This window comes from Somniosus microcephalus, chromosome 8, assembly GCF_052327205.1.
Source record: "Somniosus microcephalus isolate GS21.2 chromosome 8, FLI_Smic_1.0, whole genome shotgun sequence".
NCBI classification, from domain to species: domain Eukaryota; kingdom Metazoa; phylum Chordata; class Chondrichthyes; order Squaliformes; family Somniosidae; genus Somniosus; species Somniosus microcephalus.
This window is the reverse complement of record NC_140994.1, coordinates 72,114,983-72,234,618: the sequence shown is the minus strand read 5'-3', so window position 1 is coordinate 72,234,618 and position 119,636 is coordinate 72,114,983. Positions and strand designations below refer to the sequence as shown.

The 119,636-nt window shown below is 43.0% G+C and overlaps 1 protein-coding gene across 1 annotated transcript; it reads right to left on the bottom strand.

Annotated features, from left to right (window-relative positions):
- Positions 1 to 21,471: 21,471 nt before the first annotated feature.
- Positions 21,472 to 116,460, bottom strand: sgms1b (sphingomyelin synthase 1b). The gene is made up of 7 exons (XM_085994877.1): positions 116,349 to 116,460; positions 96,069 to 96,136; positions 63,628 to 64,549; positions 61,513 to 61,630; positions 29,498 to 29,651; positions 25,757 to 25,923; positions 21,472 to 23,308 (listed from the first exon to the last, which is right to left on the bottom strand). The coding sequence occupies exons 3-7, from the start codon at positions 64,251 to 64,253 to the stop codon at positions 23,123 to 23,125; spliced, it is 1,251 nt and encodes a 416-aa protein (XP_085851003.1). The 5' UTR covers positions 64,254 to 64,549; positions 96,069 to 96,136; positions 116,349 to 116,460; the 3' UTR covers positions 21,472 to 23,122.
- Between the last annotated feature and the right edge of the window lie 3,176 nt (positions 116,461 to 119,636).

Sequence of the window (119,636 nt, the reverse complement as noted above, 5' to 3'; positions counted from 1 at the left end):
AAGATTCTCTACTCCCGGCAACATCCTTGTAAATGTCCTCTGTACCCTCTCTAGTGCAATCACATCTTTCCTGTAATGTGGTGACCAGAACTGCACGCAGTACTCTAGCTGAGGCCTAACTAGTGTTTTATACAGTTGAAGCATAACCCCCTGCTCTTGTATTCTATGCCACAGCTAATATAGATAAGCATTCTGTATGCCTTCTTAACCACCTTATCCACTTGGCCTGCTACCTTCAGGGATCTGTGGACATGTACTCCAAGGTCCCCTTGTTCCTCTACGCTGCTCTGTGTCATACCATTTAATGTGTATTCCCTTTCCTTGTTAGCCCTCCCCAAATGCATTACCTCACACTTCTCCGATTGAATTCCATTTGCCACTGTTCTGCCCACCTGACCAATTTATTGATATCTTCCTGCAGTCTACAGCTTCCTTCTTCAGTATCAACCACACAACCGATTTTAGTATCATCTACAAACTTCTTAATCAGACCCCTTATACTCAAGTCTAGACCATTGATATATACCACAAAAAGCAAGGGACCCAGTACTGAGCCCTGCGGAACCCCACTGGAAACAGCCTTCCAGTCACAAAAACACCCATCAACCATTACCCTCCGCTTCCTGTCTCCGAGCCAGTTTTGAATCCAACTTGACACTTTGCCCTGGATCCCATGGGCTTTTAACTTCGTGACCAGTCTGTCATGTGGAACCTTATCAAAAACCTTGCTAAAGTCCATATAAACTACATCAAATGCACTACCCTCATCTACCCTCCTTGTTACCTCCTCAAAAAATTCAATCAATTTTGTCAGACACGACCTTCCCTTAACAAATCTGTGCTGACTATCCTTGATTAATCTGTGTCTTTCTAAATGAAGATTTATCCTGTCCTTCAGAATTCTTTCCAATAATTTTCCCACCACCGAGGTTAGGCTGACTGGCCTGTAATTTTTCGATCTATCCTTTTCTCCCTTTTTCCAATTCCAATTTTAGTATATGTGCTAATGCCAGCTTCAAAGGCCAATTGGCCCATCAAAAATGCAAAGACAATGTTTGGCGTGTCATAGTCATAGTCATAGAGTCATAGAGTTATGCAGCACAGAAAGAGGCCCTTCGGCCCATCGTGTCCACGCCGGACATCAAACCCTGTCTATTCGAATCCCATTTTCCAGCACTTGGTCAGTAGCCTTGTATGCTATGGCATTTCAAGTGCTCATCTAATTGCTTCTTGAATGTTGTGAGGGTTTCTGCCTCTACCACCCTTTCAGGCAGTGAGTTCCAGATTCCAACCACCCTCTGGGTGAAAAAGTTTTTCCTCAAATTCCCCTCTAAACCTCCTGCCCCTTACCTTGAAACTATGCCCCCTGGTTATTGACCCCTCTACTAAGGGGGAAAGTTCCTTTCTATCTACCCTATCTATGCCCCTCATAATTTTATACACCTCAATCAGGTCCCCCCTCAGCCTTCTCTGCTCTAAGGAAAACAACCCCAGCCTGTCCAGTCTCTCTTCATAGCTGAAGCACTCCAGCCCAGGTAACATCCTGGTGAATCTCCTCTACACCCTCTCCAATGCAATCACATCCCTCCTATAGTGTGGCGACCAGAACTGCACACAGTATTCCAGCTGTGGCCTAACTAGCGTTTTGTACAGCTCCATCATAACCTCTAGTACGATAGCAAAATACTGCAGATGCTGGAAATCCGAAATAACAACAGAAAATGCTGGAAAAACTCAGCAGGCCAGGCAACATCTGTGGAGAGAAATTAGAGTCAATGTTTCGGGTCAAAACCCTTTATCAAAACTAAAGAGGCACAGGGAATGAAATAGATTAAGAGGCCGGGCTGGTAGAGATCAAAAGAGAAGAAGAGACATTAAGAGGTATTCAAAATGAGACGAGATGGTGATAGGACTAGTGGAGACAAAAGACGGCTCTAGATTAGGTGTGAAATGTGCTGGCAGAATGGGAGACAGCGGTCATGTGGGAGAGAGAGAAAAAAAGGAAAGGTGGGGGGAAACCAAAACAAAGGTGTGGATAAAAAATATAAGTAAAAATGTTCAGTCCATAAGGGTGACCCCGAGCTTCCGGTCACCTGTCATTTTAATTCACCACCCCATTCCCACTCGGACCTCACCGTCCTTGGCCTCTTGCATTGTTCCACGGAAGCTCAACGTAAACTCGAGGAACAGCACCTCATCTTCCGATTAGGCACTTTACAGCCTTCCGGACTCAATATCGAGTTCAACAATTTCAGATCATAACCTCAGCCCCGATTACATTTTTACTTATATTTTTTATCCACACCTTTGTTTTGGTTCCCCCCCCCCCCTTTCCTTTTTTTTTCTCTCTCCCACATGGCAGCTGTCTCCCATTCTGCCAGCGCATTTCACACCTAATCTAGAGCCGTCTTTTGTCTCCACTAGTCCTATCACCATCTCGTCTCGTTTTGAATACCTCTTAATGTCTCTTCTCTTTTGTTCTCTCCCAGCCCGGCCTCTTAATCTATTTCATTCCCTGTGCCTCTTTAGTCTTGATAAAGGGTTTTGACCCGAAACGTTGACTCTAATTTCTCTCCACGGATGTTGCCTGGCCTGCTGAGTTTTTCCAGCATTTTCTGTTGTTATTTCCATCATAACCTCCCTCCTCTTATATTCTATGCCTTGGCTAATGAAGGCAAGTATCCCATATGCCTTTTTAACCACCTTATCCTGCTGCCTTCAGGGATCTATGTACATGCACACCAAGGTCCCTCTGATCCTCTGTCCTTCCTAGGGTCCTACCATTCATTTTTGTATTCCCTTGCTTTGTTAGTCCTCCCAAAATGCATCACCTCACACTTTTCAGGGTTAAATTCCATTTGCCACTGTTCTACCCATCTAACCATCCTGTCTATATCATCCTGTAGCCTGAGGCACCCCTCCTCGCTATTTACCACGCCACCAATTTTCGTGTCATCTGCGAACTTACTGATCATACCTCCTACATTCATATCTAAATCATTAATGTACACTACAAACAGCAAAGGACCCAGCACCAATCCCTGCGGTACACCACTGGACACAGGCTTCCAGTCACAAAAGCAACCTTCGACCATCACCTTCTGCCTCCTGCCACTAAGTCAATTTTGAATCCACTGTGGCAAATTGCCCTGGATCCCATGGGCTCTTACCTTCTTGACCAGTCTCCCATGTGGGACTTTGTCAAAAGCCTTACTGAAGTCCATGTAGACTACATCAAATGCACTACCCTCATCCACGCACCTAGTCACCCCCTCGAAAAATTCAATCAAATTGGTCAGACATGATCTCCCCCTGACAAAGCCATGCTGACTATCCCTGCCTCTCCAAGTGGAGACTAATTCTATCCCTCTGAATTTTTTTCAATAATTTCCCTACCACTGATGTTAGGCTCACTGGCCTGTAATTCCCTGGTTTATCCCTACTACCCTTCTTGAACAATGGTACTACGTTAGCTGTTCTCCAGTCCTCTGGCACCTCACTTGTGGTTATGCCATGAATGAGTAAACTTCTCAGCAGTCCCAAAGCCTGATCGCAGCTAAGTGAGTATATCCCTCCACAGGATATTAAAGAGCTAAATTAGTAATCACTTTATTTGTTGATGCAAGCATGACAGTTGCAAAAAATAATTTACAGGACATAAAAAACGTGGATGAATTGCCTACTCTTATCTGGACTTTATCAGGTTTTTGTAAGCAAATGTATTATGAAGCCATAAAAATAATTCTTCAGATGATGTGAAGTCCAAAGTTACACACTCATAAATCACACTTTCATATCTGCACAAGAGACTTGGCCAAATCCTGAATAGCAGCAGATTCCTCAGAAATTGCCTTCATTTGTGTACTGATCCATATTGAAAGGCTGGTTTTAGATAGATTGCAAATGATAACTTATCAAGAACACCATTAAAATAAGCTCAAAGAATTTTGCTGAGGAATATTACTTTTCAAATAGGTCCACAGGTACAAGCTTGTTGGTGTACTGTTGTCCTGGACTACCAAATGGTAGGACTCCAGGTTCTCCACTGGAGTTCAAGAGGTCAGCTGGGCTGTCTCAAGCCAATGCTAATTACAGGCTACTTTCCCAGAGGGACATTGGTGGGCAGAAGGGAGGAATCAAAGCACATCAATCTGGACACTTTTATGCACATTTTAGTGTGGCATTAAACCAGGCATTGTCGGCTTGAAGGGATAATTACTAGTCCTAGTCCCTTTAGGGCTAGCCCGGATCAGGCGTATTTCTCAAGACGTTCACCTTCAACTAAAGTTTCAGGTAGCCGAATCCTAAAGATGCTTAATTGGGTCTAAAGGCTTGGACTATCTCTCCCTAAAGGAAAGGAACAACCTGAGAATGGTACCGTCCTCCAGATAGCACTTTTAATAAGTTTAGCTAGACTGTAACATTCTGAATATTATGAGGGTCCAGAAAACTCCCTCAGAATTCCGCAACTCCTCACCAAAGAGTGTACAGAGATTGAGTTCGCCAGTTTTTGATACAGAATTCTTATGTGAGACAATTCTAAAAACATATAGATTTATTAAAGAACCGACATATAATTTACAGTTGGTGAGTCAATTGCAACATTACCAGTTCCAAAAAGAGAAAACTTACAATCTTATCATCAGGGAATCTTATTTTTAAATCTTAACTTCACTACAGTATTACAGTTCTTAGTGTTCTACAGGATAGCCACCAAAATCAAATACCTTTGATCCTTGAGGTACAAAGAGTTGGAGACTTACAGAGCCACCTCTGAAGCCGGGAATCACTTTGCCCGATTAAAGCAAGTCTACTATCCCTTTTGAGAGTTCAATATTTATACCCTTTTCCAGTGGTGTTTCCTTTAAGGTTTTCTGCTGATGCAAGCTAATTATCTCTAGTCATTTTTCTGCTGACCTCTGCAACTCTTACTGCCACCTCAGCTGGTAGCATTACAGAATCATGTCTCCTCTCTAGGTGTTCTAAGTTTACCATATAAAAACGGTGTGATGGCAGGTATTCCTTACTTGATGTCATCTTTACGAGGGCAGATGTTCCTTATCTTATGTGCCTCTTTACGAAGTGTAAATTAGAACATCTTATCCATGGTGAACCATTGTTTTTGTTCCCAAAGTTTAGCCTGTCGGAGCCCTTCACCTTCTGTTTCAATAAGGTTATTTATTCAGGGTCAACAACTGTCTTATCTCAATAGCCCGAATGCTTTCACAGCTTTTTCATCGTTAAGTTTCTAAATTTCCAAACCCAGTTTGTCATGTTTTAATAAGGCCAGAATTCTTTCATAAGATGGTGTATTTTTCTGACTAGGTTATTTGGCTTATTCCTTCACAGGCTGTTGCAACAACTAGTACAGGAAACTCTTTGGTATCCGGCATCGACGGGACCGGGATGGTGCCGGTTGATTAAAAATTCCGGATGATGGAGAGGGTTATCTACCGAGGCTATTTTTAACAAACAAAAATTTAAAAATCAAGAAATGTGCAGTATACAGTAATTGGGTACTCACCTACAGAATGTTGTGTTAAATGGATGGTGGAAGATGCTTGATTATGTACAGTACTGCCAGTTGATGGTAATCCATAACTCTTTAGTTACTTAACGGTAAAACAAAACTTATATAGTAAACAGAAAAATGGCGGATCGGAAGAGACTACCGGCAGCGCAGGAGAGTCAGACTCCTGTTATTGAGGTGTTCGGACTTCCGACAGCACCAAGAAGCTGAGTAGTGACAGTTTGGAGAACTACCCCCACTGACTAACTCGGCCGCCGCGGGAAGCTTGGACTCGGACTCGTCAACATTTCTGGTTATTGAGGTGTTGTTTTCAGAGTATGAATTTTGCCGGTTAATAGAGAATTCCTGATACTTGGGTGCCGTTTAAACGAGAGTTTCCTGTATATAGTACTTTCACCTTTGAGGCCTAGGTTCAAACATGGGATAAAAGTATCTTTTCTGTGTTAACTAAATATTCTAAATTAAATTAGCCTAATTAGTCTCAACCTCATTGGACACATTCATTGTACAAAATTACAATCCTACAGTATCCATCCTAGGTCAGTTACCTTCCAAAGTCTCTAGCTCAGGACACAGCATTCAATTATCTCTATCCTTATAACACTCAATCCCGTTCCAAAGATATTCACCCGGGTCTTTTTAAAAAGAAGTGCTAATCAACACAAAATTTATTGCTTTATTTGGCAAACTGTCTCAAATATCCACAACTTTATTTGGGTGGGTGAGGGTGGGGTGGAGAGGGGGGGGGGGCAGGAACTTCTCAAGCCTTGCTTAAGTTTAATTTTGTATCATATGTAGTACTGCACTCAGCCCAACTTAATCACTTTCCATCTTCATTAACAATTCCCATCATTTAAAAGCCTTGATCATATCTCTTCAATCTTTTTTCTACTGAAAACAGTAACAGTTCCGAGACTTCCTTCATAACAAAGACCCCTTAGATCCCAAAATCACCCTTGATCTTCTCAAAATGCTCTCAAATTTCTGTTGTCCTTTCAAAAGTAGGGTGCCCAAAAATGCACACAACATTCCAAACATGGCCTTACAAATGATCCATATAAGGTATTTATTTGATGATTATTTGTCTCTGAGATGCATAGCTGTACATGATCAATTCATATATTCTATCTCTACTTTGCATTGGCCAACCTATACTTGACCTAACAATGCTTGGTGCAGAGACTGAGTGATAAAATGGAAACATATTCCATTCTGCAATACTGACACAACCCCCATAAAATTCATAAATTTAAATTGGGGAGGGAAATAAATATTTTAGACTTGCTTTAACATGGCTTATATTTCATCTGATGACCTCGCTCATTACTTAAAGGTTTTCTTCTCTCATTTGCTCCATGAACTATTTCCCAACCAAGCGGAAAGGCAGCCACTCTATTCTTGGCTTCTATTAACTTGATTCGACTATAGAGATGAAAGAGTGGCCCATGGTGAATCAGCTACCATTTTTTTCTGCTCTCGTGCCCCCAGATTGTACTTTTCTTGCAACCTGACCAAGGCTTTGAGCTCTCTGTATGGGAATTATGGGTACAATTCTACATTCTAATTGCACCTTAAGATATTTGCTCAATAGAAGTCGAGCACCCCTTAACGTCCTTTGAGTGTTCTTGATTATTCATGCCTTTACAATTAGAAAAACCTTTGCTCATTTTAACTCCTGGTGTGTGATGAATAAATCTAAAATAGGAATGCAGTAGATTGCAACGTACTAAAGTACTTAAATTTAAAATAATTTCTCATTGTATTGCAAATTAAAAGGCAGTTAAAAAATTATATCACTTATAAACTTAATTTTCATGCCTCAGTGTATGTGCAGTAAGAGCTTGGGTTTTTTACTTGCATACTTCAAAATACCTGTATCTGAAAAATGAGGGAACACATTACAGGGTATGGTCTTTGCCAATGTTGTCTCTTTCACATCAACAGAATAAGCAGTAGGTGTAAATCTTCAGCTGTAACAAGGGTTTAACATCTCAGTTCTATTGTGCTTCTTGTGTACTGTACAGTCTGTTGTGTATGTACCTTTAAGAGAATAACTGGTCTCAGACTGCAGTACCGGCAGTGACCACCCCTGTATAAAAGGCGCTAGAGAGCCTCTGTTTGTTAGTTTTCACGATTGACTTCCACCAGTAAAGACTTGTTTGTTTTCACTCCTGCTAGTCCGTGTCTCAATCATTCACGGACTTAACACTGGCGACGAGTAAGAAACGAACTTACCTGCAACTCAGCAGCACCTCAGACGACATTGTTGAAGGTCGGAGCCAGAAGAAAAAAAAAAAAATTGAGTCCAAAGAAACTCGAGAAACGGGCGTCGACCATCAATCATCGGTTTGAAAACTTGCAGGAGAGACTGTCAAGAGCCAGGTTCGGTTCACCAGTCTGTGGTTTCCCAGCTAGTCGGGCTGGTGGCAGGTAGTGCTCTGATCCTTCCTGGGCTGCGGTGGGCTGAAGCTCGATCGGGTGGCTTTTCAACGGGGCCGGGCAGCGAGTCGGGAGGCAAAGAGAGAGAGAGAGAGGGTGGAGCACACAGGGCGCGGCTGGTGCTTCGAAGCCGGGCAGCGTTCGGACCTAAGAAGAGGGAGGGAAGTGTCCCAGAGGGTCCGCTCCATGACGGGAAAATAATAAAAGAAAAAGAATCAATATTTAACGTGCAAGAAACCGTGGAAAGCAGCGCTAACTACAGCGGGGAAGAAGGCAAAGCGCGGGAGGCGCCATTTTGTTAAATCGGGGAAGAAGGCAAAGCGCGGGAGGCGCCATTTTAGATTTGCAAGATTCCGAAGACTGGCTGTATCACTGCTTTTGATAATACATTAGAGGACTGGACCACGTATGTGGAAAGAGTCGAGGTATATTTCGAGGCAAACGAAATAACGGAGGGGAAAAAGGCATCGATATTGCTAAACTTAATGGGCGCTAGAACGTACGGCCTATTGTGGGACCTGATTACTCCAGCCAAACCGAAGGCGAAGAGTTTTAATGAAATTGTTGCTGTCCTACAGGAACACTTAAACCCTGCACCGCTGTTGATAGCAGAAAGATTTAAATTCCACAGGAGAACTCAGCACAAAGATGAGAGCAATGCTGAGTATCTTACGGAACTACACAAGCTATCAAAGCACTGCCAGTTCGGAGCAGGACTGGCAGATACCCTACGGGACAAATTTGTCTGTGGACTCCTGAGTGAAGGAACACAGAAGAAGTTACTCTCAGAAAAAGAGCTGACGCTAGATAAGGCTTTCAGCGTGGCAGTATCGTATGAAGCAGCAGCCAGGGGAGCTGCAGAAATTCAACAAAAACCACAGGAATACGGCACCCACGAAATGACACGGGGATTTGCAAAATGTTATCGCTGCAGCAGAACTAACCATGACCAGAAGGACTGCTGGTCCAAAGACAAAATATGCAGACAATGCGGGAAGATTGGACACATTGCACAAGTTTGCAGGTCTGGGAAGAAGACCAGCGACAACAAAAAGGCTACTAAGGAACCGTACAAGAAAGTACAAAAGATGACGGACAGTAGTTCCGAAGACCAGATGAGCGATAGTGAATCCGAGAACAGGAGAGCTGTCTCAAACTTCACAATGTAATCGCAAAAGAGGATCACCGAACCATTTGGGTCACCCTCACGATAGCAGGGTCCCAAGTTAAAATGGAATTGGATACAGGATCAGCGCTAACCGTCATGAATCGACGAGACTACGAGCGGCTATTTTCACACATACCCTTGAGAGAGACATCCATCGTCTTGACGACGTATACGGGGCAAAAAGTATACCCCAGAGGAAAAATAAGGGTGCCTGTCGAATACAATGGCAAGAAAATACGGAAATTGTATCTCTACATACTGCCAAATGGTGGACCACCGTTATTGGGACGGGAATGGATCAGGAAGATAAACTTGGATTGGCATTCCATTCATGCAATGACGGTGGACGGTAAAAAAGATGAAGACGTCACTCCTGGACGATTGTCAACAATCTTAGCTAACACCAAAGAGGTATTTCAGCAAGAACTGGGCACACTTAAAGGCGTAACCGCCTCGATAAAAATAGAAGAGAATGCAGTTCCCAAGTTTTTCAAAGCAAGACCGGTACTATATGCAATTCGCCCAGCCGTCGAGGCAGAGCTGGAGAATCTGGAGAAGGCGGGTGTGTTGTCTAAGGTCGACTGGAGCGAGTGGGCGACACCCATCGTTCCTGTCATGAAGAAAACGTTAAGCAATAAGTCCGGAGAGCCAAGGAAGATTCGCATCTGTGGGGATTTCAAGGTGACGGTGAACCCTGTCCTTCACACAGTACAATATCCTCTTCCAAGGATAGAAGACATCTTCGCCTCACTGTCTGGAGGGAAGCGTTTTACAAAAATTGACCTAGCACAAGCATATTTGCAGATGGAGGTTGAAGAGTCCTCTAGGAAGTATCTCACGATAAACACTCACAAAGGTCTTTACCAGTATCATCGATTGGTATTCGGAGTAGCATCGGCTCCGGCGATATGGCAAAGAGCGATGGAACAAGTCCTGCAAGGGATTCCGGGGACTCAGTGTTACTTGGACGACATCCTTGTGACAGGTGAAGATGACAGTGAACACCTTAACAACCTAGAACAGATGCTCACTAGACTACGGGAACATGGGCTGCGAGCCAACCGCCCCAAGTGCGAATTTTTTAAGAAACAGATATCGTATTGTGGCCACGTGATTGATGAAGAGGGGTTACATAAGTCCCCTGACAAAATTGAAGCGGTTGTTAAGGCCCCAGCGCCTGAAAATGTGTCGCAACTGAGGTCATTCCTTGGATTGGTGAATTACTATCATAAGTTTTTGCCGAATTTGTCGACAATTCTGCACCCACTGAACGCCCTGCTACGAACGGGGTTAGCATGGAAATGGAGCGATGATTGTAAGCGTGCTTTTCAGAAGAGTAAGGACTTAATCACTTCAAGGGAAGTATTGGCTCACTACAACCCAGCACTGCCGATCAGACTGGCGTGTGATGCGTCTCCCTACGGCATTGGGGCGGTACTGTCACATAAGTTCCTTGATGTGTTAGAGAGGCCGATAGCTTTTGCGTCACGCTCGTTAACTTCTGCCGAGCGTAACTACGCTCAGATTGACAGAGAGGCCCTCAGCCTAGTGTGGGGGGTGAAGAAGTTCAATCACTACCTGCACGGTCAAAAATTTACTCTACTAACCGATCATCAACCTCTTGTCTCCATTTTCAACCCTCAGAAGGGCGTACCGATAATGACGGCACAACGGCTGCAGAGATGGTCCCTTTTCCTAGGGGCACACCAATATGACATCGAGTACAAAGGAACTAAACAGCATGGAAATGCTGATGGATTGTCACGCCTACCGTTGCCGACGGTGGAAGAAGAAGACCTTGCAGTGGATCCAATGGAGTTATTCCACTCGACCATAGTTGAATGTCTCCCTGTGACGAATGCAAACATAGAAAATGAAACACAGAATGACCCGACACTATCACGGGTCTATGATTTAATGGTGAAGGGATGGCCAGCACATGGCGAACCACTGCTGCCAGCATTCTCGCCGAGAAGAGAACAGCTGTCAGTGTGCAGAGGGACCTTGATGTGTGGATCCAGAGTAGTAATTCCACCTAAGTTGATGGATAGAGTACTCAATGAGCTTCATGAGGGTCATCTGGGTGGGGTAAAAATGAAGAACTTAGCCAGAGCGTTTGTGTGGTGGCCGGGAATCGATAGAGAAATCGAAGAGATGACCAAGAGCTGTGCAGGATGCCAGAAGGTCCAAAACGCCCCACCACAAGCTCCTCTGCACCCATGGGAGTGGCCCTCATCTCCATGGCAACGGGTGCACATTGATTTTGCTGGTCCCTTCATGGACTCGATGTTTTTAATTGCGGTGGATGCACAAAGTGGCCAGAGGTAATAAAAATGTCCTCAACCACCACGGAAAAAACTATCACAGTTTTGCGAACCATATTCGCCAGGAATGGGCTGCCTGAACAGATTTGCTCTGACAATGGACCACAGTTTGTGTCTGAAGAGTTCCGAAGGTTCTTAAAGAACAATGGCGTTAAGCATTACACATCTGCCCCATATCATCCAGCCACTAATGGATTGGCCGAGGTTTGTCCAAACTTTCAAGAAGGCTATCAAGGCAATGTGTAATGAAGATATACCCCTACAACACAAGGTGGACAACTTCTTGTTTGCCTACCGGAATGCGACACATGCGGTTACCAACCAAACTCCAGCCATGATGTTCTTCAATGGAAGACTACGATGCCGCTTGGATTTGGTTAAGCCAAACGTCCGAAGAGATGTGGAGAACAGGCAGTTTCAGAATATGAATGAAAGGCCGACCAGGAGTTTTAAGATAGGTCAACCAGTTTTGGCCCGGGACTACCGCACTGAGAAATGGCAGCCAGGAACGATTTGTACACGGCAAGGACCTCTCATGTATACCGTGGACGTTGGGGAGAGCATTGTAAGACGCCATGCTGACCAGATTCTAGAGTCACTGGAAAACGTCAACTCCACACCACGATCTGATACACCTGGTAATGAAATTGACGTTCCAATTGCAGCTACCGCAGAACTGGTAATATTGGAAGCAGATGAACCAAACAAAGACATTGATCCTGACGCAACATTGCCAGAAGAACCTGATACCCCAAAGAGGCGTTATCCAGACAGAATCAGGAAGCCTCCTCAAAGACTGAACTTATAATTGCTTAAACTTAACCAATGTATCTAGCAACAGTAATTGTGATTGTAATTCGTTATCATTTAGTTGTTAAATGAATGTTATGTACTGTTTATCTAAAAGGGGAGGAATTGTTGTGTATGTACCTTTAAGAGAATAACTGGTCTCAGACTGCAGTACCGGCAGTGACCACCCCTGTATAAAAGGCGCTAGAGAGCCTCTGTTTGTTAGTTTTTCACTATTGACTTCCACCAGTAAAGACTTGTTTGTTTTCACTCCTGCTAGTCCGTGTCTCAATCATTCACGGACTTAACACAGTCCATCAACTAAATGGATATAACCTATGTTCTATTCCTTTAATGTTCTCCCCCATCAAAAGCAGCTAAAAAGTAGGAAACAAACAAGCTGACAATGTGGTCCATTTGACTCATAGGGCAACTCTATTCCTTAGTTTTGCAAAGATAATTATAATGAGTGCATTCAAAGACTACCTCCAAAACGATGAAGACATTTTATTTTTCATTAACACATTTCTAATGAGCATTTTTTTCTAACTCTAGGTCGAGTCATTTCATCACATACATTATTAAATTACCTCCCATTACAACTGCAGGTCACTTATACAGTTCCAGTTGGTAATAAATATAATCCACTTATATATACAATTTCCCTGCAATCTAATGCAAATCATTTTTGAACAAACTTGTAGTAATTCCCTTCAGTAACTGCCATTTGATGCCACATGTAGATTGGGATACTGACAAAAATATTAACATGCAATCAATGATGGACAGATAAAGGCCCTCTGGTCCATTCACCCTGCCCCACACAACTGCGATACCTTGTGTATCACAACATGTACTCTCCACCCCACTCGAAACTGTGTGATCTCCTGGGAGATAAAAAACCCAAGACAAATTGAGGGGGGGGGGGGGATCTTGGAAATTCCTTTCTGACCCATCTAGGCAATCGAAACTAGTCCAGGAGATCACTCTGTCCCTACATTTTGTAAGAGATGAAATCCGTCCCAACCAGAAACAGGTACAGCTCTCGCTTGAAGAAATTCAGCGAATCGGCGACCGCATGAGACGGCAGCCTGTTCCAGAGATCCACTATTGTCTGGGAAAAGAACCACCTCCTGCCATCTAACCTAGATCTGTCCTTACACAACTTAAAATTGTGACCCCCTGGTCCTCCATAATCTACTAAATTGGAACAAACTGTCAATTGAAACACAGTTTATTCCCTTCATCATCTTATAAACCTCAATCAGGTCATCTCTAAGTCTATGCTTCTCTAAAGTGTAGAGTCCCAACTCTTTTAGCTTATCGTGATAACCAAGATGCTTTATACTGGGAATTAGTCTAGTGGCTGTCCTCTGCACCCTTTGCAAAACCTCAATCTCACACACCATGCAAGGAGACCAAAACTGGACACAGTATTCCAAGTGAGGCCTGACTAAGGTCCTAGACAAGGACAGAATAGTATGCCTCGTCTTATACTTAATTGTCCTATGAATGCACCCCAACACCCTATTCGCTTTAGCTATTGCTTCACTGCATTGCTCATGTACCTTTAGAAATCTATGCACTAGAACACCCAGATCTCGCTCTTTCTCCACCTCTTTTAATGTTTTTCCTTAAGGGTGTATGAATGTTGAGCATTCGCCCGGCCCACATACAGAACACTGCTCTTATCCAAATTAATCATCATTGGCCAGTCATGAGCACAATCTCCCAACACATTAAGATCCACCTGAAGCAGTCGAGCATTGTCTTCAGTCCGAACACTCACACAGATCTTATCATCTGCAAAATTGCAGATCGTGCCCCCAACACCAACATCCAGATCATTAACAAATGTAGTACACCACAGGTGACCGGTCTCCAAACAGATCCAAATCCATTTATAGCTACTTTTTGCCTACGTCCTGCCAGCCAGTTCTCAATCAAGCTCAATAGATTACCACTAATACCAGAGACATTAATCTTGTATTTTAAATTTATATCAAAGTATATATTTTACAATAATAAAATACCAAGGAGTGTGTGATATATCCTAATCTAGGTGCTCAGATGATGTCAAATTATGTCAACAAAACTGACTGATTAGTTTTCAGCCTTCTAATTCATCTTTAGGTATCTATTACTTGATACACCTGAATCAGAAGATTGTGGGTTCAAGCCCCACTCCAGAGGCTTCAGCACATAACCTTGGCTGACATTTGAGTCCAGTACTGATGGGGTGCTGCACTGTCAGAGGTGCTGCACTTTGGATGAGACATTAAACTGAGGCCCTGTCTGCTCTCTCAGGTGGATGTAAAAATATCCCATACCACTATTTTGAAGATGAGCAGGGAGCTCTCCCAATGTCCTGGCCAATATTTATCCCTCAATCTCCTGCAACAGTGACTACCCGTCAAAAATATTTCATTGGCTGTAAAGTGCTTTGAGATATCTTGAGGTCATGAAAGGTGCTATATAAATGCAAGTACTTTTGTTTCAATCAACATTACTAAAAAAAAAATTATCTGGTCATTATCACATTATAATGGCCCAGAAATTCGGGTCGGGGGCTTCCCGCGGGTGGAACCCTCCGACCTGCACTTACCTTGCGCGCCGGCTGTTGAGCTGTGGGCCCCCGTGGGATTCCGATCCGGGGCCTGCTCCAACTGCCGGCGTGCAGTGCTTGCGTATCCCAGGGGCGCAGTTAGTTCGAAGCGTCCCCTGGGATCACGTGGGCCATGGAGAGTCAATGGTAGCAGGGAATCTGTATTCATAGATTTGACAGGAAGACCTGTCAAATCTAGGAATACAATTCAGCCCCAAAACATAACTAAAACTTCAAATACATTTTTTTTTTAAACCACATTTTTAAAATAACTATAAATTACATAAAATAACTATTTTAAACAATAATTTAAATTTTTGAAAAAATTACAGCTTCTAACGGGGCTAAAAATAAACTTACCTTTCTTTAAAGTATTTAAAAATAATAAACCTGTGGAAAAAGTGTTTTAATTTTACTTAACTCACCACTTACCTTGTTAAAAGCAGGCCTTGCAACTGCTTTTTAAAAGCGTAGCTCCTGGAGGCTTACCCTCCCGGAGAAACCTGCAAAAAAAAACGAAAGTTCCAGGCATACGCACTGCCTCTCCGACGCACGTGTTCGACCTGTGAACCCCTTCCTTTAAGGGAACAGAAGTTCTGGTTTCCCATGCATGCACGAAACCGGCACTTTCGTTGGGCCTACGCGTGAGTGTACCCAGCACGTACTCACCTGTGGGGACCTGAAGTTCTGGCCGATTGCTGTTTGTGGGACTTTGCTGTGCACAAATTGGCTGCTGCGTTACCTGCATGACAATAGTGACTATACCTCAAAAGTACCTTATTGGCTGTAAAGTGCTTAGGGATGCCCGGAGGTTGTGAAAGGCGCTCTATAAATGCAAGCTATTTCTTTCTTACGTATCTTTCAAATGTTAACTTGACTAGACAATCCAACTCCATTCTTGGCTCGCTTTTGCATTTCTACGTTTTACCATTTTTAAAATTTGTTCCTGGGATGTGGGCATCACTGGCAAGGCCAGCATATATTGCCCATCCCTAATTACCCATGAGAAGTTGGTTGTGAGCCACCTTCTTGAACCACAGCAGTCTGTGTGGTGAAGGTACACCCACAGTGCTATTAGAGAGGGAGTTCTAGGATTTTGACCCAGCTACAATGAAGGAACGGTGATATATTTCCAAGTCAGGATGGTGTGGAAAATGGAGGGGAACTTGAAGGAGGTGGTGTTCCCATATGCCCTTGCCCTTACCCTTCCAGGTGATAGAGGTCGCGGGTTTGGGAGGTGCTGTCGAAGAAGCCTTGGCGAGTTGCTGCAGTGCATCTTGTAGATGGTACACACTGCAGCCACGGTACGCCAGTGGTGGAGGGAGTGAATGTTTAAGGTGATGGATGGGATGCCAATCAAGCGGGTTGCTTTGTCCTGGATGGTGTCGAACTTCTTAAGTGTTGTTGGAGCTGCACTCATCCAGGCACGTGGAGAGCATTCCATCACACTCCTGACTTGCAGATGGTGGAAAGTGATTTGGGGAGTCAGGAGGTGAGACACTTATCACAGAATACCCAGCCTCTAACCTGCTCTTGTAGCCACATTATGTAACTGGTCCAATTAAGTTTCTGGTCAATGGTGACCCCCAGGATGTTGGTGAGGATTTGGTGATAGTAATTCCATTTAATGTCAAGGGTTGGTGGTTAGACTCTCTCCTGTTGGAGATAGTCATTGCCTGGCACTTGTGTGGCACGAATGTTACTTGCCATTTATCAGCCCAAGCCTGAATGTATGGACTGCTTAATTGTCTGAGGAGTGGTGAATGGAAATGAACACTGTGTAATCATCAGGGAACATCCCCACTTCTGACCTTATGAAGGAGGGAAGGTCATTGATGAAGCAGCTGAAGATGGTTGGGTATAGGACACTACCCTGAGAAACTCCTGCAGTGATGTCCAGAGGCTATGATGTTTGGCCTCTAACAACCACAACCATTTACTAAAATATAAGCTGCAAATCACGTCATCTATCAAGATAATGTACTAAATGTGTGTTCTCTGGTAGTCTTGATATGGAATTACAGAAATTTCAGCACATAAGGCTGCAAGTCAGGCCATCCTGCCATGCCAGCTCCAGGTGCACATAAGAGCTAATTACTCTGATCCCATTGCTTGCTCTTGCCCCATAACCTTTAAAACAAAGTGTTTCAAGGGGAGTATACGAGCAACTGGCCAAAATGAGATTTTTTTCCTTGTCTAGTTTGTAAATCCATTCCCTTTACACTTCAAAATATACTTTATTGGCTGCTTATGTAGTCACTGTTGTAGGAAACACGACAGCCAATTTGCACACAGCAAGTTCCCACAAACAGCAATGTGATAATAACCAGATAATGTTAGTGATGCTGATTGAGGGATAAATATTGGCCAGGACACAGGGGATAACCCCCCTGCTCCTCTTCAACATAGTACCATAGGATCTTCTGCATCCACCTGAGAGAGCAGGTTTAATGTCTCATTCAAAAGACAGCACCTCCGACAGTGCAGCACTCCCTCAGTACTGCACTGGAGTGTCGGCCTAGATTTTTGTACTCAAGTCTCTGGAGTGGGACTTGAACCCACAACCTTCTGACTCAGAGGTGAGGGTGCTACCCACCGAGCCACAGCTGACGCTGAGGTCTTGCCAAGTGAGGATCAGGAGTTAGAAACTAAATTAAAAAGCAGGATCCCATGGGTGGTAATCTCATGATTACTACCCGAGCCACATGCTAATTGGCATAAGGCTAGGCAGATCAGAAAGGTGAACGTGTGGCATGGGAAGGAGGGGTTTCATTTCATGGGACATTGGCACCAGTACTGGGATAGGAAAGAGCTGTACCACTGGGATGGGCTGTACCTGAACCGGAATGGGACCGTACCTGAACCGGAATGGGACCAAGGTCCCAGCGGAAAGGATGAATAGAGGTACAAATAAGACTTTAAACTAGTAAGACAGGGAGAGGGATCTTAAAGGATTAACAGTTGCCTGAAGGTAAAGGAAATAGGAGATTAGAGCAAAGGTCAGACCAAGGTAACGAATAACAGTAACAAATGGTCAGGGAACAGATAATTATAAAACACAAGTACAAAATAAATGTTAAAAATAAAACGAGAATTAATAAAAACAAATTAAATTGCCTACACAGCATGCGAAACAAAACTGGGAAATGTAGGTAATAATTTATAGACAGGAACCAGATGTAGTAGGGATAACAAACATGACTTCATAATGAACAGGAATGTTAGCTACACATTTGGAAAGGATAGGGAGGGGGAGTGGGGTAGCTGTTCTAATTGGAGATAATATGGCAGTGGAAAAAAGGTCATAACTGACATTAAGATAGAAACAGAATTATTAGAGGTTGAGATAAAGAATGAGAAGGGATCCATCACACTAATAAGGATATGCAGCCCACCTAATAATGGAAGGGAATTGGAGGGAGGAATATGTAGGTAAATCTATTAAATGTGTAAACGACATAGAATAATAATCATGGGAGGTTTCAACTACCCCAAATAAATTAGGTAGTGAAATGGAATGGAGATTTTACAGTGTGTACAGGGTTCTTTTGTTCTCCTGCCTTCCATCCTATCAGACCTTCCCTTTTGTTCTTTCATCCCCTCCCCCATTTCCCAGCCCCTAAACTTGCTTTAAAATCTGTTCCTTTTCCTGCTTATTTCCAGTTCTGACGAAATGTCTTCAACCTGAAACGTTAACTCTGTTTCTCTCCACGGATGCTGCCTGGCCTGCTGAGTTTTTCCAGGGTTTAAAGATAGTTACTCAGGCTGACGGAAATTGGAAGTGGTGTTCCACAGGCATCTGTGCTGGGACCACTGATCACAATTTACATAAATTTGGACTCCGGAATAGTTAGTACAATTTCAAAATTTGCAAATGACACCAAATTGGGGTGTAGTTATTACTGAGGAAGACTGTGACAAAATACAAGACATTAGCTAAGTTGCAGAATAGGCATGTAAGTGGCAAATTCATTTTAATATAAATAAGTGTGAGGTGATGCATTTTGGTAAGAGGAATAAGAAGGCTACCTACTCTTTGGAAAATAAGAGTCTAAATGGGGTAGAGGTGCAATGGGATCTAGGTGCACAAATCATTAAAAGTAGCAACATAAGTTAACAAAGCCAGCAAAAATACCAACAAAACAATAGGGTTTATTTCTAGAGCAATAGAATTCAAAAGCAAAGTCATGTTAAACTTATACAGAACCTTGGTTGGACCACACTTAACACTGTCCACAGTTCTGGTCTCCACTTTACAGAAAGGATATAGAAACACGAGAGAAAGTGCAAAAAAGATTTACCAGGATAATATCAGAACTGAGAGTATAACTACCAGGGAAGACTGAACAGGCTGGGGCTCTTTTCTCTAGAAAAAAGACTGAGAGGTGGCCTGATAGAGATCTTTAAAATTATGAAAGGGATCGACAGAGTAGACGTAGAGATGTTTCCACTTGTGGGGCAGTCCACAACTAGGGACCATAAATATAAGATAGTCACGATAAATCCAATAAGGAATTAAAGAGAAACTTCTTTACTCAAGAATGGTGAAAATGTGGAACTCACTATCATATGGAGTGGTTGAGGTGAATAAAATAGATGCATTTAAGGGGAAGCTCAGTAAATACCAAGGGAGAAGGGAATAGAAGGTTATGTTGATAGGGTTAGATGAAGCAGGGTGGGAGACAGCTCGTATGGAGCATAAACACTCTTCGGTCGCAGGTCCTGTTTCTGTGTTGTAAATTTTGCAATTTTAAATCTATGCTCAAGCATGAATGATAAAAACACAAGTAAATCACGTACACAAAGGTAACTCATAATAGGAAGGGGCAGGGGAGGTGGGAGATGAAAGGAGGCCCAATGTGGGAAAAGCAAAATAGGCAAAATTCACTGAATGTTGTCTTGACTTGACAACACTTTGCACATAATCAAAACGAGCAATGACAGGGAACTTTGAAGGGAATATTCCAATAGGATTTCTTCCCTAAATCCAACACCAGGATAGTAGAAGTTTGAGCAACACACAAAAATTTCTTTTCAAAATATGCAGTGCTGCTGTGGAAATCATTCATGAAAATAGTGTTAGAAGTACAGACATACAAATCTCACCGCAAAATGAAAGCTCTTGCTTAAATGAGACATACAAATATGTAGTGATTTTGAGATACTATAAAAGTCAACTATTTTTTGTGTTTTCACATTACAGGAAACTCTCTTTTAACCGGCACCTAAATAACCGGAAAACTCTGTTAACCGGCAAAATTCAGGAGTAGGTTCAGGTAAGTTTTACTTCATATTAGTGGCAGTTCCTGGATCTGTGGCTGTGTAACTGGGGCTCCTACACTTGTTGCTAAGCAACAGGGACGCTTGGTCTGTGGCCAGAGTTCCTGCACATGTTGCTAAGCAACAGGGAAGCCTGGATTTGTTGCTGTGTACGGAGCTCTCGTACCTTTTAACTATACCTCTCTGTAATCCGGACTTTTTGATAAACCGGCACCACGCCGGTCCCGGATAATAAAGAGTTTCCTGTATTTGTTTTAATAGCATTTGGGTATTTTGGAAAATTTGTTATTTTCACGAGTTAATTTATTAATTATGCTCAAAGCCTTTAACAAAAAGTCAACCAGCCGTATTGTTAAAATCAAAATGAAGTCTTTAAATGAATGAGATAACTATTTATTTGCACAGAGATACCATCTCCCTTGAGACAAAAAGAGAGATGAGCACAGGATGTGTGCGCACGCAAGAGAGAGCGCGCATGTGTAAATAGAATGATACAGCACAGGAGGCCATTCGGCCCACCGCGCCTGTGCTGGCTCTTTGGTACAGCTATCCAATTAAAAGAACATTTCCCAATCCTCTGGTCTCCCACCAATCTTGGCAACATTGTATGAGTGCATGATAGAAAGACTTGCATTTTTATAGCACCTTTCACAACTTCAAGCCATCCCAAAGTGCTTTAAAGCCAAATTAAGTACTTTTGAAGTGTTGTAATGTAGGAAACATGTAGTCACTGTTGTAATGTAGGAAACGTGGCAGCCAATTTGCACACAGCAAGCTTTCACAAACAACGTGATCATGACCAGATAATCTGTTTTAGTGATGTTGATTGAGGGATAAATATTGGCCAGGACACCAGGAATAACTCCCCTGCTCTTCTTTGAAATAGTGCCATAAGATCTTTTACGTCCACCTGAGGGGGCAGGTTTAACATCTCATCTGAAAGACGGCACCTCTGACAGTGCAGCCCTCCCTCAGTACTGCACTGGAGTGTCAGCCTCGATTTTTGTGCTCAAGTCTCTGGAGTGGGACTTGAATCCACAACCTTCTGACTCCGAGATAAGAGTGCTACCCACTGAGCCACAGCTGACGCATTGGGGGAAGAGAGGGAGAGTACAAACATAAATGTTTGGTGGAAATCCAGTAAGCCATTTTTTCTTAAGAAAAGCTTTTGAGTTGGCACATTTGATGCTTGTGTAGGGAATCCCAAACCTCCATTATAATTCCCCTTTTCCTGCAGATGTGGGAGGGGAAACCAACACCAATACAGTGTGTTGTTAGATAAAGTTTATAATTGCCATTATGAGTTGAGAATGAAAAAGCAGTCAATAATCAGGTACATGTTCAGTCGGGTCCATTTTATTCCCATCTCCTTTCCTCATCAAAGGTCACATGAAAGCAAGGTCCAGTCAGAAAAATTAAATTGACAAATAAGGCAGAAAGAATTTGTGGAGAGAATCTCAATTTAAAAAGAATCCAGAAAAACATTTTTAAATTATATTTAAAGGTGTATTAACAACATGTAAAACAACAGGAAAAGAAAATGTTTACATTTAAAGCTTTTATTTGTCCATCCTTCACCATAATTGTTTTACAATACAAATATCACCTCGTGTATTCACAAAACTACAGAAAAGAACTTTCTTCACATAAAATACAGAATGGAGATCATATATTTTGCAATAAAAAACTATTTCTCACATTGGCAAGTAGAGACTTCATTTTCACTTGATTTCTGATTTGGGTGAGATTTAAAGACTACATGCATTATTTGCACAAATATAATAAAATTTATAGAAATAGAGTATCTCTGTAGCTGATTTACCAACTAATGGGTCAGAGGAGCATGGATACTTTGCTAGCACATTAACCTCTGCACATAAATTCAATTTTTTTGCCTTCATGTTATGACTTGATATTTAAGAAAAATGCAAAATCTGTAAAAAGGAAGTTGAAAACCAACAGTTAGATTTGCTGTGTTGTACTTCCCATTTATATAATAAAATAATTTACCTGTACAGTAATATAGCTAACAGGACATGCCCACAGTTAGTGAATTGAATATTACCATTTACTTTTATTTTGCACCCATATCTCAAAGTATTCAAGACATAAAGAGTGCACAAACTTTAACTACAAAACCGAATGCTCATGGTTGAGCTTACATTTTGCAATTCTGCAACAGTTAATTATTAACTCAATACTCAAGGTAACATACATATAGGCTTTTGAGTTTTCATATACTATATCTGAGACCACCTACTGACCATACAATCAGGACAAGAAAAGGCACTAGAAAACAAACAATATCGGTCAAAATTTCACCCAGTGCTGATTTCATTCTTGCTATAATGTGAGTGTTTTGGTGTCCACCATTATATGCAAACCGTATTTTAAATACTTGAAAAACTGCTGTGTAGATTTGTTTTTTGCACTGCCACATTCATTTAACATAAATAACAAGAATGATTGTTATAAAACATTTTTGCACTTAAAAATTTCTTTTGCCACATTCAAAGAGTTTGTTCGCAAACAGAACCCAATTCTTATATTCACCAACCATCTTTAATATCTAAACATTTCTAGGAAAATGGCTTTAAGCCCAGTCTTTGGGGCAAGGATTATTAAAGATGAATTTCTGATTGAAAAAATACAATTTATCTCAGGCATCTTTGCAGACATATGCTAAAGAAAACACTAGCAGACAGGACACAATTGCCACTGATGCAGTTAATATCAAATACAATTGAACGTGATTTTGTGTTTATGGCATATACCAAAGACAGACAATTAACAAAAGAAGATTATACAGTGCATGTCGATCGTTTTTGTTCTACATAGTCCTTTGGAAAGATCACAGTGCTGACCAGTTAATTGGAACACTTAAGTAAAAGTGAATGTTGCAAGACATGAATTAGCAGAAAGTTCACTATGGCATCAGCTCAAGGGGAATTTTCAGCACTTTGTACAGTCCCTCAGATTATCTGGTGTTATGTATCAGTCACTAATCTGCTGTATTTAACTTTTCTCCCGAAGAACTGTGATATGGATGACCAGGAAAATGGCAAATGATATGTACGAGGTACAATGCCTTGAACGTTGCTTTCCAAAAACCGAAAGAATTTATACCACCACACTTGGGATAGAAAATTAGTCTTGGAGGGATCTTTTAATACCTTAAAAGACAGGAATATAAATATGTTAATTAGATCATACTTGTGGAACAATTTACCAAAACTAAATACATTATAATTCAGGAGTGAAGTGTATGGAGAGAATGCAGCAAGACAACAAAACATTGGGTTAGCAGTTTACAATTTTCTTACTGCAAGTACATTCTCTTGACAATACACTGGAACTTCCAATATTTTACCCCACTTAACCATCTTTCCGATCATACACCAGAACTTTTGTGGGACAAAGTCTAAGCACGAGACGTCGGAATTACATAATTTTTTTTGTTACTTGCATTTTATCTCCTTGGTTACCAACATCAGATCATATTTATTGACGCGATTTTTCATTCCCATGCCTAAAGTACCGTTAGACATGTATGCAACGACAACATTTTGGGGGCTCTATTCTGCCAATTTCTATTGTCTACTGGGGGAGTGGCAGGAAAGTAAGAGGGGACTCTCCATAATGGCAGATATTAGAAGTTCCACAGTATGATTTTTAATTATCCGCAGAAGTCCCAGTGTTTTTATAGAAATTATAGAACGGCTAGTGTTAGAATCTGCTATTCAAGGCATTTACTACTGAAATTTTAAGTACAGCTGAGATTCTATTACACTCCTAGTCTGTTGTTTCATCACATCAACCAATCATAAGTAAATGCCTGTGAATATTTTGCATTAAATGCCACATCAGAATGCAATAAAAGTCAGCATAGTGAAACTGCAGAGCAGCTGGTGCACACTGTGTGCAGTAGTTGGTTAAGTAGCTAGGAGCTACAGCATGCCACATCTTTATTTCAATGCGCACAACAGCATTTTGGGTTTTATAAAACAGTGTACAAAAATCTTACAGACGCTGTAGTAGTGGCACCAATAGAATTTATACAATGTTGTCAGCTTTAACTCGTGCATTACTTTAACAGACTGTGTTACTTAAATAAACTATGCTTTTAGTTATTTTTAAAAGGGCTATAGAATGGCCCAGTGGCTGAATAAACCTCCTAGGGTAGTAACTAAGCCACACATAGCAGGGAGAAGTCCAGGTTTAAAGCTTAGTGTCTGTTGAATTAGCTGACCTCCGTTGGGGCACAACAATTTATGTCAGGGAGGTACCGGGTTCCTGTTTCCTAGACTCCAGCTAGAAATGCGAGCATGCACGCCAACACTCTCTCCGTAATGAAACCTGAAGGATGGCCAACTTGATGAGGTATTGGAGTGCAACAAACACCTCCAGAACCACATCCCAATATGTGTCACTGCATTGAAAGCAACGAGAGTGTTTAGGGTGGAGCCCAGTGAATCTCCTGACCCCACCATGGTGTACTCTCAATCACAACCAAGCCATCTTAGAGATGATGAAATGAAGTGACATACTTTTGCACAGATAGAGGGAGTGGCACTTCAACCCAGCTAAAGAGGTTGTCTGTCCTCAGAAGGGTGAGGGGAAAGGAAAGAGAAAACAGGAATTTATGATGTTTCCTTGTGTGTACAAGAAAACAGACAGCCTTAATATAACTTAACACAAAATATTCACTTTTTGTATTTTGTAAGTTCATCACAAACAGTTGGTAAGGAAAAGGGCTAAATGAAAGATAATCCCACAACAGGCACTCATTAGAAAAAGGTAATCAGGGTCATCCACTGAAAGAACAATCCGGCACATTCTCACTGCTCCAAACACGATCTTCAAATTCTGGCCAACCTTGAGTGGCTGCATATTTTAATTTTCCACCAGAGATACTACTGTACATAATCATGTCATAGACTAGAAGTTTAGGTTACTGATAAGGGAGGGATTGAAAAGCGAATGCCATCTTAATTGTGAATCACTGTGCTAGATGATATGGTAGACTACAGGGAGAGCAGGCTCACCTGCTCCTGGACTGGATGCCGCTCTATTCTGGACTCTCCACTGCTATTCACATCCCTCCAGGTCTCACACTCTTCTCTCTGGCTCTCACTCTCCCACTTCCCCTCCGTGTGTGCAGTGGTAGCAGCATGTGGAAGAGTCAGGACACATTAAAATCAAAATTCCCCACTGCGGGAGCTAAGGTGACTGATCATGCATGTTATACGTGGGTCATAGATTAAAAAAAAAGAAAAAACATTTATTCAAGATTTTTGGCTGGAAAGTAGGCCATCTTATACCAGATGTATGGCATTTATACTGCAAGTTCCAAACCAGGACCGTTTCAATTTCAGGTCTGTTCCAGCTTACAACTGCAAGTATAAACAAAGGTGACCATCCCACAGATTCTCCTAGACTGGAGATCTGCATAGTACAATTTAGCCAGATCTGGGATGGAACCAGAAGCAGCCTTGATTGACCCACACAGACAGGCATTTCAAAGGGGACAATTTTAAAATACATACAAGGCTAAGCTTTTATTTAAATATTCCAAGAACAAACTATGCTATCAATATATTGATTCCACAGCAGGGACTTACTTGCTGGTTGGCCATGGTATGGTACCACCAAAAAAGACGTGTAGTGATATAATATGCCACCACTACATCCACAGTGTAGTGGTCATGTGCCAAAAGAATGCAGAAAACCCCAACAATACTGAGAATCCAGCAAGACCAGTGATACCACCACCATCGTTTTGGAGAATCTGAGAGAAACAAAAATGGAAACTTATCATTGACTATAATGTTGGTGGTCTGCAACCTAAGCTGTGGAAGCTTTGCATTTAAGCACAGAATAGGAAGAAGTTTAATTAGCAATTAAAGTGATCCATATATACACATGTAGTTTTATAAACCTTGAAAAATCTCATTACATGAAAAATGTCAGCTTACAATGTAAATACTTATAGTATATAATGAACCAGCGTGTCTGGTATCATCAATATCTGTTTGATTTACCTTTCACTCTCAACAGTGCTCGTCATCACCACCTAATTGCAGAAAGCTAACTTTTGTAAATACAATTATTATTTTATAGTAGAAGATCTGCAGTGATAATGCTCACTGGTAGTTTGAAATCTAGATTGATTTGTAATGATTATCAGGGTTCCACACCAGCATAAATGCAGCACCATTTTGCCCATTGCTGTAATACAGCACCATTTTGCCCATTGCTGTAATACAGCACCATTTTGCCCATTGCTGTAATACAGCAAATTTACTGAACCAATACATTACATGACTGACAATTTGATTTATCCTTCAAGATACAGGATTTATCCTATTCTTCTATCACTTCAAAAAGTTTAAGGCGCAAGCAACTTTGTTCATTCCTTTCCAAAACTATAGTCTCATTTTTTTCTTGCCTCCAATGGTAGATTTCCAGTATTTACTCCAAATGTATTTATTCTTCCCTCTCTCCCCAAAATGCTTTTTTTCGTTATTTACATAATTACAGAAGATTTTTCTCACATATACTCCTCAGTGGATTTGGAATAAATCTGTTCAATCTGGTTTCTAAAGCACCCATAACAGACAAATCTGGTTAAAGTTGCCAATGACATCCTCTGTAACTACGTTTACAGCTCACTGTACCCCTTGTCTGTCTTGAGCCATCTGCCACCTTCAACACTATTCCCACTCAAGTATTCCTCCAATGCGTCTCTGTGGGTCCACTTCCATAACATGGCATCATACGGTCCCATTCGTACCTATACCAGCACAGTCACTACAACTCCTTTAACAGTTCTCCTATGCAGTCATTTCCCGTGTATCCCAGGGCTTCATCATCCTTCCCCTCCTGTTCATCATTTGCATCAGTTTGGCTCAGTTGGTAGTACTACTCTCGCCTCTGGTCAAAAGCTTCATACTAAGATTTGAGCTCATAATCTGGGCCAGCAGTCCAGGTGATTACTACGATGTTGGAGGTGCTGTCCTTCTGTTAAACTGGCAGTTCAGGTGGGCATTAAAAATCCCATGGCACCATTCATAGAACAGCAGGGAATTATCCCTGGCCAACATTTCTTAATACTACCAACAGACTAACTGATCTTTAATCACATTGTTTGTGGAAAGTTGCTGGTGCAGAATGGTTGCTGCATTTTCTTACACAACAGTCAGTGTACTTCAAAAAGTAATTAATTGTGTGAAGTGCTTTGAGACATTCAACATAAGGAACCTACAAATGAAAATATTATTTATTGCTCTGATTTTCCCATTTTAAAAATTACCAGTAAAATGTTCTAAGACGTTGAAAGCCTACAATAAATAATTCTTAATAGAGAATCTCTCATCTACAATCTTGGGAACCTCTCTTTCTTCACTCTTGTGGCAACAAGTGTGTGGATAGCTATGCATTACACAGAAAAAAGATGACGGATTGACTTTGCTGGCTGGTTAGAGAAGAGGAATGAAACATGAACAGAGAAACAGAAGAAAGGCAAGTCAGTGGGAGATAAAGTTTGGGCAACAGTGAGAAAAGGGAAAAACAAGAGCGTCAGCAAGAAAGTCGCAACAATTGGAGAGGAAGAGGAGCAGAGTGAGCAGGAGGGAAAGAAAGTAGCGTGGAGTGGGGTATAGTTGCCATTCTGATCTCTTGGTGAGAGGCCACTGTCCTTATGGGTGCCTAGGCAGCAATGGAATACTCCTGATCATGATTAGTTTTTCTCCACTCTAGCCTGGGGCTCTGAGACTAACTAACACCGCCACCACTGCTCATTCTGAATCAACCGTTTCTGCACAGAGCAGGATCAAATCTGGGACCGGTTATGTTGGTGTGTTTCAGTATCATAACAGTTTGTACCCGTAAACACTGAGCTATTGGGAGTGCTGAATTTTTAAAATAATCTCTGCACTTAGATATATTCTCATTCATGTATTTCCACAAAACAATACATGAAAATTATTAAAATACAAGGAAAATTTGTATAACTTCAGAACAGTCTGAGCAGAATCTCAAAATAGAACCTCACTGTCAAAAATTAAGTTAATGAAGATTTGTTTGGAGAAAAGTAATAGTTTAAAAATACAGGGAGCAGCAATAAAGGATAACATTAAGGAAATTCACTTTTCAACAACTTTATAAACCATGACTTTAATCAAGCTACATATTATTGCGTTGCTACATTACATGCATTCTAGGGCAGTAGAACTGTCTGGAGATCTGCTTCCAAAATAGTAAACTTGACATTAGGTTTATCGTCCTGACCTTTTTTTAAAAAAAAGAAACGCAAGTTTTGAAAAAAATTAAAGTGTCAGTGATTTTATTAAAATAATGAGTAAGGTCCTAAATGAGCACTTCAATGAAAAAAGGTTGCAAGTGCTACTTAGAATCTACGGTTACATTAAATTGCTCTTAGTACCAGAGAATAACCAGTGATGGAAATGTTAATGCGCCACAACTATTTGAAAAAGGAGCCACAAAGTCAGCCAATAAATGAGAATGTGGCATATTTATTATACAATAAATGTACAATGCACAAGAATGGTAAGGGGAGAAAAAAAATTAGGAATGGCAAAATCAATGTAACAGAAGATTAGAGCCTCATCATTTTGTCTTTGACCTAAATTAATTTGCACGCAAATTACAAACCTCTTAGGCATCCTACATGAATTTAATTGGTGTGGCCTGAATCTAGAACCGACCGACACTGAATCTATGCTATTAGACCACCTTCAAATTCAGCATATCTGACACTAAGCTGCAAGGTTCAGAGACCACAAGGGTAAACTGCAGTAAGTGGGAATGTTAGGGCTGGTGCAATAGGAAGCGCTTTTCCCAAATTGGAGTTTGAGGCACATTACAGATTTTATAGCATTAGCATGGCAGTGATTTCCACTGAAATGTGTGAATAGCCTGTTCTATATTGGGATACATCGCACTTGGTTAATGTGCAAAAAAAGTGAGTAGCAAAATCGCTGATGTCAGCATATAACTATTTGTATTCTTCAGAGACCTTTGACCTTCTACTGTTACACATACTTGGGGAAGTCTGCACTGAATCAGACTTGCAACATCAGGAAATATTTCACCCCGTCACTGAATGCAGGGTATAAAACTTCCCTTATTCCAGCACACCTGGGATCTAAACCTGTTGTAAGCAAACACATGTCAGAACCACTTGAATCTATGGTCCTGTGTAACCTTCAACGTCTTAAAGCCATCACTTTGCTGCCCCTTAGCTTGGCATGAAGGGTCAATGAACTGTACCTTGATAAAGTACACTCAAAATTTAAAAAGAAAAATAGTCAACATAAATTTTTAGAAAGGAGGAAACTTACACTCTTTGATAAATAAGTAGGTGAGCGTTAGCATAACAGTGTGGCCACTGTACAGGTAGTCTCCACACATGGTGTGCGCTCCTGTGATTGACAGCCCACCTCCAGCTATCATCTTCATAATTCTCCTAAACTGTGCTTCCACATCTCCAAACAGCTGCAAAATGAGAAAGAAAAACAATGTCTTAAATCAAACTGAAATAAAATTACTCGGAATAATCAAATCTTAAACATGGAAAATTTAAAGCAACATGGTTCTTGCAATAGGCTGCTTTGGACCACAATATTTTCACTGCTGTGTACAATAATTTATCTCCAATGAAAAACACATTTTGAGAGTTTAAAGGGGCACTCTCCAGGACAATAATCAGCAACTGGACCATAAAGCCGACATGATTGTGTAGAAGTTAACAACTGCTAATGACAACCAGGACGTTTAGTTCAGCTCAATCCTTTCCCAGTACAGTAGTAGGTTCTCTACTTTCACAAAAGCAAAATACTGCAGATGCTGGAAATCAAATAAAAACAGAAAATGCTGGAAATACTCAGCAGGTCAGGCAGCATCTGTGGAGAGAGAAACAAAGTTAATGGCCCAGAAATTCGGCTCTCCATGGGTGAGTACGCACGGGGTACTCAGCCGTAGGCCGAATGGAAGTGCGGGTTTCCTGCATGCACTGCGCATGCGCGGGAAACCGGCACTTCCGATCCTCTGAACGAAGGGGTTCAGAGGTCGAACACGCGCACAGGGGAGGCTGTGAGTGCGCTTTGAACTTAGGTTTTTTTTGTTGCAGGTTTTCACGCGAGGTTAAGCCTGTAGGATTTACACATTTAAAAAGCAGGCGTAAGGCCTGCTTTTTACAAGGTAAGTGGTCAATTAATTAAAATTAAAACATTTTTTCCACAGGTTTATTCTTTTTAAATGCTTTAAAGCAAGGTAAGTTTATTTTTAGCCCTGTTTTTTTATAAAATTATTTTTTTCAAAAATTTAAATTATTGTTTAAAATAGTTATTTAATGTAATTTGTAGTTTATTGAAAAAGTGTGATGTTTTTAAAAAATTTATTTGAAGGTTTAATGCTATTTTGAGGCCTGTAGTATTCATAAGTTTAGACAGGTCTTCCCGTCAATCTTATGAATGGGCTTTTCCCTCCTCCGATTGGCTGCCCATGGCTCACGTGATCCCAGGGGACGCATCGCACTTTAACTACGCCCCTGGGACACGCAAGCACAGCGCACCGGCAGCTAGGCCAGGCCCCGGAGCGGAATTCCACGGGGCCCGACAGCTCAACTGCTGTCGCGCTAGGTAAATGCAGGTCGGGGGCTTTCACCCACGGGAAGCCCCCGACCCGAATTTCTGGGAATGTTTCAGGTTGATGTCCTTTCACTAGTTCTGACGAAAAGGTCATCAACCTGAAACATTAACTCTGTTTCACTCGCCACATATGCTGCTTGACCTGCTGAGTATTTCCACCACTGTTTTTATTTTAGGTTCTCTGCTTTGTTTATTCTTATAAAATCAATTGGCTCAACACGTGATCAGATGGACTATAGTAAACCTTGCAAACCATCTCAAAAGACAGTTTCCTTGCACAGTGTGCTTGATCACTCCTCCTTTCAGCTACTGGTCTCAACAGAATGTGTGACATCGGTTCTGCTGGAATAAATCAACCAATTTTTGTTTGATTTGCACATTACAACACAGGACAGGCTATCTACACAGGTTAAAAAAGCAATGTGGTAATATATTTTATAACAGCTTTCACATGCTCCTCAGATGTACTGGGATCTGAAACATCCACCAAAGTAGTTAAATCAATCCAAATTTTTATACTTGTTACTCTGGCACCAATTTATTTTGACCACTGATGATGCTGTTTCGTACTGGGACCAAGGAATTAAATTACAAAAATCAGTGGGCCTTGGTGAAAATGAAGGCATGTCAATCAAATTTCTGGGTAGATCAGTGCAATTTTTTTTAAAATTTATTCACGGAATTCATTCATGGGATGTGGGCATCACTGGCAACGCCAACATTTATTGCCCATCCCTAGTTCCCCTTGAGAAGGTGATAGTGAGCCGCCTTCTTCAACCGCTACAGTCCTTGTGAAGGTTCTCCCACAGTGCTGTTAGGGAGTTCAAAGATTTTGACCTAGCTACGATGAAGGAATGGCAGTATATTTCCATGTCAGGATGGTGTGCGACTTGGAGGGGGCCTTTGAGGTGGTGGTGTTCCCATGCGCCTGCTGCCCTTGTCCTTCTAGGTGGTAGAGGTCGCGGGTTTGGGAGGTGCTACCGAAGAAGCCTTGGCGAGTTACTGCAGTATATCTTGTAGATGGTACACACTGCAGCCACGGTATGCTAGTGGTGGAGAAAATGAATGTTTAAGGTGGTGGATGGGGTGCCAAACAAGCAGGCTGATTTGTCCTGGATGGTGTCGAGCTTCTTGAGTGTTGTTGGAATACTGTCCGCTTACCTGGATGAGTGCAGCTCCATCACACTCCTGGACTTGTGCCTTGTAGTTGGTGGAAAGGCTTTGGGGAGTCAGGAGGTGAGACACTCGCTGCAGAATACCCAGTCTCTGACCTGCTCTTGCAGTCACAGTATTTATGGGGCTGGTCCAGTTAACTTTCTGGTCAATGGTGTCCCCCCAGGATGTTGATGGTGGGGGATTTGACGATGGTAATGCCATTGAATGTCAAGGGGAGGTGGGTAGATTCTCTCTTGTTGGAGGTGGTCATTGTCTGGCACAAATGTTACTTGCCACGTATCAGCCCAAGCCTGAATGTTGTCCAGGTCTTGCTGCATGCGGGCACAGACTGCTTCATTATCTGAGGAGTAGCCAATGGAACTGAACACTGTGCAACCATCAGCGAACATTCCCACTTCTGACCTTATGGTCGGAGGGAATTTCATTGATGAAGCAGCTGAAGATGCTTGGGTCTAGGACACTGCCCTGAGGAACTCCTGCAGCGATGTCCTAGGGCTGAGATGATTGGTCTCCAACAACCACCTTCCTTTGTGCTAGGTATGACTCCAGCCAGTGGAGTGTTTACCCCGCCGCTTCCCCTCCCCTCCCCCCCCGCAACTCGATTCCCATTGACTTCAATTATATTAGGGCTCCTCAATGCCACACTCAGTCAAATGCTGCCTTGATGTCAAGGGCAGTCACTCTCACCACACCTCTGGAATTCAACTCTTTTGTCCATGTTTGGACGAAGGTTGTAATGAGGTCTAGAGCGGAGTGGTCCTGGCAGAACCCAAACTGAGCATCGGCGAGCAGGTGCTTGGTGAGTAAATGTCACTTGATAGCACTGTCGACGACACATTCCATCACTTTGCTGATGATTGACAGTAGACTGTTGGAACGGTAATTGGCCGGATTGGATTTGTCCTGCTTTTTGTGGACAGGACATACCTTGGCAATGTTCCACTTTGTCAAGTAGATGCCAGTGTTGTAGCTATACTGAAACAGCTTGGCTACATTACCAAAAATAGTTTTGATTTTTTTTTAAATGCACACCTCAAAAATGGAAATAAATCCAACGTATGTTTAGCATACACTTAATATACAGAAATAATTCAATCAGGGTACAGATATTCATATGACATGCCCAAGATATGCCCTTGGTATAATGGCAATTTACTCCAAACCAACATAATATTCTTGGTTCGTCCTAAAAGAACCTTGGGGTGGAAAAGTTCTGCAGACATTCACTAAGAAATAAATTTGTAGTTTTTGAGAGGAGACGACAGCAGGTCATCCCAATGGGAATTTAAACTGACTGACTAGACTGGTCATATCTTTTGAAACTGTATTGGTTAGATTAAAGCCCTTTATCCAGATCCTAACGTGTTCCATTTCTCACCATATGACAGAATGTACAAGAAGTGGACCCCACAATGTTCCTGTTTGTACTTGCATGGTTCTGGAATAAGGGAAATATGTAGTGTACTGGTTACAGTATTGGACAAACAACTCAAAAGGTTATAAGTTCAAATCCCACTATGAAAACTGACTTCCATAAATCAGGCAATTTGTAGAAAAAAGAAAAATGACCATGAAAGCTGCCAAACTAGCGGATGTCCTTCAGGGAAGGGAACCTAATCTGGTCTATCACAGAATCACAGAAACCCCACAGTGCAGATAGAGGCCATTTCGGCCCATCGAGCCTGCACCGACACATATCCCACCCGATCCCCGTAACCCCTACACCAACACGTAACCCCACGTATTTAATCCCCCTAACACTAAGGGTCAATTTATCATAGCCAATCAACCTAACCCGCACATCTTTGGACTGTGGGAGGAAACCGGAGCACCCGGAGGAAACCCACGCAAACACGGGGAGAATGTGCAAACTCCACACAGACAGTCACCTGAGGCCGGATTCGAACCCGGGTCCCTGGCGCTGTGCGCTATGTGGTTGAATCTTTATGCCCTCTAAAATGGCCTAACAAGCCACTCAGTTGCATAAACAAATAGTTACTCAAGGAGGCCCACAACCACCTTCTCGGAGCAACAAGGGGCTGGCAATAAGTGCAGCCTTGTTAGGCATCCAAAGAACAAATTTAAAGGAATTCAAGGGACTCAATCTCTATTATTGTGCATATTAAAATGGGTGCATGTCCCTTTTGTGCAATCTCATCATCATAATCATGCAACCTTTCCAAATCTTAGCATCACTTTCTAGGAATCTAATTGACAACAGTGATCATGTAACCTTTCAAATATAGGTGATGCTTTAACATATTTTCACTGGCCAATAATTATGTGGCTATTCTGTTGGTCCTGCTTTTGAGCAAGCTCACTAGCTGCTAAGTATGTGCCATTAAGGGTGCTAAGTTTCCAACACTGACAGGTAGATATAATTTCCTCCAAGATGGAAATATGTGGAACCAGTAGATTAGCCACTTTGTGGTACTCATATACTAGCTTCTTTTCCAACACATGGTATTTATTCATTCACACCAATGACAAGCTACATTTCCTTCAATGATTTCTCCTCCCTTTGCTAGTACAACCACCACTGGTATATCCCAGGGTTCCATCCTTAAACCCATCCCTCGATTGTCTTTGCAACAGCCTCTTGGATCAGGTTCTAGATGTATGCTGATGTCGCACAATTTTACTTCCTACCTCCCCTTTTGATCCCAAGGCTGTTGCTGAACTCTTCAACTGCCTATCCAACATTAAGTCATGAATGAATAAAAGTCTCCAGCTTTATGTAGGCAAAAATAAAGCTAGTATTTCGGTTCCCTGTTGGCTCCTACGTTTCTCTGCTTTTAATATCAACCTTCCCAACGGCCACTGTTGTATGAACACATTAAAGCATAGATTCAGGCAGACAGGCTTATAACTACAATGTTCGCTTCATTGTGTAAAATGGCTGACTGCCGTTTTCCCGGGTAATTCCCATAATGCAATGCACATTACATTACCGTATTGATTGGTGTCAAACTCGCAATCAATACACGACATCCCCCTTTTCCTTGGAAACAAACTTGCAGTTTACAAACAGTTGCTTACAATAACACTGCACAACTTATTTGGTTTATAAACTTTTTACAAACTTGTGTCTTACCACAGAACTAAATAATTCCCAGGTTTAAACATTTAACATCACCCATGCAGTTCTTGCAGAGTTTATGTTGTGACATAATCAGACAGTCTTTGGGGTTTCCTTTAACCCTTTGAGGTCTGGCTGTATTGGGTATGTCTGACATGTTGGTGTCAGTGGGTATTGCCTGTGTCACAGTGGTATGTGTGTCAGGGTCTACTATGCTGTCCTCAGTCCCTTGTGTTTCCTCCTGCTCATGGAGTGTCTCCTTTGGTCCATTGGTTCTGTATTTCTTCACAAACGTAGTGTTTCTCGAGTAGCGTGCTCCGTCTGGAGATTCTACTACTACTTGACTCCCTGTTTTACTCAAAACTTTGTGGGGTGTGGCATTAAAAAGGAGTGGTGAACTTGTCCACTTTGTCCTGCCGTACCAGCACCGTGTCGCCAACTTCCACCTCCGAGTATTGTGTTCTCCGCTGTTCATCTGCGTACAGTTTGGACTTGCCTTTTTGTTCTGCGTCCCGGTCACGTACTTCCATGTCTGCGCGCGACTCTGATGTCTGGCAGCTTTCCTCTCATTTTCCGTTTAAAGAGCAGCTCTGCCGGGCTCTTTCCTGTCGTGGCATGGTCAATGCTCCTGTACACAGTCACATATTTCCTATGTTCACATTTCCAATCTAGTCCTTCTGACTGAGCAATTCTGATTCTCTTCATCAGCGATGCATTCCGGCGCTCGACCTCTCCGTTAGCCTGAGCCGATTTTGCTGTCGTTTTCAGGTGTTTGACCCTGTTGTTTTCACAGTATTCTTTGAATAATTCAGATCTGAATTGGGGACCATTATCAGATTTGCAGGTGATTGGCAAACCATGACGGCTGAAGATTGACTCTAAACTATCAATAACCTTCTCTGTTGTTGTGGAGGTCATGATGTCGTATTCATAGTAGCGACTATAATAATCGACCACAAGAATGGAGTAGTTGGATGGCAAGGGTCCCAGTAAGTCTATAGCTACATCCTGCCAGGGGCCCTCCGGTAATGGTGTTGGTCTCAACGGTTCAGGTGGGTCGGGTCTGGCTACTATCTGACAGCTATGGCACGCTCTACAGTGTTTTTCAGCTGCCTTGTCCATGCCAGGCCACCAAACCTTGGTTCTGAAATATTGCTTTGTTCCAACTATTCCCAAGTGTCCTTCATGTGCTAACACCAGGGCTCGTGCGTGTAACACTGTGGGTAGCACGATGCGTGTTCCCCAAAGAACTAGGTACCCCACTACGCACAGCTCATTTGCAATTGCTGCATAAGCTTTACAGTTCTCAAAATATCCGTTTGTGATTGCCTTCCGTACCTCAATCAGCGCTGGGTCGGTAGCAGAGGCTTCCTCTACCTCTCTGGTAGTGAGTGCTTTTGGTGTCGCACTCACAGCTACAAATCTCACATATTCATCTGAGCCATGAGAATGTCTCTCCTGTTTTGCTGTCTCCCCCAGCAATCGTGACAGTGGGTCTGCAATGTTTTGCTTGCCTGGAATGTGTATCACCTTAAAATCGTACAGCTGCAATCTAAGTACCCATCTCTCTATACGGGCACAGGGTTTAGAGTGTGGGCCGTATATCACTTGTAATGGCTTATGGTCAGTTACCAAGTTAAATTTTCGGCCATACACATATGGATGCAGCCTCTCGCAAGCCCATACAAGAGCCAAGTAAGAGAGTATTCTGTTTGAGAGTATTTCCTCTCACAGTCTGTTAAACTACGACTTACATAGCATATTGGCACCTCTTGTCCCTGTTGGTCCTGAACTAGTACTGCGCCTAAACCTACAGGACTGGCATCTGCTATCACCTTGGTTGGTGCGTCCTTATCAAAATATGCTAAAGTGCCAGCTCTGGCCAACTCTTCCTTGAGTGCACTGAATGACTGTCTCTGTTGTGATCCAAATTTAAATGGCGTGTCTTTTCTCGTCAGGCGTCGCAGTGGCTCCGATAGCGTTGCAAACTGCGGGATGAATCTGCTACTGTACCCAACGAGTCCCAAGAAACTCCTCACCTCTGTAGCATTCTCTGGTTCCTGAGCTTCTGCCACCGCTCGCACTCTCTCCGCAGTTGGTCCGATGCCCTTTTCAGACAACAGGAGTCCCATGAAAATCAATCGGTCCATGTTGAATTGGCACTTCTGAGTTTAGTGTCAGTCCACTTTCCATTAGTCTGGTCATGACAGCGTGCAGGCGTCTGTCGTGCGTTTCCTGGTCGTGTGCATGCACGATAATGTCGTCTGAGATGTTTTCAACACCCTCTATTCCAGCTAAGGCATTAGCTATCTCGTGCTGATATTGCTCACTAGCTGAAGATACACCGAATATCAGCCTCTTGTACCTGTATACTCCGTTATGTACTGCAAACGTTGTGATTTCTCGTGACTCAGGGGTCAGTTCTAGCTGGTGATAACCCCATTTCAGGTCTAGCTTACTAAACACCGTCGAGCCGTTCATACCTTGGAGTATCTCATCAACGGTGGGGATTGGATATCGTTCCCTCACTATTGCCTGGTTTGCTCGTCTCATGTCTAGGCATAACCTTACATCCTTATCCACTTTTGGTACAATAACCACAGGATTTACCCATGGGGTGGGACCAGTTACAGGTTCGATAATGTCCATGTCCCACAATTGTTTTAATTTGGCCTCTACTGCCCCCCTTAAGTTGAATGGTATACGCCCAAGTGGCTGGGCCACAGGCTTCACTTGTGGGTCGATATACAAACTGATCTGTTTTGTGTTCAGCCTTCCTACTCCCTGGAACACCTTTGGATACCGCTGTTCTAGTAGCTGTCTTACATCTACCACAGCTGAGACATCTGCGCCTATTTTTAAAACTCCCAGTTTCATGGCCATCTCCCTTCCTAGCAACGGCTCCCCATGGCCTTTAACCACAATGAACTCTGCCTGCTTAGTTCTCTTACCTATTGTAATCCCACATGTGAATACGCCTTTAACTGACAGTGGTCAGCTAGAAGCATAAGAGAATAACTTTCTCTCTGTCTTAGGGACATGAGACTGACACTTCATGTGTTCGAGCTTTTCGCATAATACCCTCTTTTCTGTGTAACACGACGAACAGTATCTGTCTCCGCCTTCTCTGTACATGACATGGCTGACATCTGCTCCTCGACGTTTTCACATTGTGAGGCCAATTGTAACGTGCGGGCGAGCGTTAGACCTTGCCCTTCCTCTAGCAATTTCCTCCGCACATAGGCTGACGTGCACCTACTCAGGATAGCGTCTCTTATTTGATTATCCGCATCCCCCCCAAAAGCACAGTCTTTAGCAGCCTGCCGCAAGCGAGTAGCAAATTGTTGCACAGTCTCACCTGTCTTCTGGGACAACTTATGAAAAGTCTGTCTAGCAAATGCTGCGTTGACCTGGGGCACAAAGTAGTGATTCAAAGCACTAACCGCCGCCGTGTAGTCTGCTGGTTCTCCTGTGTCCGGCAGAGTCGAAAAGATATCCTGGACATCTGGTCCTGCTAGGTGTAGAAGTAGAGCTGCTCTTCTCTGCTTTGTGGCAGCTGTAGAGGTATCATCGATAAGGAGTCCTTTGCCGTCAGCATAAAGCTCAAAAGACGTTAACCACCTCGTCCATCTTGGACCCAACGTGGCTGGCTCGGCGAAGCATGCAAAATTTTGAATGCCGGTCTTCTCCATCTTAGCTAACTAAAACTTGGGCAACTACCTATCTAAAATGATTCCGTTCGTTATCCTCGTCGCCAATGTTGTATGAACGCATTAAAGCATAGAATCAGGCAGAAAGGCTTATAACTACGATGTTCTCTTTATTGTGTAAAATGGCTGACTGCCGTTTTCCCGGGTAAGTCCCATAATGCAATGCACATTACATTACCATATTAACTGGTGTTAAACTCGCACATTACATTACCGTATTGACTGGTGTCAAACTCGCAATCAATACATGACAGCCACCTCTGGCCAAGTCCAGTGGTGTGAAACCTAGCCATATTACTAAATTCTGAGCCGACTTTCCTAGCCCTTATCTGCTTCTTCACCAAGACCACCTCTTCCACCTTTAAAACATTGCCCATCTCAGCCCCAATCCTCCCCCATAGGCACCAAGATGCTAATCCACACTTATTACACTGAGGCCCAATTTCTTTAATGCATTCCAGCTGACCTCCCCGCTTCCACCCTCCACAAATTACAACTCAAAAGAATGAACAAACTTGCATCCATGTTGTGCCTTTCATGTAATCAAGGTGTCCCAAAGCACCTCATGGTCACTGAAGCACTTTTGAAGTGAAGTCACTGTTGGACTTTAGACAAAATTGGCAGACAATTTGCACACAAGATAAATGACCAGACAGACAATCTGTTTTGATGGTGTTGATTGAGGGATAAATGTTTGAAAGGTGACTCTTCTTCTGCAATTAATGCTATTCGATCTTTTATGTCTACCTTTTAACACCTCATCCATAAAACAGCATCTCCAACAGCACTCCCTCAGCACTTAAAGTGTCAGCCCAGATTATATGCTCAAATCTCTGGATTGGGATGAGAATAACCTGACTTAGAAGCAAGAGTGCCATCACAAACTCAACGCCCAGCACTCCACTATACCAGCTCTCACTAGCTTCCTGTGTAGCCTACAAATCAATTTCAAAATATTTAACTTAACTTTAAATTTTAATGACCATCATTAAAGACCCTACCCACCCCAGCCACAGTTTGTTCGCCCCCCCTGCCATCTGGGAGGCGCTACAGATGCATTTGCACCCGCACGACCAGATTTAGGAACAGCTTCTTTCCCAGGGCTGTCATCCTACTGAACTCTGCCAATAAACTCTAAAGCCTGCACATCTGTCAATGCACTTTATTATGTTTATAATTGTACAATACTGCGGATGCTGGAAATCTGAAATAACAACAGAAAATGCTGGAAATACTCAGCAGGCCAGGCAGCATCCGTGGAGAGAGAGAAACAGAGTTAACGTTTCAGGTCTGGGACCCTTCATCAGAACTGGAAAAAGCTGGAGATGTAACAGATATTAAGCAGGTGCAGAGACAGGGGGGGGGGGGGGGGGGAGGGGGGAGGGGAGGAAGGAGTAGAAAGAACATCCTGTACTTTTGAGAGGCAGGAAAGATAAAATGTTGCAGTATGATTTTTGCCATTCCTATTTGCATGAAAAATGGGGGCAGGGATAATTATCTGAAATTGTTGAAGTGCCCAATCGAAAGATGAGGTGCTGTTCCTCGAGCTTACGTTGAGCTTCATTGGAACAACAAGGGCAGCACGGTGGCATAGTGGTTAGCACTGTTGCCTCACAGCGCCAGAGACCCGGGTTCGAATCCGGCCTCGGGCGACTGTCTGTGTGGAGTTTGCACATTCTCCCCGTGTTTGCGTGGGTTTTCTCCGGGTGCTCCGGTTTCCTCCCACAGTCCAAAGATGTGCGGGTTAGGTTGATTGGCTATGATAAATTGACCCTTAGTGTTAGGGGGATTAAATACGTGGGGTTACGTGTTGGTGTAGGGGTTACAGGGATCGGGTGGGATATGTGTCGGTGCAGGCTCGATGGGCCGAAATGGCCTCTATCTGCACTGTGGGGTTTCTGTGTGTGTGTGAATGCAATAGCCCGAGGACAGAGAGATCAGAGTGGGAGTGAAGCGGTGAATTAAAGTGACAGGCAACCGGAAGCTCAGGGTCACCCGTACGGACTGAACGGAGGTGTTCCGCAAAGCGGTCGCCCAATCTGCGTTTGGTCTCCCCAATGTAGAGGAGACCGCATCGTGAGCAGCGAATACAGTATATTAAATTGCAAGAAGTACAAGTAAAATGCTGTTTCACCTGGAAGGGGTGTTTGGAGCCCTGGACAGTGGGAAGGGAGGAGGTAAAAGGGCATGTGTTGCATCTCCTGCGCTTGCACGGGAAGGTGCCAGGTGAAGGAGCAGGGCTGTTGGGGGTGATTGAGGAGTGGACCAGGGTGTCGCGGAGGGAGCGGTCCCTTCGGAATGCTGAAAGGGGAGGTGAGGGGAAGATGTGTTTGGTGGTGGGATCACGTTGGAGGTGGCGGAAATGGCGGAGGATGATCCGTTCAATGTGGAGGCTGGTGGGGTGAAAGGTGAGGACAAGGGGAACCCTATCGTGGTTCTGGGAGGGAGGGGCAGGGGTGAAAGTGTAGAAGTGCGGGAAATAGAACGGACACGGTCAAGGGCCGTGTCAACCACGGTAGAGGGGAATCCTCGGTTGAGGAAAAAGGAAGACATGTCAGAAGCACTAGTATGGAAGGTGGCATCGTCAGAACAGACGCGGCGGAGACGGAGAAACTGGGAGAATGGAAGACAGTCCTTACAGGAAGCGGGGTGGGAGGAAGTGTAGTCCAGGTAGCTGTGGGAGTCGGTGGGCTTGTAGTGGATGTTTGTTGAAAGCCGATCGCCAGAAATGGAGATGGAGAAGTCAAGGAAGGGAAGTGAAGAGTCAGAGATGGAACATGTGAAGGTGAGGGCAGGGTGGAAATTGGAAGTAAAGTGAATGAACTTATCTAGTTCAGGGTGAGAGCAGGAAATGGCACCAATACAGTCATCGATGTACCGGAAAAAAAGGTGAGGGAGGGGACCTGAGTAGGACTGGAACAAAGAATGTTCCACATATCCCATGAACAGGCAGGCATAGCTAGGGCCCATGCGGGTTCCCATAGCAACACCTTTAATTTGGAGGAAGTGAGTGGAGTCAAAGGAGAAGTTGTTCAATGTGAGAACAAGTTCAGCCAGGCGGAGGAGGGTGGTAGTGGATGGGGCCTGGTTGGGCCTCTGTTCAAGGAAGAAACAGAGCGCCCGAAGGCCATCCTGGTGGGGGATGGAGGTGTAGAGGGATTGTACGTCCATGGTGAAAAGGAGGCGGTTGGGGCCAGGAAACTGGAAACTGTTAAAGTGACGGAGGGCGTCGGAAGAGTCGCGAATGTAGGTGGGAAGAGACTGGACAAGGGGAGAAAAAAAGAGTCGAGATAGGAAGAGATAAGTTCCGTGGGGCAAGAACAGGCTGAAACGATGGGTCTAGCAGGGCAGTCCTGTTTGTGGACCTTGGGAAGGAGGTAGAAGCGGGCTGTGCGAGGTTGGGGGACTAGGAGGTTGGCGGCCATGGAGGGAAGATCTCCGGAGGAGATGAGGTCAGTGACACACTTGGAAACAATGGCCTGATGTTTGCTAGTGGGCTCATGGTCCAGGCGGAGGTAGGAGGTGGTGTTGGAAAGTTGGCGTTCAGCTTCTGCACGGTAGAGGTCGGTTCGCCAAACAACAACAGCACCACCCTTATCAGCAGGTTTAATGATAATGTTAGGGTTGGATCGGAGAGAATGGAGTGCTGCAAGTTCAGAGGGAGTTAGGTTGGAGTGAGTAAGGGGAGCAGAGAAATGGAGACAGCCGATGTCACGTCGGCAGTTAGCAATGAAAAGATCTAGAGAGGGTAGAAGGCCAGAGGGAGGGGTCCAAGTAGAACGAGAATTTAGAAAGCGGGAGAAAGGATCAGCCGTGCGGGGGGAAGACTCCTGGCCAAAGAAGTGGGCACGGAGACGAAGGCGACGGAAGAAGAGCTCAGCATTGTGCCGAGCTCGAAATTCATTCAGATGGGGGCGTAAGGGGATGAAGCTCAGGCCTTTGTTGAGGACTGAACGTTCGGGGTCAGAGAGGGGAAGGTCAGAGGGGATAGTGAAAACACGGCAGGGGCTGAGATTGTGTTTATGTTTATGTTACAAGCCAAATGTATGTTAAATGTCTTAATCAAAATGTACACTCTCGGGAGCCGCAAGCTTACATTTCGTTGTACTGCACTTGTGCACTAACAATGACAATAAAGTTGATTATTATTATTAAAGTGCCCCCATGGCCTTGCCCCAACCCATCTTGGCGACCTCCTTCAGCCTTAGCCCTACTCGCACATTTACCTCCTCGGACATTGGTCTACTCAGTGTCCCCTATCCTCTTCACTCCACTACTGGTGGCCGCTCTTTCAGCCACCACACCCTTACCCCCTGGAACTACCTCTTGCAATCCTTCAGTGTTATCTCTCTCCCTGCATTCAAAAGCCTGCTACAGACTTTTTCAACTGCTCTTAACTCCATTCTACTTATTATTTTCCTTGCCAGTGTCCATTTCAATCTTTGCTCAGTAAAACGCTCAGGGATGTCTTTCCAATGATAAGAGTGAGATACTTCAGTTCAGTACTGCATTGTCAAAAGTGCTGTCTTTAGGATAAGATGTTAAACTAATGCCCTGACTGCCTGCCTGATCAGATGAATGTAAACAATCAGTGCATTGTTTAAAACGAGCAGGGGAATTCTCCCAGTATCCTGCCCAACACCACTAAAGAGAGATTAACTGGTCATTTATCTCGTTGCTGTTTGTGGGGCTTTGCTGTGAACCAACATTGGCTGCTACGTTTGCCAACATAACAGGGACTGCACTCCAAAATAATTAATTGGCTGTGAACATAAAAGGCACTCCATAAACACAAGTTCTTTCTTTCTTTAAAATTTAAATGTCCTCTCCACCGTCCATAGCAATGCTGGAAGCTAGAGATTAACAGGTGGCACTTGCAATGGTGCAAATGACTGGAAAACACAGATGGCACATTGCCATCATTTGCATACCATTGCAATACAGCCACCCATATATGGGTATATGTATTTTTGTCCATGACTTCAAGGAAATCCCAAAAATGGCAAGTGAAGAGCAAGGAGCCAATAGAGAATTCTTGCCCGAGTCCACTTGAATTGTGCCTGGGATAGCCAAGAAATACAATTTTATTGTTATTGGTTGGAGATATGGTTCAGGATCTTTCTAATTCCAACTGAAACACTCCCACAGTAAGCTAGCACTGTAAAAACTAACCAGAATGGTAAATATAATATACCATTTATTACAGGGACAAATGAGGAACACATTTAAATAGCTAAGGGGGGTAAACATAGAAACATAGAAGATAGGAGCAGGAGTAGGCCATTCGTGCCCTCGAGCCTCCTCCGCCATTCAATGCGATCATGGCTGATCATCCAAATTCAGTACCCTGTCCCTGCTTTCCCCCCATATCCCTTGATCCCCTTAGCCTTAAGAAATATATCTAACTCCTTCTTGAATATAATTAATGAATTGGCCTCAACTGTCTTCTGTGGTAGAGAATTTCACAGGTTCACCGCTCTCTGGGTGAAGAAATTCCTCATCTCAGTCCTAAATGGCTTACCCCTTATCCTTAGACTGTGACCCCTGGTTCGGGACTTCCCCGCCATCGGGAACAGCCTTCCTGCATCTAGTCTGTCTAGTCCTGTTGGAATTTTATAAGTTTCATGAGATCCCCTCTCATTCTTCTAAACTCTAGCGAATATAAGCCCATTCGAACCAATCGCTCTTCATACGTCATTTCTGCCATCCCAGGCATCAGTCTGGTGAATCTTCGCTGCACTCCCTCCATGGCAAGAACATCCCTTCCTCAGATAAGGCAACCAAAACTTCACACAATACTCAAGGCGTGGTCTCACCAAGGCCCTGTACAACTGCAGCAAGACATCCTTGCTCCTGTACTCGAATCCTCTCGCTATGAAGGCCAGCATACCATTTGCCTTCTTAACCGCCTGCTGTACCTGCATGCTTACCTTCAGCGACTGGTGCACAAGGACACCCAGGTCTCGTTGCACTTCCCCTTTTCCCAATCTATTGCCGTTCAGATAATAATCTGCCTTCCTGTTTTTGCCACCAAAGTGGATAACCTCGCATTTATCCACATTATACTGCATCTGCCATGTATCTGCCCAATCGCCCAAATCGTACTGGAGTTTCTCTGCATCCTCCTCACAGCACACACGCCCACCCAGCTTTGTGTCGTCTGCAAACTTGGAGATATTATATCTAGTTCCCTCGTCTAGATCATTAATATATATTGTGAATAACTGGGGTCCTAGCACTGATCCCTGCAGTACCACATTAGTCACTGCCTGCCACTCGGAAAAAGACCCGTTTATTCCAACTCTTTGCTTCCTGTCTGTCAACCAGTTTTCTATCCAAGTCAGTACCTTACCCCCCAATCCCATGTGCTTTAACTTTGCACGCTAGTCTCTTATGCGGGTCCTTATCGAAAGCCTTCTGAAAGTCCAAATACACCACATCCACTGGTTCTCCCTTATCTATTCTACCAGTTACATCCTCAAAAAATTCCAGATTAGTCAAGCATGATTTACCTTTTGTAAATCCATGTTGACTTTGTCCAATCCTGTCACTGTTTTCCAAGTGCTCTACTTTTACATCTTTTATAATGGACTCTAGCATTTCCCCCACTACCGATGTCAGGCTTACCGGTCTATAATTGCCCGTTTTTTTCTCTACCACCTTTTTTAAATAGTGGGGTTACATTAGCTACCCTCCAATCCATGGGAACTGTTCCAGAGTCTATAGAATTTTGGAAGATGACCAGCAATGCATCTACTATTTCTAGGGGCACTTCCTTAAATACCCTAGGATGTAGATTATCAGGCCCTGGGGATTTATCGGCCTTCAATTTCCCGAATACCATTTCCCTACAAATACTGATTTCATTCAGTTGCTCCCTCTCATTAGACCCTATGTTCCCCGACATCTCTGGGAGTTTATTTGTGTCCTCCTTTGTGAAGACAGAACCAATGTATGTATTTAATTGGTCTGCCATGTCTTTGTTCCCCATTATAAATTCCCCAGAGTCTGACTGCAAGGGACCTACGCTTGACTTTACCAATCTTTTTCTCTTCACATATCTATAGATAGGTAGTAGAGGGACTCAGGTTTATTCATTTATACACTCTCAATTATTCCTTTTTAGATTTTTTAATCCATGAGCAAATCCACTCGCAGTTCATAAAAATCTTTCTGCATGAGAATCTTCTGTTGTTCCAGGTGAACCCTCAGGAATCCCTCCCTCATTAACATTCTGCAATAGAGCTTGGTCACCTCTGGGAGCACAAAACTCAATTGACAATCCAAAACCACATTTAGTCCAAAATCTCTCTCCCTCCGTAATGCAGCTCTCCTCAGTCCAATATGCCCACAAATGGAATGAGGGATTGCAACCAACTGCATAATAAAAAAAAAATTCCACTACAACTGCAAATACTCTTCTGGCTAAGGTGGGTGTGCCTCTCCCAAGATAGTGAGCTGATAAATGGACCAGATACAAGGAAGTATTTTCTGGCTAATGAGGTTAAATCCTGATTGAGCTAATTAATTCACTTTATTGCAAATCCAAATAAAAAAAAAGTGAGCAAGTTTAACCTGTTGCAGCAATAATAAAACTGGAAAGAAAATAATTCGGATTGGAGCCATTGATTATAAACTACAGTTGTAAGTCGAACTCAAGCCAAGTGCCTGTAAGTATGATGCACACGAGGTAGCTAAGCTCGAAGCACCCCTGCACAGGCACGCACATGACATGGGACACAGTACAACTGCATGTGTCTGGCCAATGGCTTATAGTTGGTATTATTCAATGCACCTCATTACTGCCAGCAAATCTGGTTTAATGCTATTTTACTCCAAGAAATATTCTGTATTAACCATTTTACTGGGACAGAGAGATGGAATAATGTCCTGAAAAGCGTCATTATAGAAATAACTGACGAGAACCTACAAATAAAATTAAAATGCAAAATCGCTCAGATTATAATTTTTATCTTATGGATAATTCATATACTGTTATACTCCAATTTCTTTTGTCTATAGTATTTTAATTCCTTTTGAAACACTGAAAAATTAATATTTCATAAAGTTACAATTCTTTAAAACATTTTATTTGCGACAACTTTGGGGCAAAATCCTGTTTCACTTTGTGTAATTTGCTTCTTCCCCTCCACCTAAAAATTATAGCTCAGCATATTAGGTGGACTCTATTTAAACCTTACATGACTAATAGGTTCCGGCTGCAAGACTTACCTTTACCCCCGTCCGAAGCTCAGCTCGGACACCAAGACACCGAAACAAACGCACAGCAACATGGTAATTCAAAAGTCAAGTGTATTTTATCACCAACATTAACCCTATACTGCAAAGCAATTTTAAATAACCCCCCCCCCACCTATAGCAGGCACATGTGATTTGCCCGCCTGATTATATGCGATGGCCTGTATAATGTGGTACAGTATTCCTAGTTAAGAATGAGATTAGGAGAGCAGGACTGTCATTTAAGGATTCTGTAAAGCTGGATCCTGCCAAAGAAAATGGTGAGATATGGAATAACAACAGAAAATGCTGGAAACTCTCAGGTCAGGCAGCATCATGGAGAGAGAAAGAGAGTTAACGTTTCAGGTCGATGGCCCTTCGTCAGAACTGGAAAAGTAACTGATTTTTAAGCAAGTGTGAGGCAGGGAAAGGGAGGAGGAGAGGAAAGAACAAAGGGAAGGGCTGGGATAGGCTGGAAGGCAGGAGAGATTAAAAGACAAAAGGGATGATGGTGCAAGGCAAAAGCAGATGTTAATGGGACAAGTTAAAAAACAAAAGATGACTCAAGATGAGGTGTAAGTGGCATTGGCAAAATCATCGACAGCTGCCATGTGAGAGGGGAAAAAAAAGAAAAAAATATGGGGGCAGATGTTATATTCCGAAATTGTTGAATTCAATGTTGAGTCCAGAAGGCTGTAAAGTGCCTAATCAAAAAATGAGGTGCTGCTCCTCGAGCTTATGTTGAGCTTCGTTGGAACTGTGTAAGAAGCCGAGGACAGAGAGATCAGAGTGGGAGTGGAGCAGAGAATTAAATTGATAGGTGACCGGAAGTTCGGGGTCAGGCTGGTGAGATATGGAATGGAGCTGGGGTACAATATGATTAATAAGGGGTGAATGGGCTTGTAATGAATACTCAGAACTGTCGAAAATGTTACAATTTAACCAGGAATTTAATTGGTACGATGCACATTTTGAAAGAATCTTGGTTCCGTTTCACTCACTCCCCTCTTACAATTAATTCGATTTTTTCTCAAAAAGAGCCTTGCCAATCATGTTTTTATTTATAGTTGGTTTTCCTGCTCTATATTTTCAGTCTGAGGAGCATTCCCATCTGTCCCTGCTCCTTGGGCCCTTCAGTGATTAACATCCCCGACTGCACATACATACACAACCAATCCCCAGTAAAAGCAGTTTTAGTTTAATTGAATTTGGAACTTAGGATAATTTAATGATAAAGATTTCACACAGGTTACAGGTCAGTGGAGCAAGAGAGTTAACTTCATCCAAGAAACATCGCAGCAGGAAACAGGCAGCAATAAGCCAGGCTGCAGCTGATCTTAAGGAGCACACCATCCTGAAAGTGATCAGATAACGTCCTGCAAGCTGCTGAACTGGTTGGCTAGCCAAGGCAACAATTCAAGGCATTCTGTTGCTCATGACCATGAAAACTTATGTAATTCACAATATAAGAAGAATATTGTAGATCAAGACTGCAAGGTGTGAACGAGTGAGTGAGCACAGCTGTTTCTGCCCAAAATAAATGGAGCACTTAAGACGTTATAACCAAAACCTTTGTAATTGACAATAATGCAAATAGCTAATGGTTATTGCTTTGTGGCCAATATAAGCGACTGCTCATTTTAAACGTGGATGCTTTAACTGTTGGGGGTGGTACAAATTATACATATACTTTATTATTGCTCTTCTCTCTATGTCTTTGTCCCCATTCTCTTTTTTCTATTTACTTTATTTCTACACAATATACCCTAGTTTTATTTTATAACTTTTTCAACTTAATGACTTCTTTTCTGAGGCTCCCATGGATCACCATCCATTTGAGAGATGGAAGCAAAATTAAAAATAAGTAACCTCTGATTGGCTGAAACTTGCCCCATTAGTTGGTTTCCAGGCAATCAAGGCATAGAACTATGACCAACACGTAACCAGGTCAATCTTCGAATGAATTTTCTTGCCTCCAATAGAAGCTAGCTACTACTCAATGAGTTGCCTAGTTTGGAGCACAATCACACAACCAACAAAGGACATGCACTATACCTAATCAACTTCAACTAACAAAGCATTACTGTATATAATTAACTTCAAAAGCGATTCGGCACGTTACTGCAACTACAACTTAAAATAACTTTAAATTTAATGGACTACACTGTACTTATTCTTCACCCACAATGCAAAAATATCTCAGTGGAATACAAAGGGGAGGAAGTGAAATCCAGAAGCATTTTTCTACAAAAATGGTAGTGGAAGTCTGGAACTCTTTCTCCCAAAAGGCTGTGGATGCTGGGTCAATTGACATTTTCAAGGCCGAGAACGACAGATTTTTGGTAGGTAAGGATATCAAGGGATAGGGAGAAAAAGGGGGTAAATGGAGTTGAGGTACAGATCAGCCATGATCTGATAGAAAGCAGAACAGGCCTGAGGGCCTGAATGACCTGCTCCTGTTCTTGTGTTCCTATGTTGAACCGTTTTCACAAACTTGATTAAAATATGTAGTTACGGATAGATTTTTGGAGACGGTTAGCATTTAAAAATATGGAATTGCTTTTAAAGTTTTCATAAAGATTACATTTTCTGACCAGTACATAGGATTTAAAAATAATTGATATCTATTCAACTAATTAAGCAAAATGCTGGAACAAGCCTTTAAATCCCCAGGCAGCTGCAAGCTCACAGGATTTTACAGTACAAGAAGGCAACAGGTGATTACTAAACAAGTCTAAACACAGCAAACCAGGCCAACAACCACACCTGTGAACTATAATCAGTGATGGATTTAATCAGTCAAGAGGCATTTGGCTCTATTACACTAGAGTAGGTTTCCTTCTAAACTGAAGTACTAAACAACATACAGCTTCAAACTCCATTGACAATTACTCAAAATAATTGGGGATACCAAGCTCTACATGTAAGTCAAGGCAAAATCTCCTGTTTATAGCTGAAAAATGAGTATGGTACCCATCAGCTAGGCTACTTCTATTGTATTTTTTTTTTTTAAGATGATATCTAAAAATACACACAATTTAGGACATCATCTCTGCTAATTTTTTCAAAAAAGTGGAATAATGCTGGTTGGAAAAGGTAATGGGCTATTTGTGTACATTGCCGATGCAAAAATTCCTACCCTTTCGGGAAAAAAGGTTTAATATTAGTGAACAGTAAGAGAAAAGCTGTTTTTTTGCTGGTTAAAGTTGTTACAAGTTAACAAACTCTCTCAGCACTCCACATCAGCAGTGAAATGAAAAAGTGAGCATTTTACTCCAATCCAGGCCTCGAGCTAATGAGTCGAATGCTGGGGAAGATTCAGCAAGTGAAAAGCAACGAGTCCTCTGCACACAAGCACTGGTGCAGCAGTCAGTGGCACGTTACTGTTACAGAGCAGGAGCAGAGGGCAGCACGAGACTGCAGAGGACGTAGGTAGCGCGCAACATAATTGGTACTACCCCAGGCAGTAGATCCACTGAAACAATCAAGCTACCTGGGGTAGGCAGAGGAGCAGTGTTAGAGGTGCTGCAGGCTCACCAGGGAAGCTGTGACTGGAGTGTGCCACCTGGGCCACAAGACCTGCAGGAACAAGTAACAATCTGTCATCTCTACCATTGGCAGTGAATTTCACAGAGCTCTTCAACTTTTACGACCTTGTCACAGGGACCTTCCAGACACCCATATGGTGCATAACAGCAAGCAATAAAAAAGAAAATTGTGTCCTTGAGCAACACCACAGAAGAGCATCAAGTTTGAGAATTTTTCTTGTCTAATTTTGCCTCCTAGAAATGTGCAATCATTTCTATTCATCCAATGCTTTAGATAATACAGTAAAGGCAGGAGGCAGTGAGCGAAATGCCACCCCTCACCAACAATTTATCTGTTAATAAATACATAGATATATATGTACAGAAAGCATGAGGGGCTTTAATGAATCGCAGCAATAATGTGTGCATGGAGCACTGTAGAGAATGGAGAGTGGAAGCAATGTGTACTATATTTTGCAAGAATTTATTTTATTAGTATATGTCCCATGAAGCATGTAATCCAGGACATGGGCTGGGCAAAGCAACAGTCAATTAAGAATGGAGCAATTGGGTGGAGAATGAAACATAGGACCAGGGTGCAAAGCAGTTAGGCAAGGTTGAAACGGGGTGGGTTTCCAGTTATCTGCTAACTGAGAGCCTGAGGCAGCAACATGATTGGCTCGATACAATATGTAGCATGTTTGCTCTATTAATTATATATACACACTAGTGGATCTCCTACGGCATTGCATGGGTTAAGTCAGAGAATATGGTCTCTCTCTCTCCCCCACCCATCTCACCAGGCCACTGACCACCTCTCACCCAAAAGGTGAGTGAGAGAGAGAGAGAGGGAGAGAGAGAGAGAGAGAGGGAGAGAGAGAGAGAGAGAGAGAGGGAGAGAGGGAGAGAGGGAGAGAGAGCAAAACATACGGAGCAACACAAAGCAACAGAGACTGACAAGGGGTTGGGGGGGGGGGAGGAAAGAGAGAGAGAGAGAGAGAGAGAGAGAGAGAGAGAGAGAGAGAGAGAGAGAGAGAGAGACTTACCGTGTGCAGTCATGGGAGATCCACTAGCAATAAAGTGAAAATGGTACATGTGCAGCATTTCCTGTCCATCGCATCACGTTTCCTGTGTCACACTTCTCCGTCACCCTAATAGGCAGATTTATTTCTAAGCAGATTTCTGACAAAAATCTACCTGTATTATAAAAACATGCATGCAATTCTTGTCCATACTTCAGATGTCATGCACTTCTTCAAACGTCTATGCCTCACTTGAAAGAATATAAACAAACTAAGGCAAACAAAATCAAAAACATTTGGAATATATAAACTCTCCAGCAACAGAAAATGACGGAACCACAATGTCTGCAGCTTCTTGATTGACCATGTATGAACCAGTGTTTACTTATCAAATGGACTTGTAACCTCAGAAATATCCAATTACACCAAAAGCAGAATACTGTTATAATACTGATATAATGTCCCTGTCCTTAAATGGATTATCCTCTTACTTACTATGAATATGGGAGATTGGCTAGTCCTTTTCAGAAAAGCAGAAATCAAGTCATCTGGAGTGTAAAGAAGCCCACCTGCCACCCCCCACCTCCTAATAGAGAAACTCCCCCAATAGAAAACAGCTCAACACTAGGATGAGAATATATATCTATAGCCATTGATTTGAAAAGTTACCTGAGCAATCACACAAACACATTTCATCCTGGGTTCCAACTTGCAACCGGAACAGCAATTAAACTCTGAATGCACAGTTCCCTTTGCCAAATATTACATATGCATATAATAATTGGTGATGGAACAATGTATTTAATATGCCGGCAAATGGCCCGTGACATTGCCAATGGTCAGTAGTTAAGTTTTTTTCTAATATACAAGATGGGGACCAAGTTGGTAGAGAGACTTCAGAAACTCATCCCACAGAGCCACCTTGTGGCTCAAGTCTACACCTACATTGTGATGGTTCTAGTAATTTACAAAAAGGCAAATGTTGACAGAAAAGCATGGCCAAAAATCGTTGCAATAGGTCGCAAGGCTTGAAGGCAAGAAGTGCATATCTCACATAACTTTAATATATAGATTACAGAATATTGAAAGTCTTACATAAAGAATATACTTCAGCTGTCACATTTATTCCCGTCATTGTTTCCATTACGCTTAAACTTGTCTATTTATACACTTACTACCCATAGGGTCCTTCCAACTGTCTCCAAGGCTGGTAGCATCATTCACCAACAGTACTATCTGCTTGAGGCCTGTAAAAGCTGGGCCTGTCATCTGGCCTTCCCCATGCTACCTCTCCTGTTGCCCCAGCTCACACCCTGCCCTGACCACTCAGACCTTCTCTTGCCCACAGGATCAAAGAAATCCCAAAAGCCATCTTCCCACTGTGACCAAGAAGCAGCTTTAAGTTGTTTAAGCCATTACTGTGCTTCTAACTATGGAATTTTCCAAGTGTGGTTGGGGGAGGCAAAGTGGAAATTACTAAAAAGGCAATTACAGTATAACTGCAATGTGCACTTTAAATAGCCTTTTGTAAAAACTTGAGGTAGAGAGGAATTCATGAAGGCTTACCTTCAGTGCTCCATAACACCCTGCTGTTCACTTCTATAGGTAACCCCCCAGTACCCATTCTTTCCCTCAATGCCCACCCAGCTCTAAAGAAAACAGCCATCATCGCATCCCGAACCGTGATCCATTTGTACAGTTGAATCTCAGTAAGCAATTTAAGATAGCTTCTATAGCCAGTTCCCAGTTCGTAAAGCGTCCTCAACACCCTTCAACTCCGTCCCACAGTTCTCAACTTCCAAGATGCCCCTCCCAGTACTTCCACACCCAGCAACACCCTCCACGATGCTCCCACGCTCCATCATCCCAGTGCTCCCATACCCGACATCCAACCTCCTACTACTGATACACTTCCAGACCCTGGCTATCCCCTCACATTAATACAAGATCCAATGAACACTGCCCATCTCTGCCTACCATATCCCATCATCCCCCTCCCTTTTCCCTTCCCATGGAGCACATATTAAATCATTATTCCCACCCTCAGTACTTCTTCCTGCCTCCTACTTATCAGCATCGTGCCGACCATCGTCCTTTGCATCATGGACTTTTTTTTAAAAAGGCAAGACAAAAATTATATAATATCGGCAAACACATAATACATGGCCAAGCTGATTTACAATTTTGAAAAGCATAATTTGAACCTGAAAATATTAATAATGCCATCACTAGTGGGTATGGTAGCATTGTGGTTATGTTACTGGAATAGTAATCCAGAGGCCTGGACCAATGAGTCGGAGAAGTGAGTTCAAACCCCACCACGGCAGCTGGGGAATTTAAATTCAGTTAATTAAATAAATCTGGAATAAAGCGCTAGCATCAGTAACGGTGACCATGAAACTATCGGATTGTCGTAAAAACCCATCTGGTTCACTAATGTCGTTTCGGGAAGGAAATCTGCTGTCCTATATGTGACTCCAGACCCACAGCAATGTGGTTGACTCTTAGCTGACTTTTGAAATGGCCTGAGTTGTAAAAAACCGCTACGAAAAACAATAAAAATAAAACCGGATGGACCACCCGGCATCAACCTTTGCATCGGCTACGGAGACGACAATGCCACACCAAGCCCAACCCAGTCAACCCTGAAAAGTCCTCCTCACCAACATCTGGGGACTTGTGCCAAAATTGAGACCTGTCCCACAGACTAGTCAGGTAACAGCCCGACAAAGTCATACTCACAGAATCATACTTTTCAGCCGATGTCCCAAACTCCTCCATCGCCATCCCTCCGTACGTCCTGACCCACCGGCAGCACAGACCCACCAGGGGTGGCGGCACAGTGGTATACAGTCGGGAAGGAGTGGCCCTGGGAGTCCTCAACATTGACTCCGGACCCCATGAAGTCTCATGGCTTCAGGTCAAGCATGGGCAAGGAAACCTCCTGCTGATTACCACCTACCGCCCTCCCCCAGCTGATTAATCAGTTCTCCTCCATGTTGAACACCACTTGGAAGAAGCACTGAGAGTAGCAAGGGCACAGAATGTACTCTGGGCGGGGAACTTCAATGTCCATCACTATGAGCGGCTTGGTAGCACCACTACTGACCGAGCTGGGCAAGTCCTGAAGGACATAGCTGCCAGTCTGGGCCTGAGACAGGTGGTGAGAGAACCAACGAGGGAAAAACCTACTTGACCTCGTCTTCACCAATCTACCTGTCGCAGATGCATCTGTCCATGACAGCATTGGTAGCACTGACCACCGCACAGTCATTGTGGAGACAAAGTCCCATCTTCACACTGAGGACACCCTCCATCGTGCTAAATGGGACAGATACAGAACAGATCTTGCAGCTCAAAACTGGGCATCCATAAGGCGCTGTGGACCATCAGCAGCAGAATTGTATTCCAGCACAATCTGCAACCTCATGGCCCAGCATATCCCTCACTTTACCATTACCATCAAGCCAGGGGACCAATCCTGGTTCAAAAATGCCAGGAGCAGCACCAGGTGTAACTAAAAATGTGGTGCCAACCCAGGGAAGCTGCAACACAGGACTACATGCATACTAAAAAGCAGAAGCATAAGAACATAAGAAATAGGAGGAGTAGGCCAATCGGCCCCTCGAGCCTGCTCCGCCATTCAATAAGATCATGGCTGATCTGATCCTAACCGCCAATCCACTATCACAGAACCATCTCCTGAATCTAACAGAATTAGACACACGAAATAGGAGCAGGATCAGGCTACACGGCCCCTGGGCCCGCTCCGCTACCCACAGGGCCATGACCGATCCAAACCTAGACTCGTCCAAATTCCTGCCCGCTCCCCGTAACCCTTTACTTCTAGGAAACTGTCTATTTCTGTTTTAAATTTATGTAATGATGTAGCTTCTACAGCTTTTTGGGGCAGCATATTCCATGGACCTACCACCCTCTGAGTGAAGTAGTTCCTCCTCATCTCAGTTTTGAAAGAGCAGCCCCTTATCCTAAGACTATGCCCCCCAGTTCTAGTTTCACCCATCATCAGGAACATCTTCCCCGCATCCACCCAATCAAGCCCCTTCACAATCTTATATGTTTCAATAAGATCGCCTCTCATTCTTCTGAACTCCAATGAGTAGAGTCCCAATCTACTCAACCTCTCCTCATATGTCCATCCCCTCATCCCCGGGATTAACCGAGTGAACCTTCTTTGTACTGACTCGAGAGCAAGTATGTCCTTTCTTAAGTATGGACACCAAAACTGTATGCAGTATTCCAGGTGCGGTCTCACCAATACCTTGTACAACTGAAGCACTACCTCCCTATTTTTATATTCTATCCCCCTAGCAATGAAAGCCAACATTCCATTGGCCTTCTTAATCACTTGCTGCACCTGCATACTAACCTTTTGAGTTTCGTGCACCAGGACCCCCAGATCCCTTTGTACTTCAGTACTTTCCAGTTTCTTGCCATTAAGATAATAACTTGCTCTACGATTTTTCCTGCCAAAGTGCATAACCTCACACTTTCCAGTATTGTATTCCATCTGCCAAATCTCTGCCCACTTACTTAGCCTGTCTATGTCCCCTTGCAGGTTTTTTATGTCCTCCTCACTCACTACTTTCCCTCCCATCTTAGTATCATCTGCAAACTTTGATATGTTACACTCGGTCCCCTCCTCCAAATCGTTAATATAGATTGTAAAGAGTTGGGGACCCAGCACTGACCCCTGCGGAACACCACTAGTTAGTGATTGCCAGTCTGAGAATGAACCATTTATCCCAACTCTCTGCCTTCTGTTAGATAGCCAATCCTCTATCCATGCCAGAATATTACCCCCAATCCTGTGATTTTTTATCTTAAGCAATAATCTTTAGTGTGGCACCTTGTCAAATGCCTTTTGGAAGTCTAAATACACTACGTCCACTGGTTCCCCTTTATCCACCCTATATGTTACTTCCTCAAAGAACTCCAGCAAATTTGTCAAACATGACTTCCCCCTTCATAAAACCATGCTGACTTTGTCCTATTAAATTATGATTATCCAAATGTCCTGTTACTGTCTCCTTAATAATGGACTCCAAAATTTTACCTACCACAGATGTTAGGCTAACCGGTCTATAGTTTCCAGCCTTCCGTCTACTGCCCTTTTTAAATAAGGGTGTTACATTAGCAGTTTTCCAGTCTGCCGGGACCTTTGCCGAGTCCAGGGAGTTTTGGAAAATTATTACCAATGCATCCACAATCCCTACCGCCACTTCCCTCAAGACCCTAGGATGTAAGCCATCAGGTCCAGGTGATTTATCCGCCTCGAGTCCCATTATTTTACCGAGTACCACTTCCTTAGTGATTTTGATCGTGTTTAGCTCCTCCCCCCCTTTAGCCCCCTGTTTGTCCAGTGTTGGGATATTCTTAGTGTCTTCTACTGTAAAGACTGATGTAAAATATTCATTGTGTTTTTGCCATCTCCATATTTCCCACCATTAATTTCCTGGTCTCATCCTCTAAGGGACCAACATTTACTTTAGCCACCCTTTTTCTTTTTATATAACTATAAAAACTCTTACTATCTGTTTTTATATTTTTTGCTAATTTACTTTCATAATCTATCTTCCCTTTCTTAATCAATCTTTTTGTTATTTTTTGCTGTCTTTTAAAGTTTTCCCAATCCTCTATCCTCCCACTAGATTTGGCTACCTTATATGCCTTTGTTTTTAGTCGAATACTATCCTTAATTTCTTTACTTAGCCACGGATGGCTGTCTTTTCTTTTACACCCTTTTCTTCTCAGTGGAATATATATTTTTTGGAAGTTGTAAAATAACTCCTTAAATGTACATCACTGATCATGTATCGTCTTACCCTTTAATCTATTTTCCCAATCCACTCAATTCCGCTCTCATACCTTCATAGTCTCCTTTATTCAAGCTTAGCACGCTTGTTTGAGATCCAACCTTCTCACCCTCTAATTGAATATGGAATTCAACCATGTTATGGTCACTCATTCCAAGGGGATCCTTTACTAGGACATTTTTAATTAATCCCATCTTGTTACACAGGACCAGATCTAAGGTTGCTTGCCCCCTGGTCGGTTCAGTTACATACTGCTCAAGAAACCCATCCCTAATACAATGAACTCATCCTCAAGGCAGCCCTGCCCAATTTGATTTGTCCAATTAATATGATAGTTAAAATCCCCCATAATTATAGATGTTCCCTTATTACAAGCCTCAACTATTTCCTGATTGATACTCCGTCCAACAGAGTTGCCACTGTTCGGAGGCCTATAGACTACGCCCACTAGTGTTTTTTTCCCCTTATTATTCCTTACCTCCACCCAAACTGTTTCATTATCCTGATCTTTTGACCCAATATCATTTCTCTGTATTACAGTGATTCCTTCCTTTATTAACATAGCCACCCCACCTCCCCTTCCTTCCTTCCTGATCGTTAAATAACCTGGTATGTTTAATTCCCAGGCATTGTCACCCTGCAGCATGCTATCGACAGAGCTAATCAATCCCACAATTAACGGATCAGATCAAAGCTCTGCAGTCCTGCCACATCCAGTTGTGAATGGTGGTGGACCATTAAACAACTAATGGGAGGAGGAGGCTCCATGAATATCCCCATCCTCAATGATGGTGGCGCCCAGTACACGAGTGCAAAAGACAAGGCTGAAGCGTTTGCAACCATCTTCAGCCAGAAGTGTCGGGTGGATGATCCATATCGGCCTACTCCCGAGGTCCCCACCATCACAGAAGCCAGTCTTCAGCCAATTCGATTCATTCCACGTGATATCAAGAAATGACTGAACGCACTGGATACAGCAAAGGCTGTGGGCCCTGACAACATCCCGGCTGTCGTGCTGATGGCTTGTGCTCCAGAACTAGCCGCGCCTCTAGCCAAGCTGTTCCAGTACAACCGCAACACTGGCATCTATCCGACAACGTGGAAAACTGCCCAGGAATGTCCTGTCCACAAAATGTAGGACAAATCCAATCTGGCCAATTACCGCCCCATCAGTCTACTCTCAATCATCAGCAAAGTGATGGAAGGTGTCGTCGAAAGTGCTATCAAGCAGCACTTACTCACCAATAACCTGCTCACTGATGCCCAGTTTGGATTCCGCCAGGACCACTCGGCTCCAGACCTCATTACAGCCTTGGTCCAAATGTGGACAAAAGAGCTGAATTCCGGAGGTGAGAGTGACTGCCCTTGACATCAAGACAGCATTTGACCGAGTGTGGCATCAAGGAGGCCTAGTCAAACTGAAGTCAGTGGGAATCGGGGGGGGGGGGGGGGAACTCTCCACTGGCTGGAGTCATACCTAGCACAAAGGAAGATGGTTGTGGTGATTGAAGGTCAATCATCACAGCCCCAGGACATCGTTGCAGGAGTTCATCAGGACTGTGTCTAGGCCCAACCATCTTCAGCTGCTTCATCAATGACCTTCCCTCCATCATAAGATCAGAAGTGGGGATGTTTGCTGATGACTGCAGTGTTCAGTGCCATTAGCAAATCCTCAGATAATGAAGCAGTCCATTGCACACATGCAGCAAGACCTGGACGACGTTCAGGCTTAGGCTGATAAGTGACAGAGAACAGTCACGCCACACAAGTGGCAGACAATGACTATCTCCAACAAGCGAACGTCTAACTACCGCCCTTTGACAATCAACGGCATTACCATCACCGAATCCCCCACCATCGATATTCTGGGGGGGGGGGGGGGGGGGGGGGGGTTCACCTTTGACCAGAAATTTAACTGGACCAGCCACATAAATACTGTGGCAACAAGAGGTCAGAGGCTGGATATTCTGTGGCGATTATCTCACCTCCTGACTCCCCAAAGCCCTTCCACCATCTACAAGGCACGAGTCAGGAGTGTGATGGAATACTCTCCACTTGCCTGCTTGAATGCAGCTCCAAAAAAACTCAAGGAGCTCGACACCATCCAAGGCAAAGCAGCCCGCTTGATTGGCATCCCAACCACCACCTCAAACATTCACTCCCTCCACCACTGGCGTACCACGGCTGCAGTGTGTACCAACTACAAGATGCACTGCAGCAACTCACCAAGGCTTCTTCAGCAGTACCTTCCAAACCCACGACCTCTACCACCTGGAAGGACAAGGGTAGCAGGCGCATGGGAACACCACCACCTCCAATTTCCCCTCCAAGTCACACAACATCCGGACTTGGAAGTATAATGCTGTTCCTTCATCGTCGCTGGGTCAAATTCCTGGAACTCGCTCCCTAAAAGCACTGTGGGAGTACCTACACCACATGGACTGCAGCGGTTCAAGGCGGTGGCTCACCACCACCTTCGCAAGGGCAACTAGGGTTGGGCAATAAATGCTGGCCTTGCCAGCAACACCCACATCCCATGAACGAATAAAAAAAACTTTTAAATAACTTATTCTCAACCGGCTATTAAAACACAAGTTGTTTTTGTAAACTGTACTGTACATCAATCACGCTGCTGAATTCTAATCACATGGATTGGTTCACAGCAATTTACAATGGCCTAGATTTCAATGAATAAACACAGCTAATGTCAGCTACAATATGGAATTAGCTGAAGCTTTCCAAAAGCAATATTCAAAGGATGGATTTCTATGACACCTCACAGGGCTTCAAATGGTCACAAGGCTTTCTTGTGATTAAATAATTCGGAGCAAAACAGATCAGATCTATTTATACATCTTCCACATGACCAAGATAATCTTGAAATTTAACCATCCTGGGAATACATTCTGCAATAAGATTAGCAGGCTCAATTGTGGAAAACAAAAACAAAGCTACTGTACAAATTATATTGTATTGAACTGGCATTGGGCAGTTGAATCTGGTACAACAAACTGTATAGTAATCTACTTATAACTGAGAATTTATAACTAATCTAGTCCTGCCCTTTGTATAATAAGTTTACAAGTTGGTAACTCTCTGCCCTCTTGGAATTTAAAAAATATTTAAATAACTCTCACTGGTTCTTAGTATGTTGTCTGGCAGTGATGGAACATTTAATATACTAAAAAGTTAGTATAAATAGGATTGTTACTGCTGCTGTTTAAGCCCAGCATTTTTACATTTACATGATTTTTTTATTTAGAAAGACCGGCTGGGAGCATAGAGAGGCGCCTCAGGCACTAAATTATTCCCATGGACGAGCCTTTAAAGAAGGTGGCACTCGTCAAATCCTCCTTCAATCCGAAGGACCAAACAAACATCAACACTTCCAAGATAGGAAAGTTGAATTCTGCCACTCACGAACCTCTTTCCCTATTCCATGCAACAACCTACTACCACCATGAAGTGCTCTAAACACTCCGGCTGAGAACATATAACTCATGCGCGTTTCAAACAGCCCTTGAACTCAAAACTCGTAGAAAATTGGGATTAGGTCAAGCGCTTAAACTGCTTAAACAACAGGTCTATTTTGGAATAACCTGTTCTTTAAATCCATTATATTCCCAATGTGCTGGAGTCATATACTGCATTTGGTTGGTTGCATTTCCTACACACAAGAAATTTATGGCATGCATTTCTTGTATGGCAATTAAAAGTTTATACAACCTTTCCACTGTATACATTTGTTCCAGTTTAATGAGGTATTGGTATTGCTAAATTCAACCACCCATGAATTATGTTCTCCTTAATGCACTTCCACATAATTTACATGCGTTTATTTGTAGCAACTAGTCAAAATTTAGTAAAACTTCTCTGAAATAGTCTAATCTCTGTTTAGAATGCGGAACAGATTTCAATATGCATACTGCTGCTACAAATTTAATTAGATCATGGCAAAACTTAATTTCCTTGTGAAATTAGAAAAAGATTGTGGTATCTTTCGTTTCCATTTAATGTTACCAGTTACAATTTCAGTAAAACACTCTGTTCTACACCTTCAGGGGGTTTACAACTTCTGCTTAGTTATCCTCTACTGTGGAAACGTAATCAGAACTTACCTTTGGAGAACAGCTGAAGTGCATGCCAGGCACTGGAAGTGTTGTTACATACATTGTAATACATCTGTACAGGTAAAGTGTGCCAACTATGAAGAAGAATCTCCTGCCCACAATAGATCTGATTTGGGGGGGGGGGGGGGGGGGGAAGGAAGGGGAAAAAGAAACATTAAAATTTTGAACTAATATACTGTAGTTGCAATCAAACAAGGCAGTATTGTTTTAAATTGTTTCCAAGCCACGTCAAACATAAAAAAGGTTTTCTTATGCTCTCGTCCAAGTCAGATTTTTTACCCTTTATACCTTCTCTCCTGAGGAGAGGGACTTAGGATGGGGTAGAGCTCCACCAGCATGTACTGGCTACTCACGGAGAGACATTACAGCCAAGTTAAACCTGTCCTCGGCAGGAGTATATATGCCCATTTTCCAGGAAGCAGGGATGGAGCATCATTGGGCAGGGATCACGAGTAGGGTCTCCAGGTGAATTTCCCCTTCCCCAACACAGACGGCGATGCAATTGTGGCACAGCTCTGGCTCAGAACAATTACCTCTGCACAGATTAAGGATTGAAGCTGGGATTTTCCTCGTCTGTACAGCTCACCATCATGCTACAGAATGCATTTATTCATTGAGCTGTCAGCAAAACCCTTATTTTGACCATCTTTAAATCACACTCAAAACTGAAAGTATAGTGAAAATTAAACTGAAAACACGGATGGGATATTAGGCTGGGTTTAATGTTCTCTTTCGGAAATCATTGTACATTTTTTACTTCTTCGTCCAGATTTATGTCCCAAGAAAATTCAACACTTCCCTCGGGTTTGTTTTTTAAAAAGTGATAGTTCAGGAATCCATTATTCTGGCTATAACAAGCATATCGTGTCATATAAGCAAATACTACTGTACTGCAGCTTTTTGTATGGAATCTACAATTGGAACTAGAAAGAAATTTTACGGAGTAAAATTCACTTATCCCAAGTATTCAATGAGAAAAGGCTATGAATTTACCCTTTTGTAAATGCTTAAGAGTGAATGCCAGGTAAAACTTCCAAAGAAAAAATGGAATTTCCTCTCTGACCCGACTCCAAAGGTCAGCTCAAACTCCAGACAACATTACAATCTACTTATTCAGCCGTAAGTGGTTTAATTCCAGTCCCATTAGTACTGGAACTAGAATTCTTCAGACAGATGATTTAAGTCTATAGTTATTCCTATGCCTTTAGCCCCTTCCATAATCAAATAATAATCCAGCTCCTCTATAATCAAAACAGCACCACCTCATTTTCATGGGATCTTATTGCATATTATCTGTGGGGTCTGCAAATTTTGTACTCTCATCCCTCTCTCCTGCAATTAAAATATAACGCTGAAGTAAATATACTAGTCTTGGACTGACAGTTCATTGCAACATTAAACTGTAATTGCAGGGGATGAGATTGAGTGTACAAAATTCACAGCTGGCATTACCCAGGTTGAGAGATCTAAATCTCACCAACAACTAGGTGAAATCTTTGTGCATGCCTATATGCATAGGCTGACTTCATTATGACTGGTAACTTTTGAAAATGGCTGCTTTCTCCAAACAATATTCTGCCTAAGTTTGCAGAGCAACCAGGAAGTCCAACAGACTGCCTGACTACTATACTGCAGTTATGCTACGTCAAGTCAAAGTGATACCAGACCAGTTCCTCAAAGTCGTCTCACACCCAGCGTTCCACAGTCAAATCACAATGTGACAGAGTAATAGTCACTTGAAAAGTATAGCCACATAAAAAATTTAATCTATTTTATTCATGGTTTCTATATTTTAATTTTCAATATTATTCTCTCCAATGACAGCAAATTCAATTCGGTTAAACCATTACAACACAAGAGTTCTGATATCTTCACAGAATTTTCTAGTGTTACAGAACAATGATCCTTTGCCTTAAAGGGTAAAACCAGGAAGTCATTTTTAATTTGCTGTCTTGTTTTAGGCAACTGAAAAAAGAAAATTTTTTATAAAGCAAAAATCCAGAAAAGTTGAACTAAATCCAGTAGTTCACATACATTTGCAATCAAAATTTGATCATATGAGACTTCAAAAAGGAAATCTATTCCATTGCTTATTTTACTTACTTGTATTTCATTAGCACCCACTGAACCAGCCATAATCCTACAAGTATCATGCCATTAATCTCACAGATGGAAAAGGCCCATTCCACCCTGTTAAAATAGTCAAAAAATTTGTCTGGTAGAGGAGGCTGTTCCTCCTTGGGAGGCACGCGTTCGTGGACAACGGAGATCATCACTGTGGTAAGTAGAAAACAGGAAAGTGCATAAAGGAAAGCAACACCAGTCTTCCACCATTCCAGAGAGGATGGAAGTTGCTCCAGTTCTGGCATGGGGATTTGAACCATTTCCTTTCGGTAACCATTTGCCAAGCCAGTCCTTTTGGTTTTATTATGGATGTCATTCTCGCTGTCGGCACTCAGAGAACCCGTGTTAAGATGACCATTGGCATGACCATTCTTGTGCACTTCTATGTGATGCTCCATCTTTAGTGTTTCTATTTTTTCTAGTAGTAGCTGGCCATTGTCTGATGCAACAAGAGACAGAGGCGGTCTCTGGAAATCTTCCTGAGACAGTTTTAACAAGCCCTGGCCATCGAGCTTATTCTGAAATGCATCGGTATACTCCTGCATGCCATGCTCGGTCAGCCAGGCTAGCACATCTTTGGATGACCATTCCACCACCTCCTTCATTTCAGTAATAAACAATTGAAGTTCAGATGAACTAAAAGTGAGCACTAGTTGGCAGCAGCAGCTTCAAAACCATTATTTTACTCTTCCCAGGTAAAAAAAAAATGTTCTTTCCATGGCTTGTTCATTCTGTCTTGAGTACATTAACAAAAAATGTTTTCTCAAGAATCCAGTTTGGCACATAAAGCGTATCTGGTGATTTGGTTTGAAGTTTTCTCAGCTAGCACATCATGGAATCCACAGCATGCTCGTATCTTTCAGGTGCAATAAATTTCTATTACGCAAGGTGGGAAGTGAACCTGGTTTTGGGGTGGGGGGTGGGAGAGGGGGGGCAGGGGAGAAGAACAAGGAAAAATTAGAAGTGCAGAACCTTTCCGTAAAAAGATAAAAACAAGCATAACATTAGCATCAAAGTGAAGTCAGCAGGCTAATTTCATACCTTTATAACTCCAGTCTGAATTTAAACTGAAGCCACTACTGGTGTGCCTGCTGCATGTGTGGCAAATCAGTGTTAAGACTCTCCAGTGGAGGAAAGTAAACAGGGAAACAGTGCTAGATCTCTGAAGGGGGATTTAACTATACATTAAGACCTGGAAAGAAACTTCACTTTGAAGTTGCTCACATACATGAGCAGACATATATATATTCCAATCCAGATTAAATTATGTGCTGAATTTAATTAAATTTACACAAGCAGTGGACAGAACAAAACAAAGATGAGCAGAAATAATTTCGGGTAATAAGAGCAAAGCTGGAAAATATCCTCAGAACCCCCATGATTGTGTTATAGCACGTAACACATGGCCCACTCATCTTTTAGAGCCTTTTTCATTCAACTTTTGCCCTCCTACTCTGTATCTTGCATTTTTACAAAGTCAAGAAATTTGGTTATCCAGTTTCATATTGCATCATACCAAAAGCTTTACTGAAAAATGTGGTCTTCTGCATGTATTACCACAAAATTCACTTGTGTATACATTCTATGATGGCATTCGTGATTCCTTTACAAATAATTACAATGGAGAAAGAGTGGATGTAGTGGTTAATTTTCAACATCATCATCATTTGCGGCCAAACATTTATTGATGTTGAATAAATATTGGCCATAGAATTTCCCAGTAAACAGCAAATTATTCTGAATCAATTTGAAGTGGTGAAAGCATAACCAGTCACCCCATCCCCACCATTTCTCAAAAGGTGTTGCCTCTCATTGGGATATGGTCGTAGAGGTGCCGACAGCTTTTCAAAATTTCATCCAAGAGGTTGTTTTCATTTGGGAGTCCATGTCAGCAGGATATTCAACTGTGGAAGGCATCACAGCTGAGCCCATTTCTGCTGCTCGCTGGGTGTCCACGCTCCCAGCAGGAGTCATTAGATAGGCAAGCAAGCATTCTGGCTAATTTTTCTGTTCCCCAGCCTAAAGGTTCAATTGTAGCTTTGCAATTGCTGCGCTGGCTCAAATCAGCTAGCTCAGCAAAAGGGAGGAATTTGAACCTTGGACTTTCTTTACCTGTATGGTTTAGTTTTACACTGGGCAGTACCTTTACTCAAGGCCATTGCAAGCCCTTTTTATCAAAACTTTCACTGGGTGAATATCTGTCCATTTATTACATTATTCAATTCCAATTAAACACAACCCTGGGCAGTTACAGGCAATGAACTTTAAGGGTGCAATGAAGGCAGTTTTTGCAGTGATATTACATAAAACACACCCAACAGCCTTCAGCTATATTATCAAATGGATAATACAGCATAAAAATTGAGATTCCCAAAAAGCCGCACATCATTTTTGTCTCAGTGATATTTATTAATTGTCATTGCATCATGCTCCTTTAATATTTATTATTCTGCTACACTCCATATAATTTCAAAGTCATAACCAATGCAGCTTGAAGTAAATTTTAGGTTTGTTGTGAGCAGACTAAACCTATCTACAGGAGTCATGAATTACTTAGAAAATTAATTAGTGATAATCAATGGCCTAATGAGGAATATATAAGCACTTTCCTCAAATATTCTTAATGTCTCAGTAATTACGTATTATCAAAGAACAGATCGAAAGCCTAAGAAATAGGAACAGGGGTAGGCCATACAGCCCCTTGAGCCTGCTCCGCCATTCAATAAGATCATGGCTAATCTTCGACCTCAACTCCACTTTCCTGCACAATCCCCATATCCCTCGATTCCCCTAGAGTCCAAAAATCTGTTGATCTCTGTCTTGAATATACTCAATGACTCAGCATCCACAGTCCTCTGGGGTAGAGGATTGCAAAGACTCAACCCTCTGAGTGAAGAAATTTCTCATCTCACTCCTAAATGGCTAGCCCCTTATCCTGAGACTATGACTCTAGACTCTCCAGCCAGGGGAAACAGCCTCTCAGCATCTACCCTTAAGGTCTCTAGGAATTTTATACGTTTCAATGAGGTTATCTCTCATTCTTCAAAACTCCAGAGAATATAGGCCCACTCTACTCAATCTCTCCTCATAGGAGAGCCCTCTCAACCCAGGAATTAATCTAGTGAACCTTTGTTGCACTCCCTTTAAGGCAAGTGTATCCTTCCTTAGGTAAGGAGACCAAAACTGTACACAATGCTCCAGGTGTGGTCTCACCAAAACCCTGTACAATTGCAGCAAGACTGCCTTACTCTTACACTCCAATCCCTTTGCACTTGTTTTAATCTGAGGAAATAGTTTGCCTCAATTTCTTTTATTATTCGTGTTTTCAGATTTCCACTGTTTTAAATTGTCTTTACACCAAACCCAGTACAGGAAACTTTGGTTTATCCGGAGGTGAACTGTCCGGAATGCTCGAGCCACCGGCAAAAATCAGGAGCCGTTTCATTAGGTTTGTTTTCTTTTCGTTGCTTTTTTTTTTCCACTAGTCAGGCTCTGCAAGGTCTCGCTGAAGCTAAGCTACAGAGATGCTTGCAAGGTATGGCCGACTGTTTAGAAGCTGTTGGGGTTTGTTGCCAGATACGGCGCTCAAAATCTCTGTTTCAACATTAGCGCTGGTTTGTCCGGCAGTTTTGATGGGACGGCAGCAGCTCGGTCCCGTCGGTGCCGGATAGCACAAATTTTCCTGTAGTTCTTTGATGCCACCTTTGATCTTGTGGTGTGGTGTGTAGCAGAATGATCAATATTAAATTCAACGACAATAAACTTTCTGCAACATAAACATCTAAAATACTGAAACCTTACGCTACACAGGGTATCAGCTTTTTGAGGGGGAAAACAACTTCCATTTCGAAAAATGTCCCAAGATGCTTCACAGTGGCATAATAAAAAGAAAATGGATGCTGAACCAACGAAGGAGATATTAAATGGGGGAAAGAGGTGGGTTTTAGGAAGAATTTTAAAAGGGGGAGGGAGGGAGGTGGTGAGCCAAATTTCAACACCTGTGGCCTTGTGGGCTGAAGGCACGGTTGACAGAAGGTGGGGCAAAGGGAGAGGTAGGGGATCGCACAATAGGCCAGAGTCAGATGGACAGAAGATTCGGGGCAAGGGCGGACAGAAGATTCGGGGCAAGGGCGAGTTGTAGGATTGGAGGATGTTAGAGATAGGCAGGGGCAAGGCCATCAAGGGATTTAAAATACAAGGATGAGGTTTTTAAATTTGAGGCTTTGGGGAACTGGAAGACCATGTAGATCAGCAAGGACAGGGGGTGATGAGTTAGCAAGACTAGTTGTGGACATGGGGTTAGCTTCCACATGTACGCCGACGACATTCAACTCAACCCCTCTACTGCCTCCGTCACTGTTGTCAGACTGCTGGTCTAACATTCAGTCTTGGATGAGCCATTATTTCCTCTAAATGTTAGGAAGACTGAAGCCATTGGGCCAGATTTTGCTTTCAGCGGCAAACCAACAGCGCCAGCCAATAATTACCCCACGGCACTGTGGGGCTAATGACTGCACCGGGGGGCGAGGATGGTACAGCAAAGTGTAGAAATGCAGTGGTCATTGGGGATTAGATAGTCAGGGTGACATTCTATGGGGTTTTGTGCTGGCACTTACTGTAAATGAGAGCCAAAAAGCACAGCACCCCCTACAGAGCATCTGGGATGTGTGTGAACAGGGCAAGCAACTGTGCATCTCCTTAACCAATCAAATTGAAGAATTGTTAATGAGCAGCACAGAGTCTGAACCAGGGAATGTCAGTTAGAATAGTGAATTAATTGTCAAATCAGGTACAGAAAGAGAGAGAGAGAGGGGGAATAAAGGTTGGATTGAGAGAGAGAGAAAAAAAGAGACAAAGAAAAAGTTAAAAAAGCATTAATGTTTTTAAAATCTCCCAACAATAATTAACAGCAGAAGGAATGAGACTCCACACTTGTAAAAGTTAATTTTCAGTGCCGGCTTGTTTGGCAGTAAGAAAGATTTATCAAGCCATTAAAAGGGTACATTACACTGGAATGGCCAAGCCCTAACCTTTTCTGGCAAGTTTAGTTTATATCCATGAGCTGAATACCAGTGAGGACGGTGACACCTTAGGGGAATGCAGTCTAGAACACATCCACGGCACTGTGGGACTAATGACTGCACCGGGGGGCGGGGATGGTACAGCAAAGTGTAGAAATGCAGTGGTCATAGGGGATTAGATAGTCAGGGTGACAAACAAGCATTTCCGCAACCGCCGAAGTGAATCCCACATGGTGTGTTGCCTCCCTGGTACCAAGGCAATGGACATCATTGAGAGGGTGCAGAACATTTTGAGGGGGAGGAAGGGGAGCAGCCAGAAGTCGTGATTCATGTGGGAACCAATGACATAGAAAAGAAATGGGTTGAGGTCCTGCAGTCAGTTTCAGAATCTAGGGAGGAAGTTAAAGAACAGGACCTCAAAAGGTAGTAATGCCTGGGTTACTCCCAGTGTTACGCGCTAGTGAGTATCGGAATAGTAGGGAATAATAGGATAAAACAGGTTAACGCGTGGCTGGAGAAATGGTGCAGGAGGGAGGGCTTTAGATTCCTGGGACATTGGGATCAGTTCTGTGGTGGAAGGGACCTGTTCAAGGTGGATGGGTTTCACCTCAACAGAGCTGGAACCAATGTCCAGGATGAAACATTAGAGAGGAGAAACAAGCTGCAGAGGACCGGGAGAGGCAAATAGCACTAGAGTAAAAGAACAGTTCAGAAACAGGAGGGATCAGACAGGGGACAAATGCAAAACAGTCTAAGACAGGTTTGGAGTGCACGTATGCAAATGCACGAAGTGTGGTGAGCTGCAGGCTATGATTGAGCCAGGTCTCTGTTATTGTGACTCTAAGAAGGGGAAGATTGGGAGCATAAAATATTCCTGGCTACCAGATTTTCAGGAAAGACAGGAAAGGAAAAAGGAGGGGGGGGGGGGGGGTTGGCAGTATTGATCAAGTAAACAATTATAGCACTGGAGAGGAATGATGTAGTTGAGAAGCCAAAGACAGAGTCTATTTGGTTAGAATTAAGGAAATGAGAAGCTATTAAACTATACTATAGACCGCCAAATAGTGGGAAGGAGACAGAGGAGCACACTTGCAGGCAAATTACATAATTATATAGAGATAATAACGGGGAACTTCCATTATCCTAATGTAGACTGGGATAGGAACAGTGCAAGAGCAGAGGGGGAGGAATTCCTGAACAGCCCAGCGAGGAAGGAAGCAGGGCTGGATCTAGTTCTGGGGAATGAATTGGGGCAACTGGAGCATGTTTCAGTGGGGGAGCATTTGGGGTACAGTATCATATCAGGTTAGGAATAAAAAGGAACCCAAAAGTATTTTATATAAACATATAAATAGTAAAAGGGTAGTCAAAGGAAGGGTGGGGTCGATTAGGGACCAAAGAGGAGATGCATGGCCCAGAACTTCGGGTCTCCACGGGTGAGTACGCACGGGGCACTCGCCCATAGGCCCAATGGAAATGCCGGTTTCCTGCATGCACTGCGCATGCGTGGGAAACAGACACTTTCGTTCCCCTGAAAGAAGGGGTTCAGAGTTCAAACGCGTGTGCATCGAACTTGCGTTTTTTTTGTAGGTTTCCCCGAGAGGGTAAGTTTCCAGAATTTACACATTTAAAAAGCAGGCGTAAGGCCTGCTTTTTACAAGGTAAGTGGCGAATTAATTAAAATTAAAACATTTTTCCCCCACAGGTTTATTATTTTTAAATACTTTAAAGAAAGGTAAGTTTATTTTTAGCCCCGTTAGAAAATAAAATTATTTTTTTCAAAAATGTAAATTGTTTAAAATAGTTATTTCATGTAATTTATAGTTTATTTTAAAAATGCGATGGTTTTTTAAAAATGTATTTGAAGATTTAGTGATGTTTTGGGGCTCGCAGTATTTCTAAGTTTGACAGCACTTCCCGTCAAACTTATGAATGAAGCATTCCCTGCTCAGATTGGCTCCCCATGGTCCACGTGATCCCAGGGGACGCATCGAACTAACTGCGCCCCTGGGATACGCAAGCACTGCGCGCCGGCAGTTGGAGCAGGCCCAGGATCAGAATTCCACGGGGGCCCACAGCTCAACGTCCGGCACGCTAGGTAAGTGCAGGTCGGGGGCTTACACCCGCGGGAAGCCCCCGACCCGAATTTCTGGGCCATGATCTTGTGAAGGCAGAGGCCATGGCTGAGGTACTAAATGAGTACTTTGTATCTGTCTTCACTAGAAGAGGATGCTGCCAATGTAGCAGTAAAGGAGGAGGCAGAAGCGATATCGGATAGGATAAAAATAAAGGGGAGGTACTTAAAAGGTTAGCAGTCCTCAAAGTCCGGATGGGAAGCATCCTAGCTTACTGAGGGAAATAAAGGTGGAAATTGTGGCGGCTCTGGCTACAATCACACACCTTCCCTTTTGTTCTTTCATCCCCTCCCCCCTTTCCCAGCCCCTACACTTGCTTAAAAATCTGTTCCATTTCCTGCTTTTTTCCAGTTCTGACGAAAGGTCATCAACCTGAAACGTTAACTCTGTTTCTCTCTTCACAGATGCTGCCTGACCTGCTGAGTATCTCCAGCATTTTCTGTTTTTATTCCAGCATCATCTATACCCTGGAATCATCTTAAGTGAATATTGTATCACACCTCATTAAGGTCTTGCCTATCCAGTAATGCATTTGAGGCATAAGCAGATTAGCCTACAGATGCCTGCTGAGCAAAAGACCTGGCCTGCATCCTGCATATAGCTCGACTCTAGCATCACCTTGTAGGCAACAAAACAAGAAGCCTTTGAACTATGTTAGTTGAAAGTTATGCACATATCCTGTCAAGATTGACACTATTCGAGTATTCACAGTCAAAGGTCACTGGAGCGCCAACCTAAACATGCTGTATTCCACCTACACCCACAAAGGCAGACTAACTCCTCCTCAGCAAGTCGCAGCAGAAACCATTTTTAAATTGATAACAGTATTGGACTCATCTAAAATACATTTTTAAAATGAATAATCGAGAGATGTGTGTTGTCTGAGACAGGGCGAGTCCTCAGGTTTACAACAGGGAGTCTGATTTGCTCATTGCATTGTCTGTTTAGTTTGAGTACCATAATATGAAAACAGCTGCCTTCCATGATAGAGCAATACTTTTGTGATATGCATTTTAGGGTGGAGCAGTTTTGTGGTCTTATGTGCAAGTACCACTCTGAGTAGCGGCACTACAACTGGCCCTTTCTGCTGAAATGTTAGCTGCTGATCTGTAAGAAATAACCTTCCTTTTGAAAGATAAAGTTGTATGAAGGATAAGGAGCTCAAAGATACTCTCACCCTCCCCCACCCCAATCAAAATTGTTTTCAAAAGGGAGAGATTCTCATTTTCTTATTACCATGGCAATGCTGTGCAGAATACAAGCATATTTGAAAACTTATACTTCCAACACTTTAAAGTGGACATAACCAATGAAACTGGTTGATTCATATATTTTCTGTTCCCTCTTCCACCTTTCAGTTTTACTCCATATCCAGTGATTCCTTTACCTTTCCCCTTGCTCACCAAAACAAACCTCTCCCCATACCCCAACCCTGTCCCAGGCTTCCCCGTCCTAAGCTTGAACCCCATATGCCCTCTCCGAGCTCATCTCGTCCTTGAGAACCACCTCCTGCGCCCTTGACCCCATTCTAACTAAACTACTGACCATGGAACTTCCCTTCTTGTGCCATCATGCTAGCTGACATTTGTAAGTAATTTCCTGTCCTTGCAAACTACCAGCCACCGCTCCAATTTTTCTTTCCACTCCCGTTGGAAATCCTTTAGCAGGTCGTGACCTCCCAAATCCATCCATCTTTCCTGCAACTCCCTGCTTGAATCTCTCCAATCTTTTCCTAGCTCTGCCACAGTGACATGGTCCTAACCAAAGTGACAAATGACATCCTGTGATAGTGACCACAGTGCATTATCCCTTCCTTCTTGACATTTCTGCAGCCTTTGACACAGTTGGCCACACCTACTCCTTCATTATCCAGCTCAGTGGGACTGTGCATCTATTTTTGTTTCTGTATTTTTACCTCTTCAGCACAAATTGGCAGTTTTTATCCCGAGCTACGCAGTCTTGCAGTGTGGTTTGAGTTTCAGTTTGGAAAGGGGTGAAGGTATATAAATCAGGCAGAACCAGCCCAGTGGACCCTACAAAGTCCTCCTCACTAACATCTGGGGACTTGACCCAAAATTTGGAGAGCTGTCCCACAGACTAGTCAAGCAATAGCCTGTCTGAGTCATACACACAGAAATCATACCTATTGGCCAACATCTCAGACTCATCACCATCCCTGTGCATGTCCTGTCTCACGGGCAAGGCAGACCCACTAGAGGTGGTGGCACAGTGGTATACAGTCAGGAGAAAGTGGCCCTAGGAGTCCTCAACATTGACTCCGAACCCCATGAACTCTCATGGCATCAGGTCAAACATGGGCAAGGAAACTTCCTGCTGCGTACCACCTACCACCCTCCTTCTGCTGATAAATCAGTACTGCATTTTGAACACCACTTGGAAGAAGCACTGAGGGTAGCAAGAGCACAGAATGTACTCTAGGTGGCGGACTTCAATGTCCATCACCAAGGGTAGCTCGGTAGCACCACTACTGACCAAGCCCTGAAGGACATAGCACTCCGACTGGGTTTGGAGCAGGTGGTGAGAGAACCAAGACGAGGAGAAAAACCTGCTTGACCTCGTCCTCACCAATCTACCTGTCGCAGATGCATCTGTTCATGATAATATTGGTAGAAGTGACCACCGTACAGTCCCGTCTTCACATTAAGGATACCTTTCACCATGTTGTGTGGCACCACAGTGCTAAATGTGATGATTCAGAACCGATCTAGTAGCTCAAAAATGGGCATCCATGAGGCAGCAGCAGAATTGTATTCCACCACAATCTGTAAAGTCATGGCCTGGCATATTCCTCACTCTATCAAAGCCAGGTGATCAACCCTGGTTCGGTAACGAGTGTAGAAGAGCATGTCAGGAACTGCACCAAACATAACTGAAAATTAGGTGCCAACCTAGTGAAGCTACAACACAGGACTACATGCATGCTAAACAGCATGCTATAGACAGAGCTAAGCAATCCCACAAACAGACCAGATCAAAAGGTCTACCGTCCTGAGACATTCAGTCGTGAATGGTGGAGGACAAGTAAAAACTAATAGGAGGAGGCACCATGAACATCCCCATCATCAACCATGTCAGAGCCCAGCATGAGTGCAAAAGACAAGGCTGAAGCATTCATCGCCATGTTCAGTTAGAAGTGCCAAGTGGATGATCCATATCAGCCTCCTCCAGAGGTCCCCACCATCACAGAAACCAGTCTTCAGCCAATTTGATTCACTCCACATGATATCAAGAAACAGCTGAGCGCACTGGTTACAGCAAAGGCTATGGGCCCAGACAACATCCTGGCTGTAGTGCTGAAGACGTGTGCTTCAGAGCTAGTGGCACCGCCAGCCAAGCTATTCCAGTACAGCTGGCATCTACCTGACAAAGTGACAAATTGCCCAGGTACATCTTGTCCACAAAAAGCAGGAGAAATCCAATCTGGCCAATTACCGCCCCATCAACCTACTCTCAATCATCAGAAAAGTGATGGAAGGTGTCGTCGACAGTGCCAACAAGCTGCACTTGCTCACCAATAACCTGCTCACCGATGCTCAGTTTGGGTTCCCCCAGGACCACTTGGCTCCAGATCTCATTACAGCCTTGGTCCAAACAGTCAAAAGAGCTGAACTCAAGAGGTGAGGTGCGAGTGACTGCCCTTGACATCAAGCCAGCATTTGATTGAGCATGGCTCCAAGGAAGCCTAGTAAAATTGAAGTCAATAGGGATCAGGGGAAAAATTCTACTGGTTAGAATCATACCTAGCACAAAGGAAGATGGTTGCAGGAGGCCAATCATCTCAGCCTCAGGACATAGTTGCAGAGTTTCTCAGGGCAGTGTCCGGCCCAACCATCTTCAGCTGCTTCATCAATGACCTTCCCTCCATCATAAGGTCAGAAGTGGGGATGTTCGCAGAGTGTTCAGTTCCAGTCACAATTCCTCAGATAATGAAGCAGTCCATGCCGGCTTGCAGCAAGACCTGGATGACATTCAGGCTTGGGCTGATGTGTGGCGCGAATGCTACTTGCCACTTAAGTGCCTGACAATGCCCTTCTCTAACAAGAGGTCTAATCACCTCCCTTTGATATTCAACGGCATTACCATTGTCGAATCCCCCACCATCAACATCCTGGGGAGTCACCATTGACCAGAAACTTAACTGGACCAGTCACATAAATACAGTGGCTACAAGAGCAGGTCAGAGGCTGGGTATTCTGCAGTGAGTGATTCACCTGACTCCCCAAAGCTTTTCCACCCCTACAAAAAGACACAAGTCAGGAGTGTGATGGAATAGTCTCCACTTTCCTGGATGAGTGCAGCTCCAACAACACTCAAGAAGCTCGGCACCATCCAGGACAAAGCAGCCCGCTTGATTGGCACCCCATCTACCACCTTAAACATTCACTCCTTCAACCGCTGCGTAATGTGGCTGCAGTATGTACCATCTACAAGATGCACTGCAGCAACTTTCCAAGGCTTCTCGATAGCACCTCTCAAACCCTTGATCTCTGCCACCTAGAAGGACAAGGGCAGCAGGCATATAGGAACACCACCATCTCCAAATTCCCCTCCAAGTCACACACCATCCGGACTTGGAAATATATCACTGTTCCTTCATCACCGAGTCAAATCCTGGAATTTCCTCCCTAACAGCACTGTGGGAGTATGTTCACTACAAGTCCTCCAATGGTTCAAGAAGGTGGCTCACCACCACCTTCTCAAGGGCAATTAGGGATGGGCAATAAATGCTGGCCTTGTCAGCGATGCCCACATCCCGTGAATGAATATATTTTTTGTAAAGTTGCATGTCCATTGCCTAATCTTAACGGTAAAAGGGTTCACTACTGTTTGTGCACAAGGGCAAGTTTTGGTTCATAAGCGGCATGGGCTTACTTTTGGAAGTTGACTTTTTCATTGAGCACAAGTAGAAATGGGGAAGAAGCTCCAACTGTAAAACCCCTCAATCCCATCAAGAATGTCACAATGGAAGTCAGAGAGAGAATTAAAATAATCTGCTCGAAAGGTCAGTGGCTGATGCAAACAATAGATTTCCAGCAACATGTGGGTAGAGGTTTAGGAACATTAGGTGGCTCTTAAGTCTTGGCCAGTCCCTTGACAGCACCTGCAGAAAAATAACAGGAGAAGCCCCAAAGCAGGTAGGTACCACAACTGGATTAAGACAGGATAGTCTTGGCACACGTCGACTCACACGGTTTGCAACATATGAAGGCAGGCGACCAGCAGAATCACAAACAGATGCTCAACAGCCGCCTCAAAGCCTCCACACCAAATCCTTCCATTCACCCACCCATCCATCCATCAGTTGGGAGTAGAATGGAAAATCAGTGGTGCCCCAACACAAAGGGAAAAGCACTGTAGAACAATTTAGATAGGCACTATACTTTCATTCTTATTGTAAGGCACAGCATATCATTGCATTTTCAGTGATTGTTTTATTTGTTTTTCATATCAACAGCAGTAATGAGAAATAGCAGTTTAAAAAAGGGGGAACAAAATCATCCCATTAAACAAAGTTGATCAAGAAAAGTTGTCCTGAAAGAGCCTGGCAAACCCTTGCAGCCTCCTGCAGCTCTGCTTCTACAAGATCCTTAGCTATGTCTTATTTTTGCTCTTCACAAACAGGCATATGCTTCTTTCAATGGCTATGTTGTGCACTTGCAGGATACTGTCGGTTTTCTCCAGCACATATTAGAGTGTAATCTCAATATCAAAACCACTATTTTAAGCACACTATGGGGTGAATTTTCACTTTTAATCACCAGATAGAATGTGGGCGGTAGCGAATGGGCCATCCGTATTATACACTGTCCAAGATTAGTTCACACCGACTTCAGTGAAAGTGAAAATTGGACGGGTTGCACAAAGGGGGGGCCGATCTGCTCTTGCCCGGTTTATGACCGGCGAGGAGTGAAAATTCATCCCCACATGCTTGCTTAATGAAGTTCTACATTTTAATTGTGTCGCTTTGCTGAACTGGAGCACAAAATTTATGCAAACTCACCAATGCAGCACCAAGGGAGGTGCCGCCTTTCAGATGAGAAGTTAAACTAACCCTCACACTGCCTGTTCTGGTGGTTCAAGTGAATGTGAAAGATTTCTGACACCACCTCTCTACTATCTGGTCTACTTATTTCCCTCAATATATATCACTATATTATGTAACCAATATCAGCACAAAAAAAGTGTCATTCATCTCATTTGATCTTTGTGGGACCTTTTCTTTCCTGAAAAATACAGGGATCGTGTAGTGACATGAGCAGCCCCGTATGTAGCACTTAATTCGTATCTCTGACAAGCCAACCATTTAACTTATCACTCTGAAATAAATGTGGAACTTGTGATTTCTTTAAGATGTCATGGGCACTTCTTTAAAAACTGCTGACTCACCAAATACTTTTGCAATAGGATCAAAACAAATTTGGATATTCAGAGTCTTTAATGTTGATGAATACCATGGGGCGTTGCACGAGTGCTTCAATGGCTACGTGGGTACAATTAATATCAACCTTGTACCCCAGGTGTACTAGATATTTCAGAAAAGCCCACTAGCCTCTCCAGCTGTTGCTGCATCCCATGCTGAATTTAATAGTCACAGGCATATCAGAAAAAGGCATCTGTAACAAATCAAAAAAGTAGTGAAGTGCAAACTGGAGATCCTACAAGTCTCCTACTATTATCTGACATGAGCACATCACAATAAAGGCTCAATGTCAATTGTTATTTTACCATTGCGGTACTCAGCAAGGGCAAGGTAACCGTCACTTGTAGTAGGTATGTGGCCTCGCTGTCTTCCCCCTCCTTTGAGCTTGGACCTCCCTGCCATCCTTTGCTGCTACTCCTAGTCTTCACGTCCAGCAAATGTGACTTGCTATGCATTCATGGTACTGTGTGAAGCAATTGAGTCACTCCTTTCAATATCTCCTGTTCTGCCCCTATGCTGGACCAGTGTGGATTCCCTCTCCGCTGCCATCCCATTACTATGGGCATCATTAATGCTATGTGCATGGGAAGACAAGGATGAAAAAATTTGCAAGTTCATCATTCATTGCTGCTCATCTAGATCTAAACAGGCAAAACAAACCAACACTGGGCTTGTGCATTAGGTGTATATTATATATATATATATATATATATACGGTGGCATAGTGGTTAGCGCCAGAGACCCGGGTTCGCATCCAGCCTCGGGCGACTGTCTGTGTGGAGTTTGCACATTCTCCCCGTGTTTGCGTGGGTTTGCTCCGGGTGCTCCGGTTTCCTCCCACAGTCCAAAGATGTGCAGGTTAGGTTGATTGGCTATGATAAATTGACCCTTAGTGTTAGGGGGATTAAATACGTGGGGTTACAGGGATAGGGTGGGATATGTGTTGGTGTAGGGGTTATGGGGATCGGGTGGGATATGTGTCGGTGCAGGCTCGATGGGCCAAAATGGCCTCTATCTGCACTGTGGGGTTTCTGTGATTTCTATATATATATATAATATAATATATATATATATATCTCTGGTTTACTCTCAGCAGCCTTTATAGGTACATGGATAAAACTGTGCAGCCACTCCATTAGTGCTAACAAAACATTACTGCACCTTAATGTACATTTAGCATGTGCTAATTTCTAAGGCATAGAGGAATATTACCCTTTTCCTGTGTTCTAGGAAAGAAGACTGAGGGATATGGAGTGGGATCGGGTAAGGTGGGGTTGAGATCAATTACAAAAGGGGCACCTAATGCTTTTCCTATCTTGGACCTCCATCTGCCTGCAGTGCAAAATATTTCCACTGCAAGCGCAGAGAAGGAAAGCAATCGGAGTGGGGTATTTCTCACCACAGAAGGGTGGGGACATAGTACTAAAGTCTTTACTCCCTTTATAACAACAGAAAATGCTGGAAAAACTCAGCAGGTCAGGCAACATCCGTGGAGAGAAATTTGATTTGACGTTTACTCCCTTTGAAAGATTTAAATTGCTATCTTTCAGCACTTTATTAAAATACCGGACAAACCATTACAATTAGTAGGAAGGACGGACATTTCTAAAAGACTTACTTCTGTAAGTGGAACGGTTCAGTAATCAATTATTCTAAACAGGTTTCTTTTAACTACCCATTTGACAGTTGTCAGCTCCTTTAAGTCAATTTGGTTCGGCAGCCAAAATGCTCAATACCATATGCTTTAATCTCAACAGAAACTACATTTTATTTTAGGTAAACAATGAGGTTCCTGTTCTACCAACAACTTATCCCTAACCTGGTTCAGTCTGCAAGGAACTAAAGTGCAGCTTTATCCAACATTTTCCAAATACAGCATCACGTTTATTATATTTTGCATAAACAATCTACAACACAATAAAAGGATTGACATCATGCAAATTATATCAGATAAGTAGGTTTCAGAGGCAGGGCAAGGTGACAGCAGCTTTGCAAGTAATTATTATACGTAATATATTTCACTAGTCTTCAGCAAAAGTAGGTATTCTCATGCAACTCCTTCACATTTATTAAATGTTTCTGGAAGAACAGTTTCATTTATCACATTGATCTTATATTCAAGTGACACAATTTTCATTACAAGAAAATGAAGTAATATGACAGATGAGTGAAATATAATCAAAAGCAGGAAATGATAAGATGATTGCCTACCATTGGTAGGGTCTTACTCTTCGAAGCCCAATGCTTCCACCTTTAGTCGTGGAACCTGCTGTGACTGACCAGGATATCCTTATGCTATTTTTAGAAATGAACTGCAGACCCAGTTCCTGTGACTGACATCTAGGGAGTGGAAGTGAAATAACACTCTCCTCCCTGAAAACAGTGGCTAAATGGTGGCCTATTGTTGAGTGCCAGCAGCTCTCCAGCACCTCATCTGAAAATAAAACTTTTGTAAGAACACTGAAAAGAACTCCATTTTACCACAGCTTTTTCAGTAGACCAGTGCAGGTGTTAAAACAAGCTAGAATAAAAGCTACAGTACTGTGACCATCAATTCAAGTGAAGCACTCCTGAGTTATTAGAGAGATAATTTCTTAGAGATGTGAAGAGGATGTGTTACAATTGAACTATACTGTGCCAAGCAAGTTTAGATGTTGAGACTGGTAGGAGACTAAAAGCCTTCAAGGCTGCCTGACCCATTACATTTGGCAACTTGAATTTCCTCTAGAAGGGCATTTTTTCCCCTCACAATCAGTAAGTTGGAGAATGCAGCAACATGATCATTGTCCAACAGAATTAATCCTATATAGGAGGAACCCAAAGCAACAATGCTTTCCAGTCACGTTCATTAAATTCAACATTAAACAATGTATTAGCAATATGTAACAAAAAGATTGATTAAGAAAGGGAAGATAGATTATGAAAGTAAATTAGCAAAAAATATAAAAACAGATAGTAAGAGTTTTTATAGTTATATAAAAAGAAAAAGGGTGGCTAAAGTAAATGTTGGTCCCTTAGAGGATGAGACCAGGAAATTAATGGTGGGAAATATGGAGATGGCAAAAACACTGAATGAATATTTTGTATCAGTCTTTACAGTAGAAGACACTAAGAATATCCCAACACTGGACAAACAGGGGGCTATGGGGGGGGGGGGGGGGAAGAGGAGCTAAACACGATCAAAATCACTAAGGAAGTGGTACTCGGTAAAATAATGGGACTCGAGGCGGATAAATCACCTGGACCTGATGGCTTACATCCTAGGGTCTTGAGGGAAGTGGCGGTAGGGATTGTGGATGCATTGGTAATAATTTTCCAAAACGCCCTGGAATCAGCAAAGGTCCCGGCAGACAGGAAAACTGCTAATGTAACACCCTTATTTAAAAAGGGCAGTAGACAGAAGGCTGGAAACTATAGACCGGTTAGCCTAACATCTGTGGTAGGTAAAATATTGGAGTCCATTATTAAGGAGACAGTAACAGGACATTTGGATAATCATAATTTAATAGGACAAAGTCAGCATGGTTTTATGAAGGGGGAAGTCATGTTTGACAAATTTGCTGGAGTTCTTTGAGGAAGTAACATATAGGGTGGATAAAGGGGAACCAGTGGACATAGTGTATTTAGACTTCCAAAAGGCATTCCACAAGGTGCCACACAAAAGATTGCTTAAGATAAAAAATCACGGGATTGGGGGTAATATTCTGGCATGGATAGAGGATTGGCTATCTAACAGAAAGCAGAGAGTTGGGATAAATGGTTCATTCTCAGACTGGCAATCAGTAACTAGTGTTCCGCAGGGGTCAGTGCTGGGTCCCCAACTCTTTACAATCTATATTAACGATTTGGAGGAGGGGACCGAGTGTAACATATCAAAGTTTGCAGATGATACTAAGATGGGAGGGAAAGTAGTGAGTGAGGAGGACATAAAAAACCTGCAAGGGGACATAGACAGGCTTAAGTAAGTGGGCAGAGATTTGGCAGATGGAATGCAATACTGGAAAGTGTGAGGTTATGCACTTTGGCAGGAAAAATCGTAGAGCAAGTTATTATCTTAATGGCAAGAAACTGGAAAGTACTGAAGTACAAAGGGATCTGGGGGTCCTGGTGCACGAAACTCAAAAGGTTAGTATGCAGGTGTAGCAAGTGATTAAGAAGGCCAATGGAATGTTGGCTTTCATTGCTAGGGGGATAGAATATAAAAATAGGGAGGTATTGCTTCAGTTGTACAAGGTATTGGTGAGACCCCACCTGGAATACTGCATACAGTTTTGGTGTCCATACTTAAGACATACTTGCTCTCGAGTCAGTACAAAGAAGGTTCACTCGGTTAATCCCAGGGATGAGGGGATGGACATATGAGGAGAGGTTGAGTAGATTGGGACTCTACTCATTGGAGTTCAGAAGAATGAGAGGCGATCTTATTGAAACATATAAGATTGTGAAGGGGTTGGATCGGGTGGATGCGGGGAGGATGTTCCCAATGATGGGTGAAACTAGAACTAGGGGGCATAATCTTAGAATAAGGGGCTGCTCTTTCAAAACTGAGATGAGGGGGAATTACTTCACTCAGAGGGTGGTAGGTCCGTGGAATATGCTGCCCCAAAAAGCTGTAGAAGCTACATCATTACATAAATTTAAAACAGAAATAGACAGTTTCCTAGAAGTAAAGGGAATAAAGGGTTACGGGGAACGGGCAGGAATTTGGACGAGTCTAGGTTCGGATTGGTCATGGCCCTGTGGGTAGCGGAGCTGGCCCAGGGGCCGTGTAGCCTGATCCTGCTCCTATTTCATGTGTCTAATTCTGTTAGATTCAGGAGATGGTTCAGTGATAGTAGATTGGCGGTTAGGATCAGATTAGCCATGATCTTATTGAATGGCGGAGCAGGCTCGAGGGGCCGATTGGCCTACTCCTGCTCCTATTTCTTACGTTCTTATGTATGAAACTACCAGCTTTATTTTTGATGTATTACTTTATATTAGTGAGAAAACCAAAGAGATTTTTGGTAAAATTTTGCATCCAATAGTTTTTGGTGTTTTGCAGAACGCCATGATTTCCATTTGAACGCTGCACCTTTTGGCATCAGGTGCATCGCTTTTAAAGGAGATCCTGTATTAGTGAATGTATTTATCTATGGTGTAATAAAATGGGTAATATTTACTTACCACGAATCAATAACTAATATGGCTCCTACATTGTTGAAGTAAATTGATTATTTATCTATATTCAAATTCTTGAAATTGTAACAAATCTCATGCTCCCAGTCCATCAGTAATGCTGTGGCGGGACCACCTGTTGTTCTTACTTGCCCCAGGAGGTGGTGCTGTTACTACTGCAACAACAAACCGATAAAAAGCACATAATTTCCTCCATCAAACTACAAGCAAAGCCAACGGAGTCTCTTGTAATTCTTGCGTATGGCATGTAATTCTAAATTCCTGTGTCATGATCGAGTTCTTTTGATTGAGTGCTTTGATGAAGTAATGGATCGGGTTGATGAGGGCAGTGCGGTCGATATGGTGTATATGGACTTTCAAAAGGCATTTAACAAAGTACCGTGTAACAGACTGGTAAGCAAAATTAAAGCCCATGGAATTAAAGGGACAGTGGCAGAGTGGATACGAAATTGGCCAAGGGACAGAAAGCAGAAAGTAGTGGTGAACTGTTGTTTTTCCAGACTGGAGGAAAGTATAGAGTGTTGCTTCCCAGGGGTGGTTATTAGGACCACTGCTCTTTTTGATTCATATTAATGACCTGGACTTGGATATACAGGGCATCATTTCAAAGTTTCCAGAGGACACAAAACTTGGAAATGTAGTAAACAATGAGGCAGCTAGTAACAGACTTCGGGAGCACATAAACAGACTGGTGAAATTTAACGTAGAGAAGTATGAAGTGATACATTTTGGTAGGAAGAAGGAGGAGAGGCAATATAAACTAAATGGTACAATTTTAAAGGGGGTGCAGGAACAGAGACTTGGGGGTGTATGTACACAAATCTTTGAAGATGGTTGGACAAGTTGAAAAGGCTGTTAAAAAAATGGGATCCTTGGCATCAAGTACAAAAGCAAGGACGTTATGCTAAACTTGTATAAATAACTGGTTAGGCCCCAGCTGAAATAGAGTGTTCAATTCTGGGCAACACACTTTACGAAGGATGTCAAGGGCTTGGAGAGGGTGCAGAAGAGATTTACTAGAATGGTATCAGGGATGAGGGTCTTCAGTTATGTGGAGAGACTGGAGAAGCTGGGGTTGTTCTCCTTAGAGCAGAGAAGCTACAGAAAAGAGATTTAATAGAGCTGTTCAAAATTATATGGGGTTTTGATAAAGTAAATAATGCAAAACTGTTTCCAGTGGTAGAAGGGTCGGTATCCAAAAGCCACAGATTTAAGACAAGAGTCAAAAGAACCAGAAGCAACGCGAGGAAAATGCTTTGAAAAAAAACGCAGCACGATGCTACGATCTGGAATGCACGGCCTGAAAGGGTGGTGAAAGCAGATTTAATAGTAACATTCAAAAGAGAATTGGATAAATAACTGAAGGGATAAACATTACAGGGCTTTGGGGAAAGAGCAGGGAAGGGGGACTAATTGGATAGCACTTTCAAAGAGCTGGCACAGGCCTGCTTCTGTGCTGTATCATTCTATGATTTTTGTGTCAACATTTATGCATGGAAAAATCCTATGTCTACATTTGCCTGCTCTGCAACAATTGATGGCCTCATGACACTAGGCGGTGCTGTTGCACCTCCCCAATTTCTCTCCAGGACAATAATTTCCATCTGACTTGCCATTTAGCTCCCAGGTCTTCACTACTGCCCGAGGGACTGCCTAAGAAGATGTAGAATTAGCTCATCTCAGGGCATCGGTAAGGGGGCTATAATTAGCCTCTGCACCAGGTTCCCAAGTGAGGTGATGACAAGTGGGTACGACACAAACAACCTGGCGCAGGTAACGTGAAGGAAGCTACTAAAGCCTGAAACCATATTTTCCACATACAAGACTACAAAAATGCAATCTAGTGTTCAACAGCTTTGCTTCCTGACATGCCACCTTCCTTCCCACTCAAAGCAAAGAAAAAGAAAGAAATGCACAAAGTGAAGTAACAGACAAGAGAAACACAAAAATGACCAAAACAAAGTAATGGAATTAGGAGAGAGAAAAAACAGCACCACAAATACAACAGAGCCCAGTAAGAGAAAGAATACATGAGCTACTGCACAGGAGAAGAAATAATAAATTAAGTCATGGTACACACTTACCGTAGACATTAGCCTTGCTTTCTGTACCACTATTTTGAAGTCAAACTTTACATATCACCATTTGGCCATCTCACTTTGTTGATTAGGTCAAAGTGAAACAGCAGCAAATCAGAACTGGAGCGGTACAGAACAAACGAACTGAGAGCAAGGTAAACAGCTAGAAAACTAACAATGAGAAACATCTAAGAGCTTATTAAGCAACCAATCCTGAATCACCAGTCGGGAGTACTACCAATAAAAAATAAATAAAAAAGGTGAACCAATGTTTTGTAAAAACTTTTGTTCATTATTTCTTCCTAGTAACTGAACTTTCTGCTTTCCAAGATAAGGTTTTACAAAATATCAAAACTGCATTATTTCACAAAATGATTACATTTATCCATTGAATTGCTTTTGAAAGCCTTAAAGTTTTTTAAGTCAAGGCTTCAGCCTCCCCCAAAAACCTAGGTTTGGACTGTACCTTTTTGCCCAGAGCTGTAACGCAGAGCTGCAGGCAGATCCTACAGTCTGAGCATATGCAATGTACACAATTTCCCAGGATAAATCAGTAGCATTAAGTCAGTCTCAGTGCTGGAATGTTTCACTTCAGCTTCAGCAAGATTACTTGAATTAAAAATAAATTTCAATTTCAAAAGCTTTATTGAGGCAAAGTTTATATTGGGTATGTTTTTTTTTAAACCAGAGATGGTGTGCACATGCAAGTGCGAGAAAGAAAAACAACCCTATTTCAAGCACAACCCTCTATCTGTCGTAACTTCTGATTATGTTTGAATCATAATTTTTTTTTTTTTCCAGTGCAAGTCAAATTGTGCCTCCGTCCAGAACAGCTTGCATTTTTGAAAATTAAATGAATTTGAGTACTTTCTTAATTAAACTTTTATTTATTACTTACAAAAGCGCAGAGACAGAGACACCATGATATTTTCCTTTAACATAAGAATCGAATTTGGAAAGCTGCTCAGACAAACAGGCTGTGATTAGCATTACCTTATTTTGTTGATGTATATATTATTATCTAAGTATCAACCATCTAATGAGAGCAAGTGGGAGTGAAGGGAAAGAAAATAAAAGTTGCTCGTTTATGGTTTTCACAGAGCTGCAGAATTTGATCGTCAACTGCTAGTAAAATCCCAGAATACGATGCAAAAATGGAATCTGACTTACCATTATCAATGGCCCAACATTATAAAACAATGCATCATCTGACGCAGTGTGAATAACGCGAGAGATATCTTTGAGAAATCCAAAGTACTGCATGTGCGCACGTCCTGTAACACTTTCGCATCATACCATTGTGTCATATTTAAACCTCTGCTCATTTTCCTTTCCGCAATTGGAGAAGCTTCTCTGAAGTTAGATTCTTTTTAAAAATACTAACCAAGTCAGTTAGAAATTATTTCCAAACACTATACGCTTGACAAAACAGCTAAACAATTGTTCTTTTTTAAAAAAGTGACACACCAGTTGCAAACACTGCACTATGTAAGATGAGACCCTGACTACACTTACCTTAATTGGATGACAAAATGCATTAACCACAACCACCTCACTTACATTGTAAATAATGGAAATCCGGTTTCCTACAAACCTCATGGTACAGCACAGGCATATCTGTACACGTGCAAACAAGTGTGCAGCAATTTGTACAAGTATAATGAGCTTCAGAGAAACCAGAAATATCAAGTGTACACAGCTCACTTCATGCAATCTGTCATGCCTCTATTTTATTATCAATCTTCTGACCCGAGGTGGTATACCATATTGAAATAGCTATCGGGTATTTCCAATGCTTATTGCGATGCTGCAATGTCATTAAGTGCCATTGATGTATTAGCTCCAGCTTTGATATTGGAGACATCCTGCTATTTTGTGCGTTTCGGTGGAAATGATGCAACTGAACCTATACCATAATATTCTCACTGCCATCTTAAATATGCACAGAGCTGTTTCTTTTTAACGTGGCCTCCGACTACTTCAACTTGGCCCAACACAAGACACCAACACCTGACTTTCAGCTGCAGTATTTTGCAAGTATTTGGGCAATTTTCAGCACCAACTCAATGCTTTGCTTTTCTCCTGTAAAGTGCTAATATTCATTGATTATTGTTTGTAGAGAATGTAACAATTTGTCCATTTTGAAGTGAGGTGTTCTTTATCAGGAAGAATTTACAAACAAGATTAAGGTTTGCCAAACACTTAACAGGATGCTGCAAGTCGTATCAAAAGGGGGCTTTTCTGACAATTCTTTTCCCCAAATAACAACCAGTTTGCCAAGCACTTTTTGCAACAGAGCCCCTTTAAAACAGAGCAAACTGAAGCACTTTTTAACAAATATTTTACTTTTACTAAAAGTTCATGTCAGAAAAGCTTTTTTTTTTTTAAAAACTGAACCCAGCACTTTTTGCAAACTCACTGCGACTGTACTTCTGCACTGTAAACTGCAAAAGCTGTTCCGTTCGCAAAATTAAGATACGGGGTATTCTGAAAAAGTCTCATGAATAAAGTTCTGATAAATGTGACTTTTATAAGTAAGCTATAATTGAAAGCCAAAACTGAACAATGCTATTGTCTTGAAATTACATTTGGCAAATATTAGTGGACAATTTCATGCACTTATGATATGCCTCTGTATGCTTTTTTTTTTAAAAGCAGAGGCGTAAATCCATACCTTGTATATTAAAATAATAAGGAAGATCATACAAACTCTTCGAAGTGTACATCCACTAATAACGGCAACAGTAATTTCTAGGCTAAGATCTCTGGTTTTGACATGATTCAAAAGCAGACAAAATGGCATAGGGTTGTAAATTCACCATTTAAGGAAATTAAAAATTTGATAGAAAGCAAATTATAACTTTTTGCTTTAGCATCATATGGTGTAAAGAGAAAGCTGCAGATGCTAGGATGCAAGTTACAAGATTGTGTACCACTCAAAACAGGCTTGTTCTGTAATGATTTAGCATCGCAATCTAAAAGGTTTAGTCAATTTTCAAGTTCAGTTTTCCCACTGCAGTTTGATATCTTTGTACAGGTATTGTGTGACTGTTTAAATGGTTTACTAACATATTTATGTGCTAACAATTTTTGGGATGTATCAAGACTTGATTCCTTTCAGTGAATGGCTCAAATCTGTTACACATTCTAACAGGTATAACTGAAGCATAGTTTCCAGCTGTTGACATCCTGCTCTCCCTAAGCCCACCCAAAAATCAAACTCTGACCATCCCTTTGGTCACCTCCCAACACCTCTCCTACCATAGTAGGGCACCCGTTCTCACCACTTTGAAGTGGCTTGAATGTTTATACTATGTTACAAGGTACTATACAAATGCAAGTTGTTGCTGTCTGGCTGTTTTGAACAGAGTAAACCTTAAACCAAAGGAGGATCTCAGTTTCCGTAAGATTAACTCAGAATCAGAGTTGTTAAGCCATCTCGAGTCAAAAGGAATTAATAAAAACGAACATTGATTAAGTAGTCAGCAAAAAGAAAAAAAGCTTACAAACTTTGTTGAAGATCACTTGTCTTTTGGCTTCCTATTCACATCTGCGCAGTAGTAATTCACAACAACAAAAAAGCATGCATTTCTAACTGAAAAGTATATCAGGGGAAATGAAGTCTAGCTGGAGCAGTACAGTGACTAATGTGGGCTGGAACTGTTTCCACTCAAGAGGAAGTAATCCTATTCTAAAGACAGCAGGATGTACCAAACAGGATAACTAATACTGGGTGTGTCGCAATGAGTTATTTTATGGAACAGGAGTCATATAGCGAATCATGTGTTGAACTGCCTAATGGTCACATGCTTGCTTCAGTGGATTGGCATATTGGTAATATTTTCCACATTTTAAAATCTGTTTTCCGTTAAAGCAAGTAGTATTTATAGTCCATCATCTGGCCACACTGTTAATCTACGTAGTCCAAGTCTCATTCCACTTCTGCTGGATCTTGGTGGCAGTTTCAGTGTTGAAACTTGTTTAAACTTTCATTAAAATCAAATCAAAATCAGGCCAGTGGCCATCAGGGTTAACAAAGCAGTTAATAAAGCTGGGAATGGTAGCATGGTGGTAATGTGATCCAGAGGTCTGGACTAATGAGAAAGGAACTCAAATCCCACCACTGGGGATTTAAATTCAGTTAATTAAATAAATCTGGAATAAAAATGCTAGTATCAGAAATGGTAACCATGAGATTATCGGATTGTCATAAAAACCCATCTGGTTCACTAATGTGCTTTAAGGAAGGAAATCTGCTGTCCTTACCCAGTCTGGCCTATATGTGACTCCAGATCCACAGCAATGTGGTTGACTCTTAGCTGCCCTCTGAAATGGCCGAGTAAGCCACTACAATACAAAAGAATGAAACCGGGCGGATCACCCGGCATCGACCTCGGCACCAGCTACGGTCATGGCAACGGCAAACCAAGCCCAGTCAACCCTGCAAAGTCCTCCTCACCAACATCTGGGGACTTGTGCCAAAATTGGGAGAACTGTCCCACAAACTAGTCAAGCAACAGCCTAACATAGTCATCATACACACAGAATCATACCTTTCAGCCAACGTCCCAAGCTCCTCCATCGTGAATGGTGGTGGACCATTAAACAACTAACGGAAGGAGGAGGCTCCATGAATATCCCCATCCTCAATGATGGTGGAGCCCAGCACGTGAGTGCAAAAGACAAGGCTGAAACGTTTGCAACCATCTTCAGCCAGAAGTGCCGAGTGGATGATCCATATCGGCCTCCTCCCGAGGTCCACACCATCACAGAAGCCAGTCTTCGGTCCACATGATATCAAGAAACGGCTGAGCGCACTGGATACAGCAAAGGCTAGCAGCTCTTCTACCCAAGCTGCTCCAGTAAAGCTACAACACTGGCATCTATCCGACAATGTGGAAAACTGCCCAAGTATGTCCTGTTCACAAAAAGCAGGACAAATCCAATCCGGCCAATGACCGCCCCATCAGTCTACTCTCGATCATCAGCAAAGTGATGCAAGGTGTCATCGACAGTGCTGTCAAGCAGCACTTACTCACCAATAACCTGCTCACTGATGCCCAGTTTGGGTTCTACCAAGACCACTCAGCTCCTGACCTTATTACAGCCTTGGTCCAAACTTGGACAAAAGGAGCTGAATTCCAGAGGAGACATGAAAGTGACTGCCCTTGACATCAAGGCAGCATTTGACCGAATGTGGCATGAAGGAGCCCTAGTAAAACTGAAGTCAATGGGAATCGAGGGGGAATACTCTCCACTGGCTGGAGTCATACCTAGCACAAAGAAAGATGGTTGTGGTGATTGAAGGTCAATCATCACAGCCCCAGGAGTTCCTCAGGGCAATGTCCTAGGCCCAACCATCTTCAGCTGCTTCATCAATGACCTTCCCTCCAACATAAGGTCAGAAATGGGGATGTTCGCTGATGACTGCAGTGTTCAGTGCCATTCACAACTCCTCAGATAATGAAGCAGTCCATGCCCGCATGCAACAAGACCTGAAGGCATTCAGGCTTGGGCTGATAAGTGGCAGGTAACATTCACGCTACAGTAGTGCCAGGCAATGACTATCTCCAACAAGAGAGAGTCTAACCACCTCCCCTTGACATTCAACAACATTACCATCGCTGAATCCCCCACCATCAACATCCTGAGGGTCACCATTGACCAGAAACTTAACTGGACCAGCCACAAATACTGTGGCAACAAGAGCAGGTCAGAGGCTAGGTATTCTGCGGCGAGTGTCTCACCTCCCGACTCCCCAAAGCCTTTCTACCATCTACAAGGCACAAGTAAGGAGTGTGATGGAATATTCTTCTGGATGAGTGCAGTTCCAAAAACACTCAAGAAGCTCGACACCATCCAGGACAAAGCAGCCCGCTTGATTGGCACCCCATCTACCACCTTAAACATTCACTCCCTCCACCACTGGAGTACCATGGCTGCAGTGTGTACCATCTACAAGATGCACTGCAGCAACTTGCCAAGGCTTCTTCGGCAGCACCTCCCAAACCTGCGACCTCTTCCACCTAGAAGGACAAGGGCAGCAGACGCATGGGAACACCACCACCTCCAAGTTCCCCTCCAAGTCACACACCATCCTGAGTTAGAAGTATATCACCGATCCTTCATCGTCGCTGGGTCAAAATCCTGGAACTCCCTCCCTAACAGCACTGTGGGAGTACCTTCACCACATGGACTGCAGCAGTTTAAGAAAGCGGCTCACCACCACCTTCTCAAGGACAATTAGGGGTGGGCAATAAATGCTGGCCTTGCCAGCGATGCCCACATCCCATGAACGAATTAAAAAAAAATAGACAGATAGAGTATAAAAGCCAGGGTGTTTTGCTAAACCTATATAAACACTAGTTCGGCCCTAGCTGGAGTATGGTGTCTAATTCTAGGTACCACACTTTAGGAAGGAGGTGAAGACTTTGGAGAGGGTACAGAAGAGATTTACTAGAATGGTTCCAGGGATGAGGGATTACGATTAAGTGGATAGACTGGAGAAGCTGGAGTTGTTCTCCTTAGAGCAGAGAAGGCTAAGAGGAGATTTGATAGAGGTGTTCAAAATCTTCAAGGGTTTAGATAGAGAAAATAAAGAGAAACCAATGGCTGAATGCCCTCCCCTTATCAACCACAGATTTAAGGTGATTGGTAAAAGAACCAGAGGTGATATAAGGAAAAACTTTTTTTTAACGCAACGAGTGGTTAGGATTTGGAATGCATTGACTGATAGGGTGGTGAATACAGATTCAATAGTAGCCTGCAAAAGAGAATTGGATAAATACTGGAAAGAGAAAAGAAAGTGCAGGGATATGGGGAAAGAGTGGGAAAGTGGGACTGACTGGATTGCTTTTCAAAAGAGCCAGTACAGACTCAAGGGGCCAAATGACCTCCTTCGGGGCTGTACTGCTATTCTAAGGTTGTCAGCAGGATATTGGTAAAGTATGAAGGTAGACATCATTCAATAAAAAGGACAGACTTGCATTCATATAGCGCCTTGCATAACCTTAGGACGTCCCAAAGTACTTTGCAGCCAATGAAGTACTTTTGAAGTGTAGTCCTTGCTACAATGTAGTCAATGTTGTGCATTACCACCTGATGTTGCGTTCAACTCCTTTTCAAAATATGGAGCAACTTTAAAAAAAACTATTCCCTTTATCCTGTCCCTTCCAAAATGTAAACATAACAGGAGCAGCAGGGATGGAGATGCAAAGGGCAGATTTATCTCTGTTGCCAATCATTTTCTCCAAAAAGAATTGTGTGCTCCAAAGCGGAGTCAACAAACTAATGTTTATACTGGTTAAGGGCTTTGTTCTGCACTTGGGAAGAGCGAAAACATCAATCACAGAAACCCCACAGTGCAGATGGAGGCCATTTTGGCCCATCGAGCCTGCACCGACACATATCCCACCCGATCCCCGTAACCCCTACACCGACACATATCCCACCCTATCCCCGTAACCCCTACACCAACACATATCCCACCCGATCCCCGTAACCCCTACACCAACACATATCCCACCCGATCCCCGTAACCCCTACACGTATCCCACCCGATCCCCGTAACCCCTACACCGACACATATCCCACCCGATCCCCGTAACCCTACGTATTTAATCCCCCCAACACTAAGGGTCAATTTATCATAGCCAATCAACCTAACCCGCAGATGCTAATTTTTTTCACGCTGGGCCTGAAATCACTCACAAATCGCACAATAGGTGCACATTTCAACAATTCCCAAGAGGTGCATTAATTTGCGAGAAAAATATATCTTCTGCAGATTTCTAACAAGAGGAGGAATCTTTGTATCCAAGTGTTAACGAATTTCCCTCATCAGATCTGTTCTTTATCCAGAATATTAACAAGACAGAGCCTTGGCTATGCTATTTAAAGCAAGAGAGCTCGAAATCAACTGTAGATTTCAAATTATTTTCACTTTTAATGGTGAGAAAGCACACACATGCATGATTCTTAGTATGACGATGTTCAAGAACTAACTAGCTGAGGAAGCCGTTATAGTACATATATGATTTCAGATGTTCTCTGCAGAGTGTGACCCTTAGGTGAGGGCGACCAAAGTTATATCACCAAAGGTGACTTGCTCCAAGTTGTACAATTTAGTGATGAGTTCACTCCATGTGCTAATTTTTAATAAGCGAAAATGCTGGAAATACTCAGGAGGTCAGGCACAATCTGTGGAGAGAGAGAGAGAGAGAGAGAAACAGTTCAAGTTTCAGGTCGATATTCTTTCATCAGAATTGGGCGCTCCATTTAGTCACTAGTTCATCGGCATGAAGCGTCAACTCTGTTTCATTCTCTCCACAGATGCTGCTTGACCTGTTGAGTATTGCCAGCATTTTTTGTTTTTATTTCAGATTTTCAGCATCTGCAGTATTTTGATTTTGCTCATTTTTAATGTTAGGAGAACATGAGCGAGGCTGAAACATCTCTCTCTACATTAAAAAGATTTTTTACATTTATAAAATTTACAGTTGACTGCCTGGGCATTTTTAAAATGCAGCTCTGGAGCAGGCTGGAGTGACACTGCATTTAGTGCAAAGCCAGACCAGTGCGAGACTACCACCTGTCAATGGTCTTATCTTCAGACTTCAGATTTCGTGAGTTAGATCTCCAACCAGACTCCAGAGTCGTACCCCTGCATTGATACTTGAAAACTGCCTCCCACTGATGTGAAAGTGCCAGAATAACTGCAACCTAATGAAGTGCAAGACACCCATAAAATTCAGTAATATGGAGAAGCAGTTTTCAGTCAGTCACTCATACCAGAAATTGTGTTTGATCAGGTACAGAACAGGCAACAACAATCTTATTTAGCGGATTGGTAAATATAATATAGGAAGCAGACATCATACAAACATTTCACACTCATTAAACTTTACAAGTCCACCAGCGGCACATTATAAGCTGTGATACGAGTCGCACGTTCAATCACAATCTGTTGCTGTTCAGCAAGAGAAAAAGGTGGTCCAGCAGCCCAAGTGGACAGTTCTAGAGTCCCAGCCAATGACTCTTTAGCTGCATGGGTTGGTCTTTGCCACAAGTCTACCCACAAAATGGCCTTCAGTGGTCAACTTCCAGCCAAAAGTTAACTACAAGTCATCTGCTTGGATGCACAGTTGCTATAACAGGAAAAAAAAAAATAGGGATTCCCTACCAACCGTGTCTTGAGCTCCCTCCCAAAAAACATTAGATCTATTTCAAGAGTAGATCTATTTCAAGAGCACATACATTTAGCACAAAGAACATTTCGCCTCAATATTAATAAAGTCACTAAGCTTGCTGCTGTACATTTTTACTTTTTAAAAAAGCCATATGAAGTTAACATGTGTAAACATTTCTTCAGTAGAATGGTCACTTGACCCAACTGATTTGAGAATTACAATTGACATTGAGCAATATTTACAATGGCACAGTCAGTATTAAGTTTTCTCAGTGCAAAGCCCAATAGCAAGAAGAAAAAAATCACTTCATTCAGAAGGCCTGTAGTGTAGCTGCAGAAACACACCTCAGCACTTCATCCATTATCTCAACAATCCCACTCAAAGAATTAACCTCTTCAGTTCAAAACACAAGTCTTAAGTATATTACCCTGCACTGTTGCACAATCCTTCCAAAACAAAACTACTTTACTGGGAAGTGGTGGTTGTCAAACAAGCAGCACCAATATTTCAAAACAGAATGTAGGGCAAGTGGTGACCTGGATGGAACAGGCTGATGTAGCAATAAAACAAGCTCACACTGTATACAAGGAGATGCATCAGACAGCCAGGAGTGAAGTTCTTTAGGAGGCTGCAGCTTGTTGAGGATTTAAAAGTAAGAAACTGATCCCAAATTAAATTAGTGGAGTCAAAATATTGAAAAATTGGAATGATCACCAAGTGGAAAGAAAAAAATCTCCCCCAAGATCAACATAAATGCCCAACTACTGACTTCAGGCAGTGCACTAACTTATCATACGGTTTGATGTAGACTGGGAACCCTCCAGTAAATACACTGCTTGTTTACCTTGGAGAAAAAAAATGAAGCCAATCAAAGACCTTTTAATAAAATAGGGAGTCAAAACATTTTTGAAGAATGACGCAATCCACAAAACAGGGAGCCAGCTCTGACAAATGGCACAGGCCCAACAACGATGGGCTTGAAAATTATTTATGGGAATACCTTAAAAAAGTAACACCGTTAGCATAAGTAAAGGTACCAGATGTAGTGATCTGAAGGCTATAAATCAAGGCCAACTAAGTCCGATTAGCTTGACAACCTTTTGCCCTGAATTTTCAATTTGGATAATTAACCTATTATGCTGCAGCATGGGGTTATAGAGTGCACTGCTAACTAGTGCGCTGTGTCAATGAACTTGCTACGTAGAACTTGATTGTCACTTTCGACAGTGATTTTACATTGGTCACAGCACACTCAATTTGTGGCTTGTAATTCTGTCACGTAGTGTTCAGCATAGTTCACTTAAAGGGGTCGCAACCTTCCTGAAAGATGATAAAGAAAACTTCTATTTGGTGTTTCTACATAAGTAGCATGAATTGCACGTCAACTGCGGCATCATGCAAAATAGATTACTAAATTATAATTGATTTTTTTTTACAATGTAATTTTTACAGAACACAATGGTTCACTAAGAGTCAAAACTACACAGCCAAATGCATTCAAGTGTCAAGATAACCACCACAGGACCTACTGGTCCTGTTTGATCAGGGTACAGCACTTAAACCCAACTACAGCAGTTTACACAGCTGTTACTGAGGCTTTCTTTCACCCACACGTGCTTCAGGAAACCTCATGGCCATTGGTGTAATAAATTCTATTTTGTGAGAGCCACAAATATCTCTCTACATCCACATTGGAGTATCCAAGACTAGAAGCATCTCACGGCTGAAGAGGGGGGAGATGCAGCTCACACCTACTGGGTATTAAAATACGCATCTTGTTCAATAATCCTCAGTGAAAGTAATAATCACACAATTTTAATTAAGAGGAAAATCTACAGCTGAAATGACAGAAACAACCAATATGAACAGATCACAAGATAAACAAAAGGCCAGATTGTGTGTAATGGAAATACAAACATACATTTTATTGGAAGATTACTACAAATGTATTTTGTACTAGTGTTCTAAACTGAAAGAAAGCAAAGTAGATTTTCAGTGTTTTTCAACACTATCTAACTTAACAAGAGGTCAGGCACTGAGACCCAATAAAATAATCCAGTGTCACCCAATCCACCATATTGCTTGGGGGGGGGGGGGGGGGGAAACAGTTGAAACCCACTTTATGCCAGCTCACTAGTTTCAGTTCTGTAAGGACAGTGGAGTTTTATGTAAAAAAACAAAAAAGGTTCAAACAATGGGTAGGTTAACTTGTTTAAAGGACCAATTGGAAACCAGTGCGAATTAGTAGCCATTGAAATATTCACTGTTCTGTTAAATGGAAAGATGATCTTTTGGTCCCCAAAACTTTAGAATTACAACACCGGGCTAAGAAAAGCAAAATAAATGTATGTGATTACAGAGAAAGTATTGCAACCTACCAAATTGATGTGTCACTTTTCAAGCTTATCATGAAACCACAGTTGATTAAGGCTCAGGGGGGAGATTTCTGAAAAACAAAGGTTTTCAAATCATTATCAGTACATGAACGGAGCAGATGTGGTATTAAACCAAGAAAGAATCTCCACAACAGCATTTTGTAGGTGATGGAAAAGTTACCAACATGATGTCTGCAAGTCTCAAAATCCTGTGGTGTAAAAAATCCTCTCTGCCCGCCGCCCGCCACCACCCCCCCCACCTCGCAATTCTTTTGCACTGATTCAACAAATGTTACCTTTATTAACCAACCTAAACTCTGCACTACAAAATCCACCACAAAGTTCTCTTGCATCCAAGCAGAAAGGTTTATTTATTAACAGGGTGGTTAATAATAAACCAATCTAGATCAGTATCCCTGTTAACTCTTGTGCAAGTAAATGAACTCAAAAAGGATCTTTGAATTTAACATTTTTCATATTTTTTTCCTGTACTTGACTCGTAACAAATGTAGTTTAGATTTTTCTGTGCGCAAATGAGCTGTTGCATTCCCATACATTACAACAGTGACTATACGTCAAAATACTTCATTGGCTGTGAAGCACTTTGGGACATCCTGAGATCTTGAAAGGTGCGTGTTTAATGCAAGTTCTTTCTTCAACATAATGTAGTTTAGATTTTACCACTAAAGTCCAATGCAATGTGCACTGGGTGCTTAAAACCACTCCTTACATAGGAACAAAAGAAAGTACCGGAACAAAAAGGACTGCAGTCCATCTGGCCGGTCCCAAAGATGAATACTCTCAGCTGTCCACTACATATCTTTCCAATTATCCTGTAATTTCCCCCCACACTATCTGCCTCTACGGCTTCTCTGGGCAGGCCATTCACTTGCATTACAAATTATAATACTGACAGTAATCTGTTAAAATCAGAAAGCCATTACATCTGAACTGTGCGCGCAACATCCTGCTTCTAAACTTGAGACGGTGTCTCCTTGTTCCAGAGCTTGTGGCAATATCTTGACATTAAGCAGGGTTCAATTTATCTATTCCCTCAAGAATCTTGAACATCTTCCGAGTCAACAAACTGTGGCTAATGAACTTCTCCTTATAGTTCAGATGTCTTAAGCTGGTTATCAGTTTGGTTGCCCAGCACTGTGTCCAATGTCTGAATATCCTTGAATAGAATTATACACCATAGTCCAGGTGTGGCCACACCAGTGCCTTGTACAGACTCATGTACAACTCTTGGGGGATCCATGCTCTATCCTTTGGACTATACATTGAAGATGTTGTAATCTTTTGTTAATGCTACTGCACAACACACTGTTGGTTTCAGTGAACTACTCACCAGAACCCTGTTCTGTGTAGCCTAGAGCCATTTAGTTTATACACTCTTACACTTCACGTGGACCAATGAAAGGTAACCAGCCATTCATCAATGCAGCTTCTGAACTATCCAGCTCCCTTTGCGTGCGCACACACACACACGCACGTCTGGGGGGATAATCAGAAGGGCTGGTGGTGGAGAAGATCGGAAGGGTCAGGGAGTGGGGGGGCTGATTGTGGGAGGTGGGTGAAGCAGGTAAACTGGATCTAGCAAGTGGACAGGCACTTACCTCCTGAATCCAGCAGTCCTCGCCTCCCTTTAACCAATGCGTTTCCCAAGGTCCAGGAAACCTGGCCGGCCAAGGTTAAAATGGTGGTTAATTCTGAGGCACGCAGCCTCATTATAATATTTAAATGACCAATCTGCCTCCTCGCCCCACCCCCGTTAAAACCAGAAATGGGCAGGTTTCAGATTTTTTTTTCCAACATGCCACCTGACCCAAACCCACCCATTTTTGAGAGTTAAAATTCCCCCCATAGTTATCCATATTGTCAAAAACTAATTCTCCACACACTTTCCTGCTGTATCAATGTCTGCCTGTGAACTGTCATCTATCAGCCCCTGGTCTGTACCACAGCCTCGATCTTCTCCACCTCAATCACACCATTCTCCCTCGTTAAATCTGCTCGGTTTGGTCTCCTCTTGCTTTATTAGTTTGAAATCACACCCCCACTGCCTCATTTACCCACTCTACCAGAACGCCGGTACTGCTCCAATGCTTCGTTCTGCCAGAGTACTTGTCGCAATGTCCTAAGAATCTGAAGCCTTTTATACCAGCTTTCTAGCTACGAATTGACATGCAAAAGACTTAACCACCCCCTCCCTCCCACCCCCCAAACTGGTCCAGTGTGTGGCAGGAGTAATCCCAAGATTACTACCTTCAAGGTTTTGCACTTGAATCTGAAACCCAAATTCTCTGAGCATCCTATTCTTTCTTGGGTCATTATGTGAACCACAAGTTCTGACTCGTTTCCCTCCCTTCTCTAGTAATGAGGACTTTTAAGACAAATGTGTTGTGAATTATAAGCTATTAATTGCTCATTTTATTTTCTTAAAGATCAGATGTGTGATCTTAAGATCAAATTTATTTATCTCATTTAATTAGCAGCATTCTCTCTCTGGCATGAAAGTAACAGCTTGCTCCATTGTATAGATTTTTGTTATGATTGACAGACATGTGAAGTATTCATATTGAAGAATAAAATTGTATTTGGGATATTTGTGAATTGCACACCTGAAGTATTAAATATTACTAGAACTCCCATGACATTGCTCATAGGCAGAATAGGACCTAGTGTGCATTAGGTTTATCAAAAATTCTAAACAACGCAGTTGCATCAGATTTTTTATTTAGTGGCTTAAACTATATAAAAGTTGAAAAGAAATTGAAATTTTATTTGTTTTCTGCCACTCATACCATTGCAATTTCTGCTTGGGTCCAAGTACATTCAAGATACTGTACTACCATAGGAGCAGTTAAAAGCTGCATCTCTAATCATACATCCACTCATACACACAATTTCTCCACACGCCCCAGTCCTTTGATATCTAGTTGTCGCATGACATCGTCGCTCCCAAGCAGCACAGTGAAAACTCCTCCCATGATACACATGCACAATTTATCAGCAGCTGGAAATTTCAGCACTTGGAGCCAGGTGAAATTTCCAGATCAAGCCTTAGGCTCCAGATAGATGGGCAGGCTTATGTGGGCAAAGGCATTTTCAATATTAACCAGCCAACACATGGGTTCTATATATAGCACAAGACATACTGAAGTTGTAACATTCATTTTATGTAGAAGATAAAACAAGAGCTAATCCAGTCATAAATTGGGTTAAATCTCAAATATTCTCATATCTAATCTAATCAAAATTGTTTATGTACACTCTGTCCTTTAAAAACTATCCTTAAAACGGCACCATTTTCTTTGCTGGGCCAATAAGAAAAAAATAATCAATGTGACAGGTAAAAATTGGATTTAACTTGCAGAGTACCCAGGGTTCACTCCACAGTATACAGTAATTCAGAGGGCTCTTGAAAGAATATCTAAAGCTGGTAGATGATAGCATGCTGTGTGGCAAAGTTAGCCGTTTGGGAAGAGGAGTAAATTGAGATCTAAACAACTGGGAAAAATTGCAAACTACATTTAATATGGAGAAAAGCAATGCACACTGGCACTAAAAAGCAAATTTGTGTACAAAATGAAGGCGAGAGACAATTATGTATGTGCAATATCTAGCTAGTAAAATGCATCATCATAGTGTGGGACAAAAATTGCAACGGCAATATTAGAAAGAACTTCCATTTATGATCTCGGGACGTCCCAAAGTGCTTCACAGCCAATTACAGCAAGTACATATACATGTAGCAGTGTCTAAGGAAGCAAGACTTCAAATTCACTTAGTAAAATTGCAGTGTATTTTTGCAATCACTGATCAACAACATATTTAAGACAGTATCTAGAAGCAGTGAAAAGGATTACTAGACAGGCAGAGATGACACCAGGTTTAAGAGTGCTGAACTACAATGGCAGTCGAAGGAATTAAGTCAATTCTCAGGTGGAGGAAAAGATAAAAGGGGCACAACCTTTTAAAAAATATATATAAATGGCAAGAATCAGTAACATGGATGTTCACATATGTACAAATAGAAGAGAACTAACAGACATACAAGTTAATTATATGCCAGCAAACTACCTAACGCAGTAAATGAGCAACTCACTTGAAACATTTAAACATAGAAGATAGGAGCAGGAGTAGGTCATTCGGCCCTTCGAGCCTGCTCCGCCATTCAACGAGATCATGGCTGATCATCCAAACCCTAGCACCCGGTCCCTACACCGACAGCCATCCCACCCAAGCCCTATCCCCATAACCCCACGTATTTAATCCCCCCTAACACTAAGGGCCAATTTTTTTTTATCATGGCCAATCAACCTAACCCGCACATCTTTGGACTGTGGGAGGAAACCGGAGCACCCGGAGAAAACCCACGCAAACACGGGGAGAATGTGCAAACTCCACACAGACAGTCACCCGAGGCCGGATTTGAACCCGGGTCCCTGGCGCTGTGAGGCAACAGTGCTAACCACTATGCCACCGTGCTGTCACAATTTCCAGTTGAGAGAGCAGGATGGTATAGTTCGGTAGGGAATATGCCACACCTAGTCTTGAAATACGACTAGGATGGCACAACAATCAGACGTGCTTGAATGGTCTTTCCTCCTTCACATATCCTTATTTTCTTTCAACTGATTTTTGTGCCTTTACTCTTACTGCAAGTTCAGCCCTGTAGTAGCACATTATAAACGTTCTGCACCAAAACAAATGCATTCTACATTGAACACTTCTACCAACCGGAAACCAAAATACAAGACAGTATGACTGAGGTTTTGATTGTCACAATCCAATGGTAATGAATGGCTATCAGGTTTATGTACTGCAGTAAACAAACAAAGGAAGCCCAATACAATAGCAAAATACTGCGGATGCTGGAAATCCGAAACAACAGAAAATGCTGGAAAAACTCAGCAGGCCAGGCAGCATCCGTGGAGAGAGAAACAGAGTTAACGTTTCAGGTCGAAGACCTTTCATCAGAACTGGAAAAAAGCAGGAAATGGAAAGCAAGTGTAGTCCAATAAAGGAAGCCCAATGTTCATTTTCAAAGATTCAAGTTTACTTAATGATAAATGTAGCGGTCGTATTAGAAATGAACTAAAATGCCCTTATGTACTCAACATTCATTCTGCAGAGAGACACTGACAAAAAACTGGATCAATTTAAAGGGTATTACTCCAGAGCTACACTTCATTTATAAAAGAGCGAAATATTGCCAACACATTTCCTGTGACACTGCTCATGGTGAGTCAGAGGTCACATTGTTGTAGGTGTTTGGAGGGAGGGGCAGAGAAGGGTTGCTCAGTTCTGGTGAGAGAACAAGGGAACACAATCTTAAAATTAGAGCTAGGCTGTTTAGGAATAAAATCAGGAGGTATTTTCCAACCCCTACAAAAAGTGACTACACTTCAAAAGTAATTTATTGGCTGCAAAGTGCTTTGGGATTTCCCGAGGATGTGAAAGGCATGATAGAAATGCAAGATCTTTCTTTGAGATATAACCCTTTCCCATCACCAAGAACCTCGCTAGTGCTGGAAGTAAAAGCATTTAAAAAGTTCAACACTGTGCTCTGGTCACTGACGTGGTATTTTTACCCATCATTAGGTATTGAATGGGTTGGTAACTGCCATGGAGCCAAAGATTCCTAGTACGATAGCAAAAAACTGCGGATGCTGGAAATCCGAAATAACAACAGAAAATGCTGGAAGAACTCAGCAGGCCAGGCAACATCCGTGGAGAGAGAAATAGAGTCAACGTTTCAGGTCGCAACCCTTCGTCAGGACTGAAAAAACACAGGAAATGAAACAGATTAAAAGGCCAGTTTGGGGGCTGGGAAATGGGGATGAAAGAAGAGAGAAGTGAAGAGACATTAAGAGGTATTCAAAATGAGACGAGATGGTGATAGGACTAGTAAAGAGATAAAAGACGGCTCTAGATTAGGTGTGAAATGCGCTGGCAGAATGAGAGACAGCTGCCATGTGGGAGAAAAAAGGGGAAAGGGCACAAAACAAAAGGTGTGGATAAAAAATGTAAAAATGTAATGGGGGCCGAGATTATGATCTGAAATTGTTGAACTCGATATTGCGCCCTGAAGGCTGTAAAGTGCCTGATCGGACGACGAGGTGCTGTTCCTCGAGCTTACGCTGGGTTTCCGTGGAACAATGCAAGAGCCCGAGTACGGTGTGGTCTGAGTGGGAATGGGGCGGTGAATTAAAATGACAGGGGACCGGAAGCTCGGGGTCACCTGTACGGACTGAACGGAGGTGTTCCGCAAAGCGGCCACCCAATCTGCGTTTGGTCTCCCCAATGTAGAGGAGACCACATCGTGAGCAGCGAATACAGTATACTAGATTGCAAGAAGTACAAGTAAATCACTGTTTCACCTGGAAGGGGTGTACTTCTTACAATCTAGTATACTGTATTCGCTGCTCACAATGTGGTCTCCTCTACATTGGGGAGACCAAACGCAGATTGGGTGACCGCTTTGCGGAACACCTCCGTTCAGTCCGTAAGGGTGACCCCCGAGCTTCCGGTCGCCTGTCATTTTAATTCACCGCCCCATTCCCACTCAGACCTCACCGTACTCGGGCTCTTTCATTGTTCCACGGAAACCCAGCGTAAGCTCGAGGAACAGCACCTCATCTTCCGATTAGGCACTTTACAGCCTTCCGGACTCAATATCGAGTTCAACAATTTCAGATCATAACCTCGGCCCCATTAGACTTCTATATATATTTTTTTATCCACACCTTTGTTTTGTGCCCTTCACCCTTTTTTTCTCTCCCACATGGCAGCTGTCTCTCATTCTGCCAGCGCATTTCACACCTAATCTAGAGCCGTCTTTTGTCTCCACTAGTCCTATCACCATCTCGTCTCGTTTTGAATACCTCTTAATGTCTCTTCACTTCTCTTTTGTTCTTTTATCTCCATTTCCCAGCCCCCAAACTGGCCTTTTAATTTGTTTCATTTCCTGTGTTTTTTCAGTCCTGACGAAGGGTTTCGATCTGAAACGTTGACTCTATTTCTCTCTCCACGGATGTTGCCTGGCCTGCTGAGTTTTTCCAGCATTTTCTGTTGTTATTCCACAAAGATTCCGGTTTGATCCAGAGCTGAATTTCAAATCCCATCCATACGTCCAACCCTGCCCACCCAACCCCACCAAGCCGGCAATCAATGAAATTTCATAAATCATTGAACCGATGAAAACTTTGGCACTTCTGCAGTAATAACGCTGTTAAATTCCCCACTAAGTTAGACCCAAAGGGATTAGACATAGCTGGGGTTTTAATAGCGTATTGACTGCTAAACAAAGGTTAAGGGCCTGGAAAATTAAATTTAATTTTGTCCAGTGTGAAATTTCTCCATTTTAATAAAAACACTTTTTTTTTTAAAGAATGTTTTGGAAAAAAACTTTTTTTTAATTTTTTTTTTTAAGTTTGTGCATCTTTATTTTATGTTTGTCTTTTCCCCGTATGAGAACCCCAATCTTTCCTTTGCTCTCCAACTATTTTAAAGTTAGAATTTTAAGGACTTACCCACTTCCTTGTTCGCTGCCTGAGAATACAGCCTTTTGATTGGCTGCTTAGACAGCCTGTTGGCATCACAGCACTTTGCACAAGGCGATCTTCATTAAGGTCCGTTGAATTGAATTCAAGGTCATAAGACCCAAAGTTCTCGACACAGAGATTGCGAGATCCCTGTGCGGAGAGTACTTCGGGGCCAGCAGTGAACACCTGCGCTTCACTGCTGACCCCAAATTCATGGCCATAATCTTAAGACTTGACTTCTCAAATACCCTTCTCACTGGCTTCCAGAGGTTCATCTGCTTGTTCAAAACTTCACAGTCAACATCCTATCCCACACTAAGGCCGAGATTTTGCGGGGGGTTAGCGGGCAGGATCGGTGCCGAGTCGGGTGGGAAAATGTTTTTTTTTTTTTGGACAGCGGGTTGGGAACATGCGGTCAACCTGACGTAACGTGCATTTCCTGATGTCGGGTCGGTCAATGCTGAGCAAGCCGCGGCGGGGAACAAATTAAAATCATTAACATCTAGTTGACAGATGTTTAACAACAACAACTTGTATTTATATAGTGCCTTTAACATAGTAGAACATCCCAAGGCGGTTCACAGGAGTATTATAAGACAAAAAATGACACCGAGCCACATAAGGAGAAATATGGGCAGGTGACCAAAAGCTTAGAGCATCGCAGTGGGAGCGAGCGTCTTAAAGGAGGAGATCTGGTAGAGAGGCAGAGAAGTTTAGAGAGGGAATTACAGAGCTTAGTGCCTTGGCCAATGAAGATCGAGGATGCGCAAGAGGCCAGAATTGGAAGAGCGCAGAGATCTTGGAGGGCTGTAGGAGGTTATTGGGATAGGGAGGGATAAGACAATGGAGGGATTTGAAAACAAGGATGAGAATTTTTTTTTAAATATATAAAATCGAGGCATTGCTGGACCGGGAGCCAATTAAAGCCAGCAAGCAAAGGGGTAATGGGTAAACAGAACTTTGTGCACAGGATTACATAGGATATACGGCACAGAAACTGGCCATTCGGCCCAACCAGTCCATGCTGGCGATGATGCTCCACTCGAGCCTCCTCCTGTCTTTCCTCATCTAAATGCATCAGCATAACCCTCTATTCCCTTCTCCCTCATATACTTGTCTAGCCTCCCCTTAAATGCATTTATACTATTTGCTTCAGCCACTCCCTGTGGTAGAGTTTTCCACATTCTCGCCACTCTGGGTAAAGAGGTTTCTTCCGAATTCCCTATTGGGTTCCTTGGTGACTATCCTATATTGATGGTCTCCAGTTATGCTCTTCCCCACAAGTGGAAACATTCTCTCTGTATCCACTCTATCAAAACCTTTCATAATTTTAAAGACCTCTAGGAGGTCACCCCTCAGCCTGCTTTTTTCCCCAAAAGAGAGACCCAGCCTGTTCATCCTTTCCTGATATGTATACCCTCGCAGTACTGGCATCATCCTTGTAAATCTTCGCTGCACCTTCTCCAGTGCCTCTATATCCTTTTTATAATATGGTGACCAGAACTGTACACAGTACTCGAAGTGTGGTATAACCAAGGTTCGATACAGGTTTAGCATAACTTCCCTATTTTTCAATTCTATACCTCTAGAAATTAACCCCAGTGCTTGGTTTGCTTTTTAATGGCCTTGCTAACCTGTGTCGCAACTTTTAGTGATTTGTGTATTTGTACTCCAAGATCCCTTTGTTCCCCACCTAGACTCACGCCCTCCAGGTAATAAGTGACCTCCCTATTCTTCCTACCAAAATGTAATACCTCACATTTATCTGTGTTGAACTTCATTTGCTAATTATATGCCCATTCTACAAGTTTATTAATGTCCTCCTGTAACTTGTTGCAGTCCTACTCAATATTGACGACACCACCCCCCCCACACAAATTTGGTGTCATCTGCAAATTTAGAAATTGTGTTTTTGATTCCAAAGTCTAAATCGTTCATATAAATTGTGAACAACATTGGTCCCAGCACTGATCCTTGTGGAATACCACTACCCACCTTCTGCCACTGTGAATAGCTAGCTTTTACCCCTCGTCTCTGCTTTCTGTCTTTAAACCAGCTAGCAATCCATTCTACTACTTACCCCGTCTCCACATTCTCTGACCTTGGTCAAAGAGGTAGGTTTTAAGGAGCGTCATAAAAGGAGGAAAGAGAGGTAGCGAGGCAGAGAGGTTTAGGCAGGGAATTCCAGAGCTTAGGGTCTAGGCAACAGAAGGCACGATCACCAATGGTGGAGCGATTATAAATCAGGGATGCTCAAGAGGGCAGAATTAGAGAAGCGCAGATAACTCCGGGGGGGGGGGGGGGGGGGGGTGGTTGTGGTTGGAGGAGATTACAGAGATAGGGAGGGCAAAGGCCATGGAGGGATTTGAAAACAAGGATGAGAATTTTTAAATCAAGGTGTTGCTTAACCGGTCTGCGAGCACAAGGGTGACGGGTGAACAGGACTTAGAATCATAGAATGATTACAGCACAGAAGGAGGCCAGTCGGCCTGTCGAGCCTGTTAAGTCTGTGGGTTGTATTATAAATAATCACAGACTCCACTGTTAACAAAATAAAACACGTCTTTACTATTCAGAGGCTCGGGCGATTCTGCCCTAGTTAACGTATCACAACCCTTATATACTGGTGTGGTCACTATCGGTATTACAGTATACATGAGCCAATAGATAGTGCCACCCTAAAGTAGTGCTCTTAAAGGCGAACGGTTACATTCTATAGTTCCCTTAAAGGTAAACGGTTACATACACAACACTCCTCCCTTCCTAGCTTATTACTTACAGAATCCCGTTAAACATACAATCTTCAACTTTATATAAACAGTTTGCAGATATACTCTCGATGGAGTCAACGTCATATAACAATTTACAGATATACTCTCAATGGAGTCAACGTCATATAACAGTTTACAAACATACTCTCAGTGGAATCAGTTTACAGGTTCAGTCTCTGTGGGAACAGTTCATAAATTCAGTCTCTGGTATTAATTCGTTCCAGACAGCATCCTCCATAGCCTTTTTTTTTTTTTTTAACAGCTTGTACTTTCGTCCTGTTGAACCAGCAGTGCGGACTTATACAACCCACTGGCTGTCTTGATAATGTCCCTGGATTTTTTTTACAAATTTAGCACCTTTCGTAGTGTTCGGACTGAGGTAGTAGAAGTAATAATATTTTAAACAGTTATTATTTTCTGCTTCTTCTTTTTCTTTTCTGCCTTTTTGAAACTCTTCGAGCTCTTTTCCCGGCTGCCATCTGTAGCGCCACCAACTCTCTATGTTCCTTAGACCTTAAGTGCTTCCTCAGGATTTCAGCACTTTGGGAGTTCCCATCACAATTTGGGCAGACCACATCCTCATAACATTCGGTATCACTCAACAGGTCAAAACCCTTCTTCAAGCAACCATATTCATCCTGCTCTTCCTCGGATGTCTGCCCTTCCTTCCCTCCTGGCCTCATTTGTGCATTCAATCCTTTCCCTTCCTTCAGGGATTTCGTTATCAGGCTATTTAATCCTTCTACTGAAGTAGCTGTTTCCCCATTCTCCTGTTCCCCTGGACGTAATTCAGCGTACTCCTCCATTTCATCCATCATTTTCTCCAATGCTTTCATCTTCTCTTCCTCTTGTACTTTGGCTTCCAGTGCTTGGAGAAGTTGCGCCTCGATGCTCTCTAGCTCATGTTCAGGGCCCATTCCCAGTTGAAACTGTTCTTCAAGTCGGTCAACCTCGGTAATTGCCGCCTCATATTTGTCTTGGGCTTCCTTCCATATTTTTATGAGTTCTGCCATGTCTTTCACCTCTACATCCTCATCTATGTATGGAACTTCTACCGATGAGTCTGTCTTGGCCCTGAGCTCCTCAAGAATTTCCTGCAGCCTTTGGACTTCTTGCTCATGTTCAACCTTTAGTTGCTCATATACTTCCAACGAAACTAGCTTTTCGGAGGTTGCTGAGTTAACCCCCTCCAGAATTGTAGTCTGGGCCTGTTCATACTGTTTTTTCAACTTCTCGCACTCTGCTTGTAAGGAGTCGTAGAGAAGAACTGGAATAAAATCCTGGCTTCCTGAAGATTCCTCTTCATTTGTTTCTTTCGCAATTTCCTGTTGGAGTTCAGCCAAGGCTGCTATGCTATCTGCCTCTCGAAGTCTCACTGCCATCAACTCTTCTTTATTCTTGCAGTCCATCTCAGCCATTTCCTGTTTACTTTCATTTAACTGAGTGAGTAGTCCCTTATTTTGGGCTGAGAGATATTGCACCTTCTCATGTAGACCCTTGCACTCCTTCTCTGCTTGACATAGCTGATTACCGCTGATTTGGTTCTGCGTTTCAAGTTCCAACATCCTTTGCTTAGCTTCTTTCAGTTTCGCCCCTATAAGCTCCTCTTGCAACATGGCCACATTATTCTCATCAGGTAAAGAAGCGTTTCTCTTTTCCATGTCCAAGATTTGTTTCTGCATCTCCTTAAGAGCACCCTGTGATTCAACTTCTCTTAACTTTGCCTGCACTAGCTCCGTCTCTAATTGCAGAACAAAATCCTCAGTGCAGCGTGATTTGCCCTTCTGCTGTATCTCTAGATCATGCAAATATTCTAACCCCTGAACATCATCAGGGAGATGTGATCGGTAATTGGTCACGATGGCTCTATGGTCGCTCTCTGCTTGAGCCAGTAGGTTCTGTTGTCTTTCCAGACTCTCCCATTCGGTGTCATAGAACTTTTTCATTGTTTTCATCTCTTGTACGAGGCGGTAACTTAATTGTTCTAATTGTTGTTGTACTTTGAAATAGCGTTGAGTTCGAGCCCGGTGTTCCTCCGTAATGCATATGTCTGTAGCTTGAACAGACTCAGAATTCTCTGTCTTTATGCACGCCATCGATTTTCCAACCTTAGTCTGTGAGTTAATGTTAACCTTGTTTTTCATACATAAGCTGGACTTATCGTCTTCCGGCTCAGAGTCTGAGCTGCTTGTCTGCACCGAGTCCTCACTCGTCATTGCTTGTCGGTAGTGCCATTCCATGTCTATTTTCTTGATCCACTCCCGTCCTAGAAGTGGTGGTCCTCCCTCAGGTAGTACGTACAAATTCATTCTTGGGTGTACTTTACCCCCATCTCTCACCTTGACTCTTATTTTCCCCATGGGGTATACGCGATGCCCCGTGTATGTCTGTAATACGAACTTGGTATTTCTTAAGGGTATGTGAGAGAATAGTCGGTGGTAGTCCTTTTGGTTGATGACTGATACAGCTGATCCCGTGTCCAGCTCCATTCGTACTTGGACTCCAGCTATTTTTAGTGTGACCCAGATCGTCTGTAGATCAGTTACTTCACCCACATTGTGGATTCTCAGACTATCCAACTCCTGGCTGTTTGGGTCTGAGTCTGAATTTTGTTCGTCTGAACTCTTTTCAGCCACCTGATGCACCTTGTTGTACTTTTCTTGTGGTGGTGGCTTCCTTTGTTTGTTGGTCTTCTTTCTGGACCTGCATACCTTCGCGATGTGACCCAGTTTGCCACATTTCCTGCACTCTTGATTCTTAAACCAGCACTGATTCTGGTCGTGCGTTGTCTTTCCACAACGGTAGCATTTGGAAATGCTTGCAGTCATTTGGTCCACCCCGAGTGCCGCCGCCTTTAGCTGCATTTCCGCCGTCCCTTTCGCTGCGGCTTCGTGCGATGAAGCTATGAGGACAGCCCTGTCCAGTGTGAGGTCGTTTTCTTCCAGAAGTCGCTTCTGCGTTCCTTCTTTAGCCAAGCCGCATACGAACTTGTCCCGCAGCGCCTCTGTCAAATTCCCTCCAAACTGGCAGTATTTCGCTAGCTTACGCAGTTCGACTAAGTATTCCGCATTGCTTTCATCTTGCCTCTGGGTTCTGGCGTAAAATTTAAATCGTTCAGCCAGCATCAACGGTGTGGGGTTCAAGTGATCCTTCAACACTGTTACGATCTCTTCGAAGGTCTGGTCCACTGGTTTAACTGGTGCTATTAGATGTTTCAAGAGCCCGTATGTTTTTGCTCCCATCGAATTTAACAAAGTTATTGCCTTGTCGTATATGGCTACGCAATATATTCCTATGCGTTCCCCATACGTGGCCCTGTCTTCTATTTCAGCATTAAAATCATTAATATTTCCTCGCTTAGGCATCTTCTTCTCTTTCCGAGAACAGCACAAGTATTTCTTTACTTATTATTAATTTTCTTCTCTTCTTGAGAACACCACAAGTATTGCTTTACTTATTTCTTGTTTCTGAAAATTCTAATTAATTTTCTAAGATGGCGGTTTCCCGCTTCTGCCTTCTTCCCCAGCGGTTTTCCCGTGAAAAATGGCGGCTTTCCCGCGCTTCTCGCTCTCCCCGCCCACTTCAATGGCGGTTTTCCCACGCTTGACGGTCTTCGCCCGTCCCCCGACGCTGTCTTTCAGCCCGAGTGCGGCTCTTATCAGCGGATGCGATCGATGGCCCGCTGCGCCTCGCACTTGAAAGCGGGCCCCGGCCTCTGGCTCACCCGCTCGCGCGGATCTTGCTCGCTCCCTCCCGGGCTCTGGCTTACCCGCTCGCGCGTTTCACCGCGGCTCTTATCAGGGATTGCGATCGCCCTTATCTCCCGATCGGTGGCACTGTCTTTGCAGCCAACGCTGCGGCTTACCCACGAGGTTATGGAGGCTTCAGGGTCCTAATGCCTGTCGCTTCCAGCCTGTCGGTTCCAGACTGGTGAGGATTGAAACCTCTCTTCAACGTCCTGTCTTCGGACGAAGCCGCCGTGGAACAACTGCCGCAGGGTTCGAATCCTGACTCGTCGCCAATGTTAAGTCTGTGGGTTGTATTATAAATAATCACAGACTCCACTGTTAACAAAATAAAACACGTCTTTACTATTCAGAGGCTCGGGCGATTCTGCCCTAGTTAACGTATCACAACCCTTATATACTGGTGTGGTCACTATCGGTATTACAGTATACATGAGCCAATAGATAGTGCCACCCTAAAGTAGTGCTCTTAAAGGCGAACGGTTACATTCTATAGTTCCCTTAAAGGTAAACGGTTACATACACAACAGAGCCCGTGCCGGCTCTCTGCAAGAGCACTTCAGCTAGTCCCACTCCCCCACAGCCCTGCAAATTTTTTCCCCTCAGATACTTATCCAATTCCCTTTTGACAGCCACGATTGAGTCTGCCTCCAGCACCCTTTCACAGGCAGTGCATTCCAGATCCTAACCACTCGCTGCGTAAAAAGGTTTTCCTCATGTCGCCCTTGGTTCTTTTGCCAGTCACCTTGAATCTGTCCCCTCTGGTTCTCAACCTTTCTGCCAATGGGAACAGTTTCTCTCTATCTACTCTGTCAAGACCCATGATTTTGAATACCTCCATCAAATCTCCTCTCAACCTTCTCTGCTCTAAGGAGAACAACCCCAGCTTCTCCAGTCTATCCACATAGCTGAAGTTCCTCATTCCTGGAATCATTCCCGTAAATCTTTTCTGCACCCTCTCGAAGGCCTTCACATCCTTCCTAAAGTGCAGTGCCCAGAATTGGACACAATTCTCCAGTTGAGGCCGAACCAGTATTTTATAAAGGTTCATCATAACCTCCTTGCTTTTTGTACTCTATGCCTCTATTTATGAAGCCCAGGATCCCATGTGCTTTTTTAAATCGCTTTCTCAACCTATCCAGCCACCTTCAACGATTTGTGCACACATACCCCCTAGTCTCTCTGTTCATGTACCCCCTTTAGGATTGTACCCTTTAGTTTATATTGCCTCTCCTTGTTCTTCCTACCAGAATGCATCACTTCGCACTTTTCTGCATTAAATTTCATCTTCCCATTTCACCAGCCTGTCTATGTCTACTTGAAGTCCATCACTATCCTCCTCACTGTTCACTATACCTCCAAGTTTAGTGTCATCTGCAAATTTTGAAATTGTGCCCTGTACACCCAAGTCCAAGTCATTAATATACATCAAGAAAAGCAGAGGTCCTAGTACCAACCCCTGGGGAACACCACTGTATACCTTCCTCCAGTCCAAAAAACCATTCACCACTACTCTGTTTCCTGTCACTTAGCCAATTTTGTATCCATGCTGCCACTGTCCCTTTTATTCCATTGACTTCAACTTTATGGGTAAGCTTATTATGTCGCACTTTATCCAACGCCTTTTGGAAGTCCATATACACCACGTCAACTGCACTGCCCTCATCAACCCTCTCTGTTACCTCATCAAAAAACTCAATCAAGTTAGTTAAACACAATTTGCCTTTAACAAGTCAGTGTTGGCTTTCCTTAATTAATCCAACTTGTCCAAGTGACTTAACTTTGTCCCTGATTATCGCCTTTAACAAGTCAGTGTTGGCTTTCCTTAATTAATCCAACTTGTCCAAGTGACTTAACTTTGTCCCTGATTATCGCCTTTAACAAGTCAGTGTTGGCTTTCCTTAATTAATCCAACTTGTCCAAGTGACTTAACTTTGTCCCTGATTATCGTTTCCAAAAGCTTCCCTACTACCGAGGTTAAACTGACTGGCCTGCAGTTGCTGGGTTTATCCTTGCACCCTTTTCTGAACAAGGGTGTAACATTTGCAATGCTCCAGTCTTGTGGCACCCTGTATCTAAGCAGGATTGGAAGATTATGGCGAGTACTTCCACAATTTCCTCCTTAACCTCCCTCAGCATCCGATCCGGTCCTGGTGACTTATCAACTTTAAGTTCAGACAGCCTTTCTCATACCTCCTCTATCAATTTTTATCGCATTCAGCATCTCCACTACCTCCTCTTTCACCGTGACTTTGGCAGCATCTTCTTCCTTAGTGAAGACAGATGCAAAGTACTCATTTAGTGCTTCAGCCATGCCCTCTGCCTCCATGCGTAGGTCTCCTTTTTGGGCCCAAATCGGCCCCACCCCTCCTCTTACTACCCAGTTATTATTTATATGCCTATAGAAGACTTTTGAATTCCCTTATGTATTAGCTGCCAATCTATTCTCTTGGTGCGAGTTAGGACACGGGCAGCCGAGTTTTGGAGGACTTCAAATTTACATAGGGTAGAATGTGGGAGGCCAGCCAGGAGTGCGTTGGAATAGTCACGTCTAGAGGCAACAAAGGCATGGATGAGGGTTTCAGCAGCGGATGAACTGAGGCAAGGGCGAAGACCAGCGATAATACGAAGGTGGAAATAGGCGGTCTTAGTTATGTCACGGATATGTGGTTGGAAGCTCATTTCAGGGTCAAATATGACACTAAGGTTGTGAACAGTGTGGTTCAGCCTCAGACAGATGTTAGAGATAGGGATGGAGTCAGCGGCTAGAGAAATGAGTTTGTGGCGGGGACAGAAATCAACGGCTTCAGTCTTCCCACTATTTAATCGGAGAAAATTTCTGCTCATCCAGAACTGGATGTCAGACAAGCAGACTGACAATTTAGAGACCGTGGAGGGGGTCGAGAGAAGTGTTGGTGAGGTAGAGCTGGGTGTCGTCAGCGTACATGTGGAAACTGACGCTGTGCTTTTGGATGTGGCATGTAGATGAGAATTAGGAGGGGGCCAAGGATAGATCCTTGGGGGACAGCAGAGCTAACGATGCGGGAGCAGGAAGAGAAGCCATTGCAGGCGATTCTCTGGCTATGATTAGCTAGATAAGAGCTGAACCAGGCGAGTGCAGTCTTTTTTAACTTACCTTTTGACTTTAACTGCATGACTATGGGAACCACACTGTTCAGGGATCACGGCTGTCAGCCTGAGGCATGAGTTCAGTGGCCATTGCTCCACTTGATTACTTGACAGCTTCAAATGTACAGTAAAAGCTCCCACCTGACAGATCATTTTCTTCAGCCACAAGCTGTTTCTCAGTCCACTTCCAGCACAGATTCTGCAGGCTTTCCACTCCATCTACTCTCCCCTCATTGAAAGAACTCTCTCACCATTGACAGATTGCTCGTCATCTCTACTTCAACTGCCAAATATTCCTTCAACATGGGTGTCCTTTATACTGTCTCACCTTGGTCCTCAGAATCCGACCACGATCAGCCCAAACACCAGCAGCACCAACACCACCAACCGTCTCTGCAATCACCTGATGCTGCACTGGACAGAGGGCATCAGCACCTGAGCACATTGCTGCCCAGGAGGCCAGGGATGGCCTCACCATGGCCAGATTTACTTCACTTGACACTGTAAACCCTGGCTGCCACGTGATACGCCAGGTTGGCACCACCTCACACCAACATCATAAAGCATCTGTACAATGTCCAAGCCATTCCTTTCACACTCATCACCATTGCTGGGTTGGGGGGGGGGGGGGGGGGGTACCCTTATGTCTCACCATTCACTGCAACTCACTAAGCCACTTCCAAAGGTGCACACAAATCTGTCCAAGAATAGAAAGTGTTGAAAATAAAGGTTTCAATGTTTGACAAGTTGACAACACATTAACAGAAACTTTACATGAACATTGGATGAAACACTCAAGTAGCTACCCTTGTGTGTTGTTAGTTGGTATGATTGCACTGGGATGAGCGTGAGTGTGAGGTGTGGCTAGTGAGATAGGGATGTGATAATGTAGATAGAAAGGAATGGGTGGAGGTGCAAGGTAAGTTGGTGTGAGTAAGGATGTGCAGGAGTAGGGTAGGGAAGGCAGAGTGATGGGGATGTGATGAGAGGCACAGGAAAATGAAGGCGAGTGTGACTTTCTACTAACGTTTCGTGATCTAATGAGATCATTGAAAGGTTTGCGCCATTGCACCCAGGTCCTCCTGACGACATCCCTACTTGTGACCTCCTATGCAATGTGCAACCAGGCTGTGTTGGTCTCCTGGGGAGGTGTCTTCCGCCCATCACAAGGGAAGAAAGACCTCCCTGTGTGCTGTGACTCCCTCCATAAGCATATGGAGGGAGTCATGGGAGAACCTGGGTGCAACTCTACACTTCTGTGCAGTGATTGTCAGTGTTTGCAGTATTTCAATGCTGTAGAACATTGACAGCGCAAACATCAAAAGTAAGGTGGCCATGGTCCCTTAAAGGAAACCGGCTCAAGACGCATCATGAATGACGTCGCCAGATCCACCTCCTCCTAATTGGGCCGGCAAACGCGCTTGGCAAGCTTAACAAGCCCCATTAAGGGAAAGTCATTTTCCACAGTGGGATGGAGCCAGCAGCGGGGCCGTGACCCGCCACCGACATCGCTCGCTCCGGACCCACCGAGGGAAGGAAAATCTCGGCCTAATAAAAATCCAAATTGCAGTCTTTCTTTTCCTGACAAAACTCAGCTCCAAAGATTTGTGTGCATATTTGTGAATCCAGCAAGGAACGTACAGCAAACAGTGTGTGCTAATATCATGTAAAAGGAGTGTGGTACAGCAGGTAATTTCAGGGTTTTTCCCCCCCCTCAGTATGACATTTTGTGTGTTACATTAATTCACCACCATAAAGAATCCAGGAATTTATCAGTGGAAATTAGTGAACAGTAATGTTAATTATGCCTAAATAAAATCCACTGACACAAACAGGCTAGGTCAGTAGGCCCGGACTCTATAGAAAGAACTTGCACTTGTATAGCCATTCAACATGTCCCCAAGGTGATTTATAGCCAATGACTTACTTTTGAAGTACAGTTACTGTTGTTATGCAGGCAAATGTAGAAGCCAATATGCACAAAGCAAGATAAATAACTTGCATTTTATATAGCGCCTTTCACTACCTCAGGACGTCCCAAATTACCTTGCAGCCAATAAATTACTTTTGAAGTGAAGTCACTGTTGTTGTGTAGGAAAACAGCTGTGAAGTAAATGACCAATTAAACAGTTTTAGTGCTGTTGGTTTGAGGTATAAATATTGGCCAGGACACCAGGAGCACTCCCCTGCTCTTCTTCGATCTTTTATATCCACCCGAGAGGGCAAACAGGATCTTGGTTTAACATCTCATCCGAAAGAGGGAACCGCCAACAGTGCAGCACTCCTTCGGTAGTGCACGGAGATATCAGTCTATCGTCGAGTTTGCTCAGAGTCAACTTTGGATCAGAGGTGATAGTGCTACTAACTGAACAGAGGGATCTACAAGTGCAGATACAGAGATCTTTGAAGAATTGATAGAAAAAAAGGGCAAATAGGATTATAGTATATTAGTGTAGGAACATTGAATACAAAAGCAAGGTGACAATGGGCAATCTGCAGAAGACATTAGTTAGGGCACAGTTTGAGTACTATGTGCATCCATTATAAAAGTATTCAGGTATCTCAGGTTTAGATGCAGATTAAAGGTTCAACCATGTGCCTCCCTCCCAACCTCAGAAAAACACTCCACCAGTGTGGCATTTTTTCCCTCATTTCCCACACCAAGCTTCTCCCCACCTCAACCCCATATAGCCTCTCTGATGCATGAAATATGCAATGAAAAAAGTTACTGACAGCAGCCCAATTTAAAAATAAATGCAGGTTATGCCATAAAGCTCTACCGCTCCAAGTCTTTTACCAAGGATAAGCTACAGTCTATCTTAATTTAAAGAGTTAAGCACCAAATTACCTCTTTGCTGTGTTATTTACATTGCGTAATTTTAAGTTTTGGATCATTTCATTTCTAATTTAAAACTTTCAGCACGAAAACAGACTCTGAATTACCAGGAATACACTGCCCAATGCTTATATTGTATCCAGCCATCACAAAGTTCAAAACTAAATTTCAGCAATCCTGTGGCACAGCTTTCCAGAACATGAAGCTTAATTACTATAATAAGTTTCTTAGTGAGTCAGACTTCATACCAGAAAGGGACCCGGGTTCGAATCCGGCCTCGGGTGACTGTCTGTGTGGAGTTTGCACATTCTCCCCGTGTTTGCGTGGGTTTTCTCCGGGTGCTCCGGTTTCCTCCCACAGTCCAAAGATGTGCGGGTGAGGTTGATTGGCTATGATAAAAATTGACCCTTAGTGTTAGGGGGATTAAATACGTGGGGTTACGGGGATAGGGTGGGATATGTGTTGGTGTAGGGGTTACGGGGATCAGGTGGGATATGTGTCGGTGCAGGCTCGATGGGCCGAAATGGCCTCTATCTGTACTGTGAGGTTTCTGTGATTTCTGTGATTCTGTGACGACCCTGCTGGTTTTACTGTGTGCTATATGCGACAAAGCGCTAATCTTCATAACATGGTGGCATTATCAAATAGGGAGTATCTACTGGGTCTATAAGATTTTTACACCTCGCTACACTTGATGGGCAGGTTTAACTTGAGCCAGTCAGCTACAAGCAAAAAAGAAACCAAACAAGGCAAATAAGACATTCCAGAATATCCCTTGGCAAAAAATAGGGTAGAGAATCTTCATTGCTTTACTTTTTATTACAAGCGCCTGGTGGACCTGCGCAGGACTGGATAATCAGCTACAGGCAGAAGCCAGACATGAAGCACGGGTAACTTTTAGCCACAGGGTGTGTAGTGAGAAATTCTCCATGTACCAGAACTACAGATGGGTGGAAACAACAACTTGCATTTATATAGTACCTTTACCATAGTAAAACATTCCAAAACACTTGGAGTGTAATTAAATAAAAGCTGACACCGAGCCATATAAGGACAGGTGACCAAAAGCTTGGTCAAAGAGGTAGGTTTTAAGGAATGTCTTAGAGAAAAAAAAAAAAGAGGTCGAGAGGCGGAAAGGTTTAGGGAGGGAATTCCAGAGCTTAGGGCTGAGGCAGCTGAAGGCACGGCCACCAATGGTGGAACGATTAAACTCAGAGATGGGCAAGAGGTCAGAATTGGAAGAGCAAAGAGATTTGAGGGTTGTAGTGCTGGAGGAGGTTACAGTGATAGGGAAGGGCAAGGCCATGGAGGGAGAATTTGAAAAAAATCAAGGCGCTGCCAGGCCAGGAGCCAATGTAAGTCAGCAAGCACTGGGGTGGTGGGTGAACGGGACTTGGTGCGAGTTAGGATACGGCAGCGGAGTTTTGGATGAGCTCAAGTTTATGGAAGATGGGAGGCCGGCCAGGAGAGTATTTAAGTCTAGAGATAACAAAGGCATGGATGAGGGCTTCAGCAGGAGCGGGCAATGCTAGCGGTGGAAGTAGGCGGTCTTGGTGATGGAGCGGATATGTGGGAGGAATTTCATCTCAGGGCCAAATACGACACCAAGGTTGTGAATAGTCTGGCTCAGCCTCAGACAACGTCCAGGAAAAGCGACGGAGTTAGTGGCTAGAGAGCGGAGTTTGTGGCGGAACCAAAGACAATGGCTTCAGTCTTCACAATGTTTGGAGAAAGGGTCATGGAGGGATTTGAAAGCAAGTATGAGAATTTTAAAATCGAGGGTTGGCTGGACCGCGAGCCAATGTAGGACAGCGAGCACAGGGGTGATGGGTGAATGGGACTTGGAGTTTGGATACGGGCAGCAGAGTTTGGGATGAGCTCAAGTTTACAGAGGGTGCAAGGTGGGAGGCAGGCCAGGACAGCATTGGAGTAGGCGAGTGTGGAGGTAACAAAGGCATGGATGAAGGTGGATATAATTCTGATGGCACGCTCAAAAAAAAATCCTACACAAAAAATCCAACACATTACATAGGTGATGTGCAGAATATGGGCAACTGAGTTTTGGAAATTGGAATTTGTGGAGGGTCGAGGATGGCATGGCGTTGGAATAAAATCCAGTCTAGAGGTGGCAAAAGCACTTACAAGGGTTTCAGTGGCAGGGGCACTATGGTGATGGTTGGTGATGGAATGAGCAAAATTTGGCCTAGAAAATAGGAGCATGGCCTGATCCAGAAGAAGTCTGCGCAGTAGGCAACAGAGCCAAGCCCACAGAATAAGCAGACTGAATCAGGGGCCAATGCAGCATTGGAATTAAGATTGTGGAGAGAACCCAGGAACGAGCAGGGCAGTAGACTTCAGACCAGTAACCAACACAGCAGAAACAGAGCATCCAGAAGCAAGTGGAGCCCATGAACCCAGGAGAAGTTACTTGTGTTTTTGTGTTGCACGGATGTCCAATTCCAGAGATTCTCTTCTTGTTTCTGTTTTTCTCTGTATAGATGCAGATTGCTGCATAATTTAGCAGAGAGAACATCAAGAACGTGAGAAATAGGAGCAGGAGTAGGTCATTCGGCCCTTCGAGCCTGCTCCGCCATTCAATAAGATCATGGCTGATCTTGTACCTCAACCCCACTTTCCCACCTATCCCCATATCCCTTGCTTCCCTTAGTATCCAAAAATTTAGCGATCGCTGTCTTGAATATACTCAACGACTGAGCATCCACAGCCCTCTGGGGTAGAGAATGCCAAAGATTCACAACCCTTTGAGTGAAGAAATTCCTCCTCATCTCAGTCCTAAATGGCAGACACCTTATTCTGAGACTGTGACCCCTGGTTTTAGACTCCCCAGCCAGGGGAAACATCCAGCCAGCATCTACCCTGTCAAGCCCTGTAAGAATTTCATATGTTTCAATGAGATCACCTCTCATTCTTGTAAACTCTAGGGAATATAGGCCTAATCTACTCAATCTCTCCTCATAGGACAATCCCCCACCCACACACCCCCCATCCCAGGAATCAGTCTAGTAGACCTTCTAAGGCATATATCCTTCCTTCGGCAAGGAGACCAAAACTGTACATAGTACTCAAGGGTGTGGTCTCACCAAGGCCCTATATAATTTCAGTAAAACTTTACTCTTTTACTCCAATCCTTTTGTAATAAAGGCTCACATAACATTTGCTTTCCCAATTGCTTGCTGTACCTGAAGATTAACTGTGTGATTCGTGTACAAGGACACCCAGGTCCCTCTGAATACCAACATTTCCCAATCACTCACTATTTAAGAAATATTCTGTTTTTCTATTTTTCCTACCAAAGTGGATAACTTCACATTTTATCACATTATATTCTATCTGCCATATTCTTTCCCACTCACTTAACCTGTCTATATCTCTTTGCGGCCTTTGCGTCTTCATAGATTTCTTTCCCACCTAGCTTTGTATCGTCAGCAAACTTGGATACATTACACTCAGTCCCCTCATCCAAGTCATTGCTTTAGATTGTAAACAGCGGAGGTCCAAGCACTGATCCTTGCGGT

What these genes read in the sequence shown, in the direction of transcription:
- sgms1b (XM_085994877.1), bottom strand. Translation starts at nt 64,253, where the DNA reads ATGAAGGAGGTGGTGGAATGGTCATCCAAAGATGTGCTAGCCTGGCTG. An exon ending in CTACTTATTTATCAAAGAGT is followed by an intron (nt 25,924 to 29,497) that starts GTAAGTTTCCTC and finishes TGTTTCTCTCAG; the next exon opens with ATTCTCCAAAACGATGGTGG. An exon ending in ATACCATGGCCAACCAGCAA is followed by an intron (nt 23,309 to 25,756) that starts GTAAGTCCCTGC and finishes CTGTCTTTTAAG; the next exon opens with GTATTAAAAGATCCCTCCAA.